This window comes from Pseudorca crassidens, chromosome 4 (genome assembly GCF_039906515.1).
Source record: "Pseudorca crassidens isolate mPseCra1 chromosome 4, mPseCra1.hap1, whole genome shotgun sequence".
NCBI classification, from domain to species: Eukaryota; Metazoa; Chordata; class Mammalia; order Artiodactyla; family Delphinidae; genus Pseudorca; species Pseudorca crassidens.
The window spans coordinates 9268636-9412814 of NC_090299.1; the positions used below are offsets into that span (position 1 = coordinate 9268636).

The following is a 144179-nucleotide window of genomic DNA, read 5'->3' on the forward strand; positions in this document are numbered from 1 at the left end:
ATAAAACAGAGGCCATTTGGAACTTATGGAACTGTTGTAAGTAGTGCAGTGATGCAACTAGGTGTGTGAGATTTAGAGAGATGAACCTCCTCCAGTGTGGAGAAATCATGGGAGGCATCTGGGGAGGGAGGGGGGCAAAATAGGGAGCAGGGAGGTCATTTGTGGTTCCTGCAGTCATCCAACGGAAAGATGCTTTTCCTCTATGGAGGGTGGTGACAGAGCAGAAGTACAGAAATGGGTAGCTTTTGTCGTTGAGAAACCAACATGAATCTTCTAAATTAAAGCAACCTAGTTTTGCCCAGCCTTAGAAAAACAAGTGTCCCGTTATTGCAAGATTCTAAAAAGAGCCCTGTATGGATTTCGGAACATGCCAAGTATTAGATTTGCTTATACTGAATATGCTTTTCTCCACAGGTGAAACACTTGGAAGATGAGCAGTAGAAGTTCAATGAATTTATTTTTTCTAAAAATAAAGGCTTTTAAAAAGATACTGTATGTCCTTTCATGTTTTTAGGTTCATGGAATAGTAGTCTAATCTTGATATTTTCATTCTTAATTTGTTCAGTGAATACTGCAGAGAGAGATGGAAGTGGGATATAGGCAGAAATGTTAACTTTCGAAATATTGTAATTTTAGTGATCAAGTTCTTGAGAGTTTGTAGCTGAACAGATGAAGTCTTTGGAGTTACAGAGTTCAATGACTGAGAAAAGAATCACTGGATATATTGCCCACGTGGACAGTGCAGTTAGCCAGAACGAGTTGAGGACTTGCAATGGAAGTTGAAATACTGTCAATTATATACCGTCTCACTAGTGAAGTAAGGAAAAGTGCCTGAGATGGCCTTAGGGTCTTCACACTGCTGGCCCAAATATCCTCCACTTTGAGAGGTACAGAACTCTCTCTATGTTTAGAGGAGAATCAGATTTAAGTTAAAGTCTGAATTTGAAAGTAACGGACAACAAGAAGAATGAGAACATAGAGGCATGAGTGAACCAGAAAATGGGGGCCGAGAGATAGAGCAGGAAGAATTAAATTAAATGATATTTATGTATTTCCTGGCAGCGTAACAGATATGTGTGTCCCTTCAACATTTATATGCTCCCCAGTTCCACAGCATTTACCTCCTTGCCGACCCTGCATCAGCCAGAGCTGGGCCAGAGCATGTAGCAAGACTCTCACTGTGCAGTGGGAGCCAGCAACTGGAGAACAGAGCATAGTTTCTGAGCATGCTTTCAAAAGTTTGCCTCTACTTAATTCTACCTTAAGTCAGCAACACTTAATTTACTTGAAAATGTTCTGAGGCAGGTCCTCTTCTAATGACTTTGTACTACTCTGATTTTCTCATTGCTCCATGATTTCCTAGCTTTCCATTCATCTAACATGGTAACTTTTATATATTGATAGTATGTGCATAAATAAATGATTAAAGGAGGAGTGCTTGAATGAATAACATGTCAGGATAATTTCCAGAGCACAAGATAAATATTAGGTGACATTAATCTTTTCTCACTTCATTCCTCAGTATGTACACTTCCTTGAAGGTAGTTAATTTACACTCTTTTTTAGAGTATTTGCCTTTTCCACTGTGCCAGTCTTCATCACAGCAAAGAGTTGGAGTTTTAATTAAATGAAAAACAGCATATCAGGTCAAATCTTCTACAATTATTTGCATGTGGCAAACTGCAAAAAAGTGTACATAATACATTCAACAAACAAACATGAACAATAATTATAAAAACAACTGCAGTCAAATCCAATTATATTATAGTCCACCTAAGTTTTGGAGTCAAAACTATAATAGGTATTTATAAATCAACAGAAATATATCTATATTATAATTACATGAAAGTAACAGACAATATGGAGATGAGGAAAAAATGAATATATTTGACATAAATCAAGGGAGATATTACCTATCAAATGTGTATAAAAGAACAGACAAATCCCTTTGGGATCCAGCTTCAGTTTTTTAAACCTTCTCAAAACAATGTTGAGTTCATATTTTCTTAAAGTAAATAGTTTGCAGTTTGTAGCCAAAAATTTTAATGGTATATTGGGGTGAAGAGATGCGTTTGAAAACAAACCAAAAAAACAAACAAATAAATAAAAGCAGCACAATGATGACTGAGATAAATTCTTTAATGAAACTTTAAAAAATGTCTTTAAGAGAATTAGATCATTTTTTAAAGTAGAGTTCCTAGTGATTTCTTATTGTCGAGTATACTCAACTTGATTAGCAAGTAGAAGCATAAACTTTAAAACATGTTTTATGTTTTAAATCATAAATATATATATGATTTAAATATACATGGATATGTCAGCATATTCCAAAAGAATTTTCTGCAATGATGGAAATATTCTATATCTGCATTGTCCAAGACAGTAGTCACTAATCTCATGTAAGTACTGAGTACTTAAAATGTGGTTAGTGTGTCTAAGGAACTCAATTTTAATTTTACTAATTGTAATTAATTTAAATTTAAATAATAAAATGAAGGTAGTGGAAAGCACAGATTGTATGTGTGTGCTCTTAGTATTACCTAAAGGCTAAGTACTGGCTCTTTCAGTATTAGGTATGTAATAGAAGGAAATTTTGAGAATCATGGAGCAAATCTCACAAAACCTAAGACTGAAAAATTGAATTATTTAAACCCTCTATTATCAAATTTGTTTAGCTCAGTCTCTCTGGGATTAAGTTTGTCTGTTAAACAAGCAAACAAACAAAAAAGCAGGTTGGGTCAATTTCTGGTGCTGATTTTTTATGTAGAATTCTGAAGCTAATAACAAGAAACACCTAACAGCCCTTAATTTTGAAATTACACATTTTTGTCTAAGCCAAACATGCATACATATGAATAAGAATTCTACATCAAAATTAATTTTCACTTTTCAATTTAATTTTAAAGAAAAGCTTTAGCATTAGCAACATTGGTAGAATTACCAAAATATTTATACTTCTACTTCCAGAGTTAACAAGTAAAGGAAATTTTTGTAGTATTTCAAGGATGGAGCCCTAACTGTGAAAGAGATGTTACCATCTGGATGACATTCAAATAATTAATTTATAACCCTTGTCTCAGTTTGTAAAAATAAGTTGCAAACAGACGTGCTTAACGTTAAGATAGTAATCTAAGGTACAACAAACCTGTATACCTATTCAGATGTTCCTTGAATTCTTTTGTTAGTACTGTCATATTTCTTGATTTAAATTAGCCAGCAACAGTTTCAAATGTAAAACAAAAGCATATCATAATCCACAGCATTAAAGTATGGTTTGACTTGCATTTTTGTACAGTCCTCCAAAGCCATATATCCAAATTCAAATTTAAGAATAAGATGGATGAGAATAAAGTGCTGTTTTTTCCTACAAAGAATTGATATTTAAGGAGCGCAACACAACAGGATATGAATTATGATATAATAATTCATATCCTTTGCATTGTTATATATAAGACTGTACTTAGCTCCATTTAATGCACAAGGTGTGAAGTATTATCCCATAATTCACACCATGAAATGGTTTATTGTGCTTATAAACAAGTCCCTATACAAAAGTTTTTTATTAAAAAGAGTAAAATGTTCCAATTTAATATGTTTTTAAAAGGAAATGTGGGACTATAGTAAGAATGGGAATTAGAATAACATCAAACATGGTCTTGCATTTTAAGCACATTTTCTTTAACCAAAATCAAAATATATTTCTTTGCATTTCCTGACTGATGTTCAGATCCAGGAGGTGTTTTAGCAGCTAAGTCAGCTTAACTACCCTATAGTTACCAAGATCCCATTTTTACAATTGAATCATCCCATTTTTACAATTCACCTCCCCTGCTAGGACTTTTACCATTACTTCAGAGCCACATAGCCTTCTGAAGTTTCACTTGTACTTTTAAAGCATGCTACTTTTAAAGCATGCTTCTGAAGTTTCACTTGTACTTTTAAAGCATGCTAGTTTAGTTCTTGTGCACAAAAAAATAACGAAGCCTCCCAGCTTCGAAGGTAACAGGCAAAGATATAAGCAGTGATTGGGAGAATGATTAGTTAAGTTAAATGATATTCCCGACACTTTTGAGGGCCAAGATCAGTCAGATGGCAGACTATTAATTGAAGTTAACAGGAAAATAAGTGAGTGGCAGTAAGTTTTATCGGTTTTTGGCAACTAAAGAATGTCACTCGCCATCAGGCTCTACAGGGCTTAGGTCATTAGCCACTGCAATTGCTGACCTTTAACACACCCTGAAAGGAATTCAAGGTGGAGATCAGGAATGAGCACTCTGTGGTCCGGGAAGAACTGGCAGAACAGGCCTTCAGATAGTTAGATGATTTTAGGAGAAAATTGTAGAACCCAACTTCTTGCATTTTCTCATACCTAGAAAAACACTTCAATCATTAGCAGAGACATCTGCTCCTTGTGACGAGAGCAACTGTCTACCAAGATGTGTGCTTGATTGCATGGACCCCCTTCAAAAAAATCATATATATACTTCCCTACCACCCACCTCTTTGAAGTGTTAATCGAATTGGTTCCCACTGCTCACAGCTTACAAAATCAATGCTCGCAAATGTTGGTAGAAAGGAAAGTTGCCTTTAATCACAATGCCAGCAATCTGGGAAGGGGTGGATTCAGTATCTCCCAAAAACCACCTCCAAAGAATCTGCTCAGCCGTGAAAGCTTTTAAAGGGAAACAGGGAAGTAATCTCAGTTAATCATTGGGATAAGGGGTCAAAGTCCTCTTCATCCCCCACTGTACGCTCGCAGGCGCAGGCTTGTCAACTCGTGATCTTCCCTTAGATGCTGTTTTGTTCATACAGTTTGCTCATGAGATTACTGAAGGGGATGCTAGGGAAGAGATCTGGCCATCTGTTAATTACTAGTTCTTCATTTCTACTTCTTTGATCTATGGAAAGAACCAACAAGTTAGGTGAAGTATTATGTGATCAATAGATTTGAAAGGTGTGCTAGGGCCAGAGATGAGTAGAGCATGGAGGTGCCTCATTTAAGGTTAGTGACAAGACAAAAGGGGCCTTCTGCAACAACTCTTTCCTGCAAAGAGCTCTCTCCTGCTAAAAGCTGCTTACAAATCCCCACTTGTCAGAACGTCATTCCATTTCTATGGGATCATGGGTGAAGGTCCGTCTTCTGTAACTTTTCATGCTGACATCGGGCACCATATTCTTAGAGTGGAAGCTGTTGACACGGGTCTGTGGCATCTCTTTTCTGACAGTTGTAGTTGCCCATTTACATATACAGGCAGAGCAAGCTATAATTATTTTGATGCTCACAGAGATATAGATTATCATGAGCAATAGTGTTAATTCCATTCTCTTAAGGCCAGCTCTTAGAACTGTGCCAGCCACAGACCCAGTATTGCTCAAGATGGAGCAGTTTATGTCATGGCTGCAGTCTGGTCATCGTGCAGTTAGCTTTTTCCCTCTGGTGGCAGATAACGGTATCTGTAGAACAACTCAGGAATGTGCATCAGACACTGAGTTTGTGACTCAGGGAGGCCTGGGAGACTTCAGCTTTTCTTCAGGAGACATGGAGGGGACTTTGTACTTGGGGCTATAGGGTTCTGCTCTGCTCAGTTCCAGGAGCAATTCCACAGAGCTATGTGAGAGGCTGTCTCCTAGGCCATGGCCCTCAGTAACTCCCCAAATAAAATCAAACTCACAGCTCTCTTTTTGTGCTTGTGTGTGTGTGTGTGTGTGTGTGTGTGTGTTTCATTCAACAATTTGTGGGACACTTTGGAAACAAGTCTAATAATACTCCTTTTGCTTTTGTTTGTCTTTTTGCATTTGGGGGAGTAAAATATACGTAATATAAAATTTGCCATTTTACCTATTTTTACCTAAAATAAAATTCAGTGGCATTAAGTACATTTACAGTATTGTACAACCATCAACATCATCCATTTTCAGAAGTTTTTCATCATCTCAAACAGAAACTCTGTATCCATGAAACAGTAACTCCCATTCTCCTTTCCCCAAGCCCTTGGTAGCTTCTATTTTACTTTTTGTTTCTATGAATTATTTTGGTTTTCAACTGAATTGTGAGACTGTGTACTTTAGTGTTGGCACTGCAGAAAACTATAGTCTTCCCTGATTGTTGATGCGTAAGCCCCAAACTTTTCTTTAAAGAGCATGACTTAATTTCTTAAAAGTGAGATGCATTTACAAAACATAAACTTAGTGATATATTAATAGCTTCAAGTAATTTGTGCTTTGTTTTTTTATATGAATATTTTTGTATTCTTGATGGGCTGTGTCATAAAAGAGAAGGATGGAGAATACTCTGTTGATTTCCAATATCTGAGGGTTTGCTATACGGACTTTGTTTTCACTGGGACCTGGTCCTGTATTAGAAGAATATGATTTGTATAAGGAATAATTTGTACAAAGGTCAACTCTCCCTTGTTAACTGAAATCATTGTGACTCTTGTGAGAGTTATTTTGCTAATGTCTTTGAAATTTTTTTTTTTTTTAGAAATATATTTTTATTTTTTTTACAAATTTATTTATTTTTGGCTGCATTGGGTGTTCGTTGCTGCGCGCTGGCTTTCTCTAGTTGCGGCGAGCGGGGGCTACTCTTCGTTGCGGCGCGCGGGCTTCTCATTACGGTGGCTTCTCCTGTTGCTGAGCACGGGCTCTAGGCACACGGGCTTCAATAGTTGTGACACATGGGCTCAGTAGTTGTGGCGCACAGGCTTAGTTGCTCCACGGCATGTGGGATCTTCCTGGACCAGGGCTCGAACCCGTGTCCCCTGCATTGGCAGGTGGATTCTTAACCACTGCACCACCAGGGAAATCCCTCTGAAGTTTTTAAAGGGACATAAACAACTGGATATACTTTCTAATAGCCATATAACTTATAAAACTTGATTTTTAAGGTACTTAAGTTGGACTATTCTTATTTTTACGTTAGTGCCACCCTCCTAACCTTTTAAAATAAGATATGTAGTCACTGTTAAATGTTGAGGAATGATCTCAGAACATGAGAAAATAGAATTGCCAGTTTTTATCAGGTTTTAATATTCTAGTATTACTTTAGTTAAGTAAAAAACCACTCTGTTTTGATTCTAAGTTGCCTCATATAAGATATACCATGGTATTGAAAAAATTTAACTGGTACATTACTTCAAACAAAGATTAAGTTTCAGAGATATTAGCCAAAAGCCTAGAGTTACTGCGTATTTTGCAGGTAGGAAAGAAAACTAATAAAACTAATAATTACATTTTTAAGCATCCTATCAAATAAGATTTCTTATAGCTTGATTAAGTCTATTAATTGGGTGGGAATCTGGCTCAAATTACTTAAAACATCTTTAGCCTGCATGTCTTCTGAGTAAAATGAAAATTCTTAAACATACTCTGAGGAATGTATGAGCTAATTTATGTGAAGGACTTGGAACAGCACATGGCTTTGAACAGTTTCTGGTACATAGGAAGTATATAAATGTTAACTGTCATCATGATCATCACTTTAGGCTAATGTAATATTGTTTGCTTTTACATATTATTAGAAATAATTCATCCTCATCTCATTTTTCTTTAGCCCATTTTTTAAAATTTAAGACAATAGGATTTTCAACCAAATTTATGAATATTTGTCTTGAGAAACTTGTACTTTACCCTGATAATTAGCTATTGATGGCCTGCATGAAGGGTGATATTAGATTAATTACACACAATCAAGTTTAGATCTAAAACATATTCATATAGAGAATGAATATTTGTTGATATTAAAAAACAATATTACTAACTCCTATGATAGCTTTTTAAATAATGATATTATTCCATGTAGCAATATGATCCCCTGTGTATCTAGATCCTTCTGAAAACTAACTCATAGATGTCCCACAAGCAACTTAACCTCATCAACTACAAAATTATTACTGTGTATCGCCCCTTATCCTACCCCCGTAAAAATGTTCCATTCCTCTTTTATTCTGATTTTGGCTAGAAGTAGATCTAATTAATATCGTATTACCAATCTAGGAAATTCATCACTAATTTCTATTCACTTATGTTGTTTCTCTGTTTCTACCTCTGAAATACCACCCAGAGTCATTCATATGTCGATGTCTGGGCATGCTTCGGTTACACTTTCAATAATTCTTCACTAGACCATGCTTACTTAACTGTTCCCCCTGCTTGCTCAGTATCTACGTCCACCTGCCATCAGCCTGAATCTATTGATATTATGCCTTATTCATCTTTTACCCATAGACTGTAAAGCATAATCTACTTGGAAATGTGCTAAGTGAAAACTAAATGATTATTAATTACACTGTGTTTATTAGCCTCATGATATTTATTCTTTAAAATGAGTGCAATTTTTAATGAGTTTATCTTCTAATTAAAGGAATAGTCAAGTCTAGATTAGAAGACTTCTGAAACCTACATCAGTCTAAATCTAAAACTTAAATTGTTGAGGACTAAAGGCTAGCCTGTGTTTGAGCACATACTCATTACATTTAAAGAAGGGAATCGAGACAACTTTTAACACCTAAACTCCTCCAGGCTACTTTGCATTAAAAACATCAAAATATTTGTTAGAAAAAGCATTTTCAGTAGAGTTTCAAAAGACTCCTTAACCAAAATAAAATCACTTTAGAGCCATTTTCACCTAAATATTAAAAAGAACAAAATCATGAAAACATAAACGGTTAGTGTCTGTGCTTCCTCAACGGTCCTCATCAGACTCTGAGCAACTCCTTTTGCTGATGTCAACCAGAGGTTTGGACTATAGCGGAAAATGTTCCATTTCTTACTTCAAAATGCAGAATTAATAGATGTGAGCGAGAAATAGGTAAGTGCATAGACACTTTGCTAAAATCTATTTATTCTTCTTTACATTTATTTTATAGTAACTCATTCACATTATTATTATTATAAATGCATTAAAAATACCTATCCAATATACAATTTAATACATTTCATATCTAAAGTATATTATAGAGCTTATTATTTTCAAGAGAAAGAAAAAGAAACTGTAAGCATATTTATGCTGTGGATTTTTTTATCTGAATAGTTCATATATAAAGCACTTATTCAAAATACTGTCTAAGAAACTTAATTAAGAAAAATACAGTGTAAAATAAGACATTAATTAATAGTAAAATTCAAGCTTGGTTACTACTAAGTATTAAAATGTTAATAGACCATAATTATAAAATAAAATACTAGTTAAGTCCTGCATGAATTATTCAATATAATAATTTTACTATATATAAATGAGAATAAATATATCTGGCAATATAGTTTTTAAAAGTGGTTTCAATATATTATAGGCAGGCATTATAATCTCCATTTAACCAGAACACATTTTCTAATATTTTGTACAAAACATTATTCTTGCTTATACAAGACTGCAAAAGAGAAAAGTGTTGTTTTTAAGTACATTGTTTTAATTGGGGAAAGAAACTCTACTGAATCCTTTTATTACATTTAAATTAATATTTTTGAAAAAAAAAAAAAGTACAAGGACTTATTTCCTGCCAGTTCTTTGTGCCTTAAACAAGTTGAGAGTCAGAAAATTCCTGGTTTTAAATGGACATTTGATATAAAGTTTCAAAGTATTCATTATTAATGTAAAACAATAGAATTTGATAACCTATTAGATGTTTTTATAAAAATAATCTATATTGTGTCTTGAACTTCATTTATAGCTGGGGACTCACTAGGGTCCATTTCAGTGTTTCTGTCTGAGTCATAACATTGTGACTTGGAACAATAATGTTTTGTCTTTTTTAAAAAATAATTTCTACATAGATAGGTACTCTGGGAGCTTTCAAAGAAGTATATATTGCTATCCTCAACAAGCTTTAATAAAGGTCAAAGATAAAGACCAGCAAACATTTCTGTTTGTACATAGTTTTCAAATAATTAAAAAGGAAAACTCTTATATACTTCTACTGGTCATCTTTTCAGGTCACTAACTTCTTGAGTTATTTCCTGCTGCTCAGTTGTGTTAAGTAGTAATAATTTGTCTTTTCACAGACTTTGTCTTACTTCTTAAGGCATAATGATTTATAAGTAAAAATTGTATGTATGAAAGAATGCTATAATACTTTGCTAAACAAACTAAATACCAATTGGGACAATAATTACCATTCATTTATTTTTAAGTGTGGTTATTCCTGGGGGGTAATGGAATATGAAATTTCATTTGATTTAGGCCTACCATGTGAAACTTTGACAATGCATGGAAAATGTACTGTAATGTAAGAGATAAGATTATGTAAGAGTTATACTGAATGAATAAAAATTCTGACCCCAGCTGGTATGCTTGGGAAATAACCTCCCTAACACTTACTTTCCCCATCTATGAAATGGAGATATACATAATGCATAGATTGTCTTGAGGACTGCATGAGATAATTTGTATGAACTACTTGGCATAATACCTGGCACAGATTAAGTACTTAATATATGCTCATATGTTGTTGACATTGTGTAATTATTTTCACTATATACTGCTTATTGATAAATGGTCAGATAAATTTAATGCATTATGACTGTTGTCTTAGTTGAAATCAAAAGTTAGATTTTCTTTTTCAGTTTGATAATTAAGTAGTCAATGATATCCTTTATACAAGTTAAAGTTCAACATCAAAAGTATTATCTTTATTTATTTCCTAATTAGATTGATGTTTACATTTTTAAAAATCTACTGTTTATTGCTCTGAATACTTTCAGATAACATATGCTGCATATTTATTTTTCAGGTGAAAACTTCATCATTATCCCACATTATTCTTGCTGGTTCTTACATATTCTTCCCAGTTCTTGATCACTATTTGAATAAATTCAGTAATTGTCAAAGAAATGATACACCACCTATTGCAACAACAATACTGATTCCTGCTTTTCTGTTTAGTTCTTGGAAGGCAGCTATGTTTATTACCACTGTACTACCAACGCTGCACTCTGTTGAGTTCTTGAACACGTATTCCAAGATGACAGTAAACAGCATGGTTAGATTGTATCATCTTGCTTTCTTCTTCTGTGTAGAATTATTTGGATAGAGGTATAAAACATCATAAATTCTGCAGTGCCATTTTAGCAGATGATTTCATAAAAATTCTGTGTCATTAAATTAATTCTGATTTTTTCCTCAGTATATTGAACATAGTTGAATTTTCAAATGAGTCATAGTCTTACTTGCCTTCAAAGAACGTGAAACTAATTAGGATGTGATGTTCTTAAAATTTAGTTCTTTTCCAAATTAAAAAAAAAAATAGATGTGCCATGGACTTGAGCACCCTAAATGAAATCTGATTTATGGGGGAAAAGAAAGATAAAAGAAAACATATTTGAATGTTCGCTATTTGCCCAATTTTATGTAGATGGTAATTTGATAATTTACTTATCCCTCACATATTACCAAGCATTATTTTCCCCAGTTCATAGAGGAAACTGATATATAGAAGGAACTTGACTTGCCTAATATCAATTAGCTAGGAAACAATGAAATTTGAATTCAAATTCAGAAGTATTAATTCAAGTCTCCATCCTTTCCTCTGCTGTACCTGTTAATATTAAAACTACTTGTTAGGAAAAAAATACTTGATGAATAATTAATGTATTCATGAAGTGATTAGTCCTCCAGATCCATCTTCTAGCCTTCTCTACCTGGTTTGGGCCCAAGGCAGATGTACTATATAAACAGCATCGCTGCAGACTTTCGAGGGGATTTGGCCAGTGGGAGTCATCAGAAGGATATAAGAGTGGGAGAAGAGTGAGGTCAAGGTGTACATTTCTTCTGTTCCATCATTGCCAGGTTAACATAGGTTGGCTGTATCTAAGGCCATAGTGTATCTTAAACATCCCACTTGTATACAGCTGTCATCTCTGGTTTCCAGTGATTGCTTCCTCATCTTGCCTCTTTGGGCCCAGAGATAGTTACAGGTCTCAAAACATCTCTTTCTAGCCCAGTAGTACTGTAACATGCCCTTGGTTGTTTGCCTAAATGCTATCCATATATTGTATTCATTATTTTATTAAAGTGCTCTCAACTCTACAGTTGCTTGTTCAATTATTATCTTCTGAAGCTCTTAATAATATAATTGATTTTATTATCTTTGCACTGTCTGGTATTTTAGTACATGGAATCACTTATTATCCCTGTGTACGTTGTCCTAAGATGTCATCCATACATGGATAATATGTATCAGACTATTCAGTACATATTTTATACAGTGAATTTTATTTCTTCCCATGTAAATGGCAAAAGAAGTTTGAACTTTTTCATGGCCAAATAAATTTAGTACTGTGCTTATAGTTTCAATCATTTTAGAATTCTGTGCAGATAGAAAATGCTATGTATTTGTAATAACTCACATAACAAATTGCACTTCTATTTTGTCAGTAAAAAAGCTGAAGCCCAAGAAGTTTAGGCAACCCTGAAATCACAGCGCTAAAATGGATATAAATCTATATAATAATTTCCTCCTCATGTATACATTTTCTATTTTCTTTGAAGTCCTTTACAATCTTTGATGTTTTCAGAATCTCCTATAATATTGTTTAATAATCCGAATTTCTTTTCAAAATATTCTTGCAAGTTTGTTTTCATAATTTCTGGAATCATCTGCTATCTACAACTTGAGTGGATGCTTATTTTGCATTGCTGACTAGCCACAACAGAGTGCTTAACTAAGACTTTCCTCTTCATTCCTTTCTCTGTTAAAAGTGTACTTCAGAATTAATGTGATCAAGTCTATGCATACAGTCCTTCATTGAATTGATACTTTCATTTTCCTCTGACTTCCTGTTATTTTATATTCATTTGCTAAAATGATGCTTGTCTTTGATTTCAATATTCAAAGATCTGATCCCATGAAAATGATGCTATCACTTGTTACTGAGGCATCTCTGATATTGACTTTTAAAAACCTTTTAGTACAAACTCAATCAGCTCAAGAAATACTGCTACTCAAGAAATACAAACTTTTTTTTTGATGTTAGAATCTTAAAAGTGTGGTGGAAACAAGTTGTAGAAATGTTTGCTTATTTTAAACCATCAAATTTAGTATATCAGAAATTATAATTATTCAATTTCACACAATTGAAAAAGGAATTCACTTGTAAATTTACTTTCAAAAATGTGTTACATATATAACACAGAGATATATTACGTATATATCTTATTTGTAAAATATATATATATAAAGAGATGAATGGATAAAGAATTTTAAATGAAGTTTCTTCTAATATAATAGACATTCGTGTTTGAAAATATTAGTGTATCATTGATAATAGTACAAAAACTTTTAAATTGGTTATTAAAATCACAAAAATAATAACAAAATAACATTGATTTATTTTAATTTTTAAAAATATTTACCTTTTAGTCCAAGGAGAGGCAGCAGGTTTTGCTCTGCATGGGTTTTGAAGGGGAAAGTCAGTGCAGCCCACATACTCCATGTTAGCAGTATTTTGGGACAGTTCTGAGACGAGAACATGTGTAGACAATAAAGGGGAAACTCACAATTTGGTCTCCATGTAGGAAAAGACAGGATTAGTTGGCCTTTTCAGCATTTCAAGGTCCTTCGGCTTGTGGATGTGTTGGGAGCAGGTGAAGGAGCTGTGCCGATGCCTTTGAAGGCATATTCTCAAGATTTAAAAAAAAAAAAAAAAAAAGTACCTTTTGTCTACTATTTGCTTTAACACAATTTAATGGTCAGTCAGTTACATTTTCTAAGTCAGCTTATCTTCATCAAAGAAAGTTTTACCTGTGTTCAGTAGTTAACTCCTTATGGCTAGTGTATTAGTACTTCTGATATAACTCTGATCATTGTAATTTGTTGAACAGATTCAGAATGGATGAGACTAAAGAAAGACTAAAGAAAGAAATTTCAGAGATTTTTTGTTTCTGTCTTCAACAAAGTACACATTTGAGATGAATCATCTTATTTCTGACATAAAACATGTCTTAACCTCATAAATGTGTATATTTTATATATTTTGAGATAAAATTATTTGATTATAGTTTCTACTTTTATTTCTAATGTAAGAATAAAAATTGAAAAGAACTGAAAAGTAGTTTCAGATTGTGCTGTTTTAGTTTTTAACCATATTTAATAATGATTTGACTTCCATTATGAAGAAAAGTAAGGCTTTTTATTATTGTTTTAGGTGTTCTCAGTGTGGGTCTGTGTGTGGAATGGGTGATACCACCATGAGATATGAATACTTAATTTATTAACTTAAATCAGTTAATAATGTCTATACTACCCCCAAATTCTAATAGGGACATGCTTAGATTAATATATTTATACTAACCAAAAAGCTCCACCTTCTTTCATCTCTCTCTGGACACTCTCATTTGCACTGAAATCCTAATTCTGAAGTTTTAGTATAACAAAAAATACTGAAACGCTCAAATTCTCATGAGTTTTCACATAGGAAAAATGATTATTTTTTCTAAAGACTTCCTTGTTAAGATTTCTGTTGACACCTGGGCTCCAGTGGAACTTACTGTCTGGACTGAAAATAAAATGCATTAGATATTCAGAATATTAGTATAATTTCTCTATAATCTCTGTTTTGTCTTTCATTTCTTTAGGCAAAAATCTCCACCCACAGAAGCCACTTTTTGCTTACACAAGTGTTATTTTGAGCATCATTTATATCTCATACTGTGCTAGATGCCAGGCTTTCTAAGGAGAAATCATGCCTGGTGATGATAAATTGGATGATCCTTTTCAAAGAACTTAAAAGTGGCTCATCATCGTTAGAAGGCACATCTCAAGAGGATGTGATGGGAGAAGATGCAGAAAAGAAAGGTAGAGGCCAGAAAAATCCCAGGGTCTTGCATGCCAAGCTAAGTAGTGTGTTCTTTTTTTTTTTTTTTTTTTTTGCAGTACGCGGGCCTCTCACTGTTGTGGCCTCTCCCATTGCGGAGCACCCGCTCCGGACGCGCAGGCTCAGCGGCCATGGCTCACGGGCCCAGCCGCTCCGCGGCATGTGGGATCTTCCCGGACCGGGGCACGAACCCGTGTCCCCTGCATCGGCAGGTGGACTCTCAACCACTGCGCCACCAGGGAAGCCCCAAAGTAGTATGTTCTTTATCCTGCAGGGAAAGAGGGCTCCTTGAAGGATTTGAAACACAGAAGTAGCATCATCAGGTTACTGTTTTGGAAAGACTATTCAGAAGGCAGCATAAGGAATAAAATTGGTGGAAAGTCATTGTAGATATAGACAACTTAGAAGGTATAACAAAAATTGAGGCTGGCGACGATGAGAGAGAAATGAAGTAGAGTAGAGAACAGACATAAACATTGACCATTTGGGCTCAGGATTAACAATAGTTCAAGATGCTGGCCTGATTTCTTTTCTTGGCAACTGGGTGCATAAAGGTGCTATTCAAGAAGAGAATGAGTATACAGAGGATCTTATTTGGGATCCTGAGAAATGAATCTAATTTTGTGCATATTGAAGTGCCTGTAAGTTGAATGCCAAGTAAATATTACGAGCAGGTTTTCTCAAGGATAATCTACTTTTTAGAGTGAGGCAAAGGATTAGACCATGAAAACTCAAATTTATTACGCCTGACATAAGGAGGTAATTAAATAGTTATTAAAAATCTGTAAAGTAGTCGAGGTTATTCCCAGGGACCACATAGGAGAATAATGCTTAGTGAGAGGCTCTTCTTCACTTGACTTTAACCTCGTTACTTCTGCTAGATAAATTTTTCTAATGCAACCTCTGCTCGTGTTGCACCTTGGCTAAAAGAAACGCTTAATTTTTTTATGCCATATGAAATACAAAGTTTTTGACACTCCAGGCTACATCATGGCTTTCAAACCATATCTCCCTCTAGTTTTTTCCACATACCATATGCTACAGCACAAATGAAAAACAAGCTATTTCCTGAGTAGCCAGTTAGTCCCTCCCTGATCTTTTGCCTTTGATTTAGAATTTAGTCTCTATAAATCAACCAGTAAAATACTCCTTGAATATGATTTCCTTCTTGGAAATTCCTTAGTTTTTCCCAGTTGCACTTGTTTACTCCATGCTTTAATACCGCTTGGGTGTTGTTCCTCCCTCATTATTTATATGTAATAAGATGTAGGCTATGGTTATTTTTGTGCACTTACTTTATATCTTTACCACTAGATCAAAATCTCTTTTAGAGAAGAATATGTATTTTTATTCATTTGGCTTTCCCTTCTATACTTCGATCATAGTATATACTCAGTAAATATTTGAAGTAGTGAATTAAATATAACATAATTTATATTGAATTGAAAAATTAAATAAATAAACTTTAAATACATATTTAATATTATATATTTAAATAGTATCATATCTTGAGCTGGAAATGTTCATTTTATAAGATGTGAGAACTATTATTTACACAATTATTTTGCCAGCCGCTACATCGTATCTGTTTAAATAAGGTTTTTTACTCATAAGGGTTATTGGCATACAAAAACTTAGAATAAAATTGTTTTCATAGTGATAAATGAAAACATATATTCTACATTACACATCACATTATGTATATACATAGAATATATGTTTTATGAAGTAGTGAAGTTAAACTGGAATCTATTTATTTTGGAGAATAGATTACAAAGACTTGACGCAATGGAAAAAGTACATACATCATAATCAGACAGAACAGCTTTAAAGTCCTTGAGTTAGGAGAATGAGTAAGTTTTTTTACTTTGAGTGACAGCATCCTCATGAATAAAGGCATACATGTCTTGCAAGACTACTATGAGGGCAAAAACACTATACTGTGACAATAAATACGATCATTATTATTACAGGTGTGTTATTATTCCACTGTTATTCCATTATTATTACTAATTCCATTTTTATTAATCACTACCACTGTTGTATTAGTAATACATATATTAACATGTGTGCATATATATTCTAATGTAAGGTAACATGAAAAATGCTTATCTTTGAAAATAAGATTATGCAAAGTGACTGGCATACTGATGGATATATGCCCAATATGTATTTAGAGCATAATCATAGCCTGTTTGTTTTTCGTATTTCAACGTATTTCCTTAACTATATTAATGTATAATATCAGAAATTAGTAAAATTATTGCATAAGAGCACTTGGCTTATTAAAATTATATATAATATTTTAGGAAAATGGGCTGTTTTTAAAATGAAAAAGATAATATAGCATCACAAATTGAAAGGAAATTAAATAACTGGTAAAAAATGCAATGAAATCATCCTTATAAAGTTTAAATATTATTCATTATAAGACAGTTCCTATTAGCTAGGATGGTCTTTGGTTTGAGATTTATAAGTAGAAAGCCTAAGATAACATATCCTTAGTAGGAAATCCAAATGTACCATCTATGCCTCTGTATATAATACAGTGTCTATCCAACGCCAGGGAAATACTATTCTATCTCAAAAATTCTTCCCATAAGGAATTTTTGAAGCCGTAAAGCAAAGTTACTCTGAGAGATAGTGTCAGTTTAAGTCCAAACATTTTAAGATGATTCTTAAAGAATTAACTTATTTATAGCACTTTAGTTTTATTCTGGTCTTTAAGAATTTTAGAAAAGATCAAATTGCTCTACTTAAAACATTACCAAGTTTTTCTTTGTCTTGCCATTTTACCATTTTTTTGCTCTTTCTAATCCTTGGAGTAAAACCTGTTCACTGTTGTTAATTCAAGAATATAGGAAAGCACCCCCTCAAAAACCCTCTTATCTTCACCACTAATTATTTTATGTAACTTTGAGAAAGCTCATGGGTGTTATTGTTCTAACTGAAGAAATTATATAGGCAAACATTTTTAAAACACTTTAAAAGTATTGAAGTATTAAATATAGAAATATGTTCAGGCAATTTTAGGTATAAAACGATTTGGAGCACTGTCTATGAAGTCCAAAATCCAGGTCACCATATTATTATTTCTTGGTTATTCTTCAAAATTAAATCAAGAGTGAATATATACTATAAGCAATTATCACCATATGTCCTTATATAAAGTCCAGATAAAACCAAAATTTTAAGGGAAAATTAAATTTTAAAACGTCAGTGGTGTCTCTTTGTAGCTTACATTTTCTTCTGAATTTTGTTTTAGTAAAATAAAGAGAATACTTTTTTTATATTGAGTTTGTTTTGATTGAGTTATAATAAAACATATAAGGTATTGTATGCTCAACTACTGTAATACCGAGTTTACATCATAAAGCATGCAAATGTATGATTATGTTTTGTAGGTGCTTATTATTTTAAGATTTGTAACTTGTAAAGATTTGTAACTTGAGGAAAATGCACATTCTCTATGCATTTGTAACATCACATACGAATTTAAAAATTCATAAAAATTTTATTGAGATATAATTGTCATTGTTTAAATTTAAGGTGTAAAATGTGTTGATGTGGTACATTTATATATTGCAATATGAGTGCTACTTTAGCCTTAGCTAAAACCTCTATCATGTCATATAATTACCATTTCTTTTTTGTGGTAAGAACAATTAAGAGCTAGTCTCTTAGCAACTTGAAGTTTATAATAGAGTATTGTTGAGTATAACCTCTATGCTGTGCACTAGTTCTCCAGGACTTACTTATCTGTTAGTCTCAAGCTTGTACCCTTAAATAACATTTCTGCAAATTTTTAATGTAGTATCAGCAATGTGAATAGGATCTATGGTACCTGTTTTTGAGGGTTGTATCATAGCAATTCAAGTAGGAAAAAGAAACAGTGGTGTAAAAATACCCCTAGGATTACCATTTATTTGTAGCATTCATTTGTCATTTACTATATGTCACTCACTGTGTTAAACTGTTTGCACAAATCTCATCCAATAATCACAACACCCCAAACAGGAGATCTTAATATTAATCTCCTTTTAATGATGAGTAAATTGATCCAAGATGGAGAGGTTCAAGGACAGGCTCCATTTCATAAAGATGTCGGAAATAAAGTCAAAATTTGGACCCATGACTGTCTGACTCCAAGTACAATGTTCCTGTCCCTATGCATATTGTGTCACCAGTGTTGGACTATTTGAAAGAAGCCTCAGAGAAGAGCCAATCTGTAGCTTGCATTTTGTTGTTTCTAAAACTATATCGTGTATATTTCCACAATCCTCTTTATCCATTGAGGTGTCTTTCTTTTGTCCCTTAAGTGGGGCCTAACTTTCCAAATCCTTATTGAATAACCTTTCACAGATTTTTCAGAGGAGGAATAACACTACTCAGCCACTCAGTCTAGATATAAGGTCCACATGCCTCACCCTCCTCTTAATCTCTCTCTCCATTGGGTCTTCCTTGTCACCTCAATGCCTAAAATGGGTCTTTGTAGCTCATTTGTAAAGTAAACGCAAAGAGTCACAGGTTATTTGTCAGTGATCAAGACTGACACTTTATGATGCAAATTTATCAGACACTTTTTCTATGCTGGATGAAACTGTGCTTGGAAGTAGCTTATAATATTTTGTATTTCTTCTTTAATTTATAATTTGTTCCCATTGGGAAAAAAGGAAGATTACAAAAATCAGTTGGATCTCTTTATTTATAAAATAATGGAGAGTATACATTAATATGGAAACAATGTTTACTTCTTGTTAGTAGGATTACCAGTGATATTACCTTCTGCTGTGTTAATTTTTTGTGTTTTCTAATTTTCTAAACTAATCATATATTATTATGAATTGTATATTATGTTTATCACCAGAAAAAAATAAATTTAATATGGCTACAACTTTCAGTAAAGTTCCCTTCAAAATTGAACTTTTCTTTGTTATCTTTTTCTTCTTCCTTCCCCTCTTCCTTTTCCTTTTTCCTTTTCTTCTGTGTTTTTCCATGGAAAACTTCATTTTGATCTTGGCTAATGAATAGTTGGAGGGAGACATAATAAAATACATGATAGACTCATGTAACCATAAAAATATGAAAAAAAGCACAACCCTAAAGTCAAAGTCATAATTCCCCCTCGCTACAATATTGGTATAGTGTCAATTAAGCCTTTTCTAATATTTGCCATTCTGAAATGATAGCAAGGCACATAAATTACCAAATGAAGTAAATCTTTTTCTAAAAGAATCACCACAGTAGAACTATAACATATGTTTGGCTTATTTAAAATGTCTCCAAGCTCCTAAGTAGACATTTTATTTGGAAATTCTAGGGAGCTGAAATGCATGAAGTAGAATCACCAGATGAAATAATTATGTTGTAAAATATCAAAGGGAAGGAGCTGCTTGTGAGGTGGCATAAAACCAATAAAATTCCAAGCAAGCTAATATTATAAGTGACCAAGTGACAACAGTTTTAAAGTCCTAACAGTGGGTGATGAATAGACTTTCTTTGCTGGGACACTTCTATTCAGATGGGCAAGGAAAAAAGGATTTCAAGAAATCCAACCAAACAATAGGAATGACTAAAATATAACATGAGATAAGAACATATTAAGGTAAAGGACAGTAAAATTGAGAATAAATCTATAAAATGAAGTGAATTGTGAGATTTCAGATTTATGCAGTAAATTAGCCCTCCAGAGTCAGGCCATTTTGCAATATATTTCAAAGGTAGTACACATTTTGCTTGAGTGACCAGGTTTGACAAATTACATAGGATAAATTAACTAGATAATTGTGAGTAGTAAATTTTAATACCTCTATGGGATAAAATGATTGTTAAAAGAAGGTTTTAGGTGCATTTTGTTAGCTTGCTTCTCTTTTAATATTTCTAGTTGTCTATGACTGCCAGAGTAAAAGAAGCAAAAAAGAAAAAGATAATATGCATATTCTGTAGGGTTGGTAAATTGAGTGGCAAAAGGAACCTGAAAAAAATAATTTACAAAGTTTTTCCTTTTTAAATAACTCTGAAGTCAATGAAAGACTTTCTTTAATGATAATAAGAATTTTCATATCTAATAAATGGTTCAAATTTGAAAATTCCAAAACCGCATTCTTTCACATTGATAAATGGTGCCACTGTGCATCCTGTTCTTAAAAATAGAAGCCTGAAAGTGATTCCTGAGAACTTTCTCTCCCTTACCTCCTCCACTGATTGATTACATTAGATTCTGCACAAGTTCCCCATGTCTAAATCACAAACTCCACCTCCCCATACAAGGTATTAATAATACTTGGATCACTGTGGTGATAGCCTCTTAATGTGTCTCACTTCATGTATTCCTGTCTTATTCATATCTGTTTTTCTCATGAAAAAACTGAAACCATAGGATGTCCTTACTTAAAAAATAAAAACCTTCAATGTGTTTCCTTTGTATTCAGCATAAAATGTGAACACACTGCAGTGGTGTACATGTCCTTGTCTGACCTGCCCGCTACCTAGGTCTGCACCTCATCTGAAAAGCCCAACTCCTTTTCTCTCTCCGTGGCCAACCATACTGTCCTCTTCCAAGTCTTGAAAACTGGCCAGTCTCTTTCTGGCCTCAGGCCTCTGTGCCACACTGTTTCCTCTGTTTCAGAATTTCTCTTTCTTCCAGCTCCCTTCACACCTGCTCCCCACTCGGTATCTATCTGACTCTTCAAATGACCTTCCCTTTGCCCACTTTCAGTGTTTCTTAAAAATAGCAGCGGTGGATAACAGTGTGAATGGAGTATTATTGTCTTGGAAAGAAATTATTTTCTGATACATGCTACCACATGGGTAAACTTTGGAAACATTATGCTGAGTAAAATAAGCCAGACAGAAAAGGACAAATATCATGAGATTCCACTTACACGAGGTACATAGAAACTGAAAGTAGAAAAGTGGTTACCAAGGGCTGGGGAGGGGATAGGGAGTTATTGTTTCATGGATACAGTCCCAGTTTGGATGTTGAAAAAGTTCTTGGTGATTGTTGCGCAACAGTGAATATATTTAATGACACTGACTTGTACTTGCTAAATATATATTATGTATATTTTACCACAATTCAAAAACTCTTAAAAAATCACAGACATTTGTTTTGTAATTTTCTCTCAGCAACCTTTTCCCCTTATTAAATTTATCATTGTTTTGTTAATATATTTAAAATTTATAATTGTATATCTTATTTTTTCACTTAATTAGTAAATTTTTCCCAAATTAGCCTGTAAGTTCCATGAGAACAGGACTTTCTGAGTTGTGTCACTTGTTTTTAATTCCCCACTACCTGGTTTGTGCCAAGCTCAAGGACTAGCATCAGTAGCCACTGAATAAATACCTGCTAAATGAATGCATAAAATCTACATCTGTGATACAACACAGTATGATATATTTTTAGATAAACATGTTACTTTGGGATACTTTTAGATTTACAGAAAATTCCCATATATTCCTCACCTAGTTTTCCCTACTATTAACATTTTATATCACCATGGTATATGTATCAAACTAAGAAAAGCAACTTTGGTATATTACTATTAAACTCAGACTTTATTAGGATTTCACTACCTTTTCCACTAATATTTTTTTCTATTCCAGGATCTAACCCAGAAGGATGGCATTTTTGATGGTAGTGATACAGAGTGATGGCTTTCTGAGTTATCATAGTAGTTTTCCTGAATAATGCTGTAATATCATGAGGGAAAAGAAATATAAACATACACCATATCATGACAAGACTATCTCTTCCTTCACTACTCTGTTGTGACTGGGTTTTTGTTACTTACTCATATTATATTCTTCTTTATTTCCTAATTGGTATTTGTTTTTTGTTTATTTATAGAAAGAAAATACCCTTTTGTTTTAAGCAATTTCCAAAAAAAAAAAAATTCCCCCTGTGAAATTCTAATTTAGTATATATAACCCTTATTTTTTTCTTTTCTTTATTTCTTTAAATGTATTTCTTTTGTGCTCACACATTTTAACTATCTCTTAAACTCCAGACATATGTAAAGCAAGGATGTACTTTACTTCAAAGTACTTTTATTTTATCTTCCATTATGTACAATTTAAGCATTTGCATCTAGATATCCAGGCACCACATGAATCTGATTCTCTCAGATTGGCAAACACTCGTTAGAGCAAACAGGTGTGGAAGAATCAAGCAGCAGCATCTGTGAGCGAACGTCACACAAAACCAAGAACATTTTCCAACAGCTGGACACCAGTTTGAAGACATCAGAGGAATCAAGTGAGCTGGATATATGTTAGAGACAAATGTCAATGCCAAATTTCTTCTTAGGAAAAACAATTCTCTCAAACATTTTCATCCTTAAACAAAAAAGTCAATACCAATAAGATGTTTTATATTTATTTGGTCAAAAGTTTTAATACAAAAATGATTTTTAAAAGATTTCAGGAATTTTGCGTAAGGACAAAAATCGACACCAGCAATACAGAACTTATGTTCGAGTTCATATTTACTTATATATTTGTTGATACACTAAGATTTTAACTACTTAAAAGAAGCAACATTTTCCAGTTTGCCAAGGAGGAATTTTATTGCAATCTTAACAGGAAGAACTTGCTGCTTTATTGGCTTTTAAGGATTTAAAGCAAAGTAACAGTGCTACATCTAAACTTTATTAAACTGTTAATTGCCATCTTCTCTTTAGTATTCTAGATTCTTGGATTGATATATTTAAAATAACACTTTTTTCTTCTTTGAAGAAATCATCATCAATACATTCTAAATGAAATACAGAATAACTAAAAATAACTCATTTTATTTGTCCAAATTTGTATTGTAGGGCATACTTCAAAAATTCTTTTCTGTTTCATGTGAAAAATAAAAACACTACTCCAGAAAAAACTTATAGCAAAAAGCAGGTATTTGTCGATTTAAAGAGTTTACAAACGAGGGGGTGTGGGTGTGTATGGAGTAAGTGTATTTAAATAAAACAATTCTAATGAATGTTTTAAAATACAACTGTTTAAAACATATACTTAAACCTGAAAAAATTTACTGCAACTTATTCTAAGGCATATTACAATATCAAAGTAAGTAATAAAAAAGAAAATGGAAATAAAAGTAAAAGCACTTACATGAAACTTTTTGGGGGGGGGCTGTGTTGGGTCTTCATTGCTGCACACGGACTTTCTCTAGTTGCAGCGAGAAGGGGCTACTCTTCATTGCAGTGCGCAGGCTTCTCATTGTGGTGGCTTCTCTTGTTGCGGAGGATGGGCTCTAGGCACGCAGGCTTCAGTAGTTGTGGCACGCAGGCTCAGTAGTTGTGGCGCATGGGTTTAGTTGCTCTTCAGCATGTGGGATCTTCCCAAACCAGGACTTGAACCCGTGTCCCCTGCGTAGGCAAGCGGCTTCTTAACCACTGCGCCACCAGGGAAGCCCCCATGGAACTTTTCAGTATTAGCATCTAATATATTTCATTTCTTCACCATGTTATTTCAAATTATTACATTGATTTTTAGGTTTGAAAGGACTGTGTAACACCAGCATAGTGTTTGAGAATCTACATGAGGGACAAAGATAATAGATTCAAATATAACTCTGATAGAGAATACCAACGTGAGTTTTGGCAGCTTTCTTAACTTTCCTGATTTTTCTGGAATATGGATATATTAATATACCCCATATAATTTTCTAAGATCTACAATGAGTTTATACATACAAATATCTTGCATAGTCTCTGGCCATTAGTAAACCTTGAGTGTATTTTAGGTATTAGTGATATTTTCCATATTTGATCTTCACACTAACAAAGCTGTCAAACAAATTGGTTGTTCCTCAACTGTGTGCATCCAAGTAAACTTACGTGTGAATTTCTAAAAGGAATGAATGCATCACTAGGAATTTTAAATAATTTTAATATTTAACTTTATGTCCAAAGTAAGATAATATAAAGAGGTACTCTAAAATAAGATGAACTTCTTGTCTATATGCATGACTCAATCAACTATTATTACCAAAGATTCAACTGCAAAAAATGCAGTAAAACTTGCCCCCAAATGCCTTTAGCGTGATGTTCTAAATGCTAAGTGACTATTTCCTTTTCTTAAAGTACATCATTGATATTGTTAACCATATTCAGCTCAGTTCTTCCTTTTATAATAAGCCAAATACATTAATTTACTTTCTGAAGCTTCATAAAGGAAGGAATAATTATTCTTTACCTCTGTGGTGACAAGTGTCAATTTTTTTCCAGCCCTCACAGGGTAAGCTAAGTCTTACTACATCCACAGGAAAAGGTTTTTCTACTCATGGTCTCTTCACCTGACCTCAGGAAGAATCTGGGAAATAATGCTCTAGTTTCTTCTGTGTTCTTTTCTTGGTTAAAATGTCTTTATCTTATATTCTATTAAACTACTATAGTTTTATATTGTATATAACTTGGAGGCATATAAAGAAAATGGACTTACTGTAATTTAAAGTAATGAAGAATAACTAAAGAATCTCCTATTTTCAATATTGACTCTAAGTATTTTTACTCTATGTAATTTTCCATTGTCTTAAAATATAAAATGATCCCCAAATTTCTACATCACATGTAAATTTGATCTATTTATGTAAAAATTATAAATTGACACTGAGTCAGAAATTAAACATGGTAACATAAAATACTAAGAGATCCCTTAGTAGAGTTCGTTCATAGACGGACCACTGTTATTCTGGAATTCTGCAAGGTAGTTTTTCACATACATCCTGTTAAATCAGAATCACTAATTTCTTTCTTTCATCTATGCTGTAAGTCACTAACCAAAAATATCAGGTAATGTTCCTGTATATATTTCTGTTCATGCTTTAGTAATGCAGTAATTGAAGTTTTATTTCTTGAAATGTTTTTAACTGCTATATATAATAGCAGAAAGTATTCTAACACTATGTTCTTTGAGTTTGCATATTAGGGGAATATTGAAAAGAAAATGACCTTAGTATTGATTAATATCAATTAATTAACTAATACTTGGCAATTAATTAACAATTAAGCTATTTGAGAGGTCAAATCTTCTATTGAACCAAGGTTCGGATGCCAATGTGTTTCTTTATTAAAATCCTTGGTCTGAGCTTGGGCTAACCCTGGGATATTTGGAATCATTTATAATCCATGTACTTTATGATAGAGGAAGCAAGAAAAAAACACACCAACAGTTCCTGTAAGAGAATATCTTACTTTCTTTCATTAGCAAAAATTAACCAAGTGGTACCTGTATCCTAATCCTATGATATTAGGGGCTAAATTTATGTAACCAGCTCTTGTATTTTTCTATTCTCTCTTTGTAATCCATAATATCCTAGGATGGATGCCTTTTTTTCCCCAGACTTTTATTGCATAAGACATAATGACCTATGTATTTAAAAATTTCTTAATTGTTATGTTAGTGACACAATCAACATCCTTCATAACTGTACGAAATATTACTTCTAAAATCATTTTTTTTAATTTCCTCCTAAATGTGTCTTAAAGATGCATTTGTTTTATGGGTATGATAGCATTAATCCTTTGGCAATAGTTCCAAAACTTTAGCTGGACAGTTTTTTACAAAAACTAAAATAAGCTGTATTTTATTGCTAACAGTCAACTGATTTATTGTTTAAATGTAATTTTCATTAACCAGCGCTCACAATATTCAGTAGGTTATTCCACAACACAGACATTATTTACTCTATGAATGTGGAAATAATATAAGCTAATATGAAGGATATATTAAAAATTCAAATGTGACTGCTTTATCTTGGAATAATTCTAGATAATACTCAGTATGCTTCAGTGTTTGTATGTAAATAATTAAGAGAAATGGTCTTTATAACAACAATGCAAGTCAGTGACAGATATGAAATTATCAAATAAAAATAAAATTGTTTCAGCATACTTTATGTCCTAACAGTGAAAATATATTTTGTACAAACTTTTAAAAGGAAAGTTTAAATTTAAAAAATGCTTTTTAAAATTCTGACTTAAAGAAAATGTCCCTTTATATAAACATATCCCTTAATTCCATTACTTATTTTCTATTGCTTTGATCTCAGAAGTGATAGAATATTTGATTATTTTATTCTGTTGATGATATCTTTTTATGTGAGTGAGTCTAATTTTACTTCAAAATTTTATATTTGCATTTATCAACAAAGTGTTATTTAATACCAGACAGAATAATAGATGTGAGCATCTTATCCTTTTGTGGAAAGACTTATACTGGAGTACAGACCACTACTTGCCATAGTGATTGCATTTTATTCTATTTAGAACATGTGAGCAGAAAATGTATACTTCTTGGTATTTAGAAAATAAAAGCTAAAGGTTATAGGATGGAGACTTCTGTTTGATTTCATGTTTTAAAGATTTTATTGTAAACCAATTTAGGTTTTAGACCTAGGAGAACATTTGTAGATTGAGCTTTCTAGCTTTCCCATGATACAATACATATGATTTTAAGATATAAGTAAAGTAATCCAAGTGATTTTCCATATTTTTTAATTCCCTCTACAAACCAAAGAATCCATGATCCCAATCCCATTATTCTGTTCTTTTGTTATAAAATGTCTATTTATGGCATAGTTTTTAAGAATTTAGGCTTCTGGGTCTTGAAGTTCTGGATTGAGACACTGCTTTACTTAATATTTTCATCATGTCTAACTACACAGGGCAATAGTCAAGTTAGCTCTCATAATCCTTGGTCTGAGCTTGGGCTAACCCTGGGATATTTGGAATCATTTATAATCCATGTACTTTATGATAGAGGAAGCAAGAAAAAAACACACCAACAGTTCCTGTAAGAGAATATCTTACTTTCTTTCATTAGCAAAAATTAACCAAGTGGTACCTGTATCCTAATCCTATGATATTAGGGGCTAAATTTATGTAACCAGCTCTTGTATTTTTCTATTCTCTCTTTGTAATCCATAATATCCTAGGATGGATGCCTCTAATCCAATTGGTCACAGGGCAGCTATCACCGAAACCAATTTCTTTATAATTAAAAGGTGCTCCCAGGCACTGTAATACCTTGGAAGTTGCCCATGGATTTGGGGGAAGAAGGAGGATTTTTTTTTCATAGACAGCAACCACATTGAAGCAATTTCTGAAACACACTGATAAGCTTTGCTTTTGAATTTACATTAAAGAGCTCAATAGTTGATACCTGTGAGAACAGCTCACACTTCTAAACTGACTCATGTCCTGTAGAGATTAAGGACAGAGGCCTCTAGAAGATTAGCATGTCACTTGGTTTAAGTGACACACAATCCATTTTATTGACGTGGACTCCATCCTGCAAAACAAGCACTTTTTGACTGAAACATAATGAAAATTTGGTGTGCCTTTATAGACCAGCACACAATACATTTTTACACATTAGTGCTAGCTAATGTAGGCAGCGTCTGTAAATGAAGCCAGCAGTCCTCATTATGGGTGGTGTGTAGGCACTTGCCTCAGAATACTAATTCAGTGGAACATACCCAAGGAGTTTTACATTACTTTTTAATTTTACCCAAGTCTTGCTATGGTCCAAAGTTATTAAGCGGTATTCATTGAATTCGGCAGGCTATTACTTTGCATTGTTACGATTCCTATTGCATCTCAGCATTCAATTGTGAAGCCAAACAAGCTTTGATTTGATTTCTAATTGTTTGTTTTCAGTGACTTGAACCTGTGTTTGTCACTTCTGTGGGGAGCAGAAAGAACCTCAGTGGGTAGGTAAAGAGTCCTCTCTTTTTCTACTTTTAATGCCATTCTAACACAAAGTGTGGTTTGGATTCCACCTCTATAAGATAGAGCTTCATACAGAGATGTGAAACATTACTGAATTTAAAATCTGCAACATTGGAGGGCTGATATTTTATAATGCTTCTGCCAGCTACCTGGACTCCATTATTATGAGGAAATAAGCCTGTGATAACACCTTGGAAAATAATTCTACCATGTTTTCTCTTTTGTTTTTGATCTACAACATAAAAACACTGCATGTTCTGAGGTTGAAACAGAACAGAAAGCTGGCCTTCCATGGCATTATGGGAAGATTTCACTAGAGAAAACATATTATGCAACATGAAAACCATCTTTTCCACAAACTGCATCGACTATTTTTAAAAATTTGGAAATAATATTTATAGAGACAGAGGGTAAGAAAAAAAATAACATGTTGTACCACACTTTCTGTTAATCACTTTAAGTCACTTTAAAACTTAAATTGCAAAAACATATTAAAACTGGGTCAAACATCTGAATTATGATCAAAAGGTTCTTTTTAAAGTATCTATTATTTTTTACAATATAATAATTTTCTTTGGTTATTCCCCATAATGAAATATATGCTTTGTTTGTTTGGTTTTTGTTTGTTGCCTCCTTCACTTCATTTGCTATGTCAAACATGGAAGTTAATTTTTAAGGCTGTTGAGCACCTGAACACTCATAAGCAATTGCCATTACTTGTTGCTTCTGGTTTAGTTTCATCTATTGGAACCAAAGCTGGTCAGCAGAGCAACTAAATCTGGACAGGCGAGAACAAACTAGTGCACTTGAAATAAACCCTTTGCATTTGAAAGCCTTTCAGTTTAACCCTTCAGCAATAAACTTTGCAGAGCGTGGAAGGCTATCTTTCTTGAATTTCTTGTGGTTTATCCAGATTTAGCTCTATCTTGGACTGTTGTTTAATGCAGCCCATTTTTCTGTGGAATTTATCCCATGAGATTCATGGTCATTTGTGGATGTTCTAGTTCACTGGTACAGTGTAGTCAGAGGGAATATCACCAGACCACAGAGGAATCTGAGTTTTGCCATAAACCCTGTTATAGGACAAATGCCACTTCACACGTTTGAGACTCAATTTCCCTCTCTGTACAATTAAGAGGCTTATATAACATTTGCTGATAATAAAATCCCATCATTTCCCCTCACTTCCTGTCTCAAATAAAATCAGAGGTATATTGAGTAAATTAATAAGGATCAATTACTTAGCTCTCATGACGAGCGCCCTTGAAAGTTATCTGAGCAGATCACTCCAGTAATCTCATCAACCATGAATTATTCAGTTAGAAGAATGTAAGACCACACAGTGCAAAAACCTCAGGCACTTTTAGGTCTAACTTTTTGAAGATGTTGCCTTGTCTTTTGTAAGAAAATGGTACAATGTAGCAAAAAAAGCACAAGCAGAGACTTAGGGGAGGTTGCTTAAATTTTTTAAGCCCCAGTTTCCTACCTGCAATAAATTGGATACACATATAGCTACACTAACATAGAGTGTTGTAAGGATTGAATAATGCAGTGTGTTCAAAGTTTAGTGAACAGCAGAACTCTGTTTAAGGAAAGGTGAGACCTTCAGAGAAATGATCAGGAATTGCAATATTTCTCCTGTCATGGTCAGCAGTTAAGATTCATGGGTACCATTTGTTGTGTTTCGGAAAAAAATTTTGATCCTGCAGTATAGTCCCAATACCATCATCCCCTGATTGTCTTCTCCCCCCACTTGCCTCCAAAAAAGAAAATTCCTCCAGGCATTCACAGAATTTCGCCAAATAATGAGACAGTAAAATGGAGAGAGCCTGGACGGGGAATAGTCAGGATGATGGCAAACTTGTCATTTTTCATTAAGTGATGTAATATTCCATACCCGTTAAAACATGATACTATAAATGCTGATACAAATGCATGTCTAAGATACATATTTGAAGCAAAACCTTGCAAAATGCTTCATATGCACTGAAAATTTATGCAACACTCCTACATAATACATTGGTAACAGGAATAAACTCTGGATAGTGATAATGTGGTAGAAAGAAAGAAGCTGAGGAGGGAAGCATTTACTTTTGCCCTTATATCCTTATAGATATATGTTAGAACTTAATAGTATTACTTCTATAATTTCAACAAAGTAGAGAAAAATTTATCAACAGGAAATATTTTTTCTTAACCTTTTTGTTTGTTTCTTTGGGTGGAGGGGCGCTCTTGAATTGGATGGAGGTAGAATGTGGATTTCGCAGCTGATAACTTCTCCTCCACCCAAGATCTGGGCATTAGCAATATAGGGAAGTTGCTGAATGAGGTAAGAGGAGTAACCTTGTTCTTCACTCTTACAACAGAGCATACACTCAAGGAAGAGAAATCACAGAATCTGTGGACACCTAGTAAGATAGAAGAAAGGCATTGGGAATTTCAAGTGATAGAATAGCCCACGGATAAATTGTGAAAGTATGTTTGAAATGCTGCAGTACAAACCCTTCTCTGTTATCTCGAAATTTTTGTTTAAATCTAAGTGGCTCATGGTCTGGGGACTGTCTATCATCTATCTCTCTATATCTCTATCTGTGTATCAGCTGACACCAGTGAAAGGAATGAATTTTTTCTCTGGGATGACATGCCACAAAATAAAAATAACATGTGATTAAGAGACCTGAGGGCACAGTGTACCAAAGGAGCATGATTCTCTGTAAATTCAAAGAAATCCAGGGAAGTCCATGAAATTCTCCAGAAGAGGCAGTTTTAGGCACATCTATATAAGTTTCACAGGGTAGAGAGGACACATCTGTTACATGAGTTGCATTAAAAAAAAGAAAACTAATAAAATTTAAGTTTCCTTTTTAAAAACTAGAAGAAATCTTGGATATAATTACCATGCAAATGAAAAACAAACTGAACAATGAAAAATACATAAATCTATTAAGCAGGAAATCATCCACTCTGGGTTCAAAAGGTAGACAAACCTTCCTCTTAGGTAAAGAAAAAAAATAGTGGGACCTAGAGAGCATGGTAAAAAGAATGGAATAAGAGTGCAAAATAGTCATTATGGATTTTGGTAAAGGGTGGAAATGTGGAGCTTCTGTTGACCTTTTGGTTCCACAGCTTTAGTAACTTGATTTTATCTTGAGGAACAAATTATGTTTTGTATTTTGCTTGAGAGGCAGCGTTAGTTTTTGAGAATGAGGGCAAGGAGAGGCTGTGGCTCCACCTATATAAATTGCAATCCAAAATCATGGAAGAGAGGAAAAGAGTGCTGTAAGTTTTCTTAACTGTTTCTTAACTCACAAGGTGCTTTCTCTAGGAAAGAAATGAGTAAGCTCAGTTAGTTAATATCTAAGGATAAAATGTTGATCTTAAGAGAACCAGATATATAACACCTTCTTTCATTGCTGAATTAAAATACAATTGAGATAGAAAGACTAAGGAGTTGAGTAGATGGAGATCAGAACAGGACCTTATTGCTGACAAAGTTAGGTCTTTAAAATGTGACTTAATTTGAGGGCCAAATGGACTCAATGTGGAATCCTAGTCTTTACCTTGGGATATCTCACAAATGAACATTTTTAGATTTAAAGAATCTGCATAACTACCCAGGGGCACTGTGTTACCCAGTATGGGTTGTGGAGAAGTCTCTGCAGTAGTTAAGGAATTATGATCGGTTGGTTCTACCAAATTGAGACACCTGGATCAGTGATTGTGACCTAAAGATCAGGTAGCTGACTCCGCCTTGGTGGAGGAAAAATGGGGTGCTTAAGAAGCCAGAAAGTTAGCCTAGAATATTGGTATTAGAAAAGAAAATTAATACACTGTGGATAAATGTGAGAATTTTCAAGTGGTTCCTAGGCACAGGATAGTTTTAAGGAAATATATTTGAATTCTTAATTCTCACCTTAACATACTTACTCTATTTTAAAACTGATCCACTTGAGAATCTTTCAAAAACATGCCTTCTTCATATTACAAAAGAAAAGCAGAACATGCTTGCATCAAAAATTTCACTAAAAGACATTGTTTAGGATCTGAAAATGTCCACGTTGCCACACAAGTGACAAAGACACTGAGAAGGAAATATATTGAAGAACACAACACCTGCAGGCGTTATACCCAAAGCAGAAATGACAAGCCATGGAGTCTGTGTGTCTTCTACTTTACAAGACCAATACAAACATTTTCCAAAGTGCTCGTAGCAACCTATCCTTCAACTAGCAGCATATAAGAGTTTCTGTTGTTCAGCATCCTTGCCAACCAATGCTGTGAGTGAGCAGTGTTAGCTCATTCTGTTTTCAATTTGTATTTTTTCTGATAACTAATATAATCAGGAATTTTTTCCACCTGAGACACTTGAACTTTTATTTTTGATAAAATGCTTTGCCAGGTCTTTTGTCTACTGGTCTATTGGAATATTTGTCTTTTTCTTGCTTGTTTTACATGTTCTTTGTATTTTCTAAATCGGAACTCATGATTGCTAACTGTGTTTCAAATATCTTTTTATATTCAGAGACTTTGATGTTCCTTTAATTTTTTATGAGTCTTTTGAAGAAAAGGACTTAATTTATCAGTGTTATCCATTAAGCCATCTGAAATTAATTTTGGTAAAAGTAAGGTAAGGTAATTTTTAAAACCTGCGTAAACAATTAATCCATCAATATTTAGTACATAGTCCATCTAGTCCACTGATTTGCAGTGACATCTCCGTTAAAGCCATCTTCCATAAGTATGTGTGTCTGTTTCTTAGATCTTTATTCTGTTCCCCTGTTTTATTCTCCTTTCTTTGTACCATTTTCACATAGCCTTAAACATCTATAGCTTTTTAATAAGTTGCTATATTTGGAACTGGAATGGCTTGTTCCTTCTTTCTCTCCTTTTAGGAATTCCTTTGTTGTTCTTCCAAATTAATTTTGGAATAAAGTTGTCAAGTAGGAAAAAATATACTGTTGTGATTATGATTAGAATCATATTAAATCTATACCTCAATTTAGAGGTAACCATCTTTATAATATGATATTTTACCTATGAATATAACTTCTTTTTCAAACCATTCTAAGTGTCTTTCTCTTGCTTTTAGTATATTAACCTTCAGTGTGGCAACTGGGATATTGACACTGATATAATCCACTGATCTTACTCAGCTCTCCCCAGTTTTACAAGTATTGGTTTGTTTGCATGTACGTGTTTTTAGTTCCATGTAATTTTATTACACCCGCAAGATTTGTATCCACTACAGTTAAGGTACAGAACAGTTTCATTACCATGATGATCCCCCCTGTTATTTTTTTATAACTACATTCACTTCCCTCAATTCCTTCCCCCAATCCTTAACCTCTGGCAATCACAAATATGTTCTCCATTTCTATAATTTAACATTCTAAGAAAGTTATGTAAATTAAATCATACAGTATGTGACCTTTTAATATTGACTTTTTCAAACAACATAACTCCCTGGAGGTTCTTCAAAGATTTTACATCATGTTTCAGTGGCTTGTTCCTTTTTATGGCTGGGTAGTATTCCATGGTATGGATGGACCACATTGTGTCTGGGTTAATTCCAGTGGTTGACTAAAATAAAGTTATAATAAACATCTGTACACAGGTTTTGTGTGAACAGAAATTTCCATTTCTCTGGGTTAAATCTTCAAGAGTGCAAGTGCTGTGTCATATGGTAATTGCACGTTTAGTTTTATTTAAAAAAAATAGAAACAGCCAAATTGTTTTTCAGAGTGGCTCTACCATTTTATATTCCCACCAGCAATATATGAATGACCCAGTTTCTGTCTAGGTAACTTGCAATAGTTGCTCTTAAATGTTAGCTCTGGGGAAAGTCAGCTATCATAAATGACTACCCTGAAACTGCCATGCTGCAAAAAAGCCCAAGCCTATGGAGACGTTTTGGAAGAGAGACATCATATGTAAAGAGAGGGAAGCATCAAAGTGCCAGGGCTATGAGTGAAGCCTCAGGTGCCATGCTAATTCTGTGTGGGGCAGAGATAAACACACAGTCAAGCCCTTCTTGAATTCCTGACTTACAAAATTATGGACAACATAAAATGCCAATATGAAGGCATTAAGTTTCTGGAGTAATTTGATACAAATGGTAGTTCAGAAAAATTATGTAAAATTAATAAATATTAATTATTATTTATAAGGGTAATCTTTAATATTAATATTCTTGGTTTTACTAAAGTACTTTTAAACCTGAAAAGAAAATCATTTAAATGCCAAATATAAAAGTGGAAAAATGATATGAGCACACGATTAAGTCAAGAAACATAAAAGACTAATAAGCATGAGTATAATGAGTTATACAGCTTCACTCTTAATAGAAATTGAAACTTAACAAAATATAAGATGCCATTTTTGGCTTATGATATTGACAGACTTTTAAATGCGCTCACCATTTGTAAGGTTAAAAAAATACGATAGACACATATATATAATATGTATGCATATTCACAGACAGACACATATATGTTGAAATTACTATGTAATATATTTAATTTTTTGCAGTTGACTGATTATTTCTTTGTTATATGCTTTTTATTTTATTTTTCTCCAAAATCTCAAAATAAGTAAAACATGTTCAGAAAAATACATAATATTTTGTGAATTCTAGATTCCACACTTTTAATAATTAAATTATATATTTTAACATCTAAATGCAAATTTTGTTTATTACATTTTCTAAATGTTAATTTTAAGCCATCAACAATTATCATTACCAGAATAATAAATTAATAAATGTTTGAGATTCTTAGGCTGGTATTATGAATGGGTTGAATATTTTAAGGGAAAAAATAAATGCTATGAAAATTTATTAGAATTGTTGAAACATGTAGAATTTCCTCTCATTTTGGCACCATAAGAGTATAAATTTTCTGGAGAAAAATGTTGTAACCCTTTTTCCTGGCAATTAGATCAGGAATTAATTACCTAGAAAATATAGTTTTCCATTTAATTCTGAAGAGTCTGAAAGAGTTCATCCTCCCCCCCTCTCCAGTGAGAATCCTGTATGTTAGTCTTAGATTCTTTCATATAGTACTTCCTGTTCCCTCTTTTGTATGTAGGAACAAATAAAATACAGTACACTTAACATTTACAAAAATATTGTTGTAACCTTTACATATTTTCCATTAAGTTAATTTTTTGAACAAAGAAGAAATTTTTTGTAGATATCTATAATTTAACACTACCTTTATATATGCCTTCTGTGACCAATATAGCAAGCTGCAACTTAAAAGAATTATCACAGAAGAGAGGAAAAATGTTACCTCTTCAAATTTTGTTTTCCTTCCTCCACCATAAACATTTGTTATTAATTTTTTCTTTTCTTTTCTTTTTTTCTTCATTTCTCCTCTCTCTCCTCTTATCCTCATGGTATTCTGTGTTCACAATATCTAATATGTGAAAAGGGTAAAGGATTGTATTTCTTCACATAGCCCTTATGTATTTATTAAGTATTGCTTATTTTCCCATTATAAAACAAAACCCAGAACAATCCCTCCACCAGAAACAAAACGAAAAAAACCATTTAGTTCCATTTGGTAACATTGGTTGAATAAGACTTTCCTCCTTTTTTCTGTCTTTTATTCTTTCATGTTGGAAATATTTGAGTACCTACCATGGATAAGGCAATAAACTAAATATTGGTTGTATGATGGTGAAGAATAGAAAAGTAATTTCATACCCAATGTGAGCTGACATTCTCATAGAGAGAATAGGCTTTCAATAAATATTTATTTACATTGAGTCAAAAATAAATCTGATCAGTGAAAAACTGATCTCTGTCAGTTAAAGGATTCTTAGTGTCTGTAAAGTAGCAACAAGCAAGATACTTAAGAGAAATTATCTGTTTTTCAGACTAAACCCTGAGATAGTTCTGTATTTTTTCCTTTTTTTCTTAATGAGCATATAGAATGATATCCTGTAAAATATCCTAAATAAGTTCACTGCTCTCAGACAGGTTAACTTAATCCAGAAATTTCTTTTTTAATCATCTAAAGGAAAGTATGGGTTCCTTAATAACCAACACAATTCTTACATAAACGGCTTCCCACAATACTGGGTGAAGGTGTTTCAAGTTTTACTCATTAATTATAATGGATGGTATTAATATATTATAACAACCAAATAAGGCATATCCTTTAAGAGCCAATAGTGTATAGCATATATGTACATAAATAGTACATAAACAGCATATAGGAAAGTAAATAAAACTACCTATGTGTTTCTGTCTTTTATGCTGTTTGGGTTCATTTAAAGGCAGTATTTTTCTGATAAGAAAAATCCCCAGTAGTACCTCATCACAAAAAAAAAAAAAAAACAACCCAGTGGATTCTCAACGTATGAGTTATGAGTTTTTACTAATGTCATGTGACAATTAAAAGAAAACAACAACAAATCGATACTTCAAAATGAATAGTTTCCCCTGTGAAAGTGTAAACTCCTTTGCTGTATTTGATTCTATTGCTATTGTCATCGCTATAACTCTTTAGAAACACTCATTTTAAATCCCCTTAGCTAACACTTATCTACAATTTAAAATGTCTAGGCAGTGTCCTAAATGCTGCAATATAAATTCATTCAATTTATAAGAGAAGCCTATGATTTAGGTGCTACTATTATCCACACTTTATAGAAGAAGAGACCAAGTCACCGAGAGGATACATACCTTGGTCAAGGTCTTCGAGCTGCTAAGTGGCAGAGTTGGGATTTGCTCCGTGATGTCTAGCTCCAGCCTCCGGATATTTAATTATGAAGCTGTTATGTCTTTTTATACAAACCTAGGGCACATTTTAAATATATTATCATTGGTGACAATTTTTTTGAGGATGCTTTTGCTACTTGGAAAGAGCCAAATGTAATTTAAAATTACATCTGGTGAAAAACATGGATATTCATGCTTGGGAATAACAGCCATTTAAAAAACTCAATTTTGAAGAATGAGATGAATTTTTATATAGCCTGTAAACAGCTCTTGACAACAATTCTAAAAGAAGCAAAGTGCAAAATTGTATTTAAGGATGGCCATTATACATAAAATTATTTTATAGTGTCATAAAGAAACTATTGCTAAAGTTAAAACCCCCACTTAGACATATAAGTTCACTCTTTGTACGCTCCTTTCCGGCACAGTGCCTACAACATTTTTAGTTTTGAATGTTTAATTGTTTAATAAATTACTTGTGTGTATCTTGCTAAGAACATTTTCTTGGCAAATTGCATTGTGAGAAAATATATAACTTAAAAATCTTTACATAATTTCAGCATACAAAAAAGTACTATGAATTAATTTTCCATGTTTAAACATTACCATAATAAAAGCATTTTTACATACCTAACCAGGTTATTCTTTGTAAAAATTATCCCTGCATAATAAGAAGTAAAGAATACTGAGATTGTTTCAATTAAGGTTCCTCCTGGAATAAAAAATTTTTTTAAAAAGGCACACTCAAATAGAGTAATTTAGAATATTTTAATAAAGGGGTTATTTACATAGGTTTCAAAAGGTTAAAAGAAAGCAAGAAAGCTTGAGAATTACAGTGGGAAACCCTCAACCCCAGGCCTCTTATTGTAAGAGAAGGTAGGAATTACCTGAACTAATGAGGGATCTGTAGTCATATTTACAGAAGGAGGCCATTTACCAGAGCTGCAGCCTGGAATGCAGTCTCTGCTAACTTAAGGTCTGGATGGAGATGCTGAGCTGGGAAAATAAATAACTCAATGCCTCTCTCTCCTCCCACCCTTATTTCCTGTTGGTGTTTTCCATTGGCTAAACTCAAGTTCTTGAAGTCAGAGAGTAAGGGAGTCCTGTTGATGCAGTGCATAGAGACTCACATACTAGGACACGGGCCAAGTGGGATAAGGGCAGAAACTTGGAACAACACGTCCCTGAAGTTGGGTTAAACGTAAATTTTTTGTATGATATGAATGGATTGCCTTAGAGTTGCATTCAATCCATGTTTGATTGTGGAATGATAAGTATGAGTCCATACTCATTCCTATGAAACAGGATTATTTCCATGTCACCCTTATAGAACAACATGAAAAAGCAGTTTACATTTTTTCCCTCTAATTCATTTCCTCTTGAATCTACCCTAGTCAGAAGTTGTCCCCTCTACTCCATTGAAATTGGGCCTGTCCATGTTCACAGTATCCTCCACATTGCTCAATTCAGTGTCAAGCTTCCAGCTGATCACTCAGGGCACCAGTCCATGCCACACCCTTTTCACCTAAGTTGTAAAAATTATGGACACAGAGTTGTTCATTTTATTTGCTTATCATCCTTTTAATGTCTATAGAATCTGTAGTAATATTATCTCTTTTATTCTTGATACTGATATTTTGTATCCTGTCTCTTCATTTCATGATCAGTCTAACTAGAATTTTATCTTATTTTTAAAAATTGTTTTCAAAGGAGCAACTTTTGGTTTTATGGATTGATTTTATGTTGTTTTGATATTTTAAATTTCATTGATTTCTGCTCTTACCTTCATTATTTCCTACCTTGCTTTTTGCCTGAAAAAGTCTTTAAGGTAGAAACTTACACCAGAGACAAGCAAAGTATGCCCAAATCTGGACTGTTGCCCGTTTTTCGTGAATAAAACAGTATTGGATCTTACGTGCTCATTTATTTATATATTGTCTGTATCTGCTTTTGTAATTTATAGATTGTATAATTCTTTTTTAAAGAATTATTGTAATTATTTTTGTCCTATTAAACAATTAACTTGGTTAGATTCCATCTCTGAACTTTCTCCCTGCTGTAGTTGGCAACAGACTTAATTCTCCACTCAGTTCTTTCAGCTCCCAGTTGATGGTTTTATTCAAGGCCCACTGGGGTCTTCCCAATGTATGTGCAGTGGGCATGCCAGTACTGGGGATAATTTTTAATTCAGACTTTTGGGCTTAATCCCTTTGAGCCTCCCACTCTTAAAGAATTCTCCCTTTATCTTCCCATCTGATCTTCCAGCTCTGAAATCTGTCTTCCAATCCATATGCCAATAAGCCTCTGTTTTTGTGCCACCTGAAATGTGTGCAGGGTGAGGGGTGCCTTCTAGCAGACAGCAGCAAACTCAAAATATTATCCTTATACTTTCTGTCTGTGAAGAGTAAAACCCTTCTAGTTCTTCTATCTGGTCATCACTCTCCATGCTTTCAAATACTTTTAAATAATAGTTTGCTCACATTTTATAATTATCTGTGGGAGGGTTAGTTCTGCCACGACCAGAAGGGAGAACTACTTCCCCTACAGTTTTTTCTACTTACTTTTGATATTCTCTATGGAGGATAGTATAAATGATGCACATATTATTCCATCTTCAAAGAAATGTGTGGTACTCAGTCTAAAGCAATATTGTCCAACCATAATCTACTATGGAGCGCCACCTCCAGAGATCCTATTTCAGAAGATTTCAAAAATAGTTCTGCTAGACTGATTAACAGACCTAAAATCCAAGTGATTTGTGCAGAAGTCCAAAAGTGTTGAAATAATCTTAATAAAAATGTGCTCTCTTCCCTCTAAATAGGGGGAAACATGAATAGTTTTCCTGGGAGAAAGATTCCTGATTCCAAACCCACAATGCTTCTACTTGTTTTAGTAATGGGATGAAATCAAAAGTACAAGAGGATTATGAAATTCCAAAATTGAAGAAATAATTAATATATTCAACTTCTGTAAATAAATCCAAGTTGTATCCTCTTTTCAATTAGATACATGTCATTGCTTCCTTAGAGTTCAGATAAATGTTATGGTTTTTATCTTCTTTTCAACTAGATAAGTATCACCACTTCTTTAGAGTTCAGATAAAGGTCCCCTGTTTTTTTAATACAGAGTGAGGTTAAATCATGCCAAGATACCCAAAGGCACAGACCAGGGAGTCCTGGTACTAGTAATGTTTCTAATCCTTTAAAATATTCTGAATGGTAATTTTTTGTTCAAAGATAATTTTCCTGTTGGGTTCTTTTTTTTAATTTTTATTTTATATTGAAGTATAGTTGATTTACAATGTTGTGTTAGTTTCAGGTGTACAGCAAAGTAATTCAGTTATACATATACATACATACTTTTTCTTTCTGGCTTCATTTAGTACGATAATCTCTTAAGTCCATCCATTTTGCTGCAAGTGGCATTATTTCTTTCTTTTTTATGGCTGAGTAATATTCCGTTGTACATATATATATATATATATATATATATATATATATATATATATACACATACCACCTCTTCTTTATCCATTCATCATCAATGGACATTTATGGAGGTTCCTTAAAAAACTAAACATAGAGCTACCATAGGATCCAGCAATCCCACTTCTGGGCGTATATCCAGAGAAAATCATAATTCAAAAAGATACATGCACCCCAATGTTCATTGCAGCACTATTTACAATAGCCAAGACATGAATGATAATTCTTTTAACTTCCATTATATAGATGTTAAAACTGTGGATCAGAGAATTTGAGTAATTAATCCAAAATTACACAGATATTCAGGGACAACACTAGTATTAAATTCATCTTTGTACATCCTAAGTCCTTGTTATTTCCAATCTACCATACTAATTTTTACTACCTTCCTACACCTGATTTTGCTCTCCTATTTTTTATATTTTTCATATATGGAGTCATAAACCTAGGAACAATAATTGAACTCTCTTTTCCTCCCCCCTCTCTTTTTCCAATCAAATTCCAAATCCTACATTATTTCCCCCCAAAACTTGCCCTGAATCCTATTCATCCCTAGACTCACTATCATCTTTCATGTGGAGTATCAAAACAGCCTGTGCTACCTATCTTTGCATCTTACAGTCTTCTTAGCATAATCTCCTTCTTAAAAAAAACAGAAACAACAGAATGATTTTTTCTCTCCTAATTAAATGTTTTGACTAATTCCCTATTTATACCTGATAATGTCCAAAGTCATTGAAATGGCATTAAATTTCCTTCAAAATCTGCTTCCTCTCTTCCTCTTCTACATTATCTTCGGTTTCTTCTCCTCATAACCCCTTCTTCCCACTAACCGCTTTAAAATTCTGATGATTCTGAAATAGGTCCTCTCACTGCTGAGTGCATTGGTTCAAATTGTTCTTTAACACTGTAATGTTTTTTCTCTTTTCAAAGCCACTAATCTGATCCTATTTCAGCACTCACCTAAACTCCATTTATTTCTGTGATTCTATGATTTTTTTCCACTGATTGTTTTCAGACATTAATAATGGGAATAATTATACCTTTAGAATTTCTACTCATGTTGCCTCTAATTTCCATGTTAAGTGACCATCCTAAGCTTTACATTTCTAGCCTTTCTCTTTTCACTCATTCACTTCTACCAAAAGGAGATGAGTAACTTTACTAAACAGTTAATTTAGTAGGAATAAACTAGGCATACTTGGAGAACATTTCTCCTTTCTTTGTGAGCTACCTGTCTATAAGAAGCAAGCATACTGCTCTGTTCCTTCTGTTACCAAACCTGGATTTGGGTCTGCTCACGTGATGCACAGTAAAGCCAATCTACTGACACTGGGTTGTGGTGAAAGAATGCAGGGGTCCAAGCTCATGATCAAAAGACCTGAACTTCCAGTGACTTTCAGGGAAGGGTTTTAAAGGCAGTATGAGGGAGAGGAGCTGCACGGTGCATGGTCAGCTTGTGCTCAATTCTCAGATTGATTGGTATCAAGGTGAAATTTCAAGCATCATCAGTATTCCGGTTCAACCCCTCTGGGGTCTATGTGCTTGTGATTGGCAGTTTCATCTGGTGGGGTCTGCTTCCTATAAAAACAACTTAAGAATGTGTGTCAGACCTTTATCTGTATCTTTCAGGGAACTGAGAGTTCGGTGACTCTGGTATGTGGCTGATTTATAGTCTAAGTTGTTAACCAGTTTCCCAGCCCAACAGTTATTCTTTTCCTTCTCCATCTTCATGTTTCCTAACCATTAACTCTTGAGCCAGTCTTTTGAGACTCAGGGAACGGCTAGGAGATTTTTACTTCGAAGGACAGCGACACAGGTGCTAGCATATGGTTTCACTTCCTGCTGTAAATTTTGTAAGAAAACTCCCCAGGTATGAAGAGCTGCACATATACAGCCCTGCCTATGATATGTGCAAATTAATGAACAGAAACCTCAATTCAATAGAGATGGGAGACCAGAAAGGGAAGCTGTCATGCCCTGCAAGTATTGCAGAACCCAACAGGAAGAAGAAAGACTCCTCTTCTTTCCTCAAAAGGACTCAGCCAGTGAAAAAGTCCATAGGGCTCTATAGCCCTCCCAACTTCCTTTTCCCCTCTATAAAGTGTTCTCCTTGCTTGCCATGCAGGGACTTGCATGTGGCTAGCCATGGTTGCAGACCTCAATTTGCAATTCTCTGTTCATCCAAAATAAACCATCTTTGCTGAGGAAATATACGGCAGTCTGCTTGTTTTAGGTCAGTATGTGGATGTTAAGAGTGTTTCATTCTGGAAATCAGTATTAGGGACCCACTGGCACACAAGAGATGCCATATTCTCCAGCAGCAGCTTTACCACTAACAGGGTTGTCACTTTCTTCTTCATCTCTTCCTTTTGCCTCTTTTAATTGGAGAAGGGGTGTTAAGTCTTGGATTTTTTTCAACCTCTAAAATAGTCCAGTGTCCACTAGTACCTCCAATACTTTGGCTTTGTACATTATTTTATTTAATCTCCAAAACAGTTCCAGATGGTAGGTATTATTATTAATATTCTCATTCTATGGGTCATGGAACTGAGGCTTAGAAATGCTAAGTTGCTCAAAATCTCTCATCAAGTAAGTGGTAGATGGAGGACTGAACTCAGGTCTGTCTCTGAGTACTCTTCACTTCTACCCTATTCTGTTCCTAATTTATTTCTTCCTTTGTGCTTCTAGGAAAAAAAAAAAAACTATTCATATTTGCATACTAGTATATATTGTGCTTATTTTAAGGATTGTCTGTTAATAATTTTATTCTCAGTCACAGTATAGTGAGTTTGAGGGAATATATCAAATCCTAAGAAGTATAGAATAGTGTTTCAGTGAATTTAACTCTGGAATCAAACTGCATAGCTTTAAATCTTTATACCACTTTTAGTTGTGTGACCTTGGACAAGTCACTTAACTAAGTCTTAGTTTCCATGTGCAAAAAGGAACAGGCTCCCCAAACAGTGTTTGACATAAAGAAAAAAAGCAATAGATAAAAGTTAATCAGTACTGGTCCAGGTTCTGTTGTGTGTAGGCATGTAATATATGGCTGTTGAATGTATAAATGAATTAATGGGACAACCATAAAAAGTCCACAGTGGTTTGTTCACACTAGGTTTTACTGTATATTCTACTGAAAACCTTAATTCAGTGCAGAGACTTACCAAAAAAATGCATTTATTCCAAAGAACTTATACAAAAATTAAATTAGGATCTCCTCTTTTGCTTTTAGTCTCGACTGATAAGCTAAACAAGAAATTGTCTTGATATTTATATATTTTCACAGTGTTTCATTATCTCAAATTATATTATCTGCTTTTATTCTCTGTCATTATCATTCATACTGTAGACACTGAATTTAGCATTTAACACATTGGTACTATTTACAAAATTCAAACAACACTCAACTGTAACAGATAGCCAAATGCTGAAGCCCGGAAAACATTCCTAAAGTGGTTCCTAAAGTGCTGTGAACACTGACAGTGTTACCATGGACAAGGGAAAAGCTTCCCAGGTCACATACTAAGGTAGAAAATATTTAAGTAGTGTTCAATTCTTAAAAGTTTCTTAAGAAGGCAATAAAAATTTATTTACTTTATGCCTATAGATGAAGAGTTTCACAGAAATCTAAATTCAATCTGAAAACACAAATGGATTTTTATAAAAGCTAATGAGACTTAACTTTACACAGTTTCTGTTCTTTTTAGACAAACTATCCTCTCCTTTTGTTGCTTTACCTTTTGAATTTCATAAAACAAAGGTAATTAATCTCAAATTAATACTAAGTTTCACTTGTGTCTTACTTCTGTCCCACCAGTGCTACAATCTAGTGTACAATAGATACAGGATCTAAGAATGACAAATCTCCTTTTAATCAAATTCCCTCTACATTTACCTTTATTAAATATGAATTTTCAATAACCTTTTCTTGAAATAAGAAAATGAACATTTTTACATTTAAAAAGTACTATGTTTTCCAAACTTTATCCATTAAGCACACACTTCAAAAAAAGAAACAAATGTGAAAGTACATTTAGCATATCATCTTCAATTACCTGAAAGAAACCTAGAGGAATTGATTTTGGAATATCAGCCCTTGTCACCGATTTGTACCTTTCCTGGCACTCTCTTTCAGATCCTCCACAGGTCATTGTAATACACCAACAATAGTGTCTTTACATTCCTGCCCTGTAACCTGTGGCATATCAGCTAGAAGGCTTGCAGTAGATTAGACGGACTGAGAGTAAAAGTTCTATCCAGGGCAACCATTACTGTTTAAATCACAAACTTAGGTCTCCATCTAGTAAATGTGAAGAGCAAGTGTTTCCTCGTGTTCTCCCTTTAATCACTACCATACTCTTAAGTCCTCACTATGTGCTAAATATTGTGCTAAATGCTAAATTTTTTTATTATTAAATCATTTTGCTTATGGAGAAGAATTAGTGCATATAGTAAGATATAATGAAGAGCTAATTTTCCTGTTCTCATACTCAGTGCATAGTCCAAATCTTAGAGTAAGCATTATTTATTTTAATAATTTTTTATTTTGTTTATTTTCAAACAAATGCAGGAATAGTACAAAAAGCCAGATGCCCTTCATCCAGATTCACTAATTCTCACACTTTACAACATTAATTTTGTTTTTGTCTCTATGAATCTATTTGTTCATACACATATTGTTTTTTTCTGAACTATTTGGGATTAAGTTGGGGGTATTGTACTCCTTTACTTCTCAATATTTCACAATGTATTTTCTTAGAACAAGCATATTCTCATATATAAGATACAGTGCAACTATCAAAATCCCCAAATTTAAAGTTGTTACACTGTTACTATCTAATCTGCAGTGCAGAGTCTCAAAGTATCCCCATACCCACACACATTACTAATTAATTACAGTGGGAAAAGAGTAATTTGACAGTGGAGACACCTGACATGTATCACACTAAGTGATGAAAATTAACATCATTAATATTGCCACAATTTGTGCACAAATCTGACATTCTGTGCTTTCTGAAATGATGACATAATACAAGTCTTGGAAATCCTGCCAAAAATGCAACCTGAATCCAAATATGAGAATATATCAAACAAATTCAAATTGAGGATTCTGCTAAATAATCTGCTGTATCTGTCAAACATGTCAACGTTTAGAAGACAAAGAATAGGTGACAAATTGTTCCAAATTCAACACTTCCTTTTAATGAAGTGGTAATTCTTAGAAGTGCAGATGTGATACTGTAGTTGTTCCCTTTATCAGTGTATTATTGACTGCCTACCTCCTCCTCTTACTTTTTATTCTGGCACACTTTGTTATTCTTGTTTTTTAAATGGTTATCTTTAATTTGTTTAAATACCATTCTTTCAAATCCATGTCCTGACTTATATAAATGTTAGAGTTATAGATCCTCAAATGTAAAGGAGAACATTTGGATAATTAATAGTCCTTCTTTCTCTATGTGTGTCAGTTGTATTATTTTCTTTTTACCTTTTAAATTTAGGTCATAACATTTATATTCTGTTCTCTAGCTATAATTAAGTTTATCAGGGTTTTTCTATATGTTACTTCTAAAAATTAAACATTGATAAATAGCATTTATAGTATTATAATTATATAAGCATTATTCATTATAAAAACTAATTAATGTAATTGGATCAACTACCATCTGCCTTCTTCTGGGAGTTTCTCCAAAATTTTTTGTATTTTCTTATTTTTCTATGCTTCATAGTTTTATTTATTTACTTATTTCTTCTTTATGTATTTTCTGTGACTTCAGTATAACTTTTAAGAGTGTAGTAGTTATATGTAATGAGTCTTCTGGTTTGAAGGAGAATCTCTCATTTTATATATATTATGCTATTCAATTTTCTCAAAAACTCAGTGATTCAACTGTAAGGGAGTAGAAACTTAGGTATTATTTACTTATTGTTTCTTGTTTTTCCTTTATAATTCTAGTATGTTCATCAATTATACCCTGCCTGATAATCAAGAAATAAAATGATAATATAATTAGAAATTTATTCACTTAATATGTTTTTAACCAAAAGAAAAAAAAAAATATATATATATATATGTATGTCAGATACCTACAAGATGGCTAAAATGTTAAGGAATTTGTGTCATCACGTCATGTTAGAAGCATGAAGCTATTATTGGATGGAGGTATAAATATACTCACAAGGCTGGGTATGGACACTGAATAGAGGGGGTGGCCTAGGGCAGTTATTTAGCATTGTCTTTATTTGCTGGGTTATGGTGACTACTGACTTTCTGTTAGATTTCACCAGTATAAGCCTCTCAGAGTGGAAGCATGAAGAGGAAAGAAGAGCCTTTCTTCTTCCCACTGCCTCTCAGTGTGGTCCCTGCAGTAGCAATCAGGATGCAGCCTTGAACTTATTTTTTTACTCCCACAATCAGCCCCATCATGCCCTCTCAGTTTTGAACGGATGTCAAAGAATTACATTTAAGCTAATAAAGATATCCATAAAAAGAAACAAGAATAACAAAGTGTGCCAAAATTTAAAAGTGGGAAGAGGATGCGGTCAATAGTACACTGATAAATAAAGGGAAAACTGAACTATCATATAGGCATTTATAAGAATTACCACTTAACCAATGGTTGGATAGCACCATATCCTCAGAGGTCTGAGCCTCAACTCTATAGAGACTGTTCTCCAAAGAATTGTTACTGCATCTCTGTAAAATTATTCAAAGGGCATATTTAGTGAAGATGTTTTTTTCAAAATTTTCATATTATGGAGATTTTTTTCAAACATTAGTGACACAGTAACAATATTTCCTTGGAAATTCTAAAATTTTTAGAGTAGTTTGACTCCAAATAATGTATTTAACTTAGTTCAAAGACTTTAATCCAGTTACTCAAATCAAAGGTGGCAGGTTGCATGGAGACAAATACTCCAGTCATGAAAACAAAGGTCAAATATCAAATTGAATTGGTATTAAATTTGTAGAAAGAGTAGTTTAAATGTTGATCTTCTTCATTCTGGGGTATCTTGAAAATTCACATATTATTGAAGTATTCCTATGGAAGATAAATGAAAAAATAAGTTCAGAGAGTTATGTTTCTGAAACTCAGATTTAACATCTTCCAATAAAGGGAATTTTATAACAGACTTCTTATAAAACAAAATTCTCTGGCTTCTTTTATCTACTATAATTCTCTATCAACTATGTTACAACCAGGATTTTTATCTAATGCAAATAAATTATTTTACAAAGAAGCTAGCATGGTTTGGTGATATTCAAATTAATCTATTTTATTCTTTTCCTCTTTATGGGAAAATACTGCTAAATAAAATCTTAAGTGAAAATATCACTGAAAACACTTTAAAAGTTGAAAATAAGTATACTATTACTTGGGTAACTGGCACTATTTGCATACTAAAATAAATATTTTCTATACCGCTCCAAAATTCCATCCATACTGCTGAATATATCAAATGTAGGGACCTATAAAATTATCAATTCTAGAGAAAAATGTTTCAACAATAAGTACTTAAGCAGTTTTGCAAAGTAAAGTTTGTTGAATTTTGAAGTACTAGTTTGATTATTTAAAGGATAAAAAGCTCATCTAAAAGTAAGCTAAACTCTTTAAAACTGGAAACATATTTTATCATTCTACAAAAGATGTGATGTGGTTTACACAAATGCATAAAATATTTTCAAAAAGTTACATTAAAATATAAAGGAATTTAAAGGAAGGAAATGTAAAAAGAAAGCCAATAAGCCTAAGGATAAGATGAGCACATAGGAATTCATGGTATTTAGTCCTATATGGTGTGCTAGAGATAGGCCAGTCATTTGATTAAACTTTAGTATTCCTTGAGCTTTTCCCTCTTTTTAGTATAGTCTGAGGATATTACCTCAGACTCCAATTAACCTGGAAAGCTTGTTACCTGAAACAGCTATACCAGTCCCATACAACTTGATTGCCAACTTCAGCTCTTACAGTCTGACCATTACGTTAGCATAAAAGGAATAAAACCAATAACTTTTTGGTGTTTTAAAAGCATTTCTACATTTTAAGCTAGCCTAGAATAATATTAGACTATGTAAATATTTGAAGTTCAAATTGTAAGGATATCCTATTTTCTGGCTTGCTTTTTTTCCCCTTTGGATACAAAATAAAGCAAAGAAAAAGTAGGTACAGTTCTGAAAATGAAGAGTCCTGCTTCACTGTTACCCAGAATATATTGAATAGTACCTGCCTTTTACCCCCTCCTTCCATCCAACAAATCGAAATGCCATCTTCAGAATACATTTTTAAACTTTTAATAATTAAAAATTACTCTCTCAATGTTATTATATTCCTCATTCAATTAATGAATATAGGTTCTAAAGCTTGTTTTCTAAATATTCAGGATGGAGGAAAATAAATGAAGAGTGAAGATTCAGATATGTACAGTCAGTATTATATGACTATTCCAGTTGGGTGTAGAATTGGTTCCCCTTCTCACCTTAGGTTTCTCACAAACTAAGAATGTATACTAGGCTGGACTGTTGAACAAAACACAGTTTCAATGTTATTAACACACCATATAAAAGAACAGTAGCCTCAAAGTAAAGGGTGGCCTCTTATATGGAGATTGGGGAATGCAGTTTGGATTCCAGAGAAAAATGAAGCTTTCTTCTATTTACCCCCTCAAACACCCATCCACCAAATCCAATGGAGTCTAAATTATAGAATTCTCTTGCTACAAAAATGGGATCTGAGTTGCAGACATTTACCTGAACAGCCGTACGGAGGATTGCAGCAGCTAATAAATGTAGCAGAGCAGAAAGCAGAGGAGAGGAAAAGAGGCCTGGCTGGGCCTGTCAGAATCATAGCAGGCTTCATAGAGTGAGATGCAGAGAATTTCTGGAAGACCTGGAGGGTAAGAAACAGTCCACTGTTTGTTTCTGCTGTTTAGATAAATTACAAATTCATTTGCAACAAGTGGATGGACCTAGAGAGGATTATGCTTAGTGCAATAAGTCAGAGAAAGACAAATACTCTGTATTATAATGTATATGTGGAACCTAAAAAAACAAACGTATGAATCAGAATAGAAGCAGACTCATAGATATAGAGAACAGTGGTTACCTGTGGGAAGAGGAAAGCAGGGCAGGGGCAGGGGGCGTGGGACAAGATAGGAGTATGGGATTCAGAGACACAAACTATTACAGATAAAATAGATAAGCAGCAAGGTTGTACTGTACAGCACAGGGAAATATAGCCATTATTTTGTAATAACTTTAGATGGAATATAATCTATAAAAATATTAAATCACTATATTGTACACCTGAAACTAATACAACATCGTAAATCAACTATTGTTCAATTAAAAATAAATCACATGGGGAGTGGGAAAGGTAAGCTGGGACGAAGTGAGAGAGTGGCATGGACATATATACACTACCAAATGTAAAATGGATAGCTAGTGGGAAGCAGCCGCATAGCACAGGGAGATCAGCTCCATGCTTTGTGACCACCTAGAGGGGTGGGATAGGGAGGGTGGGAGGGAGACTCAAGAGGGAGGAGATATGGGGATACATGTTTATGTATAGCTGATTCACTCTGTTATACAGCAGAAACTAATACACCTTTGTAGAGCAATTATACTTCAATAAAGATGTTAAAAAATTAAAACTTTAAAAATTATAAAAAATAAAAATCTTTCCTACCTTTAAAAAATAAATAAATCACTCTCCATAGGTATACACACTACATGGGGTATGTGTAAGTGGATGTCAGTTTTCACCAATTTCACAATCAAATCAATAATATTTCTTTCCATAAAAAGGAACAAGGGATTGTGGGGAAGAGGAATAGAGAATATCCCGGCTGATACAGACCCTCCTGAGGAATGTAGTTTAAGCCCCCTGCTCTCTAAAATAATGAAACATGAAGGAGGGGATGACAGTTCCCCACCCCTACCCTCACACACAACAGCATGATGTTCTAATCAACTAAGTATATTTTGCATATTGGAATGGAGAAAATTATATTTTAAAATCCCTTAAATGTGTGAATATGTCATATTCCAGGGCATTTGGGGGAAAATACTTTAAAAACACTTTTAACCTTTACTTATTTAAAATCAAACCTAAGAACTTTTAAAATGTCATTCAACTTAAAAATAAAATTTTACTTGGTTACTAAGTAGACGTTCTAAAATATCATATTGCAACATTATTTCTTTTAGTAGGTCTGTTCCAAATCAGAATGTTCATTGTTTTTTAAGTGATGTTGACCAAACCTTCTACCTTGAACTTTATTTTGTCGTTAACCATGAAATTAGGTAACATACAGGTGGGACTTGACATGCCACAAGAAAACCATGGTATCACGGGTCCTGGGCTCTTGTCCTAGTTCTGCAAAAAACTGCCTCAACTATGTATTGTTAGGCATATAAATACGGCTTCCAGTTTTATTGTTATTATCATTTTGTTTTGTTTTAAATTAAAAAAAATAATTAATTGAAGAGAATCTCTAAGGTCATTTCCAGTTTCAACACTTGGGTAGACATATGTGTCTTGATCATATTTATTATTACAAAATTGTACTTGATAATAGTTACTTGTTCATGTTTCTAATTTTTTCCAAGAATATAAAAAGGTTTAAAATAAGTTTTTTTAAAAATCTGTTTTCTTTCTAGACCTCCATTCTCAGAATTACATTCTTAGATTTATACTAACTCTCCCTCCTACCTAGTATCACGAAGGAGATATGGATCTGCAATGCACTTTTTTTCACTTAACAATAATGTGTATTTTTTCCTTATCTACTGTACGGGTATATCATGATGCATTCAAACATCCTTTTAGTTATTTCCAATTACTTTATATTATAAATTAAGCAGAAATGAACATTCATAATACAGTTTTTTGCTAGATTTTGATAAGTAACTCTTCAGTTAAACTTATAATCCAACTATTAATGTACAGAACTCCTTGATAGCCATACTCTTACCACCACTGGGCAAGATCATATTTTCAAAGCTCTGCAAATATTATGAGAAGAAATGAAATCTCACGGTAGTTTGTTCTCTACATTTTATTGGGAAAAAGTTTATATATAAAAGTAATAAAATAGTACAATGAATATCCCTATACCTACCACTTAAATTAGAGTTATTTTGCCTTATTTTTAAATTTTGAACCATCTGAAAGCTAGTTACAAACATGTAACTTCAGTCATAAATACTTCAATATGTGCCTCTTAATAATCAGAACATTGACTTATCACAAATTATAAAAGCAAATGAACAATAATGCCATATATCATTGATACCAATCTATATTCAAAATCTCAGTTGTCTCCAAAATAATATTTTATAGCTGTTTAATTCTAATGACGATCAAACCAAGATGCACATAATGTAAGCAGATGCATGTTTCCTTTGTCTCTGTTAATGTAGAAAAATCCCTGTACCTTTCTTTTTTTTTTTTTTTTTTTTGAATTGACATTAACTCTTTGAAAATACCAGGCCAGTTTTCTTATAAAAATACCCATCGCTGGATTTATCTAAGTGTTTCCTTGTAGTGTCCTCTAAACCTTTATTCTCGTAAACTAAAAGTTAAATCTCAAAACTTAATTGGATCGGGTTAAACATGTTGTGCGTGAATATTTCATGGGTGATGATCTTTGTTCATTTTGTATCACAACAGGAGAATACTATTGGTTGTCCCACTCTTAGTGTTACGATTAATCACACTAGGATCCAGACCTCTCCAATGTAAAGTTTCGGTGTTTCACTTGGAATTTAGTGAGTGATGTGTGAGGTCTTACTTTGATACCGAGCATATATTATTTTTCAAAACTTCACCTAATCACTTTCGTGTTTATTGCTAATCCTTCCCTGAATCTGAATCTGTTCCTTACCTGAATCTGTTATTCAAAGGCATGTATTCTTCTATATTTATTAGCAGGTATTTTTCTATAAAGTTTTCCCATCAAAGAAGATAATTTACGGGTTATCCTAAAAGGCAGAAATGTTCTTGATATTTTAATGACCAAGTTTCAGAAAAAAATTGTTATAATAATCTCTACTGGTTGCAAGTGAATTACATTGGTTTTGTTTGTTTGTTTGTTCACTTATATATTGTGGGAGATTTTATTACTGTTCACTAAAGTTACTGTGTCTCCCTGGTAGACGATTATATATTTCTACCCTGGAACTCATATGGGGCTATATTACCTGCTTTGGCCAATGAAGTATGAGCAGTGGTCCATTTTCCCTCTGTTGAAGTAATTGACAATGTTGTGTCAGCTTGGCCTGAGAATAAAGACAATGTGAGACAGATGATTTGTAATGGATATTTTGGATAATTTATTACTGGAGAATAATCTCACCTGTTCTGGCTGATATAAGTACGTATTCATGGATTTTAATTTTTTTAGTTTCACTTTTAATTTCATTTAATATATATTTTTTGCTCATCTGGTCATATTTCTTAAATTACGAACAAACGAGTTGACACCTATTTTCTATTAGAAGTCAGACAAGAAGAAGCCAGCAAAGAGACTGGGTTAGGAGGAATTATAAATAGTATATGAAATGCTACTGAGAGACTGAGGAAAAGTAAAATTGAAAAGTGATCACAGGATTTGTATAATGGAAGTATGAAGCCCTTGAATAAAGCTTTTTTGTAGTGAAAAGTTTTGAGGAGAGAATTGACAGAGTGGAAGTGAAGACAGCTGGTACATATGACTGGTTTTGAACATTTTTTTCTGTGAAGTTGAGGAGAGAAAGGGTAGCTAGAGGAAGACTCATGGATGGAAAAGGTTTTTAGTTTGCAAAGTAAAACAATGTTTCTGACACTATTAGTGAATCCACTTGCCAGATACCTAAAATTTGTCTTCAGGTTTTGATTTGGATTTTTTTTGCCTTGATAGATGAATAAAAGACAGCATGTGTCAAGTTTATTTATGAAGTGCAATTACCATGGTAGAAAAACAAAACTAAAAACCTTGTACAAAGGAACTAACTATAAGAAAATTTAAATTAATTAATAATTTCTTATATTTTATAAAATAGAAACCTTTTGAGTTAATATTAATTAAAAACCCCTGTTTGTGATGGAAAACCGTAAAGAAAGAAACTGATGTGGAACAGACCCCTCTTCTCACATCAGGAGAAAGGACCATTGAGTTAATTGAACCGTAGTGACATAGTGTAGCCATAGTGGATGGCATAATGCATCTTGCTTTTCAAAGATACTTGGAAATTTAACTCCATTTTTTTCTGGCATTAGATTAGGTTCTGGAGATTTAGAGGTGATCAAGCATAGCCAGATTATTCTGGGCATGAATGTTGCGATAGCAACTTTTCCCAGGCAAATCCACCCTGAGGGAGAATGCCTAAACCTTGAGAATACTTTTTCCTGGAAGCAAGAGAAGGGAATGGACTTCATGTTACAATTTGATCTTCTTTCTTTCCCCAAAGTAAGAGGCCTATTTTCTATCTTAATATCCAGGTTTGAGTGACAGATATATTAATGTATTTGTGTTTCTTTGTGTTCGTATTTGGTGGGTTTACTCATAATATTAATTTCTCTATTTAAAACAAGGGCCCTTGATGTAGCTCAAGATAAGAGTTGTTCTCTTTTTACTGGCTGTACCATTCTAATATACAATATTATGCTCTGCAACTTAAGTTTTCCAAGAATCTTCTGGCCACATAGGAGCCTTTTTCAGTGATTATTAGAATAATCAATGCTAGATGAACACAGACGAAACCAGTGTCTGTATTTTCTTACCATTTTCATTAAACATGAGGGAAGAAGAAAGACATTATTTATTCTTTGAGATGGGTATTTGAACTGAAAATCTTTTAAGACTAAAAGGATGAATAATGGTACTGTATTCTTTCCCAACCAAATCAATATTTCTCACTCAGTTTTCCCATCTCCTTGGTCTCTTGACTATGTCCCAATAGTTGTAGCTTCTATGAAATCTCCATAGGTCACCCTGGTCCCTCAAGTTCATCTCAACTTCAAAGTACCATTGTTTTCTTCACTCACTTTTCTCCCTCTCCTTTTCCAATGAAATCCAAGTCCTCACTCACTAATTAGAAGAGTAGCCAAACAGACTTATATTGATGAAATTAGCTCAGTGTTAAATTCAGTTAGCTCAATGTTAATTCAGTGAAAAATCCCTAGTTTCTCTGTTATTCTTGCATGGCTGTGTTATCCTTCAGGAACCTGTTCTTACCCACAGATTTGCAATATATTAACCAATCAAAACTATATCCTTATTTATTTTTATTGGTTAATACTGTTTCTCAGACATGCTGAATACCAAGATATTGTGTTTATAACTTAGTTGTTCATTTAATCAACAATATTTCTTAGACATTTACTTTATGAAGATCACTCAGTCAAGCACTGGATGTGATTACAATAGGTGAAAACAAATGGAAGTATCTACTACCATTTGGGAATGAGTGATAAGTACTAATAATGAAGAAATACATGTTAATGTTTTACTGTAACTCATTTATTTAGATATTTATATGTCTGTTTCCCTCCTTCCACTAAGCTGTATGCACCTGTAAGTAAGAACTGTATCTAGCATCATTTCTCCCCCAGAATTTAATACAATGCTTGGCAAATACCAAACAAATGTTTGTTGAAAGCATTTCTGAATTGATTACTACCACTTAACATATGTATTAAAAATCACCTGAAATAGCACATCCTCAAATAAAAGAGGATTTGACATTCAGATACACTTGTGCAATTCCTTTTTTTTTTCACTCTCTTCAATATAAAAAGTGTAAACACAAAGATACAGCTAAATATAACACATAAACACCCATGCATAAGAATATATGCATTTGTAAAGCGTTTTATTATTCTAAACCCAGAGTCTATACTTGAGAGAATTATACTAATTGCCCTTGTAAAAATCAAGAAGAATATTTACTCAAGTAATCTGAAGATATTTAAGTACAAGTTCTGAGAATTATAAATACTGGCATTCCTCTCTGGTATATCTGAAAGTGAAGAAAACAGTGGAAATAAATTTTTGCTGCCATGTTTAAGTTTAATGATAGTTATTAATGCTATTGCTTTTATCAGTCTTTGAAAGAAAATATTCCTGTGAATATGCATCTATATAGTTCATCTTTACTGAAAAGACTATAAACATAGAAAAAAACATATCATGGAATCAACAACAAACAACATGTACTGATTACCTAACAGTCTTTTAAAAGTACTTTCTACTGTAACTATTAAAAACATCCGGTAGTAATGAAACATTCCTGTAGAGAGTTTAGTTAAATTTTTACATACCTTGAGCATTGATTCTAATTTTTTCATGTTATGCCTCCATAAAATTATAGAATATACCATAAATAATAAAGTAGGAGTAAGTCTAAAATGACGTATTCCAGCCTTCCATAAAGGAATTCCCTTTGTCATACTTCTGCTGTGTGTTTATACAGGTTCTGCTTGAGTACTTAAACTTGTTACCACAAAAAACAACCAATTTTCACTTTTAAATTCCTCTAATTTTTAGTAATTTTTCAAATTATGCTAAAATGATCCTCATGTAACTGTTACCAGTCCCTCCTGCTAACACAAAGAGATTAAGTTGAAACTCAGTTTCTCAAAATGATTGTAAGATTCTCCATGAATCTCCTATTTTCCAAGCTAAGATTTCTTGTTCCTCCAAATATGTCTTATGATGAGCACTATTTTTAGTCTGTTCTAGTCTCACTGATAAATAAGTCATGAAAATTATTTAATATTTCTAAGAGGAAAAATAAAAGAGCAATTACATCACTATTTAGTGCTAAAGAAAGGGAAAATACCAACTACAATAATTAGACTATTATTTCCAAAACAGTGCTTTTTTGTAGCACTTGTGAGTCTTGTAAGAGCCACATGAATTGTCACTACAGAAAACACTTGATATCACTTAGATAAGACATAAAATATGGTTCACAGACAGAGGAAGGAAAGGTAATGTTGATATTGTTAGCAAAGAGAAATATGCTAAGAACTACTAGAGAATTTCTCTTTGGGAATTAAATTACTGAAAGAGTTTTACATCTTCATCAAAAATGGGACTGCAGCATACAGGATGAGGTAAGTCTATGGTCAAGAAATGCCTTTTTGTGTGTGTATGAAGTGAATGGAAATAAGCACCATTCAAAATAAACACTTTAATGGCCTTAAAAATATTAAAGTATCAATAAAACAAAACGTACCTACTAATAATTCACAAAGGGAGAGAAAATAAATTTTGGTTTACTAGAGAAAAAGTAAGAGGTTGAAATGATTTTAAAGACATTATATCAGTGAAAGAATAGAGGGAGAGTTGCTGAAAATATTTTAAAATGCACATGACATAAAAAATTCAATAAAAACTCCAGTTCAATAAAAAGTTGTCACAGGTTAGAATGTCTGTCAACAGAAATTGTGTATCTAAGTCTTCCTGCACTGTACGAGGGGCTGAATATCTGCCCGGCCTAATTTGAATTTTATACGTGGAATGGGGATGAGGATAATGTTGGTAAGATTGAAACTAAGAGAATAGTGAGCAAAGTACGGTGGGTTAGAAGAGAGTGAGGTAGACAGAAGGTGGAGGGTGTAGAGAGGACTACCAGTGTCTTCAGGGCATGGGACAGCCTCACACTCACCAGTGTGTGGAGGAACACCCAAGTCAGGTAAAGGAGGGCAGAGGATTAAAGAGTTATTGAGTGGAGAGGAGGTGGGTAAATTAAGTGGGTGTCTGCATCAAAGCCTGTTGACGAATACTGGCTAAAATGTAAAGGAGAGCTGCCAGACGGAGTGGACACCATCACCCCACAACCTGTCCAGAAACAGCCTTCAGAAGGGCCTTTTGGCAGCATCTAAAGTGAAAGGTTGACTCACCAGTAAAGCCAAGAATAGAACTGACCATAGAGTCAGGCTGTCAAGATTTGTATCCCTATGACCCTAGGCAAGTAATTAAAACTCTCTGTGCCTCGCCATCTTCATCTTTTGTGTGTGTGTGTGTGCGGTACACGGGCCTCTCACTGCTGTGGCCTCTCCCCTAGTGGAGCACAGGCTCCGGACGCGCAGACTCAGTGGCCATGGCTCACGGGCCCAGCCGCTTCGCGGCATGTGGGATCTTCCCGGACCGGGGCACGAACCCATGTCCCCTGCATCAGCAGGCGGACTCTCAACCACTGTGCCACAAGGGAAGCCCTACCATCTTCATCTTTAAATGGAGCTAACAATAGCATCTACCACATACTGTTTTATAAAAATTAAATGGGCTAATTCATGTAATATGCTATGGTAGAATATGGCTGATAGTAAGCACTCAGTAATTGTTGGTTTTCATTATTATATCGATAACTTTGCTTTCATACATGTGTAACATTCCCTTTCACAAATGGAAAAAATCAGTCCCAGAAAAATTCATGAAGATTACTAGTATTAGCCTTACATTACCAGAGAAACAACCTATTTTCTCAGGCTGACCTAATAGAATTCCTGGTATGTTTATTTTATTTCTGGAATATAGCCATTTTTTGTTCAAAATCATTCTTTCCTCTCATCCTTTTTCCTTTTGAATCGTCTCTGAAACTTATTCTGAGTAGTGGACTGCTTGTGGTTCCTCTAAAATTAGCCTGTCTCCAAAAATTTCTCATGGGAAGAAAAAAAAAGAATTTGTAACCATGTATGGTAATGGATGGTAACTAGATTTATTTTGGTGCTCACTCCTCAGTGTATACATACAAATGTCTAATCATTATGTTGTACACTTGAAACTAATATGTTATATGTCAATTATATCTCAATAAAAATGAATAGATATAAATAGATAAAACCAGCTTGGACTCCAGGTAAAAATAAAATAAAATAAGCTTATATCTCTTCTGGGAACAGAAGAGTTGAAGAGGATTTCAGCTGTGTCGGTATGAAAATTCCACAGGGTCAAGGAGATCCCTGAGAGCTTTATTAGCTCAGAGTTCCTGTCCATCAAAATGGCACATCTCCCCAGAATCCCCCAACCCCTCACCCGTGGCCTGTTGATGCATTTGTTTCCAATGTCTCCTTGACACATTGTCTATTAGGAACTCACACAATATAGTCTTGCAAATTGTTTAATTAGTTAGCTGAGCAGAAAATGTGGTAGCAAGATATAAGGAGAAGGCAAATTAAGAATACGAGGAATAAAGGAACAGAGAATGAAGACAGGGTGTTCTAAATGGCTACTGGATTGAGTCAACAAGTGGGAATACAAATCAGAGTGATGATGGAGACTGCACATTTCTTGAAGCTTTGTTTTTATTTGCTTTTGAAATCAAAATGCCTCCTAGGGTAGATTAGTTATTGTTAAAAAAATGTAAGAGATGCACAGTGTAGAGATTACACTCAACAACACTGTTTTATAAATTTCAAAGTTGCTGAGAGAATAGATCTTAATTGTTCTCACCACAAAAAGAAAGGATAATCATGTAACGTGATAGAGGTGGTAGCTACACTATGGTGGTGATCATAATACAATATATAAATGTATCAAATCAACATGTTGTAATCATAAATTCACACAATGTTATATGTCAGTTAGATCTTGTTGCCGAACCCAGGTTTGGCTACTTGCTGCACGACAGGCCAATAAGTTGAGTGACAAGGTGTTGAGGCAAGAAAAGCAACTTTATTCAAGAAAGCCACATCAGCTAAGTGAGAAGGTGGTGGACGAGTGTCTTTAAGAATCATCTTAACATCTGGTTGCAGGCAAAGGACTTTTAAAGGCAGTGTGAGGGAGGGGGCTGAAGGGTGTGTGATCAGCTTGTGACAGTTCTCAGATTGGTTAGCATCAAGGTGAAGTCTCCAGAATCAACAGTCTTCTGGTTTCAACTGATCTGGTGTTTACGTGCTTGAGGTCAGCAGTTTTCACCTGGAGTGGGTCTTCTTCCTATAAAAACAACTTAGGAATGTGTATCAGACCTTTATCTGTATCTTTCAGGGAACTGGGAGCTTAGTAACTGCTGTGTTACTGGTTTAGAGTCAAAATTGTTACCAACAGCTACTCTGTGTTTCTACATCTTCACGTTTCTAATTATTAACTCTTGCGTCAGCCTTTTAAGACTCAGGGGAGGCCTGGGAGACTAACGCTAAAGCCTTTTACATTAAAAGACCGGGACACAGGCTTGTATAAGGTTTCAATCTCAATTAAAAAAAAAATTAGACACAAGCATGTTTACAGAGACATCAAAAATTATATTTAAAGTTAATGCAGTTTATACAATGGAAAGAACATGAATTTGGAAATTAGAGAGACATAGATTAAAATCCTCACTTTCTTATATTTCAGTTACTTGGACAACTTAAAATTTCTGTATCTGATATCCAGATCTAAAACACTGGGACATTTAGCTCCCCTTTAGGACTGTTGTCAGAAATGAATAGGCAATAATATGTAAAACTGATAATAGTAAAACGATAGTTTCTTAAAAATAGAAACTGTTGGTTGAGCTCTTACTCTGTGCTCATTCCTTTATGTAAATATGTACAGTGTCTAGAATATAGATGACATACAACAGATAGTTGCTTCTATTAGTTAAATACTAAAAATTTTTAAGAGTAATTTTAGGAAAAAGTATCATTCAGATTACATATCAGTTTCACCTCTTGCATATATCAACTCTAAACTATTTAGAATCTTAATTCAGGCCCTCATCAGTAATCACTCAGATGACTAAGTGGCTGGCTCGGGTGTCTGTCCCTTTAGGCCCTTGTTCTTCCCATCCTTCACCTCTGGTAGAGCAGGGTCTTTAAGAATGAAAGCACATTATGTTACTTCAAAAATACTATGACATAAAGAGGCAATCAACATCAGCATGGAAAAATTGTGTGTTGTTTTGTGTGTCCTCTTCTTGGAAGAATATCAGGACCTAGGGTCTATAGGTTTTGCTGGCCTTGACCACAAGAAATGATACAGTATAAACCAGGGATCCTGAGGAAATAGAAAGAATGAGATATGGAATAAGGAAGACATATCAGTGAAAAAAGGACTTATGATTTGTCATCTGAGACTGACTGTGTGTCTGAAGGTGATTATGATTGGCTGTAGACAAGACTGAGTCCTTCCTGGTTAATGTCCTGGACTTGCACACAGTAGTAGACTATGTAAAATACAATGGCCAGCTTGCATTTGTGGGGTCTCTCCCTCGGGATTGTTGAACTCTGGTGTGGTAACTAACTACCTGAATCAAATTACAGTTGTTAGAAACCGTTAGAAGAATGGTGCATAGTATTAGTTGTAAATATAGTCTGAGAAGATATAATCCTATGACCCTCTTTGGAAGAGAGGAATCTGAAGGAGACAGATATCTTAGCACTAAGGCAGCTGTAGGATCATTTAGACAGTGATCTTAGCACTAGGACAGCTGCAGAAGTATAGGTTTTCTATCTAGAAAGCCAGCCAACACTATGCCTTTTTATATAAGTTTATTAGGATGATGATGCATATAGAGCATTTTCTGCATGAAATATTAGGAAAGGAAGCCTATGGTGAATAATGCCAAGACTCCACTAACGATATTTCAGTGTCTCATTCCTGTACAAAGAAAGAAACAGCATGTAGGCCATGGTAGAGTTAATAGAAAGAAGGATTGTGCCCCACCCACCAAGGAACGAGGCTTTCAGTCTTAGAAAGGAAATAGAATAAGCAACCCGGACTCTCCACAGTGTCCTCAGATTGTAGAAATCCAGGACACATGTAGCAGGTGCTTGGCTTCAGAGACCAACATGACATGTTCCAGAGACTGAAAAGAAGATTATGGAGACTTTGGAGGCTTTCTCTCAGATTGTGGTAGACAGGTTAAAGTGCTCTAAAGTAAGTTTTTGATGGAGTAGAAAATGCCCAAAATGTGTTCTCAACCCAAGTTGTTTTCAATATTGTGTCTAAAGCTAATTTTGATAAAGGCATTGGGAACAAAGGGGGCTAAGGAAACCCACTGAAACTTGCAAAATAGAGAACCGACAAAAGAAAGAGGGACTAACGGCTGCACACCAGACAGCTTCCCATCTTACTGATTGCATTTAAGGGCATCATCACTTTGCCAGTGGCGATGGAGAGATGGTACTGAGTGCGGTATGAGGATGCAGAGATATACCAGTGATCTTCCTCCAAAGTCATGAGAATTCTGCTTCTGCTCCATACATGACAAACTATCCATAACTCATTCAAGTACCTTCTCGGTGTCAAGATTTGTGAAGACTTTGATATTCTACCCTACTTTAACTACTAAGTTAGTATCCCACGGTTTCATGGATGCTGATAGAAGACGTGAAACTCCTGAGTCAGACACAAAGAACTTAATCACTCAGAGCAACAGCAGCAGCCATAGTATAATCATTTCTCCCGCTGATCCCTAAGCACAATTCCCAGTGTGTCCTATGAATAGAGTAAGGTGATCCCTAAATATTAAGTAGGTTGCATTAAATGTTGGGCTTAGGCAAAGGAAATCTTCTATAAGCTATACCAAGAATGCTTGGTTTTTCCTTTGGATAGACACCATAGCTAGCTTCCAAGGCTGTTCACTGTATAAACATCCTAGAAACGACAGTCTGGAGATAATGGCAGTCAGTGCTTCTCCTCGCAATTTATGCAGAAACACAAAAGATGCATGGAGAGTTTTTCCCTATCAATATCTACCTCTTAGTTCTATACCATTTTGTATTCTGGCACTTTCTGGTGAATATCCCACTGTTTTGGTCACTCTAACCATCAGAGGCTGGGAGCGAATCCACTCAATTTGCCTCATAAGTATTGTTGGTATTAAGGCTACTACCAACAGGACTCCAAGCAGTAGGATGACGTAAACCTGTAGAATCACTCTTAGCCATGTACACCAGGGCTCTAGACGCAACCAAATGAACAACTCTTATAAACCATCAGGCTCTATCTTAGATGGAGAATGACTTTCTTCTTATCTTTCTTTATTGACCTTCCCACCTTGTCTAAAGTTCTAATCCAGATACAGTAGATGGTTTTGTGATTACACAGAAATTGCCTTGACTTGCAAGGACAAAGTCTGGGTAATTCTGTTTTCAGTATCAAACTTGGACAATCAGTTGAATCTGACCCGAATGTCTTCCAGGGCCAAGATACTGTTATCAGTCACTTCAGATAAATCAGGAACACGTTTTGTACCACCATTTCTAATTGGACGACTCACATTATGGGGATAATTATCCACAGGTTGCTCATAAATAACAAATTAGTTACGTATCTGGGAGGATCATGGTTTGCCTCATTTTGGAGAAGTCTCCACAGTCGTTTGACAGCTACATGATTTACTGGTGTTATTTCCTCCAACACTTGAAAGTCTCTTATGGCCATTCCTAAGGTGCAAACTACCATGTTTTCAGGGCAGAGGCACATTAATGCTTGGCTTCTAAACAGAAGTACAATTCCTTAGATCCACCTGGTTCCCTGGAAAGAATGTTTTCTGAGGGACTGTTTGACAGCAGTCAATCCAACCTATTCTTTTTGTCTGTGCCAACAGCGGGGTGGTATTCATCTATTGCATGAAACGACTGAATAAGAGCTATGGAAAGGGGGGAAGCGACATCTGAGGTGTCGCCAACAACTGCTATTGTTTTGTATGGGAAGTACAGGAGCCAAGGCCATGCATCCCCTGTTGTTTTCAGTAGACTTTACAGTGAGTTTAAGCAGAATGGCATTCGAATCATGGTTGGAGCCATGCAATAGGAGATGGAAGTCAGTTAAATTTAGAGCACTCTCCACTGCTTGTAAGCAGAACCCCAGGGTGGTTTTCTTCATGAGCAAGGATGTAATGATTCTGAAGACAAAGATCATTAATGTTCCTCCCCTCACAGTATCTCTCAGAGTCTGAGATATTCTCTGGGGGCTTAGGTGCTACTCTTCCTTCTTTGCCATAAAATTGCTGTGTCCCATTTCAGGAGCTATAACTTCACCCTTTTCTTAATTATCACCTACTTGTACCCAAACCTTTCATCCATAGGGGTCAGGTTCATAAGAGGCAAGGACATTTTTATTAAACTTACAACATCCATATGTATCCTATTCTGGTCGGCATGGACCACAACAGAGGGACTTGGTGAGTACTGACTACTGAATAGTAATAGTAGTAGTAGTGTCCTACTGACAAATGGCCATTGTCCTTCTGACCTAGGAATATAACAATCTAGGAAGAGTATGCCCGTGGTGAATTAGAATAGAGTTTGAGTCCCTTGAGCCTCATTTGACCAGGCTACTTCTTACAGGGTATATTAACCAGTCTGGCTTGGTGATGACATTTGGGGAAAGAAAAAGCACTATGGTCAAGAATGGACAGGGTAGAATGGAGCTATTCATAATAAGTCTATGTAACCCACCTTCTTGATCCTGATCAGTACCCAGGAAGTGGCGAAATGAGATGATCACTTGCTGGAGACAGCCACATGCGTTCAGTGATTAAACTCTCTAACTAAAATGTGTGGACCTAGAGTTGTAGAGGAAGAGACAGTCAGAATCATTTTGAGTTGAATTTTGAGGACATTCTAATCCCTTACAATACCTGATGTCTGTGGATAGTGCAGAGTATGGAAAATCAATTGAATACCTTGATTATCAGCCTGTTGTTGAGTGGCTTTCATGATAAAGGTATTCCACTATTGGACTGTAAGTATTCTTGGTTCAAAAAGCCAAAAATACAACAGTTTAACTTCAAAGCACACAGTGGTACAGACCGAACTTGAACAGCAGCACTGTAACCTGAACGTGTGTCAGAGGTGGTGAGGCTGTACTGATTACTCCAATCGGGTGTCCCCAGCAGAGGATTTGCTGGGAGTGGGCAGGACTCAATGTAATGTGGCCTTTCTGCACCTCAGAAACATAGTCATGAAGTGTAGGACATGATGATGGATTCAGGCCACAATGGTGACACTCTGAGTGCTAAACATTCAATTAGCAGCTTCATTACTGTCAACCTTATGAGTGAATGACTCTTAACATGGGCATTTACATGAGGGACCTAGATGTTTTGATAAGGAACAGCTATTTATGTCCATAATACAGTACCCCAAAGAGGGTTGTTTTTAATCTGACAATTTGTAGGAATGTACAAGCACCTAACACATAAATTCCTAGTATAAATTCAGTTGTGAAATCAACCAAAACACCACGTTGCATTATGCCAAAGGACTCACCCACAAGGCCCATTTAGCTTCTCTTCCCTACTGTGAACTATGCCCAAACCCCGTTAGCTGGATTTGGGCACTCCCTCCTTCCAAGAGCCTAGGTAGGATTGTGACTTGAGCATCAGTAGCCAGCAATGCCAGTGAAATTTGACTCTTTCCACTCCCTGAAATACCCCAGCATGCTTGAATCTGGTTTCCCTTTGGGGACAGGGAAACTTTGGCCCAATCACTAATTCTCTTTCTCATTAAAATGCCTGAGTTGGAGGTAGAGGTGGAGAAAAGGATCAGGGGATGTACACAAGGAAAACTACTCCTTACCTTTAAAATTAGGCTCACCTTTATCATCAGGTTTAAGTGGTATGATGGTAGCTTGGGATTCAAATAAATGAATTGCCAATATTTTCAGCCTGCTCAAAGGTCTTTATTAAGTATTGTATTCCTAATGTCTGACACAATCTCATTCAGCCTTGGAGGACATATTCAGTGACCACAGCCAAAGCACTGCTGTTGGGTATGCTTGGTTTGTGTGCTTAGGCAAGCTAGCTTGACTCATAGGGCAGCAAGTTTTAAAGCAGTTCATCTTAATCAGAGGCATTTTCTGCTCCATTGTCATAATCATATCCTTACAGTTGCATCTTGTTTTAATATAGGAGTTAGGGAATTTTTCCAGAGTAGTGGGGGGGTACTTCGAGGATTCCAAAAATTTCTTTGGGTCGGTGATTTATTTTCCAGTGGGTCATGTTCCTCAAATCCAATCAGGACAGTAAAAGCATGAATACTAGTCGATTACTCATCTGTAGATTCCCACAATAGTGCTTCTATCTCGGGAAAGTCTCCCTAAGTGGGCCAAAGCTGTTTTCTAGTAGTCAGTACCCACTGAAAAACAGACAGACTACTGGAGACCCTTTACCCTTGTCTTCAAATGATTCTAAGGCTGGCATGATAGACCACAAGAGCAGCTGAGCCAGGAGATGGCACAGCTGCTGCTGCTTTTTCTTCAGAAGCCTTACATACTCTACCCCAGCATCATTTACCATGAGAACTCGCCAAAGTATTATTGATTTGGCTTGTTAATGCCTATAGGGGTCATAAATGCCCTGCTTTTCACATTCAGTGAATGTACAAGTGTCTATAACTGTGGTCAGAAAGTGTTAGAACAGTCTGCCTATCCTGGGTTAGTCTTACTTGTTTCAGTGGGATGGACCAGAGGCTGCCTGTCAGAATGGAGAAAAATTGCCTTTCCCAGAGGAGAGTCAGCAACAACCAGGGTGCCATTTGGGCAGGTGACCTCATATCTATTCCCCTATCCTTAGCCTGAGACCACCTCCCCACTTCCTCCAAATTTAACAGGGAATAAACTGAAGAGCCATTTTTTTGCCCCATAAATGGTATTATTTGGTCTACATTTTTGCTATGGATAAATCTCATTTATCTGCCTGTGTGGCCATTAGCTTCCTTTCCAGAGAGCTACGTCTATGTTAGGATCCCATTCTCATCACCAAAACTGTCAAGATCTATGAAGGTCTCATATTTTACCCTACTTGTAATCTAAGAAGTTAGCTTACCACAGTTTTATGGTTGCTTGTGGGTTAGAGACAAAGAATTTATTCCTCACAGTGACAGCAGTAGCCAGCATATTAGCATTTCCTTGTGACAGTTCCCCAAGCCCAAATTCCCACAGTGTGGTGCGTAGACATCCAGGCGACACCTGCACCCAGAGTGGGTTGCATAAGGGGAGAGTAACCCAGGACTCAGAAAATCTGAATCTTTAATAATGGGCAGAAAGCATGCCTGCTTTGTGTTCCATAGAAAGTATCTCTACCTTGTAAGGCTGTGAATAAACCTGCACTTTGCTTCAGAGAGAAACACAATATCTTCCAAGGATGTTTGCTATATAAACATCATTTAAACCATAGTCCAGAACAAAGACACTCAGTGCCTCTACTTAGAAGACATGTAGAAATGTGAGTGACCTATAAAGAATTGTCTGCCAACATTCAAAACTTAAGTGTTGAGAACCCATTGCATTCGAGCTCTTATTAAACGCATTGAGAATATGGTGGTGACTCATTTAGACACAATTTTTGCCTTCATGGAATTTTTACTTTAAAGATAATGGTGGTGGTGGTGGCGGTGTTGCGGCTTGTGTGTGTGTGTTGTGGGGAGTGACATAATAAAAGAGAACAAGTGAATCCATATTTATATACATGGCAATGCAGATTGATAAGGAGGTTTTCACATAGCAAGTAAACAGAACTGTTACTAAGCCCCTAACTGACTAGTGCTTCCTGCAGTTTGGCATGACGGCAAGCACCAGAAAATGCAGCTACACACTGAGGTAAGATCTCAGGAATTGCTACCTGAAGAAAAGATTTTACTTTAAAGACAGAAGTTAGCAAACTATAGGGAAAAGACTTTATATCTAGAAGACTGTTTCAGGTATCTGGAATTTGCCATTTGTAGCCAGAACCTGGAACCAAGCAGAAAAGTAATGGCTTCATGAAACTTTTCTACCTAATTACAGACACGGGCCTGGCAAGAGAACGGGGGCGGTAATAAGCCACCCTAAACTGGTTTCAGCCTGCTCACATTATTTAATAAAGCTCCCCTTCAGAGAAATGCATGAGGGGGTAAAGGAGCGTGAGAAGGAGAAATCATTAACACCTAAAGGATCAATTCCCAGTGACCCAGTCTTGAACCACTTTCTCTTCTGCATTGACTCCCATGGATCATAATGCAGAAACTTTTGAGGTTAAGACTGTGGAACCTGGGACACTGTTTTCTATGGATAGGAATTTGGCTGACTAATGCTAATGGCTGCAGTGTAGACAAGCAGAGACTAAAATGATGAGCAGAAAAATATTTCTGTCCAAAGTAGACAACAGCTTCCCACTTGGGTGTCAGAAAATCATCCCTGTGTGAATGACCAGTAATGAAATGAGATGAACATCTCCATGAAAGATGCTAGATCTTCCCTGGTTACAAGAGAAAGATGGTAACCCTCAATCCCTCCTTCTTCATCAAGGTTAGAGCCAATAACATTCTCTTTTACAATGGCACATGGGTTCCATCAAGAAAAAGATAGCTGGCCAAGAAGGGGATTCTCAAGCTCCTTCACTCCCTCTGTTCTTCCTTAACTACCCCTGGTAGGGTTGAGGAGATTTCGGCATAATAATACAATGGATTTGTGTTATGAGAGGTGATAATTCCTGGTGATGGAGGAGTCTGATTGCTTGGTAAAAACTAACTGAAGAAACTAAGAATACAGGGTTAGCAGTTTTCCTGGTTTTGGCAACATGGGTGAAACAGTGAGATGAAGTCAGAGCTCTGGAGCAAGGAGAGAGGGTACAAGGGAAGTAGGGAGGGCAAAATGACACAATGAAGGACCTCTGGGCAGCCATCTAAGGGCAGTCAGATTGGAACTTTAAACAAATGTTTTCCACCACGAATCATGTCTTAACCACCATAACTTCAATGCCTAGAACTATTTTACTAATAGTTGACTACAACAGAACAACCATTCCAGCAGACTTAGGAAACACTTTGGTCTCATTGGTATGAGAGACTTATTTTATTTTAGGCTGCACAGCCTGTGGGATCTTAGTTGCCACACCAGGGATTGAACCTGGGCTACATCAGTGAAAGCTCCGAGTCCTAGCCACTGGACCACCAGGGAATTCCCAAGAGATTTTTATTTTAAAATGCTTTTTCATACTCAGGATGGTTCATGATTATACATCTTTACATTATCCCTGCTTCATGTTTCCAGGATTCCATGTCTTTCACATTATCTTCACTTTACAGTTCTGAAATGTAATATAAATGTAATAAAATATAAATGTATTATTCCAATAGCTTTCCTTTAGAACAAAGTCCATAACATAGCCTAGCATGTAAGGCACTCTGGCCTATTGCCCTTGTCTTGTTCTCATCTCAGTTCCTGCCACTTTCTTCTTCACACTTTGTATTCCAGCAATATTAAATGGATACTGGTTGATACCAATATTACTTATCCCTAAACTTCCCCAGAGTTCACAAAAAGAGGGCTTGGCCTTCTTTAGTACCACCTTCTCTGCAAAAGCTTTTTTGGTCCTCACAGGTAGAACTATTCATATATCTTCTTTGCTAAATTTCTGTCTTATTTATTCTTAGATTATTGATTTTACATTGTTTTAACATTGTTGTTTCAGTTTTTTTCTAATAAGAGCCTTGAGACTTTTGAGGAAAGATGCTGTGTCTTATTCAGTTTTATTTCTATGATGTCTGTATTTTTACTGGTGAATGATATTTTGGATTGATTTTAACTTTTGATCAAGATCTACTAGTAATCAAACATTACTTTTTGCGACATTTCTATGTACTCTGAATGGAGAAGTGTAACTCTGATATGTAAATCATATACCTCATTCTAATGAAATTAACACTATATTTTGGTTAAAAAAAAAATCAGGAGACAATTACAACTGTAAAGAGACCATAATTGTCAAATAAAATTGAAACAACCTAAAAGATGCAATATTACACTTTAGAGTAAATAATTGAACATAGCACTTTCAAAATATAATAAAAGCAAGTTTCATTCATGTTATTACTCTCTATTAAGATAATAAAGCCCATTTTGAACAAAAATAAGGAAAATTTTATTAATAGTTGACTACATCAGAGCAATGATTCAAGTAGACATCAGAAACTGCTTTGGTCTAATTAGTACAAGAGATTTCTATTTTAAAATGCATCGTCATACTCAAAATAGCTATTTACTCATTTCTTCATAATATATACTAAGGTAAGCCCTGACCTCCATTAACATCAAAATCAGTGAATAGAAACACTGACAAACATTTTTCCTGCCATTTAAGCAAAACGGCATCTTATTTCCTCTTAATTCTGTGAGACACCCACACAACAAACTTGTACTTTGAATGCTGATTGAGCTAAATAACATAAGATGGGCTAAGTTACAACTTATTTCAAAATGAGGCAAAATATTGGCACTTAATTGAAATGTTTTCAGAATATTTGTGGAATTAAGAAGACACTCAAGTCAGCAATAGGCAAAGCTGCAACAATTGGCTAAGGAAAGCAGAAGACAGTTAATGTAGGCGGTATCAGTTTTAAGTCGAAGTCCATCAAAGCCAATGAACTCATGCCAAAATTAAGTACAAATACACAGTGCATACATTAAATAAATTGTTTCTGAAAAGGAAAAATAATCGGTGTCAGCTGGCCTATTGAGAGAAAAAAATACTGGTGAAAACAGGGCTCAAGGATGATAGAATTTGGATAATAATAGGGAAAGGATATTTTTAAAAGAATTAACTTCATGTACATATAAAACAAATGATGAATTAGCTTGACAGAAGATATATATAGCTAGGATAGAATTGATATTGCAAAGTTATGGTAGTCATTTGTAATTTTTTTACTGAAATCTTATGAAAGAATTGTTAGTAAGATTATTCTAGCAGCAAAATGCACAATGGACTGCCATAAAAAAAGACTGGCATATAGACAAAAGAAGATAAATGAGTAAAACTCATGCAATAATACACAAGGAAATGAGGCAAAAGCAGTGGTAATGGGAACAGAAAGAAAGGGCAAATGTAAAAGACATCCCAAATTAAGAAATTATTGAATCAACACAACTGACAAAACGATGAGATTTAGAGAATTAAAGAGAGGAAAGAATCATAGATGCCTAAAAATGCTTACTTTATTAAAACATAGAAATGAAAGCAGTATAATGAGTAGTACAAATAGGAAGAAGTACGACTCTTGGTCATTTAACAAATAGAGGTTTGTACCTGTTGCCTGCAAACTGATTAGAGACAAGAATATAGGACTAAATTCTGAATCTGGAAACTCTTCTTCACTTCTCACAAAATGTTTAGTGATGATCACACTAAAGTAAAATGGAAAGTCCATGAGTTTTTGAAATATTTTGGTATCTCGCTATAGCTGTATTATTGTTGTACAAAGAACTAATGTGATCTTCAGCATTTTTCCTAGAAATAAAAGGTCTCAACAAAATTCTTAGTAAATGCACACTTAGGAACTTTCTTTTATAAAAATCTGGTGGGGCTTCCTTGGTGGCGCAGTGGTTGAGAGTCCACCTGCCAATGCAGGGGACACGGGTTCGTGCCTCGGTCTGGGAGGATCCCGCGTGCCGCGGAGCGGCTGGGCCCGTGAGCCATGGCCGCTGAGCCTGCAGGCCCGGAGCCTGTGCTCCGCAGCGGGAGAGGCCACAACAGTGAGAGGCCCGCGTACCACAAAAAAAAAAAAAAAAAAAAAAAAAAAAAATCTGGTAATACTGAATATGATGATCACTTTTATTTATATTAAACAATGCCATATAGTGTCTGAATAAAGTATGTGCTGAAATCCACTGACGGTATTCACCAACTACGTCAGCAGCCTTTTTTTCTTTTTTAATTGCAGCCTAGAGGATGTGGTTGAAGAAAGATTATTTATTTGAACAATTGATCCTACAGGAGCAACACATAGCAGAATAAATTTCACAAACAAAAATCATTAATCAGGATGAAGTTAAGAGTAATCATAAAACCATTATTCAACATCTGATAGGTTAAAAGCAATTTGGATTATTATAGTGAAAATCACCCTCTAGCTTAGTTGTGTGTATGTGTGTGTTTTTAATGTATCACTGAGAATGAATTTTGTTAGATATCATCTTCTGAAAGAGAAATATATTTTTTCTAGTCCTTAAATTAGAAAAGATGCCACTCTGGGGACTCACTCGTTCAGCCGAAAAGTCTTGTTACTCGGAGTGTAGTTCAGAGACCAACAGAATCTGCGTCACTCAGGAGCTTTTTGGGAAGTGTAGAGTTTCCAGTTCATTCTGATTCCAAATGACTGAATCAGAATCTGCTTTCAAGCAAGATCCCTTCTGGATTTCTATGTCCATTAAAGTTTGAAAAACACTAAATTAGCCTTATATAAACTGATCCATGCAATTCAGTTTTGCAGGTTACATTCCGTAAGATGAATGATGATTCAAATTTAAGGTTTTATAGGAATGATGTTACGGAATTTATTTAATGCTAGAGGAAATGAAACCAATGTTAATCAAAACCTATTCTGTGCCAGATATTAGGTTAGACATTTCCAAATTTACTAATTCATTTAATCTTTACAATACTCTTTGAGGTAAGGGACACTATTTCCATTTCTCTGGGCATGAAAACCAACCTCAGGTTAAATATCTCATCTCCTCCACGCAGTGGATTCTTTCAGTAAATACTGAGCATCTCGTTTCTGCAAGTCCCTGAGTTAAGTCAGCGGGGAAATAAAATGGGCATGGTCCCTACTGTCATGGAATGTAATACAATATATTTTAATTAGACAAATGCTACGAAAATACGAGGCCTCTAAGAGCGAAACCTAAACTTTTTCAGAAGTTGTATAGGGAAAACCTGTATTTGGAAAGAGCATCAAAAGTGATTGCTGAGGAACACAGTTTTGTCAAGTTGGCCCTGAACAAAAGGCGAGCGTGTCATGGAGTTTAGGAAGGGGATCCAAGGGGCAGTTGACGCTGGAACATGGCAGGAATCCGGCAGAACTTTGAAGAACAAGGTGCGGAGGTTGGAGCCTACCCAAGAGTCGAAGAAAGCCACTGGAGGGCTTGAAGCTAGAAAGTGACAAGCCCTGATCCACACTTGGCAAAGCTCCTGCAGTCAGACTTACGCCAGGGCCTGCGGGCGGGTGGGTTTCTTAGGGCCACTCCCCTAGGCTGCCTTTCTCCACCCCGGTCACCGCCTCCCGCTCCTCAGCTGAGCTGTCCGAAGTGGGTGGGAAGTGAGCGAGAGGGGCGGGGGGAAGAAAAACATTCTCCAAAAACATTAAAAAGAAAACATCCCCCTGGGCAGCGAGTGCGCGGGAAGTTGAGCGCGCGAGTTCCGGGCTTTCCGCCCGCCCCCCCGCCGGCCGCAGCCCGGGTGAGCCCCCAGCCCCTGCCCGGCCGTCGCCCACCGGGCCGCGGCCGTCCGTCCGTCGGTCTGTCCTCTTCCCCACCCCCAACCTGCCCAGGGCGCAGCGCGGGGTCTGCAGGGAGGAGAGCGGCCGGGGTTGGTCAGGGCACGCGCAGCCCGCGGAGCCCCCGGCGGCGCCCGGCCAGCGGCGCCTGCACGACCCGGTCCCGGGCGGTTCGGGGCTCCGGGGCCCCGCGCCCGCCGCCCGCGCGCCGCGTCCCGGGCCGCCGCCTCAGACGCCACTTGTGGAATTCTTTCCCCCGGCGGCTGTAACTTTAAACCGGCCTGAGCGAGGCCTATCTTTATTCAGAAACCAGCGACCGGAGAATGGCTGTGGAGAACGCTGAGATGGAGGGCCAGCCCGCCACTTGAAGATTCCTCACCAAGTGGCTGGGAAGGACGGCTTGACCTAGGAATCTTTCTTTGACATTTCAAGGTTCTGTCGCCCCCTCCCAGGGTTGGCCGGACTGGTTGGGGCTTTTGACTGAGGTTGCTGCCCGAGCCTGGGGAGCTGTACGTGAATGAACCGCATCGCCTGGCCTCAGAGCGCTGACTCTGAGGCCACCACGCATGAGCCCGGGCCACCCTTCTGCAGAAGTCACTCCAGGAGCTCCTTAGGGACCGGCTTGTGGCGGTGAGGAGCCAGGAGATGCATGTAGCAGCCAAGTACCGCCAGGCCTCCCTGTACGTGGGTGACCTCCACGCGGACGTCACCGAGGACCTGCTGTTCAAGAAGTTCAGCGCTGTGGGGCCCGTGCTGTCCATCCGCATCTGCAGGGACCTGGTCACCCGCCGCTCTCTGGGCTATGCCTACGTGAACTTTCTGCAGCTGGCGGATGCCCAGAAGGCCCTGGACACCATGAACTTTGACCCGATAAAGGGCAAATCCATCCGTCTCATGTGGTCTCAGCGTGACGCCTACTTGAGGAAATCTGGAATTGGGAACGTGTTCATCAAGAATCTGGACAAATCCATTGACAACAAAACCCTTTATGAACACTTTTCGTCTTTTGGGAAGATCCTGTCCTCCAAGGTGATGAGTGATGATCACGGCTCCAGGGGCTATGCGTTCGTGCACTTTCAGAACCAGATTGCCGCCGACAGGGCCATCCAAGAGATGAATGGGGCACTGCTTAAGGACTGCAGGCTGTTTGTTGGCAGATTCAAGAGCCGCAAAGATCGGGAAGCCGAGCTCCAAAACAAAGCCAGTGAGTTCACCAATGTTTACATCAAAAACTTCGGAGATGACATGGATGATGAGAGACTGAGGGAAGTTTTCAGCAAATATGGAAAAACCCTGAGTGTTAAGGTGATGACAGATTCCAGTGGGAAATCCAAAGGCTTTGGCTTTGTGAGTTTTGATAGCCACGGGGCTGCCAAAAAGGCTGTTGAAGAAATGAATGGAAAGGACATAAATGGACAACTGCTTTTTGTAGGCCGGGCACAAAAGAAAGCAGAGCGACAGGCTGAGTTAAAGCAAATGTTTGAGCAGCTGAAACAGGAAAGATTTCGGCGGTGCCGGGGAGCAAAGCTCTATATTAAGAACCTGGATGAGACCATTGATGATGATAAGCTACGGAGGGAATTTTCTTCATTTGGATCAATTAGCAGAGTTAAGGTAATGCAGGAAGAAGGGCGAAGCAAAGGGTTTGGCTTGATCTGCTTCTCCTCTCCTGAGGAGGCCACTAAAGCAATGACTGAGATGAATGGCCACATCTTGGGCTCCAAGCCGCTCAACATCGCCCTGGCCCAGAGGCCCTAGGAGAGGAAAACTTAATGCACCAGCCAGTGTTTGTAGCAGCTTGGGGGATGTTAGTGATCTCTGCCTGAATCGTCCTCAGTAAATTTCAAATCCCAGCTGATGGCTGCTTAGTTTAGTAAATATTATGATAGAAGGTTTTGTATACAAAGCTATTTATTTTTCTTTGGAGGAAAAATAAGTGAATCTTAGAACCTTGGTTCTTTTTATAGAGGCACACCATCTAATTATAATATGGTATATTTTTCTGATTTTGTTGTAGTGCTCATAGCAGTAAGTATAATTAGATACATTTTTACTGCATTTTGAATGAACTGAAGTGTGGTAATTATTTGCATTTATTGCATACTTTTTCTTATTTTAATAATATTGCTAGCTTTAATTTCTTCCGTGAAAATATGCCCAAAGTAGTTCTTATACCCGAGGATTGCAAAGTAATTTATTTTTACAAACAGAAATTTTCTAATTTCTCATCAATTTTTTTTTAAAGAAACCAAAGTTTAAGAATTGCTACTACAAACTCAATATCTAATTTCATTTTGAATTAATGTTTAAAATACTAGGAAATAGTTGAATTTCCTTTCAATTTATATCCTGAAATGGTGTTTTTCTGATGGCTGAAATTAATGATGGAGTTTTTTAATGTTGCCTACAAATGTGCTTTATAGGAAATTTTACCGTTCTTTCCATTGGTTGACATAATCCAGGTGCTTGCTGGTTATCAAAATTGTGACTTGAATAGTAAAACCTTAACTTCCACATTCCTTAAGTTATAAGCCTGTATCATTTCAGGTCAAAAAGTTGGCCTAGTCTTAATTCTCTTCATACGTATACGGCATAAAATTATGCCTTAAGTTTTGAACCAGGTACCAACATTATAAAAGTCATATATAGAAAACATAGACATTCTGTTTAACAACTGTGTTTTCTAATCTCTGTTATATGTTGTAACATGTAGTGATATTGTCTCAGGGTTCAGAAGAGTGAGTTTATGTTTATGAACTCCACGTCTCCTTTTATTAGACCTTAAGAGCTATGTAACCCATGAAGGCTCACTTTTAGCCTTGATTGATCAGAAGTTCACTAATTGATTTTCTGATAAACTGAAGTTACATCACTTAGCCTGCTTTCCAGCATGATTTTTATTTCAGTCCCATTCCCAGATCTTTTCTTCTCTCCTGCTTTTCCTCTATATTACTCAGCTCCTCTATACTTTTTAAAAAGGGTTTTATTATACTGACTTTTACTGTGTGCTGTTTGAAATCCACTTTGGAAATAGATGCAAGAGTTATTTATTTACATTTAAGTAATTACTTTTAAAATTCTGATTCTCTCATACCAAAGGTGTCTAGAAAATAGTTTTGTTGTTGTTGTTTTATTTTTTTTTACTCTGCTTCGTTGTTTCCTGTAACCATATATTCAAGTCTTCTGTTTCATATATTACCAGTACAAAAGAAATATTACAATATTTCCGTGGCAATACTTTAGCTATGAAAGAATGAGAAAATCTGTTTCTGTTTATTTTTGTATGAACTATATGTATATTCATTGCACATTTTCTAAATTTAAAATCTCTTTAGACAATGAAAAATTATGGACAATGAAAAAATTACGGCAACACATAATCCTATTATGCAAACAGATCTTCTGTTACAGTTTCTTGCATCTCCTCCCAAATTTTTCTCTATACTTATACACATGATTTAACAAAAATGGAATCATGCTCTAAACCTTGTTTGAAACTGCTTTCTTAATTTGACAGTACGCCATAGTCAACGTCCATGACCACAAATAATTATTTGCACTATAATTTTAATGACTTTTATCTTTCCTTTAATGTTTGTACCATAATATAACAATTTCCTCTTGATAAACATATAGGTTGCTAGATTGTTTCCTCCCTTTTTTTTTTCTCTATCATAAACAACTTGTAGATACACCCTTTACAAACTCTTATATGCTGATGTATATAATTATTTTCTTCAGAAAATGTATGATTCATTGGAATTAATGTTTAATATTTAAATTGCCCAAATGCTGTTCAGAGATTTGTGCCACTTAACATTTCTGAGTATGGAGGATGGCTCATTTCCATATACTCTAAGAACAAAGGATTTTGTTTAAGTTGTTATCTGATTCAACATGACATGTAAAAACAAAATATTTCATGGTTATTTATTTTACTTTTTTATTACCTCAAAAGTTAAACAGCATTTCTTGTATTTACTGGACATTTGTATTTTCATATTTTTGAAAATGATCTTAGTCTATTTTCATGACTTTAGTCTGTTTTCCTGTTGGGGTGGTTTTTATTTATATGGATTTGTTAGTTTTGGTTTTTTTTTTTCCTGATATTCCCATCTTGTTTATAGTTTGGAGGGTCATTCCAAAGTTAAATTTCTAAATTCAAAATTTGCAATCTTATACTTTGGTGGCTTTAATAGTATGTTTCAAAACACTTTGAACACCTCAAATATACAACCCCCCCATACACACACACAATTCATCTGTATTGTCTTCTATTATTTTCAGAGTTTCATATTCTCAATACTTTCTAAACAAAACTTTTGTGTATACAGTATCTTATACACAGCCTATACTAAATATTTTTAAAGTGTCTTGCTTTTCAATTCTATTAACATGCCTTGGTAAATACTGATTTACTGTAAGAGTCTATTTGAAATCCATATGTCAACTATAACTCATTGGCTCTCTGAATTACTATGTTGAGAAGTATTTACCTCCAAATCAGAGAGCTTTTAAGAAAGGGTGCCAGGAAACAGGACTGGGAAGTGTAGTAGGTGTGTCAAGCCTTGACATCTCTTTCTGGATAATCCACTCTATCAAAATGTTCAAATATTTGAACAATATTTCACAATGCTTGTAAATGGATTATCAAGATAATATCAGGGAACTGAGTTCAACATTCTCTTCGCACATGCACGGGGATTTAATAGGACATAATACCAGATGTTTAGATAAATTGTAGCTATAGCTTCATAATGACACAATAATATGCCATTTTAGTAAAAATTACTTATTTTTAATATTTACCTTAAGAAATGACTGTCAGTTTACAAAAAGATATGATCCTGTAGATTTTCTTGATTATTTAAATTTTACTTATTCTAGATTTTGTATGTGTGTGATTCTATCAAGTCATCCTAGTTGGCAGTAGAGGTTCAGGCACTCACGAAACTTTACTCTTTTTATGTTCAAGTGCCTTGATAAATAAAAAGAATCTTCACTTTCTGATAAGCATTCCGGTAAAAGCTAATTTACATAGAGATGCCTTGAGTCACTGCTTCTGCTCTGCCTTCTCTCTCCCCACACACATTGCCTGCTTGCATGTGCAGCCAATTGAATAGAAACGTGCCTTTTAAATTTTTATTTTTAAATTTTTAAATGGAAATTTATACTTGGTAAAAATAAGCTTTTTAAAGTGGTTTTAGTATTGGTATTTTCATGTTCTTAATATTTGTATAAATCCACTGAGAAGCGATCAAATAAAGTCGAAATCTTTCAATGGTGTCCAGAATTTTCATGTCCAAAAATGATTTTTATTTATTTACTTTTTAAGTTTTTCTAATTTTCTAGCAGTCGGTTTCTCGTAGGAGTAAATTGAAAACAACTTGTGTTTTTAAATGAAGATCCTTATATTTCATGTTTTAAAAGACCAAGTCCCATATGAACTAGTATTTCTTTTTTAAGTTACTCATAATTATGGGACCATGATTGAAAAGAACCTCTAATACAGACCAAGTTTTCATGAGAAATAATTCATTCACTACATTAAAGATACTTTTGAATTTAATTTTTAAAGAAAAATTTAGCCACTATTTTGAGGTTTTAGAATTAGCTTACTTGTATTATATTTGGAAAATGTGCCTCATAATGTAATTATTTTAAGTAAATAATAAAACAGTAGATAGAAAAGAGAAGTTTTAAATATACATTTTAGAAAGTAGAACAAATTAAATATCCTCAGAATAGCTTTGGCTTCAAGGAATAGAAAATCCACCTTACCTAGAAAAGGAAGCTGTATTTAACAAAATATTCAGAATTAAGGTATCTTCAGGCAAGGTATATCAGAACTTCTACATCAGTTCTGCTGGAGTCTCGTGGCTCTTCACCCTCTGTGCCTTAGCTTCATCATCAGGTTTTCAAGATGGTTACAGGAATTCCTGTCATCGCACTGAGACACAGCAGCATTCAGAAGGTAATACCTTTTAACAACTTTCCCCCTCAGTTCTCATTGTTCATTACTGATATGTATATTCAACAAGATCTGCCACTAGAATTGAGAAAGGAGTCAACTTTTTGTGCAGAATGGGCTTATGGTTGGAAGGAACTTGAGTAGGAATGGGTGTAGGAGTATGCATCCACTAAACCCTGGATATTTTTCATCATTTGTATCTAATTTTTAATTTCAGTACTTAATGGATATTTTCTTTCTTCTTTTAATGTTAGCTTACAAATAGCTCTTAAAATTCCTCCCTACAAATCATTTTCAACACTTGAGTCAAACTGGTGATTTTCCTCTCCCTCAGGTTGTACAAGCATAGGGAATAAATTGTGCAATATATTCTGTATAAAATTGAATTCATTTTTGTTTAGTAATGGGACTTGTGATTTTACATGTCATGCTTTATTAGATATAAATTAGGCATCTCCTGAAAATTCTGCTGAAATGGGCAGATTCAATTTAGTCACCCCAATGGGCTTCCACCAAAAATAATTATCAACAGATTACAAATGATCAAGTATGTTTCAAAATAAATCTACATTTAATAAGGTATTAGTTCCTTGAGTTCTATTTTAAAGTAATCTAAACCAAGTATGTTTTCACGCATGTTAGATAATATTTTAGAATCATACCACTAGAGGGAAGGAATTTACTATGTATATCACCAACTAGTGTGATATTCTGTATAAAGAATTTTTTAAAAATAATTCCTACTGACATTGTAACAGATAAATTATAAGAAAACATCTAAAAATTTAGGTGCCTACAAAATGGCCCCATTATATAAAACTAATGTAACCACAAACATAAATTAATGGGTATTCATTTCCTTTACTAAAGGATTTATATTAGGTCCTTTAGTGCATTAAAATTGTAAGAATTAATAAAATTGGACTTATCTAAACTTTTCAATTTATTTTTTTCTGTATTACACAAATGTGGTATAACCATCATATATTTTAACCATCCAACATAAACAAAGGAACAAAAAACAGATGTACTAAATTCCGAGTTACAAATATGCTCATATTTGAATCTGTTAGGGTCTGATTATTTTGCAAGTTTGTTCAGAGGAAATATTTATAGCTACTGTTGTTTTTGTCTCATGGTCATGTCTTGTCTTAGAGTTCACAGAATGCTTTGAACTATATTGAGGTTCCCCTGAATGACACAGTTGAACCCATCAAGCTAGAGAAGAAAAATGATCTTCTTCGTAGCATTCTTTGCCATAGTAGAGAAGACACTTAACTTCTGAAAGATATTGGCAGTTTATACAATATCACATCAGAATTTGTTAACCCATCTATATTTACATCACCTTAGATATTAAAAATATCCCCAGTTTGAAGTTCTGCCAAATACTAACAGCACATTTGAGTTCCAAAGGCAATGTCACTGAAATGGTGGATGTTATTATTAAATTTTATTTTTTCCATAGAGTGAATATTGGTTATGATTCATTCTGCTGTGTGTGTGAGTTTTTTTAATCAGTATTTCCAATGGTATTTTCTTATCTTAGGAAACCATATCTGACAGTCTGTAGTGAATCACAATTTTGATTTACATTCCATTTCATCTTTGTACATGTGCCACTGGCATACCAATGCACCACAATTTTGACATATTGCCAATTCTAGTTCCTTGAAGTTAAAGTAAGCCTTTATAATAGTAATGCCAGCAAATCTTTGTTAATCAAAAAAGTGCCTCAATTTGAATGCAAACCAAATCTTAGAATTATTTTGACACATCATTATTTTATTGAATTACCAAGGGAGGTGTTAGAAATGAAAATCTAGTATTATCCACTACTCTATTCACTTATACTTCCTACGTAGTACTTATAATAAGTGACTTTTTTTTTTTTTTTTTTTTTTTTTTGCGGTACGCGGGCCTCTCACTGTTGTGGCCTCTCCCGTTGCGGAGCACAGGCTCCAGATGCTCAGGCTCAGCGGCCATGGCTCACGGGCCCAGCTGCTCCGCGGCATGTGGGATCTTCCCGGACCGGGGCACGAACCCGTGTCCCCTGCATCGGCAGGCGGATTCTCAACCACTGCGCCACTAGGAAAGCCCAATAAGTGACATTTATGTTTTATAGATTATAATTGGTAAAGAGCGATTGGCACTGAGATTGTATAGTAAGCTCATTTTTATTTTAATATTTATTTTTATTTTAACCAAAATATATTGCAAATGCAAATTTTATTATGTTATTCTGCTTCAGAACCTCCCATAGCCATCCATTACTTTTAAAGTCAGGTGTAAATCTTTACCGTGGCCTAAGAGATCTGCATTTTTATGATCCTTGTGCATCTTTTAGTCCAATTCTTATGCTACAGTTTCCCTTGGTCAGTGTGCTGGAAATAAACTGTTCTTATTTCAACTCCTTTACCTAATCCCTGCCTCACTGAAAACTTTAACTTTTTATCAGATTGTATGCTTATTGCAAGGGTTAAAAGAATCTTCCCACTGGTTTATGAAAAAAAAATGATGGGGGGATTTATTGCCAGATAAAAATAAGTAAGAGATCTTTTCAAAATAGAGGTATTGTTTTCTTTTCTTTTTTATTTTTTTTTCTTACAAGTGTTAAGGAAGGCTTTCCAAAGGCTGTTACACTACAGAGGCAGCAGTACCTTTTTGAAATTAGACTACATGGCATAGCGCTGTAGGGAGATAAAAAGCAAGCATTTACAAAAGGTCGAGGAGGCTCATCTTCAAACATTTAGAATGTTATTTTTAAATATTATTATCATCATCATCATCATCATTACTATTTTAAGTAACAACTCATTCTCCTCCCTACCTACGCCTTTTCATGTTTTAAGGCATAGATTGGATATATTTCTTAGTGGGCAATCTGATATTATTCTAGCAGGAGCACATGATGGAAACTGCCCTGCCTTAGTAAGAGAACAAGTAAAGCAAGTAGTAAGTCCTTAAAAAGATAAAGTATTGGGTAGAGAAACAACATTCAGTAGCAAATCATTGCATCTAAATGAAATCTGTTATTAGGGATCAGTACGGGAAGTGCTCATATAGAAGCAGCATAGAACTAAGAAAGCATGGGCAAAAACGATTAGGGAAAATCTACATATTGATGGATTTTTATTTAGTTAATCATTTTTTTAGTTAAAATTTATATTAAATATACAAATGTAGAAGTTTTGAGCATATAATGTGAAGAATAATACGAAAATAATTATATTTATGTAACTACCACTCAAGTCAAGAAACAGAACATTACCTACACCACTCTTCCTCCCTCCCGATCACTTTTTTGTCACACTTACTCAAATGTAACCTCTATCTTGACTTTACACTCTACAGATTAATGTTAGGTACCTTGAACTGTTTTCAGATAGATTCATAAAGCATGCATCTTCTTGTGTCACTTTCACTCAAGATATTTTAGTGAGATTCACACATTACTATTCAATGCAGTAGTAATGTGTTCATTGTTATCATATACTATTCTATGGTGTGACTATATTACAAATTATTTATCCTTTTACCATTAATGGACATTTAGGTTGCTTCCATATTGGGGCTATAATGGACAATGCAGCTTAGAAAATCGTCATAGATGCCCTTTTAGATTGAGTTATAAATCACATACCATAAAAGTAACCATTTTCAAGTGTGCAATTCAATAGTTTGTAGTATATTCAAAAGGTTGTATGACATCACCATTATCCGATTCAGAATATTTTTGTCTCTTCAAAAAGGAAATCCGTACACCCATGAGCAGTTACTCCTGTTTTCTCCTCCTCCCAGTGCCTGGCAACCATACTCAAATTTATGTCCTTAAGGATTTGCCTGTTTTGGACATTTTTTATAAATGCTGTCATACAATATGCTACCTTTTGTGTTTAGGTTCCTTTGCCTAGCTTAATGTTTTAAAGTTTTGTCCATGTTGCAGCATGTATCAGTACTTATTTCCTTTTCATGCCTGAATAATATCTATTTGTGGGGATATGCCACATTCTTTTTATCCATTCATCATTTGTTGTACACTTGTGTTGTTTCCACTTCCTGACTTTATGAATAATATTGCTGTGACTTTGGTTTACAAGTTTTTGTGAGAATATATATTTTCAGTACTCTTATGTACTCATAGACAATGGTATATTCTCTTTTTCTTTAGAAATGTTACCTCTTATAAGAGTCAAATTTTGGTTTCATTAATTTTCCCTATTATTTTTCAATTCCTTTCTTTTTACTGTGTTTTGCTTATTTCTGCTTTAATCTTTATTATTTCCTCCTTTTTGCTTGATTTGGGTTTATTGTGCTCTTCTATTTCTAATTTCTTAAGGTGGAAAGATAAGTTATTCATTTGAAATCTTTCTTCTTTTTTTAACATAGGCATCTATGGTTAGACATTTTCCCTAGGCATTGTTTTAGGTACAATAAATAGGTTTTGTTATGTTGTGTTTTCATTTTTCATTGATCTCAAATTATTTTCGAATTTCACTTGTGATTTCTTCCTTGATCCATTGATTATTTAGGAGCTGTATTTTTTTTTTAACTTCCATATATTTGTGAACTTCCCAAATACTGTTCTGATACTGATTTCTAATATCATTTCTTTGTGCTCAGCAAACATACTTTGTGTGATTTCAACACTTTTAAATTTATTGAGATTTGCTTTATGGCTGACATGTGATCTATCCTAGGGAATGTTCCATGTGTACTGTAAAAGAATATGTACCCTGCATTGTTGGGTATAGTGCTCTATAGATGTCTTTTAGGTCTAGTTGGTATATAGTGTTATTGAAGTCATCTATTTTCTTGTTGCTCTTCTGTCTAGTAGAAACATATGGAATAAGCAAGGAAAATATCAGTAAGAATATTGTATCCATAACACAAATGGACCTAATTGTCATATGTAGAAACAATAGAAAACAACTTCAAAACTCATTTTAGTTTCAAGTTCAAGTAGAATATTTTCAGGAGTTGATCACATAAGGAACTATAAACCTACTTACAAATGTTTTCAAAGGACTAAAATCACATTGAATATACCTGTTGACCATTGTGCAATTAAAATGCAGATCAACAACGAAATATAATTAGAACATTATTAGAGATCCAGAAATCGTGAAATATGATCTAAAATTACAGTAGAAATTAGAAAAAATTCTGAATTGAATAATAATCAGTATGCAGTATATCAAACCTTGTGAGAACACAAGTATGCTTTGTGATTAATTTATAGTCTTAAAAATGTATATATTAGAAAAGAAAAAAAGCTGAAAAGAATAAGCTAAGTACCCTTCTCTAGAAATTGAAAAATGAACAGAAATTAGAATGACGTAGAAGAAAATATAGAACAGAAATTAAAGAAATAGGGACAAATACATAAAAGGGATCTCAAAAAATTTTAAACTAATGAATTTAATAAACTACCTAATAAAACTGATTTTTTAAAGTGATAAGCACAAATAACTAATATTGGCAATGAAAAAGAAGATTTCACCACATAGTTTGTAGACATTACAACCTTCATAAGTGGATATTATAAACAAATTTATGGCAATAAATTTGAAATTTAGATAAAATTTTAAAACTTTGATTAAAGTAACTCACTGAAACTGATAATAAGAATTTGGAAATATTAATAATCTCACCAATATTAAGGTAAATGAATCAATATGATTAGATCTTTCTTAAGGAGAACATCCAAGTGCTAGATGGCTGGTGAATGTTAAAAAATATTTAAAAAACAATTCCAATTTAAAAAAGTCTTTTCAAAAGGACAAAAATGGGTACATCTCATAACTCATTTTATGAAAACAACATAACCTTGACACCCAAACATGACCTGGATAAAAACTACTGGGCACATTAACTCATCAGCATAAGGACAAAAACATTAAATAAAATTTTAGTTAACTTAATCCAGCAATAATTTTAAGAATATATATAAAATATCAAGTTGGTGTTTCTTCCAGAAAGGAAATCTTGTTTAATTAACGTTTAAAATCAATTTTACTCTTGGAGAGGGTGTGGGGAAAGGGAAGTCTCCTACACTGTTGCAGCCACTATGGAAAATAGTATGGAAGTTCCTTAAAAATCTGAAAATAGAACTAACATATGACCCAGCAATCCCAGTCCTGGGCATTTATCTGAAAAAGACAAAAACTCTAATTCAAAAAGATACATGCACCCCAATGTTCATAGCAGCACTGTTTATAATAGCCAAGACATGGAAGCAACCTAAGTGTCCACCAACAGATGAATGGATAAAGAAGATGTGGTACATATATACACTGGTTTATTAGCCTTAAAAAAAAAAATGAAATATTGCCATCTGCAGCAACATGGATGAACCTAGAGAATATCATACTAAGTGAAGTAAGACAAAGAAAGACAAATATTATATGATATCAGTTATGTGTGAAAACCAAAAAATAATACAAATAAATTTATTAACAAAACAGAAACAGACTCACAGACATATAAAGCAAACTTATGATTACCAAAGAGGAAAGGGGGGGATGAATTAGGAGTATGAGAGTGACAGATACACACTACTATATATAAAATGGATAAACAACAAGGATTTACTATATAGAACAGGAAACTATTTCAATATCTTGTAATAACCTACAATGGAAAAGAATCTGAAATATATATATATATATATATACACGCACACACACATCAATAAAATAATCACTTTTACTACATTACAGAAAAAGAAACTTTAATGATTATTTCAATAGATGCAGAAAAAGCATCTGCAGTAATTTAACATTCATTCACATATAAAAGCTTCATAAAAAACTAAGAATAGATGGAGATATTCCAAAATCTGATAAAGCATTTTATTTTTTTAGAATTTCTTAGATGCCTAGGGCAAGGATTCAGGAGTGAGGGATTCACTGGGAAAGTATTCCAAGGAGATATTGTTAGGAGAATGAAGAAGCAGTATGGAGAAGGAAAATTTTAAGGAAAGTTATGTGCAGTCCCAGACTAAGTCTGGGAGTTCTGGACTAAAATTACACAGTCTGGACTTTTGTATTTCTCTGGCCCAAGTCATTGGCTACATGTTTGCTTCATCGCCTAATAGTAATTCTCAACCATGCCCAGGTACCAGAAATTAGCTGCAAAGCACACCGTAAATGAGCAGTGGGTACAAAACTCTATTAAAAACGTCTGAGAGGTTCCAGTCTGGCATATAAATGTATCAGAAGTTTCCAGTCCATTAGAACAACAAGTAAAAAGTTGAGCATACAGAAAAATCAACAACTTTTCTTATATCCATCAGAGGAATAAGGTTACAAAGCAAACCGCTTCCGCTAAAATTGGAGAGACAGAGATACAGAGAAACACAGATACTGAAGCAGAAACCCACAAGCAGAAACTTGTGCAGAAAACCTGAACTGCAGGAAAACCTGAAAGGTAATTGAAAAATTGCTGGAGGCTCAGTTTGGACATGCCTGAGAGATAAAAACCTCAGGGGGACCCAGTCCCTGTGTGGAGGCGGAGGGTACATTTTTGTGTGTTTTACCTTCAGGAGTTTTATCAGATTTTCACAGTGAAAATCAGAGGAAAATCCCATCATGCTTCCATCCCGGGCAGGGGAAAAAATGTAACTTTGAAATAAAGCATTCTGCTCTATATTTAACAAGGCCTGACCTAAAAAGAAACTGTTTTGTAAGAGTCTAACATTTTGAGGTATTAGTAGAGCCTAACTGACATGGGGGAAGGAAAATAGCCAACTCCAGCCCCATCTAGGCATCCTGTACCACCTATGCAAGTGAAAAATTAAAAACAGCCCAGGGGCACAAGCTTACTAAAAGACTGAGGTCTAATCATAGGACTATGGAACCCTTCACTTCCCACACTTTCCCACTGCAGTTCTTTTTACCGAGTACATCATGTCCACCTTTCAGCAAATGTTATAAGACATACTAAAAGGTAAATTACACAGTTTGAAAAAGCAAAACAAGCATAAGAAACAGACCCAGATGTGGCAGGAATGTTGGAATTATCAAACTATGATTTTAAAACAACAGTGATTAATCTCATAAGAGTGTTAATGGAAAAAGTAGACAATGTGCAAGAACAGATGAGTAATGCAAGATTAAATAGGTAAGGTAAGCAGAGAGACAGAAATGATAGGAATCAAAAAGAAATGCAAGAAATCAAAAATACTGTAACAGAAATGATTAATGCCTTTGGGCTCAGTAGTAGAGTAGACATGGTTGAGGAAAAAAAACTCTGACCTTGAGGACATGTCAATAAAAATTTCCAAAAGACTAAAGTGAGAAATATAACCTGAAAAAAATAGAATATCCAAGAAGTGTAGGACAAAACAAAAGGTGTAATATATGAGTACTGGGAATACCAGAAGGAGAAGAAAGAGAGAAAATAACAGGAAGCAATAATGACTAAGAAATCCATAAAATTCATATCAGATATACTAAAAAGCTTTTTCACAGCAAAGGTAACCATCCACAAGATGAAAAGACAACCTACAAAATGGGACAGATTTTGCGAATCATATATCTTATAAAGGGTTAATATCCAAAATATATAAAGAAGTCATACAACTCAGCAGCAAAAAACCAAACAATCTGATTTAAAAATAGGCAGAAGATCTGAATAGATATTTTTTTAAAGAGGACATACAGATGGTCAACAGGTACAGGAAAAGATGCTCAACATCACTTATCATCAGGGAAATGCAAATCAAAACCAATGTGCAATATCACCTCACATCTGTTAGAATGGATATTGTGAAAAAGATAAGACATAGCAAGGGTTGGTGACAATGTGGAGAAAAGGAAACCCTTGTGCCCTACTCGGGGGAAGGCAAATTGGTGTGGCCATTATTGAAAACAGTATGGAATTTCCCCCCAAAATTAAAAATAACACTATCATATGGACAAGAAAAGGGAAAAAATGTATACAGATTGGGATGGAAGAAATAAAATTATCTTTGTTCATAGATTATATGATCATCTATGTAGAAAACCTGAAGGAACTGACAACAAAATTCTTGGAACTAGTAAGCAGTTATAGCAAGATTGTAGGATACAAAGTTAATATAGAAAAGTCAATCAATTTCTTACATGCCAGCAATGAAAAAGAGGAATTTTAAATTAAAACACAATATTATTTACATTGATAACCCCCAAAATGATACACTTAAGTATAAATCTAACAAAATATGTACAAGATCTATATGAGGAAAATTATAAACTCTGATGAAAGAAATCAAAGGTGAACTAAATCAATGGAGAGATATTCCATGTTCATGAATAGAAAGACTCAATATCGTCAAGATGTCAGTTTTTCACAACTTTATCTGTAGATTCAGTGCAATCCCAATCAAAATCCTGGCAGGTTATTTTGTGGATATTGACAAACTGATTCTAAAGTTTACATGGTGAGGCAAAAACCCAGAATTGTCAGCATAACATTGAAGAACAAAGTTGGAGGACAGATGCTGTTCAACTTCAAGACTTACTATTAAGCTGTAGTAATCAAGACTGTGGTATTGGTGAAAGTATAGACAAATAGATCAATAGAATGGGATGGAGATCCCAGAAATAGATCCATATAAATACAGCCAACTGACTTTTTGATAAAGGAGCAAAGGCAATAAAACAGAGAAAAGATAGTCTTTTCAAGAAAGGGTGCTGGACCTCCCTGGTGGCGCAGTGGTTAGGAATCCGCCTGCCAATGACATGCCGCAGAGCAGCTAAGCCCATGTGCCACAACTACTGAAGCCTGCGCTCCTAGAGCCCGTGCTTCGCAACAGGAGAAGCCACCGCAATGAGAAGCCCGTGCACCGCAACAAACAGTGGCCCCCACTTGCCGCAACTGGAGAAAGCCTGTGTACAGCAACGAAGACCCAACACAGCTAAAAATAAATAAATAATTTTTAAAAAAAGAAAAATAAAGGGTGCTGAAACAACCAAACATCCACATGCACAAAAGTGAACCTAGACACAGATCTTATATCTTTCACAAAAATTAACTCAAAATAGATCATAGACCCAAATGTAAAATGCAAAACTCTAAAGCTCCTAGAAGATGACATAGGAGTAAGTCTATAGATGATCTGATGATCTTGGGTATGGTGATGACTTTTTAAATATAACTCTAACGTCATGATCCATGAAAGAAATAGCTGACACACTGGACTTTATAAAAACTAAATATCTCTGTTCTGTCAAAGACAATTTCAACAGAATGAGAAGACAGTCCACACACTTGGAGAAAATATTTGTGAAAGATACATCTGATATCCAAAATAAAATTCAACAACAACAAAAAAAACAATTGACTAAAAAATGGGCACAATACCTTAATGGACACCTCACCAAAGAAGATTTTCAGAGGGCAAGTAAGCATATGAAAAGATGTTCAACCTCATGCGTCACGAGAGAATTACATACTAAAAAAAGGAGATACCAATGCATACCTATTAGAATGGTCAATATCCAAAACACTAACAATACCAAATACTCATGATGATATGGAGTAACAAGAACTTCCATTCATTGCTGGTAGGACTGCAAAATGGGACAGCCAGTTTGGAAGACTGCTTGGCAGTTTCTTACAAAACTAAACATACTTTTTATCATATTTGGCAATTGCACTTTGTTTGGTGTTTACCCAAATAAATTGAAAACCTGTGTCCACACAAAAACCTGCACATGGACATTTATTGCATCTTTATTCATAATTGCCAAAACTTGAAAGCAACCAAGATGTCCCTCAGCAGGTGAATGGATAAATAAACTATGGTACATCTAGACAATGGAACATTATTCAGTGTGAAAAAGAAATGAGCTTTCAAACCATAAAAAACATTGCGGCATCTTAAATGCCTATAACTAAGTAAAATAGACCAATATGAAAAAGCTGCACATGGTATGATTCCAACTCTAAGACCTTGTGGGGAAAAACAAAACTATAGAGACAGTAAACACATCATGGGTTAGACGGGTGAGAGCCCAGATTATGGCTTGTCTTTCTGTTGATATCTAAAAACTTCATCTTTTACATTATATCTACAATCTACCTGGATTTTTCATTATGATATGAATTCGGAAGTGATCTTTTTTTTTTCCATGTAGACATCCAGCAGATTCAATACTACTATTTATTGAAAAGTATAGACATTTCCCTGCATTACTCTGAAGTGCTATATTGTCATAAATCAGATGCCCACATTTGTTTTACCAGGTCAGTCTCTGGATTTCTATTCCGTTAGTCTAGTTGTCTATCGTTTACCAGTGTCATATAGCCTTTATTACTTTATAATCTTTATATCAGATAGAACAAATCTTTTCATCTTATTACTAAAGATTATCTTGCTTATTCTTAGCTATCTGAATATTCATTCAAATGAAAAAAAGCAACTTTTACAATTTCATGCATATATTTTTGCACATGTGTACACACACATATATACACACAAAATCTTTTGGGGAAATTATTGTGATCATATTGATTCTGAGCTGAAATCCTTACAGTATAGTCTTCTAACCCATGAAAATGGATATCCCTTTATTTATTTGTGCTCCTTAATTTTTAAAATAATATTACATAGCTTTTGTGTAGAAGTCTTGCATATCTTTCTTAGTCTTATTCCTAGCTGTATGATATTTTTGTTGTTATAAGATGTTTTGTTGTTATTTCTTATTTTTACTATGTTTTAGTAAAATATTTTTGTTATTCTAAAAAAATACATAGAAATATATTTACTTTTAACATAATGACTTGCTATCCAACATCATTGCCATACATAAATGATTATCTATTTATATGAACCATAATATAGATTATAACCATTTACGTATGGTATACTGATTTTTCTCTCTACTCAATTATGTCAACTGAAAAAAATACAAGTTAATGCATTTGTAGTTTCTAATGTGCCAATATTTAACAAGTAACATATTTAAGTATATAAATTTTAAAGTTAGTATTAAAAACATAGTTTAAACAAGCTGCTATTCTTTTTCTAATTTGCCTCTTCAAGTTGTGGCCATGAGATTACCTGAGGATTCTAGGTCGCTATTCATCACATGTTTCTCTCCAAAATACACCAGTAGCAGAAATTTCCCCTTAGCTTAAACAACTTTGCATAGAGCTTTGTATTCTTCAGGAATCTGGACTAATTTGGAAAAAGATTGCAGTTAAGACCATTTTACATTTGCAGTTTTCTATTTGATTCTTTTTCTCTTATTTGATATATGTTCTTAAGGTATTTTCTTTGCATATTACTCTGCAGCCTAGGATTACCATCATCTTCTTCCAAATTGCTCAAGGGAGTCCCATTTTATTAATTCTCAGAAAACTGTACTGTCATTTTGGTGACATCACAACCAAACAAAGGAAAACAATAACAACTTGAGTCTACCAAAGCTGGCATTGCACATATTTACTTAACCTTTTAGTTATTGAACCTTGTTTCTTTAGGAATCCCACAAACCCATAAGTACTTGTATTTTATCCTAGAAAGGGCATGGGTATGAAAGGAGCTATGTAAACTATCACTATAACTTTTAGTGTGTTCTGAGGATCAGAGAACATCAACATTGTTTAAAATAAGTACTTTTTGCTCCCTCACCTCTCTTCTGAACAAAGCAATAGGCAGTTTCCTGTATGTGGCCAAGTGTTAAACTCATGGACATATTATGTTGGCCACAGCTACTAAAAAATGATGGCAAACAGATCCAGAAACAGCGCTCTATAGGCTGACTATTGAAAATCAGCAGTAGGCAAACAGAAGAGATCTATCCAAATATATATCTTTTATTCGGGTGGTGACTGGCTGAACCAATCATATCTCAGTGCATTGAAGTGTGCATACAGAAGGTACAGACGGTAATGAGATGCAAATCCTGAGAGGCACGAAAAAATACATATAGAAGTCAAGGTAGAGAATTTACAAAACAAATTAAACCAAAAGTAAACATATTGGTATTTTCACTGAATAAGAAGTTCACATCACTGAAATACAATGGAGTAATAATCTGATCTTGGGATTCACTGATTCTAATATATGTTCCATAATCAATTATGCTTTAGTCTTGTAGTACCTGCTAGGGGTGCACAATCTTGCTAAGGTACAAGAGGGAATAATAACAAAAAAGGGCAATGTGTAGGGAAGTGGATCAATTATGTTGCTAATGCACTAAATTGAATGAATAGGAAGTTAGAATTATGTAGAAGATAGAAATTAGGGAAGAAAATATATTTTCAAGGTACTGATAAGTATAGCCCCTTCCGTGATAATCTTACAAATGTGTGAGAGGGATCCACTATTGTATTTTTATTCTTCACTGGGTTTGGGAACATTAATTAAAATAACCAAACAGGCACACTTCAGTCTGACAGCAAGATGACTGTTGCAGCATAGTTTTTCAGTCTCCTTTAATATCCAACAAAAATGTAGTAATTATTATTCTTTAGCAACTAGGCACCTCTGTTATCAGCATCTATGTAGAAAAATTTAAAAGACAATAAAGAACATTCTGATAGCCTTGAAGTAGGGCAAGTGAAAATATTTATGTCTGTACTTCACATGACATTTTTTCAAACCCAAAAGAAAGGCAACTGAGTCTTTTGGGTAGAGGGGGATGGGTGGTAACACAGGTTTTGATTGACAGCTGAGTGGAGAGGACTACTGAAAAGAAGCAGTTCTGAGGCAGTCTAGACCCTATGACTCTTGAAAGTCAACAGTAAAATCTTCCTTTCTGACCAAAGTCATGCACTGAGGAGAAACTTTGTGAGTAGAATCTAAATGGAGTAAGATAGGGACACTAGGGCAAAAGAAAGAAAAGCATAAAAATCACGGAGGACTGCAGTGGAGGAAGATGTCAGAAAACATAAGAAAATTAAAAATATTTTTCTCCATGGCAATACAACAAGGAGCTTTATAACCGTGGAAATAGGAAGGCTATTCTGACCAATTCTCCCATTAAAATAGAATAGGAAAACCCATCTTCTGTGACAAATAAATGAAGGTAAAATTTAGTCCCATACAATGACTTTCCTGGAAAAAATAAAGGGAACAATTGTATTATTTGGCTATGGCTGCCATAACAAAGGTAGCTTAAATAGAAATTTATTTCCTCATAGTTCTGGGGGCTAGAAGTTTGAGATCAAGTTGCTAGCAGGGCTGATTTCTTCTGAGACCTCTGTCCTTGGCTTGTACATGGCCGTCTTCTTTCTGAGCTTTTACTCGTCTTCCTTCTGTCTCTGCATCCTAATCTCTTCTTTTTATAAGAATAAGAGTCATACTGGATTAGGGCCCACCCTAGTGACCTCAATTAACCTTAAAGACACTACAGTAGCATTCTGATGTACTGAAGGTTAGGACTTGAACATATATATGGGTGGGTGGGGCGGGGAATTCAGCCCTTAATACTGAGTAAACAGCATAACATTCTTACAATGAAAGCACGCCCAAGAAACATACACAAAAAACAGATAAAAATTTTACCTTACTCTTGCAAAATCAGTTAAAGGTTTAGAGAAAATGTTAGGAACTATGAAAAACAGCATCAATCAACTTTAGAAAAATCTAGAAATTATATTGGACAAGATAATATAAAAAGGTATCTGATCGTGTTAGAAATTAGTGAACTCTAAAGAAAAAAAATATGGAAATGAAATTTAAGCTGGAAGGGAAACAATAATGAATAAGTATGTAGATAATGTCAAAAGAGGAAAATACATTCAACACTATTAATGTACACACACATATATACCTGGTACCTGGTAAAATCAACCTAGAGTGGTTGAAACCTAACACCTTGAAATATTCAAGCAAAATTATTGTACTTCAGAGCAAAAGGAAAAACATTCTTTGAGCTTTCAGACAAAAAGTTCAAATCACTTATAAAGAAATCAAATTGACATCAGACTTTTCAACAGTAATGTTTTGTTCCAGAAAACTATGTAAGATTCTAAGGAAAGAAAGTATGATTAAAAGGTATTATATCTATCCAAATTGACCTTCTGGTGTAAAGGCCATGGACAGATTTTAAGAACATGACAGAACACAGGGAATATTGTTTCCAAAGTTTTTCCTGAGAAAATCTACTAGAAAATTATCTTTAGAAAATGAAAACAACTGAGGATATCAACTTGAAACTGGAAGATGATAAAGTATGTGAAAGTTAAATGCTCTGACATTTTAGATAAAGCAAAAGTGGTTTAGAAAATTGAGAGTATATGAAAGTAGAATCAGCTCACTAAGTGCCTATAAGTATTAACTGGGAGTAAAAGACATTACTTCAATTTGGATCTGGAGGGAAAGGGAGAGGAGAAGGAAGAAAAAGTTGCTAGTTAAATTTAATATTGTTCATAGAGGGAAACAATGGACTGAATTAAAAAGTGCAAAGACTAAGAATATTCTAAAAACTTTAGTACAAAGGTAACCATTAATCTAGAATTGCAAGGTTTTCTAAATATTAAAATATATGATGAGAGAATAAATGACCACATATTGATATACCTATATGTGAATAAGACTTTAAAATATGAGATTAGAGGCTATATATATTAATTATAGCAATAAGTAAATGAGCTTAAATCACCAATAGAAAGAAAGTATTTTTATTAGCTAAAAATTATGCTCTATACAAGAGACAAACCTAAAAACAAAAAACCTTCAAAAGTGATAAAAATAAAAGGATACGCCAAAATGCATTTTTCAAACACAATTAAAACAAAGTAGAGGTTAAAATCTTGATATCTGAAAAGGTAAAACTTAGACCAAAAAGGTAGTATAAAATAATAAAATTACAGTTTTTTAAAGTTAAAAACAATATTGCTTAGTGAAACTGTAGCAGTCATTAATTTTATGCAAACAATAAAATTATTCTTATTAAACAACAATTACAGCAGTGGCAAGAAGAAATAAGCAAAAACAATCAATAAAAATATAATTGAACACATCTCTCTTGATCCAAGGCAGATCACATGAGCAAACTTTGTAAAGACATCGAAGTACTGAACATTTATCATCAATAACGTAGACCTTATATATTGAAATCTTAATCTAGATAGAGATACTACGCTTCTTTAAGTGCAAAGAAAATGTTCATGAAAATTGACCATTTTTATGCCACAGAAGAAATCTTAATACATTCCCAAAAATAGAAATAAAACTCTCTGAACTCTTTTCAATAAAACTAGAAATACATAATAAAATTGAAAAACATAAAATTCTTCTACCTAGAAACACACAATGTTAACTCTTGGATGAAACTGGAAATAGACATCAAACTGCAACATGCCTCAGAATTTTAGCAGGACATAATCAGAATCTGGGATGCAACTAAAGTAGTTATCAGAGGAAAGTGAATAGCATTAAATTATATCAATAACAATTAGAAAAATAATATAAAATAAATACTAAATTTTTAAAAAGTTATTTAAAAGCCAACAATAAATTAAAACAAAAGAAAACAGAAAGAACTTGAGGGAATTGTCACCTAAATTAAAATGTGCCTTCGGTTATTGGTACTAAATCTGTGAAGAAACAGAATTCCTACCCTCATAGAGCTTTCAGACAACTTGGATGAAAAAGGTCAGTTTAGGAAAACAGGTTGTTTTCTTTTCCTCCCAAAGTTACAGTGTTCAGGTAACAATTACCAACACAATATGGTTGCAATTTGACCATACATACAAATCTTTAATATTGAAGTATTTGAGATTTATCAATAGAGATAGTGCTTATCAATAGCCACAAAATAAATCCCCCATTCTAACAGTTTCCTCATATTAATAATTTGCAATATATTTACAGTATATTTTAGGAGAGTGTTTTTCTTTCCAGAATCTATTAAAATACTTTTTCCCATGCATCCATATTTGTAAGAACAATTTGATGGATATGATGGTTTCTGTTTGATCAATATTAATTTAAAGCTGCTGGATATCCTTGGAGAGCTAATCAAGAAGGTAAAAATTTTTCCACATTAATGTTTTCAAGTGACAGTAGATTTAAGAGGTAATGAACATTATTTACTTTAAAAGAAAATGTTTTCCCTTATGCAATTACTGTTAGAGGAATCATTAGCTACAACAAAAGCTCTATGAGTCAGTTCAGCATATGTCTCATTCTATAATTTATACTTCTTCTTAACAGTCTGTGATCCCTTGGGTCAAGATTACTTTAGAAATACAAAGAGAACCCCTAAAACTAAATAATTTCTATTATATAATGAACATGTAAATTATCTGCTAAATTACTTGTATTTAATTAGTAATTTTGCATAATGACATACATTCTCTTTGGGTCTCTTCAGACTCTGACAGATAACACTTTACAAATGTTACTTAAGTTCCAATTACAGCACAAACCTTTTAGAAATGTACTATTAATCTAAATATGCAAATGTGAGCAATTCTGGTATTCCTTAGGCAAACTATGATTCAACATTCCTGCGAAAGTGTACCTTGGCTCATTCTGAATGCAGTGTTTTTGTTTCTTGTTTCTTACATGAGAGACTAAAAATGTCAATTTTTTAAAGTTCGTAAGTGGATAACGTGTACAATTTTTAGAATCAGCTCATTTCACTTGTAGTTTAGAAATTAAAATTTAAAAACTATCTTCTGATGTAAAAGTTCTTTTGGTAGTTAACATTAAAATAACCATGTAAAACATGGCTGCTGCTAATCACATCACAGCAGTGTTCCACTTGAGTTGTTCTAATCTTGTCATAGTTACTTTGCGTCTTAAGCTATGACATGGAACTCACTTAGGAGAGCAATACATTTAACTCAAATAAAAGGGATCAAAATATAAAATATGGGGCTTCCCTGGTGGCGCAGTGGTTGAGAATCCGCCTGCCAACGCAGAGGACACGGGTTCGTGCCCCAGTCCGGGAAGATCCCACATGCTGCGGAGCGGCTAGGCCTGTGAGCCGTGGCTGCTGAGCCTGCACGTCCAGAGCCTGTGCTCCGCAACAGTGAGAGGCCCACGTACAGCAAAAAAAATTAAAAAATAAATATATATATATATAATATGTGTTTACTTAATAGATATTAATTGAGTGCCTACAATGTGTCAGTCTAAATCTTGGGGATGGAGCAATGAGGAAGGCAGACAAGGTGTCCCCTCTTTAAGAAAGTGCAAATTCAGATTATGTGTGTGTATAAGGCAGCATGTTATGTGTGTGAAGCTGTTATGTATGTGTGTGGAGGGGGGAGGAAAATAAATAATGGATGACTAGGGGGACAAAATAAAAATATATGATCAGAGTTTATAAAGTGATGTAGAAAAAATAAACAGGGTTATTTGATAGAGAGTGATTGGGATAAGGTGTCTACTTTAAATAGGGCCTAGAATCCCCTTCCATTGTACACATAAATACAAAATAGATTTTACACAGCTCTCATGTACATCAAAGGTAAATACTGGGTAAATTTTGGGGAGACTGAACTTTGCTTTGTTTGGAAGTTAACCAGGAGTTGTTTAACATTTTGAAAAATCATCTCATCCTTAGTAATACAATTTGTGATATATGAGTCATCAATACGGTCCCTGCACTGGTACACTTGTATCAGTCTGTGATTGCACTGGTACAATAATGGTGATTTTAGATCTTATTTTAAAATGATAAATATAAAGAAAAATTGTCTACATGATTCAGTTGAATTTTTTTTTTTTTTTTTTTTTTTTTGTCGGTACACGGGCCTCCCAATGCCGTGGCCTCTCCCGTTGCAGAGCACAGGCTCCGGACGCACAGGCTCAGCGGCCATGGCTCACGGGCCCAGCCGCTCCGCAGCATGTGGGATCTTCCCGGACCGGGGCACGACCCCGTGTCCCCTGCATTGGCAGGCGGACTCTCAACCACTGCGCCACCAGGGAAGCCCTCAGTTGAATTTTTGTTGGGTTTTATCACTTCATTCCAAAATGAAGATCTTGGGTACATTTAATCTACTGACATTTTTTTTCTAATTAAACAACAAAAATATCAAGAATAAATGCAAATTTTAAAAAGAAACACATTAACCACACAATTCTGAAATTTAAAGACATTTTTGGAAAGTATTGTGCTGTCATTAGGATATTTAAACAATTTTAAATCCAGAATGATCAAAGTTTCTTTTTTCCTTATATAAAGTACAAATAATACAAAATATGATGAACTATGCAATATTAGAGAAAAATTTATCTTACCAGCTATATGTGAAGTTATTTGTATTGTGATGATAGTTCAAATGTAATAATTTACATTTTTTCATTGAACAAAAATACTGTTTTCATATAAATCAATGAGAAAGCAAAAATAAGTGAAGTATATAATAAACTGAAGTTACCATATGCACAATTCCAAAGGAATGAAAAAATAATAGAGGAGATGTCATTTAGAATACCAGACTGTAATACACAGTTTGTTAACATTTGAAACCTTTAAAATCAGTTCACAGGAAAAAATATTCCCTTTTCAAATGACACCGCTTGTACAACAGATGGAATACTAACTTGGGTTAGTGGGTAACACAGGTTTACAGCCAACTTAAAAAAGAAACACCAGGTGTTTTAGCAATTTATTGCATTATTCATCAACAGCACTTAGTTGCCAAGAACTTTGAAAAAGACTTACAAATTCAATGAAGTTACTGAGCTATTAATGAATAAGGTATAATAATGTATAATAGTCAGTATAAAATGTATAGTAATTTCTGGAATGATAGATCATTTGGTAACCTTTTACTTCCACATTGAGCTACAGTGACCCTTCAAAGAAACTTTCAAAAAATATTTTTCACCATTTTATTGTAGATTTTTTTTATTCAGTGAAAAATTAAAAATTGACATTAAAATACAGCAAATGGTATGATAATTTTTTCAGCTATATATGCAAAGTTAAAAGAAGTCTGTCTTAGGCTACATGGAAATGAGGTATATCTCACTAAAGTGTAAGGAGTGATCAAGGAATTACTAAAAACTGTACATAGTATAAAAGTAGCCTTACTCATGAGAATTTTTAAGGTTTCCCATACTGGTTGAAATTTGATGCAGATGTATATAAACAAAATGATTTGGAAACATATTGCTATTATTTGGTTGCTGTCAAAAATTAATTATGATTCTAAGTCAGCATGAACTTGCAATATTGAATTTATCTGAAGTGAATGTGAAATGTGCTAACCAAGAATTTGGAGGAAGAATTAATTGATTTAGAAGATGACTTTATGGCATAGAATGATATAATGAGTTGAGCTATAAAAACTTTTGGGTCCAGTTAAGACTTTCATGCTTATTTCTTTAGAAAGAATTACATATACATATAAATTACATATACAGGGGGCTTTCCTGGTGGCGCAGTGGTTGAGAGTCCGCCTGCCGATGCAGGGGACACGGATTCGTGCCCCCGGTCCGGGAAGATCCCACATGCCACGGAGCAGCTGGGCCTGTGACCCATGGCCACTGAGCCTGCGCGTCCGGAGCTTGTGCTCCGCAACGGGAGAGGCCACAACAGTGAGAGGCCCGCGTACCGCAAAAGACAAACAAAAAAACAAACAAACAAAAAAATTACATATACATTTGCAGCTACATATTTATTTGAAAACAATTTTATGTTGATAGTGTACTTACTGTAACAAAAGCAACTGCAAATATGTAACAGGACATTTCAGAAGATTGGCAACAGAATTATTTTTTAAGAAAATTTAAGAATGTTAAATTAACAGCAACTCATGAAAAGTTGTGATTATATTGAAATTCATTAATAGAATTTGTTTTAAAATATTTAATACAATTTTCCTACTACATATTTTTTGTTTTTATCCAAGAATGATAAATCCATGTTATGTAAATTACATATTGAAATTATTTATTATTTTTCACTTTCCTTGCTTTCCAAATATAATCCGATACTGACACAGATGCATGCCTCAAACTTTCCTACAGCTTTTTGTTTTTTTATTTTTTATTTATTTTATTTTATTGTTTTGCTCACTTCTCCCTCCCTTCTCTTCTCCCTCCCTCCCTCCTTCCCTCCCTTCCTTCCTTCCTTCCTTCCTTCTTCCTTCCTTCTTCCCTTTTCCTTTCTACCTTCCTTTCTGTACCTCTTATATGGACAACTCTACTAGCCTTAAATTATTATATGTATATGTAAGCATTGAACCACTGCATTTTTTCTTGCTCAAATTTTACATTTTGAAATGCATTTTAAATAAATAAATCACCTTTCTTGCTATTATCCTTCATTATAATTTGATTTATAAAATATATTTTAAAATTAAGTGTTCATAAGTTAATTATCTGTGAATTTAGTTTCAGAATATTAAGTGGAAATTATAAAATTTTATTATAAACATGTTTAAGCTTAACAAAGTTAAGAATTATTGATTTATATAATCTCTACATGTGTTAAAATACAGGTCCGTTTTTCATAAGTCTCCAATATAACAGGGGATGAAAAATAACAAAATTTTAGTTCCTTTCATGTAGAATTTTTGGCCAATATAGCAACTTGACTGGGTGTGGCATCTGAACTCCTTTTATATTGTTCTGCTGCCCTTTTCAACATGGCTTCCAATGCATTGTTATTCTAGTTCTTGTCATCCCATCTCCTTACTAACTAGGAAGGAGGAGGGAAAGGAAAGAGGACAAAAGGGGAATATGCTTATCTCTTTTTAAATCACCAGCAAATTTCTTTATATGGGCACACATGTTCTAAATTAAAATTATTTTTATTAATAAAAAAAGAGGAATATAATTCTTACTGGACAATGTAGTTATCGGGAAACACTTAGCTGACACTGTAGCACCCAAATAAGTTAATGAGCAACTTGCAGGTAGGTTTGTGTCTTGTTCTTTCAAAAGTATTACCTAGCACAATACTTACGCATACGTAAGAAGTAAACACTTGTGTAAAAAATGAGTGTGAAAAAATAAATTATACAAAGAAAAGGTCACTCAGAACTTAATGAGAGTTCAACAAGATAAAGACTTGATGATAAAAACTTTATTTTCTTAATATGGAGTAATTCCATTCTTTTTATTTATCAACATTGGTTGGTTTTAAATACCACAAATGTGCTCAATTAGAGGACCATCTGTGGGGTTATTAAACTTCCATGTTTCTAACAATAGTATTCAAATGAAGACATCTGTATTTTTATGAACCATCATTTTCTTTTCCTTTGACTTTTTAGTTATCATCTGCTTTTTTAACCAGTAAGTGAACTGGTTAAAAATAAGTTACAGAAGAAATTTTCTAGTGTTTTTTTACTTATCCCTGCCTTTTCCAAAAGTCTCCATTTGAAGTGGTTAAAAGAAAGAAAAAGAAATCTCGTATTTAAATAAAAAGTGCAGAGTATTTGCCAAAGCAATATAAAGTAAATGTTGATTGTGCAACTGTGTTTTTCCAGAATATCCAAGTTTGGCTGTTAAAAAAATTATAGTCACTATTGACATTAACAAAAAGAATTTGGTACACTTCATCTTAACCCACACAATTGGATTAACTCTTACCTCTGACAAATTCAATGCCCTGATGCAGGAATCTCTCAGTATATGTTTATAAATTTGATCTTTTTAAGACTGTCACATGGAACCTGAGTATTCAAGTATTAAATCTTTTATCACAATTAAGAGGGAACTGTTGCCTTGTTTATTGCTCTGGCTACAGCAATATTGCCTCCTATTCTGCTTAACAAGTGGTAAGCCTGGATTCTGTTCCCTATTCTTAAAACAAGATGACACAGCTTGACTATCCATCCTGCTATCACTGAGTCTTATCTTTCCAGATATTCACCCCATGAGTCTTGGTTTCTCAAATGGCTGCCCTACAGAAATGGACAAATTTTTATTTATCTCATTCAAGCAGTTCTTTATGTGGGTGTCAGAAGAGTGATTGAGGCACTGTGGTTGCCAATATTTTACAGATAATTCAGTGAAAAGTTTATATATATATTTTTTCTTTTCATGTTTATCATATCCTTTTCCTAGATTTCTTACACAAGATCTTTTGGGAGAATGAAGGGCAGGCAAAAACTTGATAATACAAAATACACATTTTAAAAATTATATTTCTCACCTAGTGCTATTTTTCTTAAGCAATACTTATTTGCCTTGATGCTCATCTTTCTTAGAAAGAGCACTCTCAAGGGTGACTTCTAGATCTCTTGTATAAGCTTACCCTTGGTAATCAATTCCAGTGGCTCACCAAACATACCAAGATACATCTGAATCATAGCTGAATCCCTCTTAGTTTATCCAGCTGAGACACTGGCCTTATGAATAATCAGCATGTCATCAGTGTATGCTCATGCCTAACTGAAAGTCTAATTTAACAACCAAGAAAAGATTAAATACCCTAGATACGGTAGCATGATTATTATGGAGAAGTATATTCTTAATTTTTTGTGTGTTTGTGCTAAGAATTCACCCTAGATTAGACCTTTTTGATGAGAGCAATATGGTTTCTTAATTCAAAAAGACCTCTTATACATACTGGATTCTCAGCAATCTCGTTATGGTTTTGTGTTTGAATTTAGGAGGATTGTATTTGCTATCATGGATATTGGAATCTAGATTTTCTGTCTGGGTTTACTATATGAAAGCTTTGTTAAGTTTTAGGGGTGTCTATTTTTTCTTTATAATGTGATACTAATTGTGCCTAGATCTGAGAGTTGATGTGAGAATTAAACAAGGGAAGGTAAAGAAAAAAATACTTTGCATAGATAAGTATTCAGGAAATTGTAGTTACAGTTATTGTTATTAATTTGAGGAGATGTCAGTATTAGTTTGTTGATTAATATATATTATTTTCATTAGAAAAATCTTCTCCAGAACACTGTATTATTATTATTTTGGCCTTTAAAATAAAACAGCTAGGGCTTCCCTGGTGGCGCATGGCCCGTGAGCCATGGCCTCTGAGCCTATGCGTCCGGAGCCTGTGCTCCGCAATGGGAGAGGCCACAACAAGTGAGAGGCCCGTGTACCGCAAATAATAATAATAATAATAAAATAAAATAAAATAAAACAGCCAGTTATTTTACCAGCAAAATGGATTTTTTCGGGAGGAAATTGCAATTCAGAACAAGCAAGCTATAGCAAGAGCCAATGACAAGTCTAACAAGCAAAGAAGAGGAATGCTACTTTATAAAGAAAAATGAGGAAATCGGGAGGGGTTGTGTTGAAACAAAGTTCATTTATTAAAAGTAAGAGTTCAGGATGGTGTAGCACTTCCCGCTGGCTGGACTTGATGCTGGGCAAGGAGAATTCTTCCTGTTAGGTTCTATAATTAACGTCTTCCTGTTGGGGTCTGTCACTGATGTGAAATGGTATTGCCTGAGGGACTCCCCTTCTGACCTCCTGACTCCATTTTATTTTTTTTTAATAAATTTAATTTATTTTATTTATTTTTGGCTGCGTTGGGTCTTCGTTGCTGCACACGGGCTTTCTGTAGTTGTGGTGAGCAGGGGCTACTCTTCATCACGGTGCGCGGGCTTCTCATTGCAGTGGCTTCTCTTGCTGCAGAGCACGGGCTTTAGGCACGCGGACTTAAGTAGTTGTGGCTCGCGGGCTTCAGTAGTTGTGCCTCGTGGGCTCTAGAGCACAGGTTCAGTAGTTGTGGTGCACAGGCATAGTTGCTCCACGGCATGTGGGATCTTCCCGGACTAGGGCTTGAACCCATGTGCCCTGCATTGGCAGGCGGATTCTTAACCACTGCACCACCAGGGAAGCCCATGACTCCATTTTAAATGAGCTTTCCTTTATTCTGTTTCACACATACATATAATAAAATATAGTGAACATAAAATTCTGAGGAAAATATTTTTTCATATAATTACCTAAGTGAAATCGTAAATATTTCGGAAGTTAATTTATAGTCACACCTATTAGAATTACACTAAAAATGGTAATTATGCAACAGAATGAAATTGATGTGTTGTTTATTTTGGTGATCATTTGCCCTATATAAATGAATCAAATCATCTCATTGTACACCTTACACTTACATATGCTATATGTCAATAATCTCAATAATGCTGGGAAAAAAGATATGAGGGAACAAATTCTATGTACTGTTCATCTCTATAATAAATTCCAGAAATGTTTTTAAAAACGTTTAAAATTTTTAAAAAGGAAAACGATGGCGGCAGAGATTTGAGTGATGTGTTTATAAGAGTGCCTGGGGCCACCAGAAAAAAGAAGGATCCTCCTCTGGATCCCCTAGGAGAAGCACAACCCTACTGATAGCTTGATTTTGGACTTCTGGCCTCTAACAATGAAAATAAATTTCTATGTTTTAAGAAAAAAAGAGGGCTTCCCTGGTGGCGCAGTGATTGAGAGTCCGCCTGCCGATGCAGGGGACACGGGTTCGTGCCCCGGTCCGGGAAGATCCCACATACCGCGGAGCGGGGGCCCGTGAGCCATGGCCGCTGAGCCTGCGCGTCCAGAGCCTGTGCTCCACAACGGGAGAGGCCACAGCAGTGAGAGGCCTGCGTACCGAAAAGAAAGAAAAAAAGGATTACAGTAACCTATCTAAATGGTTAGCATTCTACATTTCTGAGACTCACTTGTTTCCAGAATGCAAGCATATGACTGACATTTTTACTGATTAGATAGCTTCCTTATTAAACTTGGATGAGGAAATGAGCAAAACCGGGTGGCAGCTATACACTTGTTTTAGCGAGCATACAGGGGTTATTCTAGGGCAGCTGTGTGGCATTCATGGGGCAGCTGGTCCTGAGAGTCATATATGCAGAGGGACGGGTGACACAGGCATTATTGTCTGAGCTGGAGAAATCCTGCCCTGTGGCTAGTTGTTTCCTAGATTCCATGCATCTGGCTGCTTTGTTCCAAGCTGTGAAGTACCCAGGACTGACTCTATCAAGCACTCCTGAAAATGCTCTGAGATGTCTAAAATTCTCTAAGAAATCCTTTCCTACTTAAATAAGTCGTAATGCAATATGTAAGAATATTTGCAGATACATAGATTTATACCTCCATTTCTTGATTTACCTAATTAAGCAGCGACCATTGACACCCTGCTCTGAAAGATGGAATGCTTAGCACACTTATACAATCTTCCAACTGATTTCCTCTTTCCTCTTACAAATATTTCAGAAAGGTGTGGTTATTTTTTGGTTCGCCTTATAATTTTAAATTACATGATACAGGGTATAGAGTTATTAAGTTTCTTTCCATGTAACCTTTTTATACATAAATATCCCAACCTCTAACACCGTATCATTATTTTTTTTACTTATCAGGATTTATAACCTTTACCATAAACATGCACTGGATAATTATACATTAAATTCACAGGCGTAATTATTTTTCATAGCCAAGCTAGGAGATACCACAGGAACAGAACATATATATATGTGTGTGTGTATATATATATATAAATATATATATACACATATACATACATATATATATTTAATGTGATAGCACATTTATATTAACTTAAGTGCTGTACTTCATATGCCACTAACTTGATGTAGAGATTTCTCTCCTAAAAATCTTCAATAAATTAGGAACAAAGGAAATGAGGCCCACAATTGTTGAAATATGAGTTACATAAAGGCAGTTTTATACTGACAACTACCTTTTGATATTCCTTTATTCATTCATTCACCTTCTCATTTATTTTACTAAACTAATGTTCCTTTTCTGTGTGCGGTGGTGAAATGAGTTGAAAGGGATTGAGGGAGTGATATTTCTTTGAGTGAGGGATATTCTGTATAAAAGTTTAGAATATCCATGGGCCTATATAAAAGTTTTTTTTAAAGTGATTTTAATGTGAGTGATACTCTGAAGGTTGTGACTGATTATCTGAAGATACTGGGAAACATTCCTCCAATGGGATCCTTATAAACATTTTATAACATTGATGTTATATTGACTTGTTAGACATCTTGTCTAATTTATAGCCAGTCCACCCTATTTTAGGCCTTGAATAGCTATTAACATTTAGAATTTACAGATGAACAGATAATAGATAAAATCTAATCTGATTATCCTTTACCCTTGTACAATGATCACCTTATATAGAAATGCTTTTCTTCTTCAGCATAATTATCTGTTGAAAGAGTCATTTTCTTAATCACTGTCCTATAAGAGTTTCAGGTAATTATTGGGGGAAACCTGTTTTCTTTTATCAAAGTTGTTTCTCAGTGAGCAATGATCACCAGCCAATTAGAGACTTTTTTCATTTAGGTGAATGGGTGTCGGTTAAGCAACACAAGCCAATGTTTAGGTTCATAATTCCCCATCAGAAACTATAAAAAATTCAAAGTACACTTCAATAACTCAATTATACAAAGTGTACAATATAATTAAGTTACTGTATGCTCTACCACAGAAAGATTTTTTTTCATTGAAGTATAGTTGATTTATGATATTGTGTTACTTTCAGGTGTACATCAAAGAGATTCAGTTATTTTTCCAGATTATATTCCATTATAAGTTATTACAAGATATTGAATATAGTTTCCTGTGCTATACAATAAATTCTTGTTGCTTAGCTGTATATAGTAGTTTGTATCTGTTAATTGCATACTCCTAATCTGTCCCTCCCTCCCTCCTTCCCTCTCTCCTTTAGTAAAAATAAGTTTGTTTTCTGTCTGTGAGTCTGTTTCTATTTTGTATATAGAGTCGTGTTATTTCTTATATTCCACATATAAGTGATATCATATAGTATTTGTCTTTGACTTATCTCACTAATCATTATATTCTCTAGGTCCACCCATGTTGCTGCAAATGACAATATTTCATTCTTTTTTATGGCTGAGTAATATTTCATTTCACATCATTTTAAGCCAATCATCTGTTGATGGCCACTTTGTTGTTTCCATGTCTTGGCTATTATAAATAGTGCTCCAATGAACATTGGGGTACATATATCTTTTCAAATTAGGGATTTTATTTTTTTCTGGGTATATAACCAGGAATGGGATTGATGGATCATATGGTAACTCTATTTTTAGTTTTTTAAGGAACTTCTACACTCTTCTCCATAGAGACTGCACCAATTTACGTTCCCACCAACAGTGTAGGAGGGTTCCTTTTCTACACACTCTCTTCAGCATTTATTATTTGTAGACTTTTTATGATGGCCATTCTAACCAGTGTGAGGTGATACCTCGTAGTTTTGATTTGCATTTCTCTCATAATTAGCAATGTTGAACATCTTTTCATATGCTGCTTAGCGATCTATATATGTTTTTTGGAAAAATATCTATTTAGGTCTTCTGCCCATTTATTGATTGGTTTGGTTTTTTTTTTTTTGATATTGAGCTGAATGAGCTGTTTGTATATTTTGGAGATTAACCCCTTGTCAGCTGCATCATTTGCAAATAATTTCTCCTGTTCTATAGGCTGTCAAAAAATTACAGATTTTTTGCATTCTATGTGTAGTTTGGTCTTCTTAATCTCTAACCTTGCCAGTTCAGCTGTTGGTACTGATTATCTCAACTATATTATAACAAGGACTATATGAGGAAACTTTGTAAATTGTAATATTTGCATCAACTTGATAATGTTTAGAAACTTATTTTTTCCTCATGTTCAATGGCTAAAGAAGAAGTGATCTCAATATGATCAAGTTGATGCCAAACATCTAAACATGGAACCTGTTTTTGACAAAATAAATAAAGCTCTCAAAAATAGTATACACTTTCCTGTGAAGTTTATCTGATAATATATCTGATATTTTAAAAAAATGTATGTGATATTTATGTTGTTCTGTTTGGTTCATGTGGTAGTTCATGTATAAGGTGGGAGAATATGATTGATAATGTAATTGAGAACTTTGGGTATTAAATGAGTGGGGCTTCCTGAATGGAGTCAGCAGTCAGGAGCTCCATCTCTTTATATTACCATATTTTCTCTAGGGCACTCTTTTTATTTTATAGTAAAATAAGAAGCCAAGCATGAACAATAGAGACATTAAATATGTTGGATATAAATAAAGGCAAGATAAATTTTAGAAGACAATAAATATGGACATGGGTAATGTTGAAATAGAGTTCACCATAAAATGTATGTCATAATATGTTATTCAAACTTATCAGTTTCTTATAGAGTCAGTAATTCATATGCAAACAATTTTTACTTTCACACAGATAATTAAAATGGATTCTGTTTGTTGTGTGAATTTCCTTTCTCCTTGATTCCAAATTAGTTCCCTTAGAGGGCTGGTTCATTTTTCTGAGACAAAACAGGATTCACCATCTTCCTTTTTCCTCTTTGGAATAGGCTGAAATTTTAAAATTCCCTTTTAGTTCAGCCACTAGTAATTTCACCTATGAAAGCTTTAAAATATTAGGAAAATTGGAAAGGCTCATTAAGGATAAAGAAGTTTGTATTTAAATAAACTAGAATATTGATTCTGGAAAAATTATCTAAACATAGATAATCTTTAACTAAGGTGATTTTTATTCACATTAAATAGATCACATGAACAATAAAGTTGAGTTTGTACATAAAACCTTTGAACATTTGTTGAACTCAAAATTGTGACTTGTTTTTTTACACGTTAGACTAAATACTAATTTGTTCTATAAACTTTATGAAAATTCATGTAGGTAATACTCTTGGTCTATACTACTGAAGAAATTATCTGTGGGGTGTATTTCAAAAGAATGTGAATGTTCTGAAAACCAACATCTGAACATAATCTCCAAGTATACAAAGTGATGATTTAGCATATTTAAAGTACTAAGGAGGTGGAAAGGTAGAAAAGTGACAATTTTTTTTTTTTTTTTTTTGCTGTTGGTGTTTTATTTGTACTTGATTTTGAAAATAGAGTAATTAAAAATGAGGGGCAAACTATAATCAAAATGAGTTAGAAGGAATTTTGTTATGTTAGAATGAGTAAGGATAGTTGTTTCTCTTGTATTCATTTGTAGAACATGTAACAAGGCTATTCTTCAGATCAAGAATTTCAGTGAATTGATGGGCTACAGAATTCAAACAGTACATTTAATGTATGTGCACATGTAACTTTATAGCTTATTATAGAATTCTTTCAGTCTAATTTCAATTTTCTAACCCTATTCGTTCCTATCTCATTTTTTCTATTTTTTATATAATAAAGCTTGGATGGCACTTATCTGGTCCAAAGGTTAGCATTTCAACCCTTTCCAGCCAATGAATTAAAGACTTCAACAAACAAAACCTCAGTTGCATATCATTGCATCTTTATTTCATGCATTAATTTACCTAATATCCTATAATTATGTGAATCAACTTTAACTTGAATTGGAGAAGAACTTGAATTAACTTGAATATGGAACAACATAATGTTCTGTTTTGTTTCATTTTTTTCTTTCTTGGGAACTCTGTGAATTAATTATGTAAATACACAGCAAATTTGAAACTAAAAGTCACAAACCACCTCTTTTTTTTTTTTTGCGGTACGCGAGCCTCTCACTGTTGCGGCCTCTCCCGTTGCGGAGCACAGGCTCCGGACGCACAGGCTCAGCAGCCATGGCTCACGGGCCTAGCCGCTCCGCGGCATGTGGGATCTTCCCAGACCGGGGCACGAACCCGCGTCCCCTGCATCGGCAGGCGGACTCTCAACCACTGCGCCACCAGCGAAGCCCCACAAACCCCGTCTTAAAATCTAGACATAATTTTTCCTGCCCTGATAGGATAGAAGCACACTTTATTTTGAAATTAAGATCGGTAATTTACCAATACGATAAATTTTTCTGCAGTGATATGAGGGGATCTGGATAGCCAGATGAAAATTACAACTTCTGATTTTAATAAAATTATTGCTAAATTCCTTTGTGGAAGCATTACTCTCTAAAACCTTAAGCTTGGTGGCTTAAAACCTCAGGCATTTATTTTTTTCACAGTCCTGGAAGCTAGAAATCGATTATCAAGGTGTCAGTAGGACCATGTTTCGTCTGACAGCTTTAGGAATAACTCCTTCCTTTCCTCCTCCTAGCTTCTGGTGGACCCTGCGACCCTTGGCATTCCTTAGCTTGTAACTGCATCACCCTGATCTCTGCCTTTGTCCTCACATAGGCTTCTTCCCTCTGTATGTCTCTTTTGATGTGTCCTCTCTTCTTTTAAGGACATCAGTCACTGGATTTAGATCCCAGCCTAATCCAGTATGACTCCATCTTAATTAATTACATCTGCAAAAGCCCTATTTCCAAATGAGGTTACATTTTGGGGTTCTGGTTAGACATGAATCTTGAGAGGACACTATTCAATCCACTACAATTACCAGTTAAAAATTTTAGGTAAATGTATTATATTTGTAGATCAGAGGAATTATGTAAACTGAGCATTTGGAACAAGTAGAAGACTGACAAATGGATGATAGAGATGAATGAAATGGAAAATAAATCTAAATATAGTACTAACTTCATTTTGGGAGGGACCCTGGCTGTCTGTAAGGCTAGGTTTTTTATAAAGGGTGCCCCTGTACCTCCAAATTTCTGACTTGACTGACAGCTCTGAAGTCATCTTGTCCATTCCAGCCTTCAGTGTGATCGACAATGGTTCTCATGCTGGCAACAAGCTGGCCATGCAAGAGTCTCTGATCCTCCCTGTTGGTGAGGCAAACTTCAGGGAAGCCATGCACATTGGAGCAGAGGTTTACCACAACCTGAAGAATGTCATCAAGAAGAAATATGGGAAAGATGCCATCAATGTGGGGGATGAAGGCTGGTTTGCTCGTGAAGAAGAAAGAAGCTCTGGAGTTGCTGAAGAATGAGATCAGGATAGCTGGCTACACCGATGAGCTTGTCATTGCCATGGACTTGGCTGCCTCTGAGTTCCTCAGGTCAGGGAAGTGTGACCTGGACTTCAAGTCTCCCAATGATCTCAGCAGGTACACCACACCTGACCAGTTGTTCGACCTGTACAATTCTTTCATCAAGGACTACCCATTGGTGTCTATTCAAGATCTCTTTGACCAAGATGACTGGGAAGCTTGGCAGAAGTTCACTGCTAGTACAGGAATCCAGGTGGTGGGGGACAATCTCTCAGTGCCCAGCCTGAAGCAGATTTCCAAGGCCGTGGGTGAGAAATCATGCAACTGCCTCCTGCTCAAAGTGTAGCAGATCGGCTCCCTGGCCAATTCTCTTCAGGTGTGCAAACTGGCTCAGTCCGGTGGGTGGGGCATCATGGTGTCTCATAACTCATAACCGAAGTTATCTTCATTGCTTGCCTGGTGGTGGAGCCCTGCACTGGGCAGATCAAGACTGGTGCACCTTGCCTAACCCAGTACTTGGCCAACTACAACCAGATCCTCATAATTGAAGAAGAACTGGGCAGCAAGGCTAAATCTGCTAGCAAGTAGTTCAGAAACCAGGTAGCCAAGTAAGTTCTGGGCAGGTGAGCACCCGAGCCTTTCAGTCACTAGTTGCCTGGCTAGAACCCTGCTTCTGATGTTTACGCAGATAGTTCAAGGTCTCAGTTGATACATGTAGGGGCTTCTGGTAGTTAATGCCCTTCTATTATCCCTGTGATGTTCTCTCACTGCTTCCTTAGAACTGCTTCAGAAGCCAAGTTGACCACCTGAAACTCTGTTGGAAACCTTAGCTCTGTAATCATGTCATTGACCCAAATCATAGTTTTTCTCATCTTTCTTTCCACCAACTGTCTGGAGCCATGAGAATCTACAGTGCAATCTCTGAGGTGTCCACAGGCAAGATCCTTAGTGGTTCTGTGTGCAAAATAAAAAGACCTCAGTGACCAGTAAAAAGAAATTAAAGTATCAAAAAGAACATTTAATTAATAAAAGTTAATATATAAGGAAAACTTTTTCATACCCCTTCATTTTATCCTATAACAATATAATATGTTCTTTTTGGTGAACAAAGAAAAATTCACGTAAAACAATTTTCTTTGTTGTTTTTACAAAGTAAAATTTTTACAAAGTACTGAGAAAAGTTTAATTATGTTTTGGGATATAATGATTTTCATGCACAACTGTGAGATCTTAATTTTTTTGTTCTTTTTATTTTTTATTGTGAGTCGTAACATACAGACAGTAAAGTATATAGGACACAGTCATACAGCTTCAGGATTTTTTTCACAAATGCCTCTGTAATCACAAGCAGTTCAAGAACAGGACTTTTCCAGCATTCTAAAAGTCCCTTTCATGTCCCCCTCCAATTACAACCCCCTCTTTCTTTCTCTAAAATAAACACTATCCTGAATTCTAACACAATATAGTAGTTTTGGCTGCTTTGTACTTTATCTTCATAGAATCATGTAGCATGTACTTATATGACTCTGACTTCAGTTACTTGACATAATGTTTGTGTGACCCATCCCCATCTTTGAGTGGTTTTACTTTAGTTCATATATTTTCATGGCTATTTATTAATATCCCCAAATTTACATATCCCTTCAACTGCTCATGGACATTTGGGTTATTCTGAGTTTAGACTACTATGAAGAAAGTTGCAAAACATTAAAAAAAAATCCTTGACCATGAAGTCATCACGCATGTGCATGTATTTCTATTGTGTTATTATTTAATTAATTAATTAAACTATGTTGCTAACTCTGATACAAATCCTAGGATTCCAGGAATGCCAAGAGTGGGCAGGTTCTGTATATTGAGTTGGGACTTGGAAAAATCTATTCCCCGGGTATCAAAGTGAACAGAATAAAAACATAGCCCTTAAAGCAACTGTCATCAGTTTTGAAACACCTCCATCCCTAAAATTAGCTTAATAAAATTAATTGATCACAATTGTCTACAAAATTATTAGTATAAGCATAATTTACCAAACAACTCAGGTAAAAGTTAGTCCTATAGATAGGCCTGCATAAAATACCAAATAAGCCAAATAACAACAGCAAAATAGAAAACAACAAAAATGTTCTGTCCTTAGTCATTCTAGTGCTTAACGCTTGGTTGTGATGAAAGGAATAGCCATAATAGCAGGCTTGCTAATATGCCAGGGCCCAACAATAAGAACTCCCTCTCACTGAACCTATAATAGGTGACTGCTGAGTGCTCAACCAATTAGCAATAGAGACTAAAGTTAAGCCCTTGGAAAGACACCATCGTTTGAGCAGCTTAGCTAGCCACCATAGGATAGACTGATTACATTGGATCCTTTTCATCCTGGAAGGGTAAATAATTATCCCCGTGCTGGATTGATACATATTCCGGGTAACCAAGATGACTTTAAACTTCCCCTCAGTTTAACGAAGCTTTGGACAAGTTTCTTCAAACTATAGACCACTGACCTGGCTTTTCTTAGAGCATTTACTTCAGAAACTTTCAACTGTAAATTCTTGTTCTGTTCCTTTGAAATGTATGTAAGTCTGCTTCTAACCTCTTGCCAGTTCTATAGCTCAGGAAATGTCTTTCTCAAGGACCTGGAAACCATCTCTTTGAAATGTAAACATCAAAAGGAGATAACACCCCTATTTCCTAGTCTCTGAGAGAGGGTAGGAGCCTAACTTCGTGAGGCAACACTTAGCAAACACAAATAGCCTAATTAAAGAGAAGAAGATTTGCAAACTCAGGAAAAGCTCAATGTGTTGGATGCATACCATTGATCAACCCTACCCCCAAAGTCCTCCAATACTTTTCCACTAGCTCATCCCAGTGCTTAAAGTCTTTCCCATCTTTTGTTTCAGTGGAGTTGAATTCGGTCTCCTTCCCTGTTGTAATAGTCTTGAATAAGCTCTTTTTGTCCTGCTTAACTTTGCTTGATGCAATTTTTGCTTTGACCTGGGTGTGGCTAAGTGTTTTCCTTGTCTGTCTGCAGTGGCTTGGCCAGTAAGTCTACTCATGGACTAACAAATTGATTTATTGTAATAAGATTATGAACAGCGCCTTAGAAAAGCAATCAGCAATATGGTGAAGATGATGCAACAATAAGTACAGTTCCAAGAAATTCTGTGAACCTAATACTCTTAATACTCCTGATAGATAGAATACCTTTGTCTGAGTGCCCTTTCACCATTGCTCTCAAGGACACAATTGATTAATTTTTGCCTCATTGAGCAACTTTTGGCCTCTGCACTAGAGGTCCTGGTTCTGAGGGGAGGGACATGTTTACACGAGAACATATTAAGGATTCCACTAAACTTGAAATTATTGATCCAACTAAGTTATGTTGAGTCCCTCATGCCAGTAAAACAAGGAACAGAAATGGAGTTACTATACTGGCAGGGATAACTGACCACATTTATCATGAGGCAGTGGGGTGGCTGCTGTGTAATGGGACAGGGAGACGTATGTCTGGAGTTAAGGAGATTCCTTAGGGTTCCCCTTAGTGCCCTTATTGAGTCAAAACCTTACATGGCAATTGCAGGAAACACAATCTGGCAAAGATATGGTAACCAAAGTATCAGAATTCTCAGGCATGAAAGTATGATTTATCACCCTGGACAGGCACTCCTGGCTAGCTGAAGTGCTGACTCAAGTTGTGAGAAATCTAGTATGAGACGTAGAAGAGGGATATAAAGAATACCGGCTGTGGTCAGCCTCAGGACCAATTACAGCAGCAAGGCTTCCTACCATCATCTTGCAATTTGTTGGTTTTTGTTGTTGTGTTTTTTTTTTTTTAAAAAAATTGTGACCAACCTTTAAGAAGCAGTGACATTAATAGAACTGTGCATTTAATGTAGGGCCTGAGGAAGACCTGAACAATGTAAAGTGGAGACATTTATTGCCATGCCCTTCCCAATACTGCAAGTAGTTCCCTATATTATGACTAGTCTCCAAATGTCAATCTCCACATCCTGGTACCTCAGGACACTTTCTGGAAGCACAGAAGGCTGTTCTCTGTGCACTCTTAGTTCTGGGAATGATCAGGGGATTCACATCATTCTGGGAGTTGAGGAATAAATACACAACTGCCTCGCCTCTTAAGTGACAGAGTTTTAAAGTGTGATTTTATACCACTTTTTAGAGTTTCCCCAGTGGATTAAATTCCATTAGCCCACCATGACAGAAATGCACCTTTTATGACTGGCTTTTTTTCCTATGGTTTTCTCACATCTCCACCAGTGACATTTGTACTCCAAAATAATTATTTGCACTCAAGTTTTTTAATCTTAGTATCTGCTTCTAGGAAGAAAACAAAATCACACATATAAAATATGACTTCTGACAATTGACTATGTAAGAAGGAAGTAATTTCTAAATCTCTATGTTATACAAAATAATAGTCATCTGTATAATTTTTTAAAGATCCTGATAGAATATTTCTAGATCAAATTGAATTTTCTTGTCTATTTTAATTTATGAATATATATATATATGAATGTGGGTTTAAATTGTACAAATATTATTTCTTATATAATAAAAAACTTTTGTGATAAGATAAAGGTTATCTTGATTACTTCCTTTACTTTAGTTGCCCAGAAGTTTTTCAAATTTCACTCCTTAAGGACAAGCATTCACAGAGTAGTTAAGTCTTTGGTCAATTGTGTCAGATCAGAAGTGTGTCTTGGGATTAAGTTAAAGAAGTTAAAAAATATAGAATTATGACTTGTTGCTTACTGACTGACAAAAGCTAGAATTTGTAGTTCAAATATGAAGGAAGAAAATAAACAGCACAATTGGTTACGTGAGAAACACTGATTTATGGAACAAAAATGTATTGCTTTTTAATGATAATGTTTTTGTTGTGTTCTTTAGCAAGGCGAAAATAAAGCTGAGTTGATAATTCCAGGTTTTCACGTATTTTTTTCATAATAAATGTCTTATATGTAATATGGCCATTAGACATGAGAATGTTTAAACCTGAATTAAAATGAATGTTCAAACTTGAATAGATTATATTATCTATGCAGTTGATCCACTTTAATGATTAAGGAAGTTCAAATGAATGCATCAGCTATTTTTTATCTAGTGTTTGTCTTTTATGAATGTAAACTGTGGAGCAATTACTATAATTGTTATTAAGTTAAGAAATGATACACAAAGCCAAGGTATACCCAAAATTAAAACTATCAGAATTTTGACTGACGTAAACTGAATAAAATATGTGTGTATCTCTACATGTATATTTCACTACATTTGTTATCCAAATACAAAAGCATTTCCAAATACAAAATAAATCCACAGCTATATTATGTCTTAGGAAGGTTTAGATATTCACTAGCCCTTAAGTCAATGTGTATTTAACACAGTGAAATGGTTGTTATTTTAGAACCAACTTTTCAACAATATCTTCACGCTTGCATTAAAAATTCACCAAATTAAATGTTTCTAAATGTCTAATAGCAGGGATATGCCTGTTTGATATAATGGATATAATAAATATTTATTATAGGTCTAAAGAATTATACTGTCTATGAAATGCTATCATAGAAAAACATGTTATTCACTTCACGTAAACAGACATTTTAAAAAGTATTAGGAATCCGATTTTTAAAAATATTAGTATAATTTCTAACAAATCCCAGAGACCAAATGGATAACTCCATCTTGGCCCTTATGTACTTTTCTCCCCAGACCTTTGGAGACCTCTTTGATTATCAGCATAACATTTTCTCACCTCTTAGGCTCTGTATATGCTTCAATAGTCTCCTTTACATTTGGCTTACTCACTCAGCAATACTGCAGAACTTGTTTCATAGAAGGAAATAAGCTATATATGGACAGGAAAATTAAGCAATAGCTCGAGATTTACATTTTTTTTTAATCTCTACTTTCATTTCTATCAACATCCTTCTGGGACTTAGCTCTATTCCTTTATTTATTGTTTATGTTAGCCTACATTTCTCCTCTTATCTTTACTCCTTTTCCTTTTTCTTTTCTAACTAGTAGTAAAGATGGCAATCTCTTTTATCTTGTTTACTTTCTTTTAAAGTCCTTTGTTCCATCATAACAATATTTACCCATCCTAACGATATTTACCTACAGAGGGCCTATCATCTGGATTATTTTTGCTAACATCTTAGAATGGCAGTATGTCAGATAGGCTCACTAAGACACCGGAGTATAGTATAACTGAATACTAATTATAGTTGGGAAAGATCATGCAATTTGTTTACTTGGGTCTGCAAACACTTGAGGGTGCTGTGGAAAGTTAGAGCATTGATGTTCAAATCATTTCAAATAACGTCAGACTGCCTCCTGGCAGTCATTTTCTGTTTTGTCCTTCACAGAAGTTTTAATTAGGTGGATCAAAGTTAGTGCTCAAATCATAAACAAGGAAAAAATGAAAAAGTCAGCATGGATTTTTATACAAACAAGGGCTGAATGATTCAGATTAGAAGGGGAAAAAAAGAACTAAAAGATGCAGTTTAGACTTAAAATAATTTTAAAGTAATTGAATTAAGATATGCAAATATACTTTGAAAAATGTCTGATGAAAGTACATCTAAAAGCAGATCCTGAATCACAGCAGGGTCATTAGTATAATAGAAAAGTCAATGAGAAAATTAATTATAACTATAAATCCATAGTTTATAGTAGGTCTAAAGAAGTATTTCCTTCATGTATACAAGACTGAACTGCTTTTTAAGCTGGTGGACAATGGCTTAGAGAAAGCTCATTAAGCTGTTTCATATTTTTCTGTGTCCCTGCCTCAGTTGGATGACAATTTAATTATAAATAGGATTTATGAAATCAATAGATACATATTAAAAGTAAATTTGTGTCTTTTCAAGTATAATTTATATAACCAGTTGGATAGATAGTGATAAATACACAGAGAATATTTAATAGCTATGTCTACCTATGGAAAATTCAAGTAAAGATTATATTTTATGTGCTAGAAAATAGGGAAGTATAAGGATAATGATAAGGAGATACCATTATGCCTACTACAATTGTTCAAATGAACCCAATTTTCTATCACTTTCTTTTACAAACTTGTTGCTATGTGAACTGAATTCTAATGATCAAATATTTTTATAAATACTTGCAGGGGAATTTACAGTGATTTGGAATACCACAAAGAAAAAGATAGTGCAACATGTTTTTAAAATAAGTGTTGAATTCTGATACAACACAGCATCAGAATCTTGTATTGTTTTGGTCTTTGACTGAGAGGTTACCTAAGGGATTATGGCATATGATCTTTCCAAACAAAATCAGTTGTCATCAGATCTATTTTGCATATTTCTTTTTGAACACTTCAGTTTTCATGAGTAAAATATGCAGGTGCAATGTGTAAATAATAAAACTAGAGACATGAAAACCCTAAGCCTTTCTATTTATCTAGTGGTAGAAAATATAAATTGCTACTGAAAAGAAACTTTAGCCATGTGTGTAAAATTCCATAAAAGCAACTAAAGGCACTTCTGGGGAAAAAATATTTATTTAATTATCATGATCTAAAATTTAAAACACTTGAAGTTCCCCTTATATTTAGCTGATTAATACATCTTTATAATTTACTTACGAACTCTGATTCAAGACTGAGTCATAGTGCTTACTTTTTTTCTTACAGTGTACTTTATTTAGTTTTACCTCACTTGAAATAATAGAGGATAGAGACACAATGAAATTATGCCTGGAGATCTATTTGCTTGCAACAAAAGCATAATCAGTACATTTAGGTGTTGTGAACTTAACATATTTTTCTGACTTGAAAATTTAGATTGCTTATTTTTCAAGTGGACCTAGTCATTACTACCTCTTCAGCAATTCCTTAAAAACAAGTGGAGCTCTGGCAGGAGAATGCATCACTAAAAAAATTATTTGGCCATATTTTTAAGAATATTTTGAAAAATACAGCCTAGAAAAATATACTTGAAAATAGCATATATATGTTATTTTTTTCCTTTTAAAAGAAGAAATGCAATAAATAAAGATTATAGCCTTGATTACATCTTAAAAGTAATAAAAGAAAGGGGAATTGAGGAGTTAAGAAAGAAGGATAAGAACATATGGAATATTTTCCAGGATAAATCATATTAGGCCACAAAATAAGTCTTAATAAATTTAAAAAGATTGAAATCATATAAAATATCTTTTTTGATCACAATGGAATGGAATCAGGAATTAACAGCAGAAAACTGGGGAATTCACATATATGTGGAAATTAAACAACACATTCTTAAACAACCAACGGGTCAAAGAAGGAAGCTTGAGGGAAACTAGAAAATATATTGAGATAAATGAAAAGGAAAATACAACATACAAAATTTATGGGACTCAGTGAAAACAATATTAGGAGGGGAATTTATACCTATAAACATTTACATTAGGAAAGAAGAAAGATAAATGAGCAACTTAAATTTACACCTTAAGGAAGTACAGAAAGAACAAACTAAGCCAAATCTACCAGAGGAAGGAAATAATAAAGATCAGTTCAGAGGTAAATAAAGTAGAGAACAGAAAAACAATAAAGAGAATCAATAAAACCAATCCTTAAAAAACTAAAAATGGAACTGCCATATGACTCAGCAATCCCACTCCTGGGCATATACCCAGAGAAAAGCATAATTCAAAAACACACATGCACCCCAATGTTCATAGCAGCACTATTTACAGTAGCCAGGACATGGAAACCACCTAAATGTCCATCAACAGAGGAATGGATAAAGAAGATGTTGTACATATATGCAATGGAATATTACTTAGCCATAAAAAGGAATGAAATTGGATCATTTGTAGAGACGTGGATGGACCTAGAGACTGTCATACAGAGTGAAGTAAGTCAGAAAGAGAAAATCAAATATATTAACGCATATATGTGGAATCTAGAAAAATGATATAGATGATCTCATTTACAAAGCAGAAATAGAGACACATATGTAGTGAACAAATGTATGGATACCAAGGGGGAAAGGGGTGGGGTGGGAGGAATTGGGAGATTGGGATTGACACGTATTGACTACTGATACTATGTATAAAATAGATAACTAATGAGAACATACTGTAGAGCACAGGGAACTCTACTTAATGCACTGTGGTGACCTAAATGGGAAGGAAATCCAAAAAAGAGGGGATATATGTATATGTATAGCTAATTCATTTTGCTGTACAGTAGAAACTAACACAATATTGTAAAGCAACTATACTCCAATAAAAATTAATTTAAAAAATAAAATAAAATGAACTTTGTATTTTGGAATAATTTTAGACTTACCAAAATGTAGCAAAATGGTATACAAAGTTCATGTGTACACTTCACCCAGTTTCCCTTGATGTTAACAACTTATGTAACCCTGTTACATTTGTCGTAACTAGGAAATTAGTGTCAGTAAATTATAATATTTAAAAATAAAAAAAGAAAATCAATAAAACCATGATTTAGTTCTTTGAAAATATCAACAGAATTGGCAAACCTTTAGCAAGATTGGCTAAGAAAAATAGAAGATAAAAATAACTAAATCAGAGATAAAAGTGGGAATATTATTACTTATTTTACAGGAAAAATTTTACAGATTTTACAGAAATATGAAGGTGAGAATTATTTGGGGAGAGGTTAATTATTGTCTTACTGAGCAAAAGTGATTTAAAACTAAGTCACTATTCTAAATTGAATAATAGCAGTGTGCATGGACTGAATAAAGAAAACAATTTCTCTTACCAGGCTGTGAAGGTAGCTATCACATCACATTCTACTTCAAATCATAGAAATGGCAATGTAAAATGCTCAGGGTTATCAACTTTTTGTCTTAGTCAATTTTTATCTTTTTCATCAATTTTATTTCCATTTTATTTATGACTTTAAAATAAGATTAAACTCAATAGAAAGCTATAGCATGGCCATGTATTGGAAGAAAATTATTTAAAAGATACACAATTATCTTAACTTTGTGTATTAATTAATTTAATATCATTTCTCTGAAACTCCAAATGGATCTTTATTAACCTCAAGTAAATATTCCAAAACCCATTTGCAACAACAAACAAGTGACAATTATAAAACAATTTAAGCAGTAGAATAATGAGAGAACTGGCACAATATGGTTCACCAAATAATTGTAAAGCCCTAATAATTATGACATGCTACAGGTACAAGATCAATGAAAGCAAAGAATAATCTCAGAAAACAATGTTAGCAATTATATGCACCAAAGAAAAGGTGTTTATTATCTATGATTTTTTTTTTTGCGGTACGCGGGCCTCTCACTGTTGTGGCCTCTCCTGTTGTGGAGCACAGGCTCCGGACGCGCAGGCTCAGCGGCCATGGCTCACAGGCCCAACCGCTCCGCAGCATGTGGGATCTTCCCGGACCGGGGCACAAACCCGTGTCCCCTGCATCGGCAGGCGGACTCTCAACCACTGCGCCACCAGGGAAGCCCTATGATATTTTTTAGAAGGAAGTTTTTGAGAGCAAGTAATGATTTACTTCTTCTGGTAGGTCCTGTATGCATCCTTTGACAAATAAAAAAGGAAAGTTGATTGTCCAAAACTCTCTTCAGACATATGAATGATATTCTGTAAAGAGCAGGGAATGATGTGAAAATATCAAAGAGAAATTTAAGCATCTACATTGAACGGAAACATTTAGATAATATAAGAACTATTAAATAACAGGATACCTGATGAGATTACATGAGACAAATCTCCTTGAGGAGATTTAGAGTGAAGCTCTATATTGCTCATTAGCTTTCTGGTTTTAACAGTGGTATCTTGGAAAAGATTGTGTTATGAGGAGCCCAAGGTTTATTTATACCATATGTATTTAAAATTTTATTATTAATAAAAAGTGATTTTCAAGCAATTGCAGAAAATTAAGTATCCTTCAGGTGGTTCAAGAAATATGGTAAATTTTGAAGAAAAAAACGAATTCAAATTTCTATGTCACATCATCACAAAAATAAATTCCAGAAGAGTTGAAGAGTTAAATACAGAACATAGAAATATAAAACCAAAAGTAAATACAAGTGAATACTTGAGAATTATAAAAAAATTTTTTTCTAAGTATCAACAAAAGAAATTTTAAGCTGGAGGTGGTGGTAACTGATATACCGGAATAGCTATGAATTTTACATTATGGTATTGAAAAATACATAAATATTAAAGTTAAAGACAAATAACAAACAGAAACTTAGTTTAGAGCATGTAACTCTAACAGTAAATAAATAACAGTATACAACATGATGAGCAAAACCAGATATCTCAATACAAAATTTGGCCAGAGAAAGAACAAGCATTTCATAAAAGAAGAAATATATAGGCACGTAGATCAGTGGAACAGAATTGAGTTTCCAGAAATAAACCCATGCATATATGTTCAATTAATTTTTAACAAATGAGCCAAGAATATACAAAGAGGAAAGAACAGTGTTGGGAAAACTGGACAGCCACATGCAAAGAAACAAAACTAGACTACTATCTTAGATACAAAAATTCATGCACAATGGGTTAAAGACCCATTAAAGACTAATATAAAACCTTAAATCATAAAACTCCCAGAAGATAAATATAGGCAGTAAACTTGGTGATGATTTTTTTTAATCTGACACCAAAAGCAAAGGCAGCAAAAGCAAAAGTAGGGATTAGCAGAAGTGAACTGTTATATACAGAAGAGATAAACAACAACATCCTACTGTACAGCACAGGGAACTATATTAAATATCTGTGATAAAACATAATGGAAAAGAATATGAAGAAGAATATATATATATATAACTGAATCACTTTGCTGTGCAGCATAAATTAACACAACATTGCAAATCAACTATACTTCAATAAAATAAATTTTTTTAAAAAAGTAAAAATAAACAAGTGGGACTACATCAAACTAAAAAGCTTTATCACAGCAAAGGAAATCATCAATAAAATGAAAAGGCAACCTACTGGCTGAATGGGACAAAATATTTACAAATCATATAGCTGATAAGAGTTTAATATCAAAAAATATAAAGAACACTTACAATCCAATTGCAAAAAAACCGGAACAATCCAATTAAAAAAAAATATAGGCAGAGAATCTGAATAGACATTTTTCCAAAGAAGATATACAGACAGCCAGCAGATATATGAAAAGATGCTCAAAATCAGGGAAATGCAAATTAAAATCCCTGTAGGATATCACCTCACACCTTTTAGAATTTCTATTATTAAAAAGATGAAAAATAACAAGTGTTGGAGAAGGTGTGGAGAACAAGGGACACTTGTGCACTCTTGAGGGTAATGTAAATTGGTGCAGCCACTATGGAAAACAGTATAGCAATTCCTCAGAAAGTTAAAAATAGAACTACCATATGATCTATCAATTCTGGGTATTTATCCAAAGAAAATGAAAATACTAATTTGAAAATATACATGCATACCCCCATGTTCATTGCAACGTTATTTAAAATAGCGAAGATGTGGAAGCAAGCTAAGTGTCCATCAATGGATGAATGGATAAAGAAGATGTGGTATATATACATACATACACAATGGAATACTATTTAGTCATAAAAGAGAATGAAATCTTGCCATTTGTAACAACATGGATGAAAGTTGTGGGCGTTATGCGAAGTGAAATACATCAGACAAAGTCAAATACTGTATAACCTCACTTACATGTGGATTCTAACAAACAAACAGAAACCCCCCAAACCCACCAAAACAAAAACCAAGCTTATAAACACAGAGAACAGATTGGTGGTTGTGGGACTGGAGGGGGTGGTATGAAACGGATGAAGGTGGTCAAAAAGTACAAACTCCAGGGCTTCCCTGGTGGCACAGTGATTGAGAGTCCGCCTGCCGATGCAGGGAACACGGGTTCGTGCCCCAGTCCGGGAAGATCCCACATGCCGCAGAGCGGCTGGGCCCATGAGCCACACACAACTACTGAGCCTGCGCGTCCGGAGCCTGTGCTCTGCAACGGGAGAGGCCACAACAGTGAGAGGCCCGCGTACCGCAAAAAAAAAAAAAAAAAAGTACAAACTCCAGTTATAAAATACATAAGCCATGGGGATGTAATGTACCACATGGTGACTATGGTTAATAATACTGTATTGTATATTTGAAAGCTGCTAGGAGAGTAGGTCTTCAAAGTCCTCATCACAAGAAAAGAAAATTTGTAACTGCATAAGAGAATGGATGTTAACGAGACTTATTCTCGTGGTCATTTTACAATATATACAAATATCTAATCATTATACTGTAGATCTGAAATTAATACAGTGTTATATATAAATTATGCTTCAATAAAAAAGGAAGAAATACAAATATCCATTTTATGTATAAAAAGAGAAAAACCTTTTAGTAACCAAGGACATTCCAATTATAAGAATGAAATAGGGGCTTCCCTGGTGGGGCAGTGGTTAAGAATCCACCTGCCAATGCAAGGGACAGGGGTTCGAGCCCTAGTTCAGGAAGATTCCACATGCCGTGGAGCAACTAAGCCCATGCACCACAACTACTGAGCCTGTGCTCTAGAGCCTGTGTGCCACAACTACTGAAGCCTGTGTGCCTAGAGCCCGTGCTCCACAACGGGAGAAGCCACGGTGGTGAGAGGCCCTCTCACGGCAACAAGAAGTAACCCCTACCTTCCGCAAGAAGGTGGGGAGAAAAGCCTGCGCGAGGCAGTGAAGACCCAATGAAGCCAAAAATAAAGAAAGAAAGAAAGTAAATTTATAAAGAAAAAAAATGAAATAAAAGTGATAAAAAATTGGAAAAATGAAAAGTTTATAACTTTGAGTATTATATGTTAACATTTATAAATGTTGAAGTGGAATGTTATCAGACTGTTAAATTCTTGGCTGGTTAAGAAGAGTATCATGGCCTGATGTGAAAAATTGGTACTATGTTTTGGACATACTGATCATATTGTACTTAAAATGACAGTACCAATTTACATTCTGTCCAGGAGCACAAGAAAGTGTTATGCCAATACACATTCTTTCATTAAGTGAGTAAACTATAAATGTGTCCTAAGGAAATAGATATATGAATACAAATTTATATATACACAGCATCTCCATCTGTGGTGCCGTCAGTGTTATAGTAAAATTTTGTAAAATTTTATTATAGTAAAAATATTTAGACAATGTAAATATTCTAGAAAAGATAAATTGTGATTTGGTACATGACTAAAACTGCACAGTGTTCATGCCTAGGAGACCTGCACTAGAGACTATGTCAACATCTGTCCATTACCCCTCTAACCAAAGCAGGGAAATCCAACTTAAGGAGCCACATTTGGAGTACTAATTATGTCATTGCTTCTACCAGCACCTTTTACCTCTAATTATAGCCCATGTTTTTTTTCAAATACAATTCAGTTTACCTATATGCCTCACTTTCAAAACAACATTTTGCCAACTCCTTGAGACTTCTGTGTCTCTAAACCTTGCAATTCCGGTAAATGGTAGCTGCTGAAGTTTGTCTAAGTAAACATCCATTATGGTAGTTTTATCTCAAAGAAATTGCATTCAACAATAAATTAAATTTTGTACTCTATAAAACATGAAAACGCTGGAAACTTTAGTATTGCCATATTCTGCCATTTCTACTGTGCTTGATGGTATTTTGGAGCACTGGGAACTATTTTTTTTACCCATAACCCCAGCTGTAACCTTGTGTATCCTACTCTCAAATAATCTTGCAGATTGTTCCTGGGATCATTATATAGGTACACCCTTAAGGGTATCTCCTCAGTTAACATCTCCCTGACTGAAAACCTCTTTATTTCTAATCATCATCACCATTCTTAGATCTGACTGGGGTGCAGCCAGCCACACCCAATAGTCTGAGAGTGAGAGGTGACCACACCAGAAAGACCAACCATATCATTTAGGGTGAGGGCTTTGGGCCAAGTGATATCAGCCCCACCTCCAGGAGAGGGAATGCTGGAGACTGAGTTCATCACATGGGCAATCAATCAATCAATTCTGCTTTTGTAATGAGACCTCAATAAAATCTCTGGACATCTTGCTTCAAGTGAGCTTCCCAGATTGGCGGTGTTCCATGGATGTTGTCATCCATGCCAGCAGAGTAATGCATCTTGAAGACAATGAAAACTTCCATTTGGAACCCTCCTGGATTCTTCCCTATGTATCTTTCCACAGCTAACTTTAATGTATCCTTTCCCTGTAATAAATGTAAATGTGAGTATAATAGTTTCAGTGAGTTGAATTTTGTAAGACTTATTAGCAAATTAGTAAAACTGAGGGTGGTTTGGAGAAACAGCAAAACTTGAAGTTGGTGTCAGAAATTAGAGTGATCTAATATGGACTCTTTAACTTTGTAGTTGAACCCTTCTTACAGCTGGGGTCAGTAGTCTTGGGAAGACTTTGTGGTCTGGAGGACTGTGCCCTTAACTTCACAGTTTGGTTAGCTCCAGGGTAAGGGCCTTATTGTAATTTAGTCTTGGGTCTCACAAATATTAGCCTGGAGTTTAAAACTGAAGCAGATAAAGGGGTCAGGAAGAAGAATTTCAGTTGGGTTGAAATATTACTTAAAATGTTCAAAAAACTGAATGATGACCACTGGACTGGATGGTGGTGAATATGAAGGAGGGTGGTGTGAGAGGTATTGTCAGATCTGACTTACCTGATTTCTATGTGAATAGTCACTCTGTTATATGAAGTGGTATTGTAATATGAGAAAAGATGTGGCTGATACCAGCAAATATAGTGAAAATTATATAAAAGATAGATAGATGATAGATAGATAGATAGATAGATAGATAGATAGATAGATAGATAGATATACAGGACTTGCTGAGGAGGAGGTGGGGAAAAGGTAATAATTGAAGATAAACCCTAAGTTTTTGCCTTAAGCCACTGGATCTATTTAAATTGAAAATAAATTTTTGTCTCAATTTCAAGCATAGTAACTAAGTGTATCCTCCCTTCCATATACTAGTTTTCCACCAGGGGAGCTGAAGGGCATCTTTTAGCTATACCGATAAATGCCCTCACTTTGGAAAGTGAGAAGAATTCCACAGTTTAGAAAAACTGGAGTTGCTGGGTACTTGCCCCCAGAGCAGCTGCTATAATCATAGTCCTAGTTTTGTTTCAGTGAACATAGGTGATCGCCTCATTCATATAAACAATAATGATGAATGCATCTTGTCAGAGTTGTCTGTAAGCTCTGTCTCTACAGCTTCTCCTTCAGAAAGCTGTTCTTAGGTGAGACCATGTCTCCATACATGGAGCATATAAAAGGCTTTCCTCAAGGAGGAAAGTCTCATCTGGGTGGATGAACTCAGACAATTTTTGCCATGGGCAACTAAATTTTATCGTTTCAAATAAGGAAGGGCATCTTAAAGTATTTATAGTTTTCCATTCACTGAGTTTTAAACAACCCACACTGCAATGTATTGGGAATATCAGAGATCTGAAGAGATAGCCATGCTCAGGGAAAGCTTTTGCCTAGAAAACATTATTGCCATTGAATCACAACTTCAACAAACAAGGACAAGCTTTCCATGTAACAGAGGGACTGCGTAGCATGGCTGTGCAGTCACCTGATAGGACTTCTAGATGGTCTTTAATTCATTCATTCTATAAATTTATTCATTGAGTCAGGTGCTGTTCTAAACTCTGGAGGTAAGACAGAGGGGAAGAAACACATTAAAAAATCCTTTCTCTTGGGAATTTACAATCTAGTGGGGAAGACAGATGAAAGAGAGTGAGAAAGAGAGAGACAAAGAATGGGCAAAAGAGAGACAGGGAAAAGGAAGAGAAGAGGAGAGAAGAGGAAGATGCCAGAGGGAGGGAATGTGCAGTAGAGATTAAGGAGAGAAAAGAAAGAAAGAAAGGAAGGGAAGTAGAAGTGTTGTGGTAGGGATAAAAGTTTACATAAGGTGGGCCAGGAGTTTTTGTTCTCACTCTACTTCACTCCTGGTCTTTTATCTGGATAGGTCATTCCAGGACAGCTAGCCTGGCTGACTTTGTCTCAGAAGACCCTTCTTAAGGGAATGGCATAAAGTGGAATCTGTCAACAGTTTTGATGCTCATTGAAATGCAGATTAATGTTGGGAAGGAGGACAATACTGAGTAGAAGTTTATAGTTGTGGATTGGTATTCACATTATAAGGAGATGGAGCTGAAATCAATGGCAAATGAAGGTAAAACAGGGCCAAACCTCTGAAAATATGAGAATACAAGGAAGCTCTACTTATTTGTAATACAAATAAGATCTCAAAAGAGTCTTTCACGTCTGTGTTTAGTGCTAATTGTACTTGTTGAGCCTCAGACTGAAGGGTAATGAGAGCTGAGAAGACCTTGGTGCCGTGGAGGACCATGTTGGTTCCTGCCCAGACTTGGGGATGATCGCAAAACCTACGCTATTTGGGGAGATGGGCAGAGTGTGCCAATTAAGGTGGAAGTCAGAAAGAAAAGGCACTTAGCACATAAGAACATACATCCTTATACCCTAAGGACCGGAACAGAGGAAGGCTGGATTTGGTAACTCGGCAAGTGAGGTTTGAGGCAAAACACAAACACATTCACACACACACACACAAACCTGCTGTGCTGCTGTGAGAACCAGCTGGACTTTGGAATTTCTTTTGACAGATAAGAATCTATAATTTATCCATCTGGCCATCAAAACAGATAATTCCCTAGACAAGGGAGCCCCTTAACATGCAAGTGAAAAAATAGTCAAGGAATGGCTGACAATGTGCTCCTTTGCTGCATCCTAGCTATTCTCCTATAGCTGTTTAATAAGTTGAGTTTCTTTTGCAGCTTGTTTAAAGAAAACTGGTGGAAAACCTGTGAGCCCCAGAGTACCAAATTGTTTTCACCTCAAGGCATTTGTTTGAAATTGTTTCCACTCACTCTCTCAGTACCTTTCAATGTCACACCAAACATGATCTTCCCTGACTACTGCATAAAGGACACCCTGCTGTCTCTCCCTGTCCCTTTACCTTATGGCTCCATCTCCCTCTACCTCACCTAGCAGTATGATATATATTTACCTGTTTATTTTATGCCTTTCCTTCTAGAAAGTACTGAGAGCAATACCCAACACCTAGCAGGAAAAAATTTGTTCTGTAAATCAATAAGCAAAATACTGTACTCAGCAAATTTTGCACATCAGTCAAATAAGGACTTTGGAACATGCTTGTATGTAGTCTTATCTAAGGAGCAATATAAACATAACAAATATTCAGCATTTCTCTTGGTACATCATAGATCTTAGGAAAATATTTCCAGATTAGTCCTCATGTTGTAGGCAAACTACCCATAATTCTTTAAATCTTGGAGAAGACACAGTTTTTTCCAGGTGGTAGGATCCCTTGGGTTTTGCAATCCATATGACAGATAACAAACAAAATCATAACATATAAAAAGCCAACTCTAAGGAAATACTGATTGTCTTTCCTTTGTTGTAGATTCAATGCTTAGTCCTTTGAGGTGTTTCAGGAAGAGTATCATATAGTATTGCATAAAGGGATAGACAATGAGTGAAAATATTTTAGAAATACTGTACAGGGTCCCCTTGTATAAACTTAAGAATGTGTAAAGATCGTCTTAACATTTTATTTTATTTTCATTTAAATTTATTTTTATTTGATAAACAATTATTTTCAAAGACTATATGAGATAAAGTAATCAGTTTTTATTGCCATTATTTAGGAAGCTTTAAAAGTTATTTTTTTAACTTTATTTTTTGGAGCAGTTTTACTTTTACAACAAAATTAAGAGGCAAATACACAGATTTCTTATGCACACCTAACCCATACCCCACAGGCATAGCCTTGCCCATTATCAACATCATTCACCAGAAAGGTACATTTTTTACTAAGGATTAACCTACATTGACACATCATAATCCAAGTTCATAGTTTACCTTAGGGGTCGCTCGTGGTGTTGTGCATTCTATGGGTTTGGAAAATGTATAATGACATGTATCCATCATTGTAATATCCTTTAGAGCATTTTCACTGCCCTAAGAATCCTCTGTGCTCTGCCTATTCATCCCCCTTCCCCCCATCCCGATCTTTTTACTGTCTCCACAGTTTTGCCTTTTACAGATGTCATATAGTTGGAATCATACAATATGTAGCCTATTCTGATGGGTTTCCTCCATTTAGTAATATGCATTTAAGGTTCCTCCATGTCTTTTCATGGCCTGATAGCTTATTTCTTTTTAGTGCTGAATAATACTCCATCGTCTGGATCTACCACAGTTTATTCTTTCACCTACTAAAGGATATCCTGGTTGCTTCCAAATTTTGGTAATTATGAATAAAGCTGCTATAAACATCCATGTGCAGGTTTCTGTGTGGACATACAGGTTCAACTCCTTTGGGTAAATATCAAGGAGTGTGATTGTTGGATTGTATGGTAAGAGTACATTTATTTTGTAAGAAACTATCAAACTGTCTTCCACTGTGGCTGTACCATTGTGCATTCCTACCAGCAGTGTATAATGTATGATGTTGATTCACATCCTCACCAGCATTTGGTATTGTTGGTGTTCTGGAATTGGCCATCATAATAGGTGTGTAGTGGTATCTCATTGTTATTTTGATTTGCATTTCCCTGATGACATATAATGTAGAGCATCTTTTCATATACTTATTTGTCATCTGTATATTTTCTTTAATGAGTCATCCATTAAAGTTTTGACTCATTTTAAAATCAGGTTGTTTGTTTTCTTAATGTTGAGTTTTTGTTTTGTTTTGTTTTGCGGCACGCGGGCCTCTCACTGTTGTGGCCTCTCCCGTTGCGCTGTGCTCCGGACGCGCAGGCTCAGAGGCCATGGCTCACACGCCTAGCTGCTCCGTGGCATGTGGGATCTTCCCGGACCGGGGCACGAACCCATGTCCCGTGCATCGGCAGGCGGACTCTCAACCACTGTGCCACCAGGGAAGCCCAATGTTGAGTTTTAAGAGTTCTTTGTACATATTGGATAACAGTCCTTTATCAGATGTATCTTTTCCAAATATTTTCTCCCAGGCTGTTGCTTGTCTTATTTCCTTAACATTGTCTTTCATAGAGCAGAAGTTTCTAATTTTAGGGAAGTCCAGCTTACCAATTATTTCTTTCATGGATTGTGTCTTTGATGTTGTATCTAAAAAGTCATCACCATACCTAAGGCCATCGAAGTTTTCTCCTATGTTATCTTCTAGGGGTTTTATAGATTTGCATTTTACATTTAAGTCTATGATCCATTTTCAATTAATTTTTGTTAAGCGTGTTAGGTCTATATCAAGAGTCATTTTTTTTCTCTTGCATTTGGGTGTCTATTTATTCCACTATAATTTGTTGAAGAGACTGTCTTTGCTCCATTGTATTGCCTTTGCTCTTTTGTCAAAGGTCAGTTGATTATATTTATGTGGGTCTATTTCTGAACTCCGTATTCTGTTCTATTGTTCTATTTGTCTATTCCTTTGCCTATACTACACTGCCTTAATTGCTTTATCTTTATAGTAAGTCTTGAAGTTGGGTAGTGTCTGTCCTCCAACTTCATTCTTCTCCTTCAATATTGTATTAAATATTCTGGATCTTATGCCTTTCTATATAAACTTTAGAATCAGTATGTCAATATCCATAAAATAAAGGTTTTTATTTCTTAAATATGAAGGGGTCAAGTATTAGTATTTTCCAGTGTCATGTCCCTGTGGTAGGTCATTCAATATTTTTTTTTAACATCTTTAATGGAGTATAATTGCTTTACAATGGTGTGTTAGTTTCTGCTTTATAACAAAGTGAATCAGTTATACATATACATATGTCCCCATATCTCTTCCCTCTTGTGTCTCCCTCCCTCCCACCCTCCCTATCCCACCCCTCTAGGTGGTCACAGAGCACCGAGCTGATCTCCCTGTGCTATGCGGCTGCTTCCCATTAGCTATCTATTTTACATTTGGTGGTGTATATATGTCTGTGCCACTCTCTCACTTTGTCCCAGCTTACCCTTCCCCCTCCCCGTATCCTCAAGTCCATTCTCTAGTAGGTCTGTGTCTTTATTCCCATCTTGCCCCTAGGTTCTTCATGACTTTTTTTTTTTTTTTTTTTTTTAGATTCCATAGACTCTAGGTCCATCCACCTCACTACAAATAACTCAATTTCATTTCTTTTTATGGCTGAGTAATATTCCATTGTATATATGTTCCACATCTTCTTTATCCATTCATCTGTTGATGGACACTTAGGTTGCTTCCATGTCCTGGCTATTGTAAATAGAGCTGCAGTGAACATTTTGGTACATGACTCTTGTTGAATTATGGTTTTCTCAGGGTATATGCCCAGTAGGGGGATTGCTGGGTCGTATTTTTAAAGTAATTTGATATTTATTTGTTGCTTCTATAGATTTCTATGAGATGTTTTGTAGTTATTTTCAGTTCCTAGACAACTGTAGTCTCAATGCCATATATGCTTTAGTATAATATTATTTATCATACAAATCTAAATTTTTATAGTTTGCCTTTTGGGGGAAGTAAACTTCATGAATCTCATTCATTTATGTGTAGTGTTTTTTTTTTGCAGTACGCGGGCCTCTCACTGTTGTGGCCTCTCCCGTTGCGGAGCACAGGCTCTGGATGCGCAGGCCCAGCGGCCATGGCTCACGGGCCCAGCCACTCTGCGGCATGTGGGATCTTCCCGGACCGGGGCACGAACCCGTGTCCCCTGCATCGGCAGGCGGACTCTCAACCACTGCGCCACCAGGGAAGTCCCTATGTATTTGTTAGTCATACCAGTGATCACTTGCCATCAATGATCTCTCTATATATCAATAATCAGTGATGTCTCTCAGTATATACATCTATATCTCTCTATATGTATATCTCTCCATCTCTGTCTCTCAATATATATATCGCATGCATGTGTATTATAAGGAGTTGGCTCATGCAGTTATGGACTTGGCAGATTTGAGACCCAAGAGCTGATGCTACAGTTTAAAACAAAAAGCAGGAAAAAAAACCAATGTCTTAGCTCAAGGCAGTCAGGTAGGAGGAGTTTTCTATCACTCATAGGAAGGTCAGCCAGTTATTCTATTCAGGCCTTCAACTGATTGGATAAGGCCCACACACCTTAGGGAGAGCAATATGCTTCACTTAGTTTACCTATTCAAAGATTAATCTCATCTAAAACACCCACACAGAATAATGTTTCACCAAATATCAAGGCACCCTGTAAAATTAAGTATCACACAAAGTAATAGATATTTTTTTGAATGATATTCACACTGTTCACATGGATTATGATGCTCAGACATCTCTTCCCTGGATAAAATGTGCCCCTTATTTCTCTCACTTGCACCCATGCAAATGACTAACCAAAGGAGATATTTTTGAAAGATTAGTAAATCTGGGTTTTGTGGCTGTCATTTTTTTTAAAACTGTATAGTGTTTCCAAAATAAACGATCTGTTTTTGCTTCTGGATAAGAACTACACATCTTTGGAAAACTTCAGACTACTTAGTTCACTTCGTATTTCTGAGAGCTTCATGCTGCATATAGGCATTTTTTACTCATTTGCATCATTTTATTCATTTTTATAAATTCACTTTTTTCTTTTGCATAAACATGAAATGTGCCTTTCAATTCATATTTTGTATCTTCTACTGTTATGAGGGTAATTGTGAGGGTGAGGAAAGACAGATAAGCTAGACAGCTATTTTTCAAAGAAAGAAGTGACAGTCTTTTGTTCTGGAATGCCATTTTCATTTATAAGATATTTTCTGATGTGTCTATCAGAGCAGGTTAGCAGTACAGTGTTCAGTGTTTCAGAATGTGTCTGTATTTCTCATTTCTGATGACCTTTTGACATGGCCTTTACGTGATTTAAAGTAAAGGCTCTCAACTTCTCCATCACCCTAGTTGCTGGTATTTACAAAAATAGGGAAACATGGGAAAAATAAAAGTGAAAATTGAGCATGTGTGCAGTGAATTTAGAAAGAGGAAGATGAATAAGGCTTAACTGTTTTTAGTCAGGGTCTAAACATTGATTAGAAAACTTGTAAAAATTTAACAATAACTTATCAATAACTGATTACCCACCACCAAATTCACCAGATATTTAAGATTTAACTGTCTATAGGGTATATTAATTGAGCAAGATTTAGTGTCATTACCTTTTACTTGATTAATGAAATGATTATTTTTCAAATATTTTTTCTTATGGAAGTGTCAAGTTGGAAAAATGTACATATATTTTTCTTTTTTTTCTCATCTTTTTATCTTGGAAAATTATTGCCAATCAAGATAGAAGAAAATAAAAGCACAGGAATTTTTTGTTGTTGTCTTTTTTACTTTTACTCCCAGTTTAGCCTTTCAATTTTTGGTAACTTTATTACTGAGAATACATTTTGCTTACCATCTCTGTTTTCAAGCAGCAGCAGTTGAAAAAAGCCATAAGGAATAGTCTGTATCCTCTGCCCATTATTTAGGGGTACTGATTCTTTTGGAGCTGCATGTCTTGGACCATCCACAGTTTGAGTAGTTTCATTAGCTCCCATTTTCAGGAAAATTTTATAACTCAAAACATTACTGTGCACTCATGGTACAATGTGGTTTTCCAGTGGCACATTTCCTGCATCCATGATGGATGAAGTTAATGGCTTCATTCTAATTCTCTTCTTAAAGAATAAAATCCACATGTCCTAATTTCAAATCTGTGGTTGTTTGTTTTACTACATAAAAATTTTTCAAATATTTATGAAGGAACAAATTATCATACAGTGAAGCATAATGGGCAGAATGTCATGAATCAGATATAGAAAATCTGGGTTGTATCTTGGCTTAACCTAATTCTTTCTGAAGACTTATTTTATTTTTAAATGATCAATGGTCACAAATCATCTACTAATGCCATTCAGATAACTTGCAAGTGCATTCCATTGTCTAAAATGATGCTCAACACAGTCAAACTACTCCAAACATGTGCATATTGAATCGGCACATAATTATCTTTGCAAATAAGTAAAAGCACATAGATACTGATAGTGTCTTGACCTTCTAAATTATATATCAACAGTACATATCAGGGTTTGAAAATATTCAATTTTATTAAAAATTCCTGCATATATCTGCTCTTATATAAAGCAACTAGTTGACATGTTGTTAAGATTAATTCTCCCCTTCATTATTATATAACCCAATCATAAAAACAGTAAAGTCAAGGTGGCTAAAAGTCATAATGTGCTTCACACCATCCTGTCTTACCTGTGTGTAATGGTAAAAGAGGAACAACACATAAAACTGATTCCTTCATATATGAATATTTTAATTTCACATGAACTTGTCTCCAAAAGATATTTTAAATTACAGAAAAAACACTAAAATAACCTGTAATTACTTTTGCTACTGAAATTATCTTTACCTCTCTTAACTTTCTTATAAACTAAACAATAAAACTGACACAGCATAAAAATATGTCACAGACTTCCTTTTCAAATGCATCACCATACACAGTTCACAATTTTCCTATTACTGTGACTGAAAATGCACAGTTCCTTATAAAAAGCATCCTGCATTCTTGAGAGATCCAATTTTTCATGCTGCACAAATGCTATACAAAATTGTTTGAACCTTTTCACACCATAGTACTTGTTTTTAGTATTGTTTTAAAAGAATGAAGGGTAAGCCCACAGAATGTTACTTGTAAACACAGCTTTGCACACTAATTATGTATAACTCTACATATATCCGTATTTTTTACTTGGACAATAAAAAGAGACATTACTTGGAAGGGACATTACAGAGTATAATTATGAAGTCTGCCCTTTGAGTAATGAAAAGACCCAGTGTTTTAAGATCTTGTCACTATTTGTGCCTCTGCCCCTTCACTTATAAGCTGGTTGACACGTTTCCTCAATTATAGCTACCTTGTTTTTAATTGCTGCTTGTCATACTGATTGATTGTTGTCAATTGCTAGCAGTCAGCAGCAAGGCTTCATTGCTTCATGTCATGGATCAGTATACATTTATTTGACTTCTTCAGCCCACCATAAAGCAGCTGCTTGGAAATCCTGTTATCACGAACCACTCAACTTATTCAGTATATCTGAGATGCAGTAAATATTATTTCAAAGTTAGGGGACTGGCACTGTTCTAAAGTAAGGAACAATTATTCATACTTTCAAAGCTAAATTTGGCAATTAGCAAACTTTTGTTGAATGGATACAACATTCTGAGAAGAGTGTTTTTGTGTCTTTGTGTTGTGTTGTGCTTTCCCTGTGTGTTTTTGCTAAACTCTAGAGTTCAGTAAAGTTCTTGCACATCTGTAGGAGATGACTGTCTAGTGGGGAAATTAAGGCTTGTTTATACCACATTAATGTGGGAATGAGTAGTGGAGATAACATGTACTTTGGAGTCCTTTAGGGCTAAGTTACAATGCTCGCTTCATCATGTAGTAGTTGCATTAGTTTCTAATATTCTCAGAGAGCTTCTACAGCCAGCCACAGCTTTAAAGTTGGAATACCGTATGACTCTACAGGATTTTTTAAATTTTTTAGAATTAAATGAGATTGTACATGTAAAATTGAGGATATATTTTTTGCCGTATATTGGGTACTGAGTAAAACTTATTTTCTTATTTTCCTTCCTCAGCTATCTAATAATGGTCAGTTTGTATTTCAGTGATAGAAATTTGATATTGCAAGTCAGTATCTACAGCAAAGTTAGTTTATTACCACAAAGCTGATTTAGAAGTTTATCATAATACTTGCCTTCCAAGAGAGTTATAGCTCTTCAAAGGGCAAGAAGTCACTGCTACTCATTTTAAAAAACAAAAAATGTATTTAGTATACCTAGTGAGTCATGGAACACTTTGCTAACACATATATGACATCCAACTCTGGCTGACATGTAGATTTATAATTTTAAAGAAAGAAAATTTAAAATTAGGATGTACAATGAAATGAAACTCCATTTGATTAAAAAGCTACAGTAATCAAAACAGAGTGGTATTGGCACAAAACCAGACACATAGATCAATGAAACAGAAGACAGAGCCCAGAAATAAACCCAGGCACTTACGGCCAATTAATCTAAGACAAAGGAGGCAAAAATATACAATGGAGAAAAGAGTCTCTTCAACAAGTGGTGTTGGGAAAGCTGGACAGCCACATGCAAATCAATGAAATTAGAACATTCCCTCACACCATATGCAAAAATAAACTCAAAATGATTTAAAGACCTAAATGTAAGACACAACACCATGAAACTTTTAGAAGAGCACATAGGCGAAATAGTCTTTAACATAAATCAAAAATATTTCCTTAGATCAGTTTCCCAAGACAAAAGAAAGAAAAGCAAAAATAAACAAACGGGACCTAATCAAACATACAAGCTTTTGCACAGTAAAGGAAACCATCTACAAAATGAAAAGACAACCTGCTGAATGGGAGAAAATATTTGCAAATGATTTGCAACCAACAAGGGGTTAATATCCAAAATATAAAAACAGCTCATACAACTCAATATCAAAAAAACAAACCAATCAAAAATGGGCAGAAGACCTAAATAGACATTTTTCCAAAGAAGACATATAGACAGAAACAGGCACATGAAAAGGTGCTCAACATCACTATTATTAGAGAAATGCAAATCAAAACCACAATGAGCTATTACTCCACACCAGTCAGAATGGCTATTATCAAAAAGTCTACAAATAATAAATGTTGGAGAGGGTGTGGAGAAAAGGGAACCCTAGTACACTGCTGGTGGGAATGTAAATTTGTGCAGCCACTATGGAAAAGAGTATCGAGGTTCTTTAAAAAAGCTAAAAATATAACTATTATATGATCCAGCAACTCCATTCCTGGGTATATCTGGAAAAAAAGAAAACTTAAATTTGAAAACATACATGCACCCCAGTGTTCATAACAGCACTATTTATAATAGTCAAGACATGGAAGCAATCCAAGTGCCCATCAAGAGACAATTGGCTTAAGAAGATGTGGTATGTATATATACAATGGAATATTAAAAAGAATGAAATATTGTCATTTGCAGCAACATGGACGGACCTAGAGAGTATAATGGTTAGTGAAATGTCAGACAGAGAAAGACAAGTACTATATGATACCACTTATACGTGGAATCTAAAAAATAATACAAATGAATCTATATACAAAACAGAAACAGACTCACAGACATAGAAAACAAACTTCCCGTAGCAAGGATTTACTGTATAGCACAGGAAATCATATCCAATATCTTGTAATAATGTATAATGGAATATAATCTGCAAAAAAGAGCCCATGAATCACTATGCTGTACACCTGAAACTAACACAGTTCTGTAGGTCAACGATACGTCAATAAAAAAAAATTAGAATGTACAATAAATTCAAACTCCACTGGGCCACTAGAAAACACATGCAACTCTAAAGCATGGAATTTTAGATCTTTTACTCATAAGAAAACATTTATACGAAATTAAAATAATATTAGATGAAAATCCTGAAATGCCTCGACCATACTTAAGAAAATTAAAATGAAAATCGCCTATTTTATTGGTTCATAGAATTATTAGTCACTGGAAGGAGTGGGAGAAACAGGTCAGAGGAAGTGTTCCGTGGGCTATGACACTTAGATGACCCATTAATTTGATTTTCAATGGGAGTATTTAGTTGTAGGAAAAGGGGTAATTTCCCTTTCCTTTATTTTATTTTTATTCCTGAATAATTAGGTCTTCTCAATATTAATAATTTTTTAATAAACAAATGTAGCTATTCCTTATTTATGTTCTAATGCAATTTGTTATCAGTAGCTTTTGATAATAAAGTCAGGAAGCAAATATAGCAAGATTATTATTTTTTATTGAGATTTCATCTAATAGGGAAGGTTGTTTTTTTAAAAAAAATTGTCCATAATGCCCTTTTAGATTTATAATATATATTTTAAATAAATTTATTTATTTATTTTTGGCTGCGTTGGGTCTTCGTTGCTGTGCATGGGCTTTCTCTAGTTGCAGCAAGCAGGGGCTGCTCTTTGTTGCAGTGCGTGAGCTTCTCATTGCAGTGGCTTCTCTTGTGGAGGGCAGGCTCTAGGCACATGGGTTTCAGTAGTTGTGGCACACGGGCTTAGTTGCTTCACAGCATGTGGGATCTTCCCCGACCAGGGCTCGAACCTGTGTCCCCTGCATTGGCAGGCAGATTCTTAACCACTTTGGCACCAGGGAAGTCCCTAGATTTACATTTTTATAATGAATTTGTTATCATCTTAACTGTCTGAAAGTGGAAAGCATACACTACATATATTAGCTTGGAAGTTAGATGAAGAAAATAGAAAAATATCTAGAGTAGTAGAATGGGCACAGGAATGGATTCTGTTAGACATGGGTTCCAATTCTGCTTCTGTCCCTGGTTAGCTAGCTGTGTCATTTGGGAGATGTTTATAATAAAATGAAAACGCCAAAATATTTGAGGGTAAGAGAGATAAGTAAAATGTATTTTGCGTAGTTGGTATCAGTAAAAGCTTGTTTCTGTTATTTTGAAATGTTATGGGGATTAGTGGCTAAAATTCCAATTAAGTGGTTTGCCTAATAGTCTATTATAGAAGGAATGTGGGATTGAACTAAGAACATGTAATTTCGAGGCAAAAAAGAAAAGTGTCATTGACATATTTTCAGGCATAGAGTTGATGTACCTTGATTGCTGATTTTATGTTGCAGAAGAATGAGGAAAGGAATCAAAAAGAACTACAGAGTTTTTAACTTTTGTGACTGGAAAGACCATGGTACCCTTAGATTAGCTATAAAAACACAAATGAAAAAGTTTTGGAATAAATAGTGATAATTAAAGTTTGGGAATTCAAACTGTTTGGGAAGCTTGTTTGAAACTGTGTCTTAGAATTTGACTTTCCTAAAACCCAACGAAAATAAGCTAAACATAGGAAGAATCAAAACTAAATAAAACATTTCAAGTGGTTACCAAGAAAAGGATAAAGTATGCTCTCATATCTTCTACTTTTAAACACTGAATCTCAAAGTAGTAGAAGATTCTTAGAGGACAAGCACAGTACTCCACCCCTTGGTACCACAGAGTTGAGTTCACAATACCCTAAGAATCCTTATAAATACTTTCAAATCTGGGGAGAAGCAAACTGAACAGCAAATCATTTGTTTTGCTTTTTTTGTTTGAGAATTAGTGGAAACAGCTGCTGGGAATAAGTAGGTAGGCTGGGGAAAAACACATGATAGAGATGACTTTCTGAACAAAGTAAACCTTCCAGGGCTATTCTTAAACCGAGTAAATCATTGCAATCACATAAAAATTGTTTTCCCTTCTTCGTCCCTGACACTTATGGGGAGTGAAGTTCGGTACAGATATTTTTAAAACTCTCAGAAAAAAGAGCATAGCCCATTTATTTTTAAATAGACTCCAGCTTTATCTGCTCAGCTGCAATTTCTCCACCCTCTCAGCATCCTCTCTAGGCCATACTCAGCCCTGACACTAGAGCTCACAGGGGAAAACAAAACAATCTGTCCTCACATACAATGGGAAGAATGACAAGAATTCTCATGCAGTCATGAAAGCAAATGAGTGTTGGGTAGAATTGGACTAAAAAAGTAAGCCTACAAAAATAATAGCATACAATAAAGGAAATACATGCCAATAAATGAAAAAGAAAACTGTTAGACAAAATAATAGAAAGAAACATAGAATCCCAAAGTCTAAGAAGTCAGTTCAAGGAAGAAAAAATTTCTCACAGTTGTTTCTTGTATATAAGTCAGCATAATAATAATATAATTTAGTAAAATAAGGGCCCAAACACTAAACAATTAAACAACAGAATGAGATAAAAAGTGTATTTCAGACCTAGGATAACCAGAATCGACATAACTCCAATTTGAACTTTACAGTTAGTAAGAACAAGAAAGAGACAAGGTACTACTAAAAATCAAATCACTGTCATAGTGGAAAGGCTTAAGATGATGGCAATTGTTGCAAAAACATTAAAAAAAATTTCAAACAAATAAAGGGATACATTTTCAGAGTGCAGAGACACAAAATGGAAAATAAAATGCATTTTAAGAAAATGAAGAAGGAACTGAGTATCAAAAATTGTCCCATGTTCTAAGGAATTTAATAAAACTTAGACATATTCCAATACAGCAAAATTATTTTTCAAAAATTGAAGAAAGAAAAAAATAATTTGGTAATACAGGTAGAAAAGCAAATTATTACATAAGTGAAATGCATCAGACTGGTCTCAGTTCTCTTTTTAAAAAAAAAAAAAAGCAAAGAGCATAATGAATGTCAAAAGACATTGGAGGAATGTCTACAAAATCTGAGAGCAAGAATGCCTTGAGAAGTTTATCACCAGAATACAGGCCATTCAGGAATAGAATGAACAAACTCAGTAAACATAGCACCCTTGAGTTCTTCCTTGGGTTGAAGTGGGAGATTACCTACTTGACCACCACATTTACACAAATAAAAGATGAATTTAAATATTGAGGCAGGTAAAGGAGTAGCCATGTTAAAAACTATGGTAAATTTTGAATCAATAGAAGTTTTCTGCAATGATACTTTCTGTTTCTAATTTGGGTCATGGGATTTGGTCTGATATTTCACTTTTGTCCTTCTGCATTTTTGGTAGTGTTTGAAGTTTTTACAATAAGTATATACCATTTTTACAAAAACAATTGAGTAGTTTTGCTTTACAATAGAAAAAACTAAAGCTAGTAGCAATTATACCACATTGTTAGTAGAGATTAAATCAGGTGGTGGAAAGATGGATATTATTCTTCTCTTTCTTATATCTTTATTTTTATTTTTAAGAACATCTAAAAACTTTCAAAAATTAAAAAACTTAGTGGACGATGTATTAAGTTTGAGGTGTCTTTAAGATACCCTGTGGGAGATGCTTATCAGGCATTGGGGAACAAGAACTAAAGGTCAAGTTTTGAAATACAAATTTGATAAGGGTTTGACTGCAAGTGATAAATGAAGCCTAGAAAGTGGAGATTATTTTAGAAAATTACCACCAGAGTATCTGTGGACAGAGACCTATGGATATGACTGCATTTTAAGAAGCAGATAGTAGAAAAAAATCAGAAAATACCAGAAACCTTGCCCACTCACACCTTTAATTGGTGAATAGGCTGAAAATCATGAACGAAAAAGTGATAAAAGACAATAGAACAAAGTTTCTTTTCTGACATTGGTGTATTTCCCAGGTTAAAAAATTATATTTCTACTTTTCTAATTCACAGTGTTTTGCCAATGATTAGCCTAATCTATTGAGGTTCTACAGATCTACTTTCTTTTTTGCAAATGTTTTATCATTCATTCACTGTATTCTCTAATTGTTAGAGTATTAAATTTAAGACACAGTTCCTTTTTCATTGATTTTTTGATCCCCACATCTGGTATACCAGGTTCTGCCTGTGAATTTAAACCCACCCTGCTATATTGGGTCCTCAGCAAATCTTTTCAACTCCCTCTCAATCCATTTCCTAGCCAGGGAATTGACAGAGCAGGAGGAAAAAGCACTTTGTCAGTTTGTTTTCCCAAAGGGAAATACAATTGCTATTTTGGTTGACCAGATTGTTACACATAAATTTAGTTTTTATGCTACAGCTCATTTATACTTTAGTTAGTCAAAATGCCTCTGTTGCAGTTATCTAAACATCACAATATGCCAGGATTTCATTTATGATTTTATAAAGAAAATTCAATACTTTTCAATATCACTTTAGTTTGTTCAAGTGAAAAAGTCTCATTAGATTTGAACACATCTGCAATTATATATCATGTATGATATACTAGCTTTGAAATAATCTACTTTATTATTCAGGTTCTTATGTAACAGATTGTTTGCAACTGATCTTTATATTAGGATTAATTTGTTTTAATGTTTTGAAAATCAGACTAATTTATTTTAAATAGCTTTTATCAGAAAAATAACAATAAACTACAGGCTTCAACTGTTAAGAATGAGATTTAAACTCACACTGTTACCTAGGTAGTTAGTATTAAAATCAGATGACTACAAGAAAGGAAAATTAAATCTCTCTCTTTTAATATGTGAAAACTCTTAATTATAATTTGAGGTCTATATTTAAATTTTCATTAATTTTTATATTGTTAAAATTATTTATCAATGAAATATGTGTAATGGCTCAAATAGGCAAAGTAGTTTTTTTCTTTCAGTGTAGAATTTGCATTAAAAATTGAGAATAGCATCTCATTTTCATTAGTAAGCATGTACTATTTTTTAAAAATTCACTTTGACAATCTTAATAAAACATACAATTTATAATTACACTGAGATCTCTGAACTGTCAGTGACTATTCCCAACCAAAAGAAAGTCTAAAAATCTTAAGCGAAAAACATACAGCAAATTGGAATTTTCGTATAAAACTAAAGTGTCATTTGTATGACCAGAAATTCAGAAAAAGCATCTAAATGCATCTGCCTCAAGATCTGTTTAATTTGACATAGAAAACATTACTAAACTAAACTTTGAGGAGGACAGCAATTCTTAGTGTCAGAGAGAGATACAGACCCTTAATCTGGTAGTAAGAATCATGGCATATTCAAAAGGACTGTGATAGGTGAGAAAGTCAACTCTACCAGCTGAGGGTAAGATCTAAAAATCCATTCTTTGCAGAACCTGACATTGGGACTTGACCTGTGAGACCCATGGGTCACAGCCAGGAAATAGATGTAGAAGCTCAAGTTGGAGTCTCACGTGAGCCCTGGGACGGGAGGTGGGGCACACCTGAATTCAACCCCAAAATGCACCAACTTGGTTGTAGAAGGAATATTTTAGTATTGCTCTAAATAACCTAAGAGGTTGTCCATGAGAAAACGTGTTGTCTGCAGGTAGATAGATGACATGGGGCTGAAAATTTGCAAATGTCACATTATGCTTTTTTGCTCTCTATACCTTCTCTGTGTGTGTGTGTGTGTAAATTACTGTTATAATTAAATATTTTTTAGATGAATGACATCATCTTAGCTGTTAAATTTAAATCCTACGATTTTCTGATTTAGGGGGAGCAGTATCCCAGATTTATTTATTTTATCGAAGTACATTTTAAAAACATATTTTGGACATGACTAGTAGGATTTAACAATGATATTAGAAATATATTTGCTAATTTTCAAATGGCATCTATATTTGAATTTTTAAAATATATCTTTATTGGAGTATAATTGCTTCGTTATACTGTGTTAGTTCTGTTGTACACCAAAGTGAATCAGCCATATTCATACATATGTCCCCATATCCCCTCCCTCTTGAGCCTCCCTCCCATCCTCCCTATCCCACCCTTCTAGGTCATCGCAAAGCACTGAGCTGAACTCCCTGTGCTATGCTGCTGCTTCCCACTAGCTAAGTATTTTACATTCTGTAGTGTATATATGTCGATGCTACTCTCACTTTGCCCCAGGTTCCCCCTCCACCCCATGTCCTCAAGTCCATTCTCTATGTCTATGTCTTTATTCCTTCCCTGCAACTAGGTTCATCAGTACCATGTGTTTTTTTTTACATTCCATATCATATGTGTTAGCATATGGTATTTGTTCTTCT

General features: G+C 34.7%; 1 protein-coding gene, 1 long non-coding RNA gene and 1 pseudogene across 2 annotated transcripts; 2 read left to right on the forward strand and 1 right to left on the reverse strand.

Annotated features, from left to right (window-relative positions):
• Positions 1 to 4569: 4569 nt before the first annotated feature.
• Positions 4570 to 37295, reverse strand: LOC137223075 (uncharacterized). The gene is made up of 3 exons (XR_010942710.1): positions 37234 to 37295; positions 23923 to 24347; positions 4570 to 4898 (listed from the first exon to the last, which is right to left on the reverse strand). It is a non-coding gene; the product is annotated as an uncharacterized lncRNA (long non-coding RNA).
• A 35803-nt stretch (positions 37296 to 73098) lies between these two features.
• Positions 73099 to 78209, forward strand: PABPC4L (poly(A) binding protein cytoplasmic 4 like). The gene has a single exon (XM_067735071.1). It carries the CDS (start codon positions 73574 to 73576, stop codon positions 74684 to 74686), a length of 1113 nt encoding a protein of 370 aa, XP_067591172.1. The 5' UTR covers positions 73099 to 73573; the 3' UTR covers positions 74687 to 78209.
• A 31972-nt stretch (positions 78210 to 110181) lies between these two features.
• LOC137223076 (alpha-enolase pseudogene) lies at positions 110182 to 111226 on the forward strand (annotated as a pseudogene).
• The last annotated feature ends 32953 nt before the right edge of the window (positions 111227 to 144179 follow it).

Excerpts from the sequence above, each read along its gene's own strand:
- PABPC4L (XM_067735071.1), top strand. The coding sequence starts at position 73,574 with ATGCATGTAGCAGCCAAGTACCGCCAGGCCTCCCTGTACGTGGGTGAC.